The sequence below is a fragment of the Myotis yumanensis genome, unplaced genomic scaffold, assembly GCF_028538775.1.
Source record: "Myotis yumanensis isolate MYYU_CA2020_CCGP unplaced genomic scaffold, mMyoYum1.0.hap1 SCAF_6, whole genome shotgun sequence".
Classification (NCBI taxonomy): domain Eukaryota; kingdom Metazoa; phylum Chordata; class Mammalia; order Chiroptera; family Vespertilionidae; genus Myotis; species Myotis yumanensis.
Genome location: NW_027223757.1, coordinates 67,335,834 through 67,480,012, shown reverse-complemented (window position 1 = coordinate 67,480,012; position 144,179 = coordinate 67,335,834). Strand labels below are relative to the sequence as shown.

Sequence of the window (144,179 nt, the reverse complement as noted above, 5' to 3'; positions counted from 1 at the left end):
TTCATGTTTTTAGAAAGAGACATTTAATATAATATGTATTTAAAACATGTTTTCCATGTTGCTTATAGATATAATATCTAAAGAATGAACGTCTTTAGGATAAAAAAATGAAATGTGAAGGCAAGTAATTGGTTAAAACTGCAAGAGTATTTGGGGATGTTAATGACCACTACATTCTTCTTATATAACATAATATCTTCTTCCCTCAGATTAAGAGAATTATAGATGTAAACAAGTTACCTAAAAATGTACAATAAAAATTTATAAGGCAAAATAGTTTGAATTAGAGTTGAATTGCTTATAGTTCTCATATTAGCTGTATTAAATGACAAAATTTAATTTTTTAATCTGTATTTTCCATGAGGTTAAAACCTTAGGAAATTTGATATATTCATAAGTAAATTTATTCAAAGATAAAAATTTGTTCAATAACTAAAATTTCTACATGTACAATCATTTTGAATTCACTTCAAATAATAAGTAATTATGCTATTTTACTTATTTTTAGATTATCTATATAGGGACTCATAAATTTATCCATGAATAAATTAGACAAAGAATAGGTGGTTAAGGTTAGCAATAAATAATTTTATTATTTTAGTCATTTTAAAAACTGAATTAAATTGATTATGAGAATATCTAGTTAGATTTTATAACATTGGCTCTTACTGAAGTTTAACTAATGATATGAATATTAAAAATTGACTAAAATATTAAGCTGCAGTAATAGCCAGTAGCTAATGTTTTAGTAAAGTCATGAAGAAAGTGAAAAAAGAAAACATACAAGCAATTGTCTGGGAACTAGAGGCCCAGTGCACGAATTCATGCACCTGTGGGGTCCCTCAGCCTGACCTGCGGGATTGGGCCAAAACCGGCTCTCTGACATCACCCAAGGAGTCCCGGATTGTGAGAGGGCTCAGGCCTGGCCGAGGGACCCCACCAGTGCACAATCAGGGCCAAAGAGGGATGTGGGAGGTTAGCAAGCCAGGAAGGGACTGCAGGAGGACTCCAAGGCATGTCTGGCCCATATTACTCAGTCCAGATAGGCCGGACCCCAGCAGCAAGCTAACCTACCTGTCAGAACATCTGCCCCCTGGTGGTCAGTGCACGTCATAGCAACTGTTTGACCAGTCCACTGTCTGCCCACCCGCGGGCAGTGCACATCATAGCAAGAATTTAGGTGGACTTAGCATATCATTACATTAGCATATTATACTTTGATTGGTTGAACGGACAATCGGACGACTGGACACTTAGCATATTAGGCTTTTATCACATAAGATATAGTATCACAGGTAAAAGAAACTACATGTTTCAAGGTCCTGAGGAAGGAACTTTCCTTGCCCATTGCAGTATCCTATGGCTGGAGTGAGGGCAGCCAAATTATAGGTGGGAAGAGATGAGGCTAGAGATGTGACAAGGACCTTGGCTTCCACCCTATGTGATATGGGAGGCAACATGTTATACTTGGACCTGCATTTTTAAGGCCACTTTGTCCCTGAGATTTTGAAAATAGACTGTAGGAACATGAGACTGGATGAAGAAATAGTAGTTCAGAAGATATTGCAATCATCTAAGTTACTGGGACATCTAAGTTCCTGAGTGGCAATGGTGGAAGTGGTAAGATGTGGTCAGATCCTGGATAGAGTTAAAAAGTGGGGCCAAGAAAATTTACTGAAGGATTGGATGTATTGAGTTCATTATATTTATAAAAACAATGCTTTCAATACAGAAAGCCTACTGATTTTAGGTCCATCTTCCTTGACATGGATTTTCATGAAAACTATTTTCTAAAGCTTTTGTGCTAAAATGATATGATCGTTATGATTCAATAACTGCGAAAAACAGCTTCAGTTTCACATGACAGCTGCCTCCCAAATAAGAAATGTGAAGATTATCCACAGAAGGGTTATAACCATAAGAGGAATAAAATTAGACTAAATAAATTGAAAATTGTACATATGAAGTATAACTTTAAAACTAATTATTGTTATTAAGGCATCTAATTTTCTATACTTTCCCTTTCCCTAGCCATTCTAGTTAATTTTACTGTGCATTCTATTTTAACTTTACACCAGGGTCTCTCCATATTCCTTCTGGGAAAGATATAAAGATATTTATTTCTTGAATTTACTTACTTAATGAGTTTTCTCCTTTTTTATGGGTTATACCTGTTTTACCTATGAGACAAATCTATTTTAAAATCCTCATAATTTTTTCTCATAAAAGGGTCCACAAAACAGCATTTATTTATTCAACTAATTGAAAATATCATTGTAAATTGTTTGTTTTTGTTTGATATTTAAGAAATCTTTTTCACTGTGACATGTTAAACTTTATTCAATATTTCCTAATAATTCCAATTGGACTAGATATCTCTAAGGTCCCCTTTACACTAATTTAATAATTTCATGACTTCAACTGCCTAAATTTTAATTTTTTGTTGCCACTTGATTAAGATAAAAAACAGAGCAAAATTGAACAGACAATATCTGTAAAAGAAATACATCTGGTCAGATTACTGAATACTATGCTCTGCTGATGTCAGACCATTTGCCACAGAGAACATTTCTGAGGCTGCTAAAATCAAACGTTGATCCTCACAGAGAAACTCGACATTGTCTTTGTCCTGACTGCTTCTGTAGATACTCACAGGCTCTTCATTGTCCCCATGATACTGTACCCATGAAATCTCCCAGACATGTGCTTATCTGTTTGATTTGTGTAGGCCTCAAATACAGTTTCCAAATTCCATTTGTCTTGTGTGGATTTGTAGCATTTGTTCAATGAATGGTTGTTAAGTGGTCAAAGAGACATTACTGAACTAGGTTATGTGAGGCAGCAGGACACCCCACATTGCACACAAGAAGGACCCAATCTCACAGTGGCAATTTTCCCATCTTCCCTCTGTCCAGCTTTGAGCATTCCTAATTTTCAGCTGCATCTTGCGATTTTCCTCTTATTAATTAACTAGAGGCCTAGTGCACGAAATTTGTGCACTGGGTGTGTGTGTGTGGGGGGGGGGGGGGGGTCCCTCAGCCCGGCCTGTGCCCTCTCACAGTCCGGGATCCCTCAGTTCTTACCGTCCTCATACTTGCTGCTCCCTACCACTCGGCTCATTGCTTCTTACTGCTGCACCTGAGGCTCCCACCACTGCCTCTGCACTCACCAACCGTGAACCTGGCTCTTGGCTGAGTGGCGCTCCCCCTGTGGGGGTTCACTGACCACCAGGGGGCAGCTCCCACATTGAGCATCAGCCACCTGGTTGTCAGTTCATAGCAACCAGTCATTCCACTGTTCAGTCGATTTGCATATTAGGGTTTTGTTATATAGGATTCTTAATTCTAAACAATCAGAAAATCAGAAGTACTTTCTGGGTCACATGAGCTGACATAGCCCCCTGGAGAATCCAGGAAAGAAACTAATAAAAGTCCTCATGTGTATATAATGTGTAATATATATACAGTATATGTTATATATATATTATATACATATATATACACAGTGGGGCCTTGACTTATGAGTGTCCCGACTAACGAGTTTTTCGAAATACGAGCCGTCTCTAGGCCGATATTTGCTTTAAGTTGTGAGCTAAAATTCGGGTTATGAGCCAGCTTCAGATACCCCACCGCTAGTTGGCGCAGCGAACGTCACAGTGAATGCCATAACTTCAGCCCAGCATCACGAGTCTCACTGGTTCACTGTTGATTTGACATACGAGTAATTTGAGTTACGAACTCCATCACAGAATGAATTAAACTCGTAAGTCAAGGCCCCACTGTGTGTGTGTGTGTGTGTGTGTGTGTGTGTGTGTATCATAGAGGCCCGGTGCACAAAAATTTGTGTACTTGGGGGGGAGCCCTCAGCCCGGCCTGTGCCCTCTTGCAGTCTGGGACCCCTCGGGGGATGTTCCCCTGATGGCTTAGGCCCACTCCCCGGGGGATCAGGCCTAAGCTGGCAGGCAGAAATCCCTCTGGCAGCCAGGGAGCCCTCAGGGGATGTCCACTTGCCAGCGGGAAGTAGGCCTCAGCTGTAGTCGGACATCCTTAGCACTGCTGAGGAGGCGGGAGAGGCTCCCGCCACCACTGCTGTGCTGGCAGCCATCAGCCTGGCTTGTGGCTGAGCAGAACTCCCCCTGTGGGAGTGCACTGAGCACCAGGGGCAGCTCCTGCATTGAGCGTCTGCCCCCTGGTGGTCAGTGTGTGTCATAGTGACCAGTCATTCCCAGTTGTTCTGCTGTTAGGGTCAATTTGCATATTACCCTTTTATTATATAGTATAGAGGCCTTGTGCACGGGTGGGGGCCGGCTGGTTTTCCCTGAAGGGTGTCCCGGATGAGGGTGGGGGTCCCATTGGGGTGCCTGGCCAGCCTGGGTGAGGGGCTGATGGCTATTTTCAGTCTGGTCAAGCTCCTTAGCAGGGACCCTCACCCCATGGGGGTGTGGCCAGCCTTGGTGAGGGGCTGAGGGCCGTTTTCAGGCTGGCCATACCCCCTTCAGGGTGGAGGTCCCTACTGGGGTGCCTGTCCAGCCTCGGTGAGGGGCTGATGACTGTTTGCAGGCTGGCCACAGCCCCTTCAGTGTGGGGGTCCCCCCTGGGGTGCCTGGCCATAATGGGTGAGGGACTGAGGGCCATTTACAGGCTGGCCATGCCCACGGGCTAGAAGCAGGTTTCTGGGATTTATTTAACTTCTATAATTGAAACTTTGTAGCCTTAAGCGGAGCCTACAGCCGGCCATGGCAGGCGGTAAGCTTGGCTTCCTCCATCTCCAGGGCAACATAAGCCTCCTGCTCACTCCAGCTCCGTGGCCGCCGACATCTTTGTGATGGAGTGAGGGTTAATTTGCATATTACTCTTTTATTAGATAGAATGTGTGTGTGTGTGTGTGTGTGTAAACAAATGTTCCTTTTTATTACCAAAAACTTGTAACACATAATCTAAATCCATAAAGAGAATTGTCGACACTTTGAAAGGCATTTTTAACCATGCAAATCTTTAAAAAAGCATGCAATATTTTACACAAAGAAAGAAGTGAGGGAAGCAGACAATTTCTTTTGGGGCCAGAGAATCTCTTGAAAACAAGCATATGGTTAGTCTTTACAGGTGGATTTATTTCAGCTACATGATTTTATTTTTATTTATTTATTTATTTTTTAAATACATTTTATTGATTTTTTACAGAGAGGAAGGGAGAGAGATGCTCAATGCAGGAGCTGCCCCCTGATGGTCAGTGCACTCCCACAGGGGGAGCTCTGTTCAGCCACAAGCCAGGCTGATGGCTGCCAGTACAGTGGTGGTGGTGGGAGCCTCTCCTGCCTCCTCAGCAGCGCTAAGGATGTCTGACTGCAGCTTAGGCCTGCTCCCCGCTGGCAAGTGGATATCCCCCGAGGGCTCCAGGGCTGCCAGAGGGATGTCCAATTGCCATTTTAGGCCCAATCCCCCGGGGAGCAGGCCTAAGCCAGTAGGTGGTCATCCCCTGAGGGGTCCCAGACTGCGAGAGGGCACAGGCCAGGCTGAGGGACCCCCGCCCCCCCCGCTGCCCCGAGTGCACAAATGTTTGTGCACTTGGCCTCTAGTAATTTAATAAAAAAGAATCACATTTCAAATTATACTTTCAATTTTCATTAAACTTGATGGGGCAAAAAGCAACAGGATTTATTTATTTGTCTTTTAATGTTTGCACTTGTTTGTGTCTCTTTAAGTAGACACCCTCTCTACTTTTCTACTTTTTAGTCAATACAGCATCGTGTCACTAAATGATGTGCCGGGATATCTCTATGCATGAAAGAACCATACCCTGTTCATGGTAATGCAGCTTATTTAAGTTTCGCCACAAATAATATGTGTGGTAAAAAGGGAGCAAGATAAATTGAGAAAGAAAATATGTGGAAAACTGAGGAGAAAGGTAAGAAAATAAAATGTTGGTGGTAGGGGGGGAAATAATAATTTATTTAAAGCTAAAAAATGAATGACACTAAAGGTAATGTATATGTCTAATTCTGAGGTCCTAAGTGATTTTCCAATAAACGTGATGGACTGCACAGAGTAAGTAAATCACCAAGGAGAAATTTAGGGAGGTGACAAAGACAAAAAATAGTTCCTAATGTTTCTGAATCTGGAATTGGAATTCTAGGCTAATAGTCAACAATATGTCTAGATTGACATTGCTAATCACGACAACTGCGTGGTTCTAATGTGTGATTTTGAAATAACATAGAATCATTCATTTTAAAAGGGGTAGTATATTTTTAAATCCTCTAGATCAGAGGTTCTCAACCTTGGCTGCACATTAGAATCACCTGGGAATCTTTCTTAAATCCTGATTTCTGGGCCTCATCCTCCAGAAATTCAGTTTCTTTGTTACTAATGTTGTGGCCCCACCCCATAACAAAGAAACAGAATTTCCAGAGGATAAATCCCAGAAATCAGGATTTTGAAAAGATTCCCAGGTGATTCTAATGTGCAGCCAAGGTTGAGAACCACTGCTCTAGATCAATAAACGACATTTAGAGTTATATAATTTCTTGATTTTAATTCTATGTGTCTTCCACAGGTTCTGTAATTAGCATTTTGTTAATGATCAACAACCTTCCTTCAAAAGGAACAAATGTATATCTTTATTTATAAATCTATTCACTCTCCCCTTTCTGCTTACTATCTTATCTATATTATTAGCTAAGACCCCCCCTCAAAAAAACATGCATTAATCATATTTCTACTACTTTAATTTTACCAAACTTATTATGGGGAAACATCCTAACAGCGAATATAATGGTGTTATGCAGAATTACTGTGAAAAAAAAATAGTTTTCTGTCTTTTCTGGACTGTATCAAAGCATTTAAAAATATGCAGGGCTTCAATACCACTATAGAAAACTCAAATTTCTTTGATTCAAAATGTCATCATCAAGAAGAAAGTCAGAATTCATAATCCATGGGGCCGATGCACATACAGGCTAATCACATTCAGTACTTTTGAGGTCAGGATTCATCTCTGAGTCTGAATCAATATTAATATTCCTTCTCGGCACTTGGTAGATGAAAAATGTTTTCTGCAAAGGAAGAGCTTCTATTACTTTTATTAAATAGTAGTTAGTTGGCTGCACTTTCCTTGGATTTAAAAAAGATAGTGTAGAAATGGCTGTGCTTATAGTTTCATAGTTTGCAAGAAGTGCTTTTGAGAAATGATATTTTAACTTTATGGGATTCTATGACTTCACAATAATAGTATTTTAACTTAGTTCAATATGCTTCTTTCTTAAAAATCTAAAAGTGTTAAAGTATACTATCTCACTGGTCTTCATAACAGTCCCATTAGATCTGAATAGATTCCTATTTAATAAATCTTTGAAAAACCTACCTCAATGAAGCATCTTTACTGTTCTCCAAAGCACAGATGAATTCAATCCTGGGCCAATCTCCTTGATGAGAATGGGAGCACATGAATCACTTTTTCTAAATCTAAGATCAAAGATAGAGCTTCTTTCTTAACTGACAGGGATTATCCCTCCTAAGAAATGATCACCACAGGGTCCTGAGGCAGCCAGCGTAAATTGTACAGGGAACAGTCCCGCCAGTTTCACCATCTTCTTCCCCAATTCACCCATCACATTTTCTTACCCTCTTTAAAGAGTCTGCTGTTTTGCCAATAAAAGGAGAGAAAACAGAGAATTGGAGACATGTCAGGGAAGTATTTTTCTTTCACCCTCTGGAGCTAAAGATTATTGTGAGCTAAGATAATTTTAGAAGCATTAAAAACATTTCAGTGTATGAAGAAAAATATCCAAGAAACATATTAGAACAATCACCTCTGGTTGCTCATCAGGCAATATGGTATATTCATTTCCTTGAAAAACCTCTCCAGTCGTGTCTTGTTGAGAGCACACAGTTATGTCCAAATTATTTATGTTGCCTGAATGTTCACAGCTGTCACCCCCAGTATCCCCCTGGCATATAAAGTAGCTGATCCTTTTATACTTGACTCAGCCACTGCAGTCTCTAAAGCTATGTGAAGAAGATAAGACTGCTTCACAAATAAGGGGAACCCATAGAGTTGAGTGACAGATCTCACTAGCACAGTTCAGATGTCACATATAAATGACTTACTTTTTCAAAACATAAAGTCAAATATTATTTTTCACTCTTTCTAAAAAAATAAGCAAGTACAACAAAATAATAGTAGGTTATATAATTATTAGGAATTGCAGCACAAAATCTCATATTTTTCTTTTGGACGTTTTAAAGCTATAGTTTAAATTCCAAGGGCAACAAAACCAAAAAATAGAATGTTGTTTTTAATCTCTTGGTAAAATTTTGATTATTCATTAGCCAAATGGTCTTAAATGCCAAAGAATCTTGTGTCCTCATTCGTTTTGCCTCCTACTGCACCCCTCAGGAAAGGTTTATAGCAAGAAGAAAAAAAGTCACGAGGCCTTTGAGAGTTATTCTATGCTATTGCTTGTGGCTCAGTTTTTGCCATATTTAGTGTTTGTTCCCATGGCCTAAAGTTCTACCCCCTGCCCTAGTTTTCCAATTCTTATCCAGTCCCATAAGAATAGGTCCCTATTGTTCAAAGTAAGACAGTGTCTTTTTATTTTTTATCATTAAAGCAACCCTTTTATGTTTCACATCAGCAATCTGTATCCGGGCCTTAGGATGCATTCCCTACCACATAGAAACAATACTTATAATCCTGAAGTAAATCATTTGGAACAACATACCTGGGAATCATACCACATATACTTTTCAGCACATATATTTTCTTTGGGATTTATTTATGTAATACAAGAGCAGAAACAAAGTAAGTCTATTTAATAGAGACTCTCAACACTCTGTCTTGCTATCATTGAAGACAAGAGCTGTCAAGAAGCAAACACTGAAAAGATGCATGCTGTTCTCTGCTCAGTGATGTAAGTAGAACAATCTTGGACAGAGAGGCCAATATCAGACAATAGAGGAGCTAGCACAGGTTGGTGAAGCGATTAATTTCCTTGATGCTTACTAGATGTCACAAAGAAGAACAGAAGGGAAACAATAGAGCCACAACAATCTTGTAAATGTTATGTATATAATAGATTAATAAACAGTAAGAAAAGTGAAGAAAACAACAACATTGAAATCACCTCATGCTAACTCCGATGGGAAATAGCATAGCATTACAACATTGCTTTAATTTTTATTTTGTTTATTTTTGTAATGGGAGGGAAAGTTGGTATTTCTACTCTGCTATCTGGAGTCAATCCTTCATCTTCTTTCCCAGGCAACATACTGAAATAAAAGGTATATTGCAGGAATAAAGATTGTTTGATACATTTTCTTACAAGATAAATCAGGAGCTATTTAAATGTTTCTAATTCAATAATATAAGGGGGGAAAAGGTAAATTAAATTTTAAAAAAATAATGGGCCTGTAATGTGCCCCTGAGAGCAGTGACTTGGGAAGAGATAATCATTTTTCAAGGTCAACCACCTTTCTACTTCACAGCACAGACAAGCACCACATGGCTGGTTTGAAATTCATCACGTCTTTCCTGTTAAGGTCCTTTGGCCATCCACATTTGGGGAGGCTATCCAACTAATTTCATCATTTTTGTTTCATTATAAAACAGAAGTATTTTAAAAACTCTATTTTCATATTCCAAATTAGAAATGCAAATTGTCTTAAGAGCACAGCAGTTAAGTCTGAAAAGAAGAGGTAATCATGTCCTTTGGAATCGAACCACCACTGTTAAGGTTTAGGGTGTCTTGAGGCCATACTCTTCAATGGTACAATTGCATTGTCAAGTTGAGATTAGCTACAAAGTTCAAAGGGAGTATTTTTAAAGGAGGCAAATAAACACATATTAAGATTAGTTAACTGAAGTGAAAGGCTTGATAAGAGCTATTGTTGTCATATGAAAGTTCAATATGCTTAAGTAGAATTATTTTCATATCCTTTAGCTTACCCATATGTCATAAAGTGGAAGAAAATACAAAACCTACAATAGTACAGATGTATACTGTCTGTTTCAATTATATAAGAGGAGGGCAGAACACATCATGCTGATAGCTCATTTTAACAATATGAAGAAGAGCATAACATTATTACTTGATTTTATTTTAGTTCCCTTTTAATATCCACTTAGGCAACTAAAACAGTTTGGTCCTAGCTTCATGCACCATCGCACAGCAAAGGGTTTTACGAATAGGCCACGTAAATACCCATGGCATGATTTTCTTAAGAATCTATTTGCAATATACTTTATGTGTGCTTGTCTCTGACAAGTAGTCACTTTGGGAAGAGCAATTAATTAAATTGGTCATAAATAACCCAAATGCTGCTACAAGAAATATAATAGGTGAGAGCATTTTTCTTCAAATGATATATCTGCTCTTGATCTGTTTATTTCTTCTAGTACCACTAGGCTCATTGTTTTGACTATATGTCTCTGTAGTCAACTTCAACTTAGTGTACCTCCTAGACACTTATTCTTACCAACATTTGACAATTTCTTTTTTAATAATTTAATGTTATAGTTATAAATGTTAATATTTTTTCTTTGGTATTGGTAACTTTATAATGTAGAACAATCTTATTCTAATACAAATTACTACTATGTAAATTAAAATTACATCATAAATTAAATATTACCTAACAACACTAGGATATACTTTTATCCTAGTTTAAAATGATATGATTAGTTTTTGTCTATCATTAAACATATTGACATAACACCATTTAAAAAAATGAATTGTATTTTATCTATGGGATTTTGTACAATTTTTCCTCTACTTTCAACTGCATTTATATAAAGTAGTGAAATTTATGTCATAATTTCTAGAAAGGACTCAGTGGTATTAATGGAGAATAACTGTTTATGTGTTATATTGATTTTAGCTTGTGCAAACTATCAACTCAATAGTGGTTATTTTGGTAAGATGGTATATAATGGAATATGTCCTCCCTAAGAATTAATTAAACTCAAAAGTAAGTAAACTTATATCATTTCACTCTTTAATTGTAAAAATGTCTCTATTTTTAAGACTATCTTTCCCTATTGCCTATGTGCTGAATATATTGTAAAAACGGATTCATGTAAATCTATTAATTTAAAAACCCCATAGGCAAGGGACTGAAAGTGGGGCTAGTATGATTGCCAATTATATCAATTCTAATTATAATTAAAGGGGATGGAAAAAACAACATCCTATATATGATACTGATTCAGAATATATACAGCCTACTGGAGAACCTGACCCAAGCACTGCAAAGTATTGTCACTTCCCCAGCATTAGTGTCATCAAAAAGCCATTTCACTATTCCATAAAGTCAGCTGCTTCTGAATGGTGGGTAACATAGTAAAAGCAGTAAGTTCCATGAGCATAGGCTTATTGCTGCACTTATTTTGCCATGAAGTGAATTCCTTGATCAGGAGCAGTGGTGTGTGGAATACATAATAGTGGATAAGGCACTATATAAGTCTATTCCAATGCTATCATCAATGTAATGGGCCAGTGTGATATCTTGTGGAAGAGCAAGATGATCAAGATTTCTGAGAAGTAAATTATGACATAGGGCCAGAGAGTTGATATACTCATGAGGTATGACAGTGAAGTTGTAATGCTAGGCTTGCCAGCTGAAAGGGAACTACTTCTGGTGGACATTATTGACAGGGATGGAGGAAAGGCATCTGCCAGGTCAATAGCTGTAGGTATACCTGGTACTAGAGGATGTGTGAACTTGCTCAAGCAATGAAACCACACTTGGAATAGTAGCAGTTGGAGCTACTCTAATTCTCTAAAAAGCGTCTGTTTTCTACTTAGGCCAAATAGACAAGTTGAGTGGGGATGCTATTTTCTTATCACCCTTCCTGCATCCTTCAAGTCCTTTACGGTGGTCCTAAGCTCCACAATAGCTCTAGCAATGCAATACTATTTTTTGGTTTACAGTTTTCCTAGGTAAGAGGCAGTTCTAGTGGCTTCCACTAGGCCTTTCCCATAATAATAGCCCTTATTCCCATGTCAGGGAACCATTGAGGGGAAGCTGCCAGCTACTAAGTATATATATTATTTCAATTATACATTTGGAACTGGGGCTATAACCACAAATGAGTTTGGGGACCCACTAGGTCCACAATGATGTAGATTTAAATGAAAACTCACTGATCACCTGATCTCCATAAGACTCTACTCTCATTGGTGGGTCTCAGTGGTGTTTTGTGTCTGCTGGAATCAGTATTAGTTCAAAGTCAGTGTCCAGTAGATCCTGACAGATCTGATTATTTCCTTTTCTCCAATGCAGCTACCCTGCTAAAAGGTCAGAGGTCCCTTTGGAGAAGGCTAGAAGAAAAATTAACATTATGAATTTTTAGTGGTGTACTGAGACTTTTCCTCAAGGCGACTAAACCTTCCTCCATTTTAAAGGTTCTGGGTCTATGAACTGGTTCGAGTCTAAGAATTGATTGAGACACTCAGTCATTGTTTTTATAATTTAGGCATTCCTACCAAACTTGGCATTATTCACAGTTCTCCAGACAACAGAACCAATAAAATATGAGATCTATGATAAGAGATTGGCTCAAATATGATTATGAGATCTGCCATCTGCAAGTTGGAGACTCAGAAACTGGTAGAGTAGTTAGAAGACCTGAGAGAAAGCCAGTGATGTTGATTTCAGTCTAAGTCTGAGGCCTGATAACCAGGACCTCTCAGGGCAGAAGAAGATTGCTATTCCTGCTCAATTGGGTAGAGAGTTAATTCAACCTTCTCTTTTTATTTTATCTAGGCCTTCAAAAAACTCTCTGATGCCTACTCACACCTGGAAGGGCCACTAATTTACTTGTTTCACCACTTTAAATACTAATGTCTTCCAGAAACACCCTAAAAACACATCGGGAATTAATGTGTAACCACATATCTATTCCTTGACCTAGTCAAGTTGACACATAAAACTGACCATCAAATCATCTCCTCCAGATTTCAAAGCACTGCCAAGCATGATAACAAGTTATCCCCATCCTCTGGTAACTTTTCCAGAATGTAAAATTTCGTATTCTGAAAAAGTGTCCCCATATCAATGAATTCTGACATTCAAGCCCCCTTGATAAAGAAATCTCAAAATTCATTCTCAGTTGTACTCTCTTGTCTCTTGTTTGTACATGCTATCAAATTCTTGTAATTCTTTTAGCGTATAATCTCTTTCCCGCTCATAATACCCCCAGTCATGTTTTGCTGAGATTTAGCTTGACAGACAAGAGAGAAAGTGATAAGGGGAGACACCTGTTTCTTGCTGGTGCTTTTGTAGTGTCAACACAACAGATACATTAACTTTTACAAGGAAAGATGGATTCACCTCTGCACACTCAGAAGCATCCATTTATATGACTCCTTCCAAATTTTAGGGTTCCAGGATTTTCATACAAGGTCACTGACCTTAGCATTGGCTGAGCATTTGAACATCTATCTCTTCAGGTTCCAAATCTATTAAATTTTTACCTTGATGCATAGTATTGTCAACTCTTCTTCTGCAGGAGATAAGGTCTTGTATGCTACTCAACATTTTGCTATTAACTGCTTGTTAATAACCCTCAGTTGTCATTATCCCTCTTCAGGAAGTTAATACAAGTTAGTAATCAGCTGACTCCACTCTCTTTGTAAACATTGCTTACACTATTATCTTTCAAATGCCGATATAAGCACACCTGCAAAAGCATTCCTCCATGGGAGCATTTCTAAGACAACACTAGTCAAATTTTCAGCAATTGTAGGCAAGAGATTTTCCTGCCTCACCTACCAAATGGTTGATCTCTTTGCTTACTGAGTAATGAGTAAGCCAGTCCCAAATTCCCATCCTACAATCTGTTTTCTCAGTAACACATATGTTAGTCTGGGTCCTGCTCAAAGCAGATGCCAACACAGGATTAGATGTGCAGGGTCTATTGGGGGAAATTCGAGTGAGAAAAAAGGGGGAGGGATGTAGAGGACGGAGAGTCACTGCACTCTAATACAAGTCTGATCACTGTCAAGGGGAGAGGAAAGGAAAAAAGGTTGAGTGAAGACTTTAGACTGCAGTGCAGTTTTAAGAAATTTCAGCAAGGCTGAGTCTGCAAGCCAGTGTCACCAATCAGAGGAATTCCAAGTCTCACAGAAATTGAACTATTGTAGTATGCCTTCTATATTTCATCACTGGCTAGGAGCAACTGTTGAGAAGCATGAAAGTTGTGTGGTGATGATTTCTGAGTGGACCACCTGGGGTCTTCATTCAATTATGCAATCCTTCTGAGAGATTCAAGAGGTGTATTTTCATGTCTGCCACATATTTACACCACTTACATTGAAACATTGTTTTACAACAATACAGAAGTTTTGTTTTTTGTGTAGCAGAGAAAAGTTTTCTGAAATTATACTGGTCTACTGACACAGCTATGTTTAACTCTATTGGTTTAAACATAACTAAACTGTATTTATAATGGCCAGCACTGATGAAAGAATAATATGGGATACACAATGAGAGGAGAAAAATCCAATAATAAACATTTTATTCCTGAGCTTAAAAAGACAGAAGTGGGAGATCTGTATGTAAATGTATCATTGAATAATGTAAATAAATAATAAATTTTGGCAATAAGGTCACTGACCATTCAACTATATATTTTTCTCCTTCATTCATCAGGTCATAACATTCAAATAGATGATTAAAAGGACTAAAACAATTATAAATACTATCCTCATGGCTTAGTTAATCTCTATTATAAGTTAACTCTAACCATCTAAATAACCAAAGTAAGTCACCACTCTCTAAAATGTTTGTAATTTTCAAAATTATCCCTACTTAATCAGAGAAACGTTTTAGCATATCAATGTTATAATCAAAGAGTCTTGTGTCAACTAGTTACATAAAATGTATTTGGCCTTAGAATTATTTCACTTGTAAACAGAAAACAAAGTTTATCCTGCTCAAAATTCATTTTCAACTATATATCCTGTATGTCTCTGCCAAGACACTAACATCCTGCCCACGTTTTTTTGGGGGGTGTTGTTTTTTTTTTGTAATGAATGATGAAGAGCCAATAATCCCATCTGGCATCTAGGAAACAAAAATAAAAATAAATAGATGCCTCAGTAATCAATATAGAATGAACAAACACATATTTGGTTAGGAACTCAGACATCTCTGAAAACATGTCAAAATTGACTTTCACAAATTAATACCAAACTAATTTTAATTATCTGAAATTCAATGGAAATTGTTTATATGAAAATACTATATTCTAAAGGTGCTAGTAAAAGGATATGGTTTTATTCTACATTTAGGCACAATATATTCACCATTGTGTAAAGACAAGAATTTTGTTGCCTCATAAGGCATTTAAACAATGAATGAGGTATATATTGCTATGTGATTTGTTTGTGTATTTCAACAGTATACCACAGAACGCTTATGACCACAGAGAACTTGTGAATGAATTTAAATCCAAGTCATCCATATCACAGGGAAAATATGAGCTGGACACTGTATATGAAATGTCTCTATGATGTTTTGATGTCATATGTATAAACACTCAATAACCACTTGAGCTCACTATCTTATATTTCAGAGTCACCACAGGAAGGACACTTTCTCTGTTGCCATTAATATTTACCATTGTAGAAAGAAATGAAATGGGTTACATTACAGTAATGTGAAATTTAAAAGTATAAAATTGAAAGCAAATACTCTATTATTCTAATCCTCATATACATTGCTATGATAATAGCAGAAATGATTACAGTTCCTTAACAGAGGGTGAATTGTTTCTGTGCCTTAAATTATTCTACAACTATAAGAGAGAAAATATTCAGAGGTAGAATAAAAGTGCGTTTATAACATTAAAAATATCATTATAAATTTTTTGTATATTAAATTACAACTAAAGGTATAGTAATCAATATATAGATAAATATAAAATTGAATATATATAAATATCCATGAAATTTTTTTAAGTTACATTTTTATGGTAAAATTTGCCCTGGACTAAAACCTGCTGGTAGGCTTTTAGTCCAGAGGGAAATACATTTTTAAATTATATATAAAAAATAAAACATTCATTAGAAAAGAGTTGAAAATGAAAGATGTTTGTAATTTTAGGCTGCTTCTTTTAATTTCGTTTGAAGGTGATTCACCATCTTAACATCTTAGTTCTTAATTCAGAAAGTGGTTTCTCTCTGTGCAAATTTGAATGGAGTGAGGAACAATTATTCAGGTAATGAAGATAAATAAACTTGTTCTAAATGAAAGTGGTTTTATTGGTTCAAATTATCCAGAGTGGATACATAAATTAATTAAATTAGCTAGAAAATTGTTCAGCACTTTACTTTGCATGTGAGGATACAACCTTAATAATATAATAAAAATATTTAAAATGGTAAACCACACAAATATGTGTGCCTCCCTACAAAGAAACTTTTTATACCATAGTACTGCACAATACTTTCTTTTAAAAAAAAAAAAAAATATATATATATATATATATATATATTATTCATTTCAGAGAGGAAGGGAGAGGGAGAGAGAGATTGAAACATCAATGATGAGAGGGAATCATTGATCAGCTGCCTCCTACACGCTCCATGCTGGGGATCAGGCCCACAACTCAGGCATGTGTCCTGACCTGGAATCAAACCATGACCTCCTGGTTTATAGGTCATGCTCAACCACTGAGTAACATCGGCCAGGCGATACTTTGTGATTTTAATACATAATTAAAAATAAATTTTACCATGGGTTTTACTTTTCTTTAACCCCAAATAAAAGAACATGAATATATTCAAGTAATAAATAAATATGCCTTCAACATTACAGAGAATTGCAAGAATAACAAGCTCCATCCAGATGATACCATTGTAATTAACTAGTTATTAAAAATAGGAAAAGAGCAAAGGGAAGGCCAGACATTATAGGCATGTTCCCTTCAAAGCACAAAGCACTGGGAAAGGGGTCCAACAAAGGGAAGGTAGACACATGCCCAGGAAGGTTGGGATGACATAGGGACCCCCAACAGCATTGGCTTAATGAACTGCTGCGAGCTTAATACTGTATTGAATGAACCCACTTGCAACATGGAATGGAAGCTCTGGACATTGGCTCTAATTGTAGCTCTACTGAAATGCTAGCCACACTTCTATGACTGAGTGAAACGGGACTTGGGACTCTCAGGGATGTAATTGTATGGAAATAAAACTTCCTACTATATCGCATCTTCCCGTGCGAGTCACGGAAAATTCCTTGTCTTGAGATATTGCAAGGACCCCACTCCTGCTACCAATGGGGGAAGATGAGACACATGCTTCTGCAGTAACACCGGTAATAGAGTTTTGTTCTAAATATAAATTTTAATTTTTCTGTGTGATTTTGGAAACTATGCTCATACCAATATTTTGAAAGGCAGACTCAGCCAATTCTCCTGGTTCATTCTATTCTCCATCAGGCTGCAGACCTTGTCAACTCTTTTTATTTTGTATGTATGTATGTATGCATGCATGCATGTATGTATTTAAATGTTATTTCATGCAATAATTAAATGTCAGTAGTTTCTGAACTTGATATTGTATCTTTTGTCAATATATATATTTTTTAGTACACTCGAGATGAGACATTGTGTGCTCATTGACTTCAACTCTTTTTAAACCACTGAGATATCAAGTGCATGCTAAGTTTGAGTTCCTGTTCTGCTATGAAGGCAATTCAGGGTGGCAACCTAGGTCTGTGCCCAGTCAAACCTGTATTCTAGCGTGTATGCGTACAAGCCTATAACTAAGCCCCACCCCCCTTTCCACTTGTGGCCTAGCCTTGAAAAACCTGCCTTACAGGGGCCATAAAACTATAAAACCCCCACAAGGGTGGCCGGCTCCTGGTATCAGAGGGAGTCTTGGACAAAATCTCACTACCCCACTTACAACCATCGCAGGGGCTGCAAAAGCCCGTGAAAAGTCCAGAAGCCTAGTCCATATCTGGGGGACAAAGAATCGAGGGGGATAAAAAGGAAAGCCCAACCATATTCGGTGCTCAGATTTGGGAACCAATTCCCCTAAGCCATTCAGCACAGGTGCTCCTGCAATAACGTGCATTTCCTGATCTTCCGAGTGCCTGGGTGTTTTGTTTTGCTGCCGCCTGGAAATTTGCTTTAACACTGCTACTTACTGATATGTAAAATTAAGCAAGCCTTCATTAACGTTATTTTTGAATATTAAATGAGATTATGCATGAACAATAAGTGGTTTTTTAAAATATATTCTTATTAATTTCAGAGAGGGAGAGAGAGATAGAAACATCAATGATGAGAGATAATCATTGATTGGCTGCCTCCTGCATGCCCCACTGTGGGATTGAGCCCGCAAACCAGGCATGTGCCCTGACTAGTAATTGAACTGTGACCTCCAGGTTCATAGCTTGCTGCTCAACCACTGAGCCACACTGGCTGGGCTGGACAAGTAATTTTAAACAATACTGTTTTTTGAAACTAATATTATTAAGATAACAACAGTAATCATTTTAAAGAAAACAGAACAAATCTCAGTTGGAAACAGTAACTGTTTAAGAAATTTAAAAAATATTTTTTTTCAATTCTGTATGATTTAAATTTAAAATATTCTTGTTGAAGACAGTAGCAATTAAATATATAGACATTTAATTCTGAAATCATACAACTATTGATAAAATCTATAGTTATATAAGATTAATGATGAACAATTACCAGTTGTTTGGTTTTTATCTGTCCGTAAATAGAGAATACTGCCTCATTGTAAGGAAAACAACCTAACAAGAAGAGGAAATAAAATATTAGAAATATACTAGTAATTCCACAATAATGAGAAATAAAAATTTGATTCAACAAATTATTATTGAGTGTGTACTAAGACTGTCAACGATAGTCCATCTAAAGGGTGGGGCAAAAATAGGTTTACAGTTGTGAGTATGCAAAACACAGAGTTTATTCTTATAATTCATTAATTATTGTATTATTTTCCATACAGACAACTGTAAGCCTACTTTTTCCCTTCCCTGTAGTTATACAGAAACCTAAAGTTAAATTATGTACTTGAATAGAAATAAGGTTCACATTCAGGATTTCAGCCAAATGTGAAATCCTTTGCATATCTTACATTAAGTCCTTTTAGTCATTCTCATTATTATCGAGATGTCTCCTCAGTTAGTGTAGGTTCACTTTACATGAGTCTGGCTTTGGATATGAATAAAGCACATTCATGATACTTTAAGGTGTCATAGTGGCCATTGCATTGGGGCAAGATATATCATCTTGAATACATATATAAAAAAAGAAAAGGGGGGGGGGGGAGAAAAGGAGTGGTTCAGGAGTGATCCGGTATTGCCTGGTGACTAAAAGAGCCTTAATGTTGCCCCTAGCTTTATTAAACTTCAGTTTTCTTCCTAATTCTAGGCCCTTGACACCCCTTTCTTAGAAAATTTACTTTAGAAAACTTGCACTTATAATTTATTTATCTACCAATGAGAGATGCATATATTCTACAACCCAGGAACTTCTTTCTCAGGGATCTGGGAACCATCTCTTTGAAATGTAATCATCAGGAAGATGGTGCTCTGTCTCTGGGAGAATAGGAGCCTAACTTAGATGCCAATGAACAAACACAGATGACCAACCCTATCATTTTCCAGTACTTTTCCACTAACTCACAGAGCCCTTAAAAACTCTGCAGCCTTTGTTTCAGAAATTTAATCCATCTCCCCTACTGCATATCTTGAATCAAGTCTCTCTTGCCTGTTTAACTGGTCTGGTGCCAATTTTTTTTTTTAACCTTGGGTAAAGACTGCCTTAAAAACAACCACTTTCTTTTCCTCTGTCTCTTAGTCAATAAAATAAGTTTAAATTAGTTCATTAAAACCGAGGATGTAGAGAAAACACATGCAACATTCTTGGATCTCAACAAATGATTTTTTTTTTTTTTTTGCTTTGTAATTCAGTGTAACTCAGCAGCCTCTTGTAGGTAGAGGATTATTGAGAAACTAAGTATTGAGTCTAAAGTTTCTTTCTTTTTTCTTGTATATACATATATATTTAAATAACCCACACAAACAACACCCAATGGGGAGATTGGGGAAGACTGCAAGTGTGGAATAGTTCACAACAGGTTTAAGAGATAGTACTCAGTGCTTGATGGCTGACTTTTAAGTAGTCTTTAAACACTCACTTGGAGCTATGCATACAAATGTGCCCTGCATCTAATTATTTGGTAAATAGACTACCACTGAGAGAAATTTACCAATGTTAACAACGTCAATTCAAATCTCTGCAAAAAACACCCTCTTGTCTTTGCTGGAAATGTTACGGGTTAAAAGGAACATCAGCTTCTAAGAAGATAAGAATAGATAAGATGAGGAATGAAATACAAAGCTTTTTAAAAGAAGGGATAACATCAGAGAAAATAGCAAATGAGAAAGGATATATTTCTAAAAATGATCTAATTATGTTATTATCTTTTTATTATAAAATAGATTTTCCCAATACTCTTTGTAGAAGATTTGGAATATGCATAAAATTCTAAAGAAAAACACACACATCATTGACATTAATTCAACAGACAGGTATTAAAACTAGTTTTGATTTGAAAATTTCCATGTAAGACTTTTTTATTTTCTTTCTCAGTCTTTCTTTCTTTATCTTCCTCCCTCCCTTCCTTTCTTTTTCTTCCCCCTTCTCTTTTTTAAGGTGCCTACAAGACTGGAGGCTATTCCCAAAACAGAATAGGGACTTTATAAATTTAACTACAATTCCATAGCATGTATAATACACATTAACGTAGTGTTTGGACATGCTCAGGGGGAAGGTTAAATTTAAAAGCAATTTAATTTGCACACTTAAATTACAACTTAAAATTCCACAAGGACTTATTTATGAAAATGTACTTATTTATGAAAATCTTCCTTATTAAGGACATTCTCTCTTCTATTCATATGCATGTGGCAAAGAGCTCTTGACTTATTTCTTATATAATTATTATATCTCATTCTTCCAGGATCCTTGTAGACACCATAAATATTAGCTGAAGCAGAATAATTAGATGCAATTAAATTGACATACTTTCCCCAAGGCCAAACTAGTTAGATAAAGATTAATTCTCTGGACTGAATAATTATGAAAATGCTGTATTCTCTTTAGACTAAGCTAACATGGAGATATGGTCATGCTTAGGCCGATTTCTGGCTGGACTTATCTTTAGGTTACAATCATTTGTTCAAACATACAGCATAGCATCACAGCCTTTCCAGTTACTATTCTCAAAAAATTCTGCCTGGGAGCCACAAAAGGAGTTAATTGGATTATATCTGGACTAGAGGCCCAGTGCACAAATTCATGCATGGGTGGGGTCTGGCTGGGTCTGTCAGGAGGAGGAAATGGTGGGAGGTTTGCCGGTCAGCCCGCCCCATCTGTTCGATCAGGGTGGGCTGGCTGGGGGGAGGAGCCATGGGCGATTGGCTGGTGGGCTCCACCACCAATTGGGGTGAGGGGACAATTGGGGGCAGGGCTGGCCATGGGGAGGGGCTACAGGCCAATGGGGTGGTGTGGGCCCATTGGGGGTGGGGTGGGCCAGAGGGAGAGGCTGCAGGAGGTTGGCTGGCTGGCCCCACCCTTAGATTGGCTGGTTCACTAGCTGCAGTGGGCATCATAGCAACAGGTCATTCTGGTCGTATGGTGTTCCCGTCCCTGGTTTTTTATATATATAGATGATAAAATTGTTTGATGCATTCAACAAAGTTTCTATATATTTCCTACCTAATTGGACCTATTTATTTCTTTGAATGCCATTACACAGAAACTCATAAATATACATATTTGGTATAAATTTAATTTTTAAGATTTCCAAAAATATCAATTTCAACTTGAATTTATACAAATTGTCTTGAAAATCTTGAAGACTGATCCTTTACTCAAACAGTTTGAATATTTTACCCCACTATAGAAAAGCTAATGAATATTTATTTTTATTGTTGCTAATTTTGTTAAACTGATGTCTCATTTTTTATGTTTCTTCAAAAATTAAAAATCAGAAAAACCTTTTTGGAAAACATTGAGGTAATAAGTTGGCGAGGGAGAGGACAAGGAAAATGGGTATATTGGGTTAATATATACCTATACATTTTTTGATACATTTTTTGTGATTTGGTAAAATAAACTGGCATTTTAACATCAGGCTATAATCCATTCAATGAACAAACAAACCTGTCACTATTATATATAGCAAATGTGGGATAATATTTTATCCATAAATAAATCAAATTAATTTCACCGCACTAAGATTAATAAAAAGTCTTTTGGGTAGTGTCTTTATGACTTTCCACATGTTAGAAACATTTTCTAGAGAGACAACTTTATTCTACTATGTTGTTTTGGCAATTGGATTTTTACAAAATTGGACTCTGAGGTTTAGTGTGATGCACTTATTATTTTATCATTTTAGTGAAAATATGTATCTCCATGATGATAGTTCATGTATAAGTCACCCAGATAAGACTGTAGATACAAAGGAAATAAGTGCTAATGAAAATGCAATCTTGAAATGTTAACCAACAGGAAAAATGTAAACATTTGAATTATGACCTTCTGTCCATGAAAAGTAATGCAGTCTAGACTCTGGAATTCTTAACTGGAATCTTGTAACCATTGTATGACCTTTCTTCTGCTTTACAATTAGTAATAGACAGACTTATAGAGTTGGAGAGACTGAAGTTTGGCTTGGTTAACCATGTGAAAAATGGATATCCGCCAGTTGCCACTCTGAATTATCCTGACATTTGAAATGTTTGTTCCAACCAAAATTCTTTTTTAAGCAGGTGCAGACACCCTTATTTACCAGGTGAATGAAATCTTCTTTTTTCCTTGTCTTTTATTATCCATTAGCATGTCTTTTAGATGTTACCTATCCTGCCAACCAGAGGCTTGACAAAAGAAGAAATTCAGGAGATGTGTTTAGTATTGGCATTGCTAAAGGCTAATGTCTCTGTTACAGAAGGATTGCTTCTATATTTCTAGCAGAGAGCGTGAAAGCCTGGCATGAGAAAAACTTTTAGTGAAAGGTCTTATATCATGAAGAAATTGGCTTTAGCTTTGTTCGGAATTTTTACATAGAATCTCCCTAATATTCTAAGCTCTGTGAGGACAGCGATATTGCCTTTTTCGGAATATTGTTGTTTACTCACGTATCCTCGGTGCCTTTACACAGTTAAATATAGTGGATTCTCAATAAACATATGTAACTGAATGAATATATGCCTTCTTTATATTTGTTTACAAAAGCTGAGTGCTGCTGCAGAATTAGATTCAGATTTCAGTCTTCTTTATCCAGACTCTTCTATGCATCATGTAATTTTTGGTGCAGTCACATACACAGACTCTTTAGGTCTCCCTGAAATACTTCCAAGAAGGATACTTTTTAGTTTTAGATTAAAAATTGAGGTACAACTGTACTGTGATGACCTCAAGTAATCATCATCAGGATACAAACCCTGGTCTTCTAAATCAGTGATCCATACTTAAACCATAAGGGATCCTAATAGGAGTTTGAGTGTCTAGAACAGGCATAGACCCATTATTTTATTTAATCCTATTAAGGAAGTAATGAGGTAGTAATATTATGTTCACAGAAGAACTAGACCTTAATGGGGTTAAGCTTTGAAATGAATGCAGAGAAGGAAATTTAGTTCTAAATTCATGTGTTAGATTCCATGCTATGTAAGAAATCTTACCACCTAATTCTCCTTGGTAACTTTCAGATTTCAAGTTATGATTTGGTTATTGCCTAAGGATTTAAATAAGACACTAGAGAATCTGACTGGCACAAATAATCTTCTATTTTAGTCCCAGCTACCTAACTTCCAGACAAAATAAAATGAGTACTATGAGTATTTCCAACTCCAACAGGGCCTTAGCTTGGCTGCCGTGTGGTTGCTTAGCTGGAGTGCTATAGTCTAATGTAGGAGAAGGTCACAGCACTCCATGAACAAATCAGGCTCAGGTGCATGATAGGCATACTCATATTGGAAGCAAATAAATTAAAGGACTCAGTAGTACCATAAAAAGAGTAAGGTGGTAACACATATCCAGGATATCTACTTTTATTGTGGTCATCTAGAACATTATGTATAATCTCACAAATGCCTCTCCATCCATTTCAGGATCTGGATACACTTCAGACAAAATAAATAAATAAGTATACCCATAGGAATTGGCTGACAAACACTTTGCTGTTTTTATATATTTAGCTTTTCCCACAAACAGAAGAACTACACGCTGCAAATGGGCTGCCAAGCTCCATTTTAAAACTCTTGTCCTGTTATCAATCAACTTTTGAATTTGTTACTTATGTTTTCTGTTTTACAAAGTACTTTTTTTTAATAGCAATGGTTGAGTTTTGTAAAATTCCACTTCATACTTCCAACTTCTGCCATGATCTTATCTAGTTATCTATGATCCTTATATACTGAACAAAGTTCTCAATTTGAGAACTGGTCAAAACAGAAAGATATATGGAAATTATTATTTCCCCTTTTCTAACCCTTTCTAGACAACATACCTAACATCTCTCTGTCAAAAATGGCATGAAAAAGTCCTACTCACAAAATGGTTTGTGTTCAGATGTGAGCAACTTAGTACAGCTAAATGCTTCCATTATCCGGGCTGGTGGGGAACGGATTTTATGCTGTGGTCACTGCAGGGACTAAGCTGTACCAACCAGGGAGGGCATGGCCCTTGCCTTGGCCTTGAAATGCATGAAGCCACCAGGCCCACAGTTAAGGGGTCAGGACAATCCATGAAGAATTATAGGTTAGGTGTGTGCAGAATATATGTGGAAAATGGGGCTTCAGTCGTCCTGTTTTAGAAGCTCTAATATCCTGAATGCTGCTGCCTCAGGGCTTTTATCTTTTACTGAATGGTATAAGACTATTTATTTTTACTGATTGTAATACTTTTTTAAAATGTTACCATAAATCTTTTAGGTAGTAATATACTGAAAAATATGAACATGGAAGTTTAGTGAAAAATAACTCTGAATTTCTTAAATATTAGTAATAACTGATTTTCTATTTAACTATATGATAATATGGATATACTAGAGGCTCAGTGCACAAAATCATGCATGGGTAGGATCTTCCGTCCGCTTGCCAGTCACCAGCCCCACCCCGCCACCATCCACCCCAGTTCCCCGTGGTTCCACGTTCGCCATCCAGCGATTGGTGCCTGCAGACCAGGGAGAGGGACCAAGAGGTCTGCCTTCTGCCCACTCGCCAGTCCCCGGTCCTGCTCCACCGCCACCCACCCGGTTCCCTGTGGTTCCCATTCACCATCCTGCGATCAGAGCCTGCGGGCCAGGGCGGGAGAGAAGGGAAGGGACCAAGAGGTGGTCAATGCATCTCATAGTGACTGGTTGATCAGTCGTTCTGGTCATTATGCCATTATGGTCGCTGGCCTTTTATTATATAGGATATGACATTGTTTAACTATTTGCCAAAATTTCCTTATGCTCATGATGCTAATAGTTTAATAGCCATCACTTGTCATCTTGCATATTCATGAATGAACTTTACTCAAAATAGGCTGAAATTAGAGGAAAAGTTATTTGATCTCAATGAAAAGTCATGCTTTACAGATATACAACTTCTATAGCTGCATGTGTTAAATCCCGTCTTTGAGCACAATCATCTTAAAATAATGTTTGACATGAATTAAATGCTAATGTCTTAATTTAATATTTTCGTTTTTTATCATCTTCATGCAATCAGGAATATCACCTTGGTGCTCATAATGAATAATAAATGTCAGCATACATTTGGAGAAAGTTACTCATTTATCTTTAACATTTTTTATTGCCCAAAGATTTAAATAAGACACTAGAGAATCTGACTGGCACAAATAATACTATTGCAAAACAGTTGAATTCAGCATTAAAGACATATGACTCTATAATGATTACATAAATATACATTTTTGTAAAGCATGTTGTCATGGTAAAAATAATCATTTTACTAAGTTAAGAAACTTCCAGAGCAGAAAATAGGGACTTCTAAGTATAAATAAATATATAAATGAATAATTAGTAAGATAGTATAGCATATGTTGCTTCACAACCATCTCTCAGATTATAGAACAGTATGAGCATTTGAGAGACTATTTTGTAATTTCACCTAAATATCATACAGAGGTATTGATCCCCTTTTGGACCTATCTAGGTCCCTGTGGAACTTCAATATTTTGATCAACTGGGTACCTTATGTTCAGATATTAGATTTAACCATTGATAATTTTAGTCCTGGATTCCTTTAGTTTTGAATACTGAGATATCAAGGTGTTTGATTACAGGGATGCTAATATATTCTCATCTAATTGCACTCCCATAGACTTCCAGCCAAGACTCTTGGGCCTGTATAGGCTCCAATTATATCATAAATAGAAATTATTTAAGAGATTGCTATAAAATCACAGAAAGGATATTTATGTATCTCTTCTTTTCTCAGAAGAGTCTTCCATATTTTCATATTTTAATTACTCTCCTCTTCCCTTAGTAAAATAGTTTTTAAGCATAGATTAATTCTCTTTACACACTCACTCCAGTCCTCTCATCAAAGGAAACTTTGCTCATAATCATGTAAGCAAATATCCATGTCTTGGCTGGTGAACGAGATTTCCTCAACTAATTCCTCAATGACTGAGTGATTTTATAATATGACCCCCTCCATGACCAGAACACACCGACATATGCACACTGCCCTGAAGACCCTCGAGGACCCTCAATTATAAATACCTGAGGGTGATCCAACCAAAGTATCTGTCACCCACTTATCTATATGCTCCTTGTGTGTTCACAGGAGCTACTCTCCCCAGTCAGTGAAGGCTGGGCTATAATTAATAACATGTGAATCACAGTGTTTTTCTTCTGGAAACCCTAACTGAGATGGAACACACACCCGGACTCAACAGAAGCCCTGGTTATCCACACCTGCAGTTCTCACGCTGAGCTGCACAAGGATATTCCCCTTATGCAGAGTGTTCTCTTGCTGTCTCTGAGACAGTGAATGATGATATTAAAGAATAAATGCAACAGAAGTTTACTCTTTTATTCATTCACTTACTCATCCTGTCAAACAAATGTTTACAAAGCACCTGAAGATGTCATTCAGTATGCTAGAGCTAAGGATGCCATAGTATATTGAATAAGACATACTTAGTTTGTACCTTCTTTACTTAGTAAATAGAGTAAATGAACAATTAACGTCCTATAAGAGAAAAGCTCAATGAGTTATAATAGAGATTATGAGCATGTAGGTGTACATTTGTATGTGGGGTGGTGGTCTACCTGACAGAAGGACTCTCTGACAAGGTGATACTCAAACTGAGAATGTGGTGGAACCAGGCATGCCATAGCAGAAAGTGTGTTCTACCAAAATAATTGCTCTGGACAAAGGCCCCGAGACTGAAATGAGTTTGGAATTTTTTTTTTTTTTGAGTTTGGAATTTTTAAAGAAATAAAAAAAATTTCAGTGAGACTGAGATGTGCTGAGAAGGTGAGTTTGTGACATAAGGCTAGATTATTAGGCAAAAGCCGTATGAATTAGGATCCTATAAGTAAACGTGAGGATACTGTGATGTGTAAGCAGGGGCGTTTATGAACTGTTTGCATTTTTAAAACATTCCTTTTTACTGTGTGAGTTAATTAGGGGAGAGCACAGATAAGGGAGCATGATAGAGACTTAATAACATATGCCCATCAGAGTGGCAAATTCCATTAATCTAAGAATGGAAAAGGAATCTAATCTCTCTATTTAAAACAAAGCTTAGAATCGTTCTTTGGTATATTTATTTGCATTCTTACTCTATTTGGAGTTATGAGTGATCAGCTATATAGTTATACATCAGGTAATATGTAGAAATTGAAAGTAATTCACCTTTCACATTTTTACTTATTTGTAAAAAGAAATCTATGTCCCAATATTGAACACTGGAAATGCAAGCTGTAATGTTTTCTATTACAAAAGCTTTGTAATTCAAACACATCTGATTTATATTGATTTTGAATTTAGCGCTGAGAGAAAACACTTACATGTTCTATAATATTGTTAAGCATCACAAATAAAATTAGAAGATGAATTGTTATTGTTTTTTTAGTTGTAAATTAGATGACTCACCATGTAGGAAAATGACTCCATGATGATGGGGTAGTTTATAATTTGAATTGTAAGTTAGGCATTATGATGTGTTTCCTGTCTCAAAATTTGCGGTCTAGCATTAGATTATGTATTCTTATATTGAGCTCAATTAAGCAACAAAGTGCTGAGTTCATTTAGTGAATAAACTTTAAGAAACAGCAGCTGGCTTTCTCCCAAATTGTGTTGGTTTTGTACTGTGCTGTATTTTTATCCTTTACAAAACCTTCCTTTTCATAACCTGCTCATTACAAACCATGTAGCTCCAAAGTTATCCCATTTTTACATTCATACACTCCTTTGAATTGTATTTTTAAAGTTATATTTTATTATAAAACAGGATGTTGATAATAGACAAAAGCAGTCATGAAAACTTTCTTTGCTGAAGAAAATGAGGTTCAGAGAAAACAGTCAGAGAGCTTTAATTAAATGTAGTTCTATCTATTGAGTCCTAAATCTTTGAGTCAGGGTGACATGAAAATATCTAGGGCTTATTTATATACTGTTGATTTTTGAAGAAGGTATTGTTTTCTCAGAAAATTGTATGTGTATATATCTGCCCCATTGTTTTATAGGCAAAAATGTCTTCTTTCTTGGACGGTCACCAATATTTGTCTCACACTCACTGGATGCTAAAGGCAGTAGCTAGAGAGCTCTTGGGACATCTCCAAAACAATGGACCTGGCCCATGACCTCAAATATTTTTACTTTGGGGAGGAATGGCAGCTCTTTGGACTGTGATCACTTATTTACTGTTTTTCCTCACTAGATTATAAACTCCATGAAAGCAGTGGCCAGGACTCCTTCTACAGACCACTGGAAATCCAGATCCAAGATTACGCTCAACACATAATGGACATCCCAAAATTGGTTTGGATGCTTAAGCAAAGGAATATGGAGAATTTGAAGTGAGAGAATATATTCAAAGATCATATTTTATTGTGTATATTTTTAAATAAAAATAATGTATTAACAGAACATTAAAAATCTCAATCATAGTAGGATAAGATTATATAGATTTTCAGTGAAGAGAAAGGAAAAATTACTACTAACACTCCAATGTAAGGCATAAGTGTTGAGGTCAGAAATGTGTGTAGTATACAGTCTAACACTAAATTAAGAAATTAATCTTTTTTTTGAATGCAAGTGTCTCTACTTAAGGACTCTCACCAATTATTGTTCAGATAGATATTTAGAAGGTTGCCACTAACATTCTCGGACATACAGTATTAGGACATACTCTCAGCATCATTAGCAACATCCCAGACTTCAATGAATAGTGGCCTTCAACCACAGAGACTCGTGATAGTGCTGTTGATGGCCTGCCTGGCTGTTGGAAACCTGGGCTATGAGATACACAGAAGTGTACTGTGTGTCCATGGAGTTCTGTGTGCCTTACAGCTGGCAAAGAGCAGGGAGACAATGAGAGAAGTAACTTCACTGTATCAACAAGAGAAGAAGTAATAATTATTCTGGATTAGATTAGCTTTGAATTGATACTGTACAGTCAGATACATTCTTCATCAGTTTGATTATTTGGGAAAACAACATAAGAAGAATAAACTGGATAATGACCCTCCATGTCCTAATGTCTCCTAAAATCTGTGAATTTGTGATTTAACATTGCAAAAGAACTTTGCAGATGTGATTAAGTTAAGGATTTTTCACTTGGGAGGTTATTCAGGATTATCTGGTGGGCCCAATGTAATCACGAAGGTACTTATAAGAGGGGGTTAGGTCATAATTAGAATCGGAAAAGGTATGCAATGACAAAAACAGAGATCAGAGAGTGATTTTAAGTTGTTATACTGTGGGCTGTGAGCATGGAAGAAGGGAACAAAAGTTAAGGATTATGGGTGGTTACTATAAACTGGAAAAATCAGTAAGAACAGATTCTCCTTCTGAGCTTCCTAAAGGAGTGAAGCTATGCAGACCCATTTTGTACTTCAGAACAGGTTAAGCCAGTTGTCCAAAGTCACAAAGTGGCATTCTTCTGACTCAAAATAGAAGAATATTTCTTATATGCCAGAACTCTAAAACAATTTTAAATTTTTATAATGCAAACATATTCTGCCAATATGTAGCATTAAAGGGATATTAAATAAATGATCGTAATGAGCATTAGCTGGAAACAGTATCTGGTGGGAGATGAGTTTTGAATTACTAGCAAGTATAATACAAAGAGAATGCACTTGGTTCTACTTTGAGTGATACCATTATGTTTACTTAGAAGTATTCAGGCTAGGATATTTTTTATCTGTTTAAATTTTCTAAGCTTTAATTGTGTCAAAATTGTCTCAGTCTAGGAGTGTTCCTTACACTGTAGCTCTGCTATTCCCCAGTCCATTTCTGTTTATCCCTTGGTATTTCACTGAAGGTCTGAATCAGTCTAGATGCCACCCAACCCCTCTGCTCAGAGTTTAACATGCCACAGCCCTCTGAATTGGCACCAGGACCCGAGGGTCTGTGTGGATTGTCAACTTATGGTCAGGAGAAAGGGACCAAATCATATTATTTTCAGGGATGCAAGAAGAGTTAACATGTAATAAGTTTATGTCAACATTTGGAACTAAAAAAACACACACAACTACATTTGTTCATTTAATCTATGAATATGTATTGGCCTATATGGAATGCCTGTACAATATGATAAACAAAACAGACATGATACCTGACCTCCTGTAGTTTTAAGTCTCGGCTGGGAGATAGTCAATCACCAGGTGAGTGAATACATAAATACGTAGTGAAAACTTAGGAAAACAACTGAGAAGATTACTAGAAGAGAACAGATGGCGGTTAGGGAACTACTTCATCTTGGATAGTCAGAAAGAACTGCTTTAAGAGAAAAGACATTGGACTTGATTCCTAAGATGGAAAGAAGAAACATGTAGAATGTCAGGGGCTTTCACACAAAGGGGCTAGCGTGGGCAAGGACTGGAGAGTAAAGAGCTTGGCCTGGTAAAGAGGCTGTGTGCCTGGAGCACATGAGAAGAGTGAAACGATGTGAGAACGGTCAGAGAGTCGGTAAGGTATGCACATCCCTAAGGTAATACTGGAGCTAATGAAAATCGACTGAGTTTTTTCAAAATTCAACATTGGCCTGAGGAATGCAAATCAATGTCATCATGACTATCAAGAAGGAACTGAAAGTAGTTCTAGATGGAGAGGGGGGAAATGAGCAACAAAGGAAAGATCTGGGAGGTGGAATGTTAGAAGTAGGTCTTATAAGCCATGTTCATATTTTTCTTTTAACCCACAATAAGGACAAGAACTAGTAAAGGACGTAAAAAGTGAAGTGACACATTAATATATGTATTTTTAAAACTTAACTTTGTTTCTGGGGAATGTGGCATTGAGATTCTAGGTTAAGGAGTGAGATACTGGTGCTTTGAACTGGGGTGGTGGCCATGGGAACAGATGCAAGTTAGAGGAGCAAAGGAAGCAGGACAGTCAGGGTTTCTTGCTTGAGCAATTGAGAGAATACTGTTGCAGGAAAACAAGTTAAATGACATTTAAATATATTTGGGTTAAGGCGTCTGCGAGCTATCCATGAGGATGTATCAAGTTAAATACACATGTCTAGAACTCAGGACTATGTTGGAGTGAAAATATAGTTTAGTCATGACTCAATAGTGAGAGAAAGAGAAAAAAAATAAGTTGAAGTCACACTTTGGATTAGATCTGGCACAAAGGAAATAGAGAATTAAAGAATATCAGGTCTTAGATGTGGGCCTTGAGATACAACAGTATTTAACATTTTCTTAGATAAAATATTAGAATAGGTAGAATCACAAAAGGATACTGGAAAGAGCTGCCATTGCAGTATAAGAAAATGCCAGAGTATAAGTTTTTGAAAATCCATATGAAAAAGAAATGTAAGCAGAGATCTGTGTTCAACCAAGTTCACTGCTGCTGAGAAAAAGATAAAAATTTTAACTGAATGGCAGAAGTTAGGGGAAATGAGGGAAAAATACTACTAGAATTTCAGATGAACAAAATAGCATGTACAAAAGCATAATGATGCTTAATGACTGCAGTTTCCATAAGGTTATAACATAAGGGGTGGTAAAGTAGGACCAGAGGGAAGAAAAACTGGAAAATTAGCTGGAGATACAGTTAGGAGCCTGTGGGCTGTCCAAGTGGCTTTTCTAAATTTCAAATGTGATAAAACTGTTAAAGTTGGGATGTGTCACAATTACATTTGTATTTTAGAAAGCTCACTCTGATTATTCTGACAGTATTTTGGAAAGTTGCCTGCAGTGAGAAATGGAGTTCTAAACCGATTTCAGTATATCAGGTGAGTAGTTAAAAGGGCACAAAATAAAACAAACACATCAGAATGGGAGAGGAGGGGTCTGATTAGAGAGTTGACCCTTCTGGACTTGGTAAAGGGCTGGATGAGAAGAATAAGGCATAGGAAACAGGGCTGACATGGATACGTCTTGAATTTTTAACTTGGTGTAAGTGAGGATAGACCATCACCACTCACCAAGACAGGAAAGCAGAGGAGAATGCTGTTCACTGGTTTATTCAACTGCCACTATGTTTATGGAGCTGCCAGAATATTCCAGGCAGTGGGGATACAACAGTGAATGAAGCAGTTAAAATTACTAACCTCATGTTTACATACAATAAGCAAGAAGAGAAGTACCATGTTACTTGCCTCAAATTGGTAAAATAACATCTATGCTTTGGTAAAATCTCAAAAAAAATGGCTCTTTGGGAAAAATTTTACAGATAGAAGATTACCTTTTCACAGTTCAAAATTTTAGTGTTGTTTTATGTGGAATAATTGTAAGGAAATCAACTTTAAACAAGTTGTTAATAAGCAAAAAAATGGCAGTTATTATATAAAACTAGAGGCCTAGTGCATGGAATTCATGCACTTCAGGGGGGCCCTCAGCCTGGCCTGCACCCCCTCGCAGTCCGGGAGCCATCAGTCGGACATCCTTAGCTCTGCCGCAGACCCGCCACCGCTTCTGAGCTTGCCAGCCCTGAGCCTGGCTTCTGGCTGAGTAGTGCTCCCTCTGTGGGAGTGCACTGACCACTACGGGGCAGCTCCTGCATTGAGTGTCTGCCCCCTTGTGGTCAGTGCACGCCATAGTGAGGGGTTGAGTGGCCTTAGCATATCATTAGCGTATTACACTTTGATTGGTTGAATGGATGACCGGACACTTAGCATATTAAGCTTTTATTATATAGGATAATCCAAATATTCTAAAGCTACAACTGAAATAATATATGCCTTAAATGTACATTGGATTCAGTCAGCCTTACCTTACCCCTACACAAAAAGGCAACTGGCCAATAATGATGAACCAGAGATATGCCAACTCCTTCATATGATTTATGAAGGAACTCATTGCTTCAATTACAGCCTTGTTCTCATTGCAGTCTACTCTCTTCCTGATTCTTGATATTTAACTCAATCTCTCATTTTATTTTTGATTCTGTCCATAGGGCACTTGCTTCTATGGATTTTCTTCTCAATTCATTGCCTCCTACATAGTTTGAATCAGTTTCACCATTTCCAGCCCTTACTATAGTTACAGTACCCTAATGTTTCTATATTATGGCCAAAGCTCAAGAATTTCAAGTTCTACTATCCTTAATCCTTAGCTAAGAAGACATCAGGCACGTAGTGTCTGTATAAATCACTAAAGGCATTTTCTTCTTAACTCTAGTGCTGGTCAAATATTTATTAGCTTAGTGGGTTTCATTTGACATCGCTAACTGAGTCATGATAAAGAGAATTTGGAAAGAAACCAAAGAGGAGTAATAAAGATGATTAACAAATAAGACCTAGGGGAAAAGGTAAAGAAACAGGGTTAGTAAGGCACAGAGACATGAATGTTAAAGGCAGAGACTTAAGCACTATAAATAGTGAAGAGGTTCTTGATGGTGAAGAACAAGTGTTCTTTCCAGGAAAGAACAATGAGATATAGTTTATAGCAAGTGTTTGGTCTGAGAAAGAAAATCTTTTTTTTCTTAAATATGTTTTTATTGATTTCAGAGAGGAAGGGAGAAGGAGAGAAATATCAATGATGACAGAATCATTGATCAGCTGCCTCCTGCATGCCCCCTACTGGGGGTCAAGCCACAACCTGGACATGTGCCCTGACCAGGAATTGAACCACTGAGCAACACAGGCCAGACAGAACATCTTAGTTTAATAGATTTTAGAGGAAGAAAAAAAGGCGGAGGCTTAGACAGACGTGTTGGTGCTTTGTCCTGGAGCAGATAAGGGTGAGCAGCTGAAACGGGTAGCATACAGCCCGAACAAGCAGAGGAGATTCAGCTGAGAGACAGTCTGCAGCCAGGAAAGACAGAGAACTCCTAGAAAATGGGGATGGTTAGAGATTGAGGCTGAAACCTCCCCCTGGGCGCCAGCTCAGCAGCGAGACCACGCCATCTTGAGTAGCTGTTATCCGAATCCAGAAATCGGCTACTAACCCGGAGGCAACGGCTCTCAAGCAGCATGACTACTTGAACTCAGAGGAGACCTGCTTCCCTCCACGGAAAGGTTAGACTTACCCCAAAGGTGCGGTTTGCAATTCAGGTTGGAGCGAGGAACGCGCGCGCGGGTGCGGGGGGAAATCTGCGCCCCCCAAAATCCACGCCCATAGAGGCCAGCGTGACCCGCAAGTGAGGAGGGCTCCCACAGGGCTGCTGGCAGAAGGTAACACTATAAATAAGCCCATAGTTGAACTGGATGCAAAGGGGCAACCTCAGATTCTCCTAGGTGGCCGGCTACTTGGTGCCAGGGGCCAGAGCATGCGCAGAGACTCCACGCAGTTCTGGAAGAGGGAGCCCTGCAAGTTCGAACAGCTTCCCAGGCACTTGTTTACACACTTCCTCTTAAATCTGTGAGTTTGATTGTTGATCCCAGTGCATGTGATTGCCCAGTTGGGGTCGCTAGCGGAGCTTGTAGGGGAAGATTGTTTTTGGGGAGCCTGAGAAACAGAGCTGGGAGTGGTGCCTGGGGAGCCAGCTCTGGGCGGAGCTGGTTCAGGTACAATAGAGAACTCCTGGTCAGAGAGGACGTATAGCCTCGGAGGTCAATCCAGACACACTGCCACCCAGAGGCAGAGCCACGAACTGAATCTTCTGTAAATACAGATAAGGCAGTAAGGGGAACCAATAGGGACTGCCATAAAATCGGGACTGTGGCTTACAAAACGAAGGAACACTGTATCAGAGGAAAATTCAACATTCTCCTGAATTCCAGGCATGCCAAAAAGAAGAGTATAAGATCTGAAGCACCTGCATTACTGCACATTTTTATTTTTATTTTTTTAATTACTTTTTCACCTTTTAACTAAGAAAACATTTTTTTCTTTTTTTTTCTTTTTTTTTTCCCCATCACCTGATTTTACCCTTTCAACTACTACATTTTTATTTTTAACTAGTATTATTACCACTACCATTTTACCATTTTTTAAAGTGTCATTCTATTTTGTCTTTATTTTATTTTGGGACTAATGTTCTCCATTCTATTTTCATCGTTCCTTTAGCAACATTTTTCTCTACCTCAATTTGCCTCTGTGCTAAACCCTCTTCCCCACTTTTTCCCTTTTGTTATCCTGTGTCTCTTACCCTACTCCAGCTTTAGATTTTCCCTATTCTCTTTACCCCCTGTCAAAATTTCACCCTATGTCCAATCCCCTGCTCTAAATCCTTATACACCTTTCCCTATCTTCCTTCACTATCCAATTTTTTTTTCTTCTTCTTCTTTTCTCTCTCTATTGTTTTATTGTTGTTTGCTTGATTGACGAGTATATTGGGGGATTTCTTAGGATTGTTTGTGAGGTTAGTCTGCTTATTCTTTTTATTTTCCTGCCCCTCCCCCCCCCCCAGTTATTTCTGTGCTTCTGTTTTCCCTCACGTCGCTTGATATTATTGGTTGTTTGTAGTTTGTATTCATCTCCAGGAATCTGTTGCTGTAATTTGTTGGTATTAGTGGCGGATCTATAGGAGTTTTCTCCTCATATAAATAGTCTCTTCCCCTTTTATACTTCATTCTCTTTTCTCTCTTACTTTTTTCTTTTTTTTTTCTTTTTTTTTCTTTCCTCTTCTTTTTTCCCCCTCCCTTTTTCCAATTTCATTTTGGCACTCCTTTTTTTTTCTTTTTTCTTTTTTTCTTTCTTTCTTTTTTCTCTTCTACCTTTTTCTCTTCTTTCCTCCTTATCTCCTAACTCTCTTAGCTCGGGTGGCCACCTTTATTTGGGGTTAGTAATATCGTAAATACATTCGTGTTCAGTGCCTGGTATGTTGCACCTTGTCTTGTTGTATTTTGTGCCTTTAAATCAATGCAGCAGATTCAAGCAACAGTGGCCTCCTGATCACCACATGCTCTATTTGGGGAACAGTTACTGTGTGTGAAGCCTCCCTCCACCAGCCAGAAGAGCCACCACAGCTGTGAACAGCACCCACCAGAGGCCCTGCTATCAAAGGAGGAGTTGCTGCTACCACAAGCGCCCAAGGAGCAACCACAGCCCGAGGAGGCACTGCCACCCAGGGAGCAGCCACTGAATGACTCAACAACTAGATATGTCAGTGAGATCAAACATGGGTAGACAAAGAAACCCCCAAAGGAAAGAAAAGGAGGACTCGCCAGAAAAGCAGCTAAGTGAGACAGAGGCATGCAACATGATGGAAAAAGAATTCAGAATAAGGGTCCTAGAGTACATGCACCAGATGTGTAAGAAGCAAGAAGAAACAGATGAAAAAATCAACTACTTATGCAAGAAGCTAGAAGAAACAGATGAAAAAATCAACAACTTAAGTAAGTCCCAAGAAGAAATGAAGAGAGACATAGCTGCAATAAAAAACACCATTGAAAGTATCAACAGTAGACTGGGAGAAGCGGAGGACCGAATTAGTGAATTAGAAGACAAGGAAGCAAAACACACTCAAACTGTACTGAAATTGGAGAAAAAAATTAAAAGACAGGAGGAGAGCCTAAGGGAGCTTTGGGACAACATGAAACGAAACAACATACGAATAATAGGAGTGCCAGAACAACAGAAAGATAAACATGGATTAGAAAACCTATTCGAAGAAATAATATCAGAAAACTTCCCTGAGGTGGGGAAGAAAAAAGTCACACAAGCCCAAAGAGTCCCAAACAAGGTGAATCCGAAAAGACCCACACCAAGACACATCATAATTACCATGGCAAATGTTCAGGACAAAGAGAGAATCTTACAGGCTGCAAGAGAGAGATGGAAAGTTACATACAAGGGATCTCCCAGTAGATTATCAAATGATTTCTCAACAGAAACACATCAGGCCAGAAAAGAATGGACAGAAATCTACAAAGTGATGCAAAGCAAAGGACTGAATCCAAGAATACTCTATCCAGCAAGGCTATCATTCAAAATTGAAGGGGAAATAAGAAGCTTCACAGACAAAAAAAGGCTAAGGGAGTTTATCACCACCAAGCAAGCCATGCAAGAAATGCTAAAGGGACTGGTGTAAAAAGAAGAAATAACAAGCTCAGAAAGAAAACAGCCACACACAAAAAAAGAAATGGCTACAAACAAGTACCTTTCAATAATAACTTTAAATATAAACGGACTAAATGCTCCAACCAAAAGACATTGAGTGGCTGAATGGATAAAAAAACATGACCCATACATCTGCTGTTTACAAGAGACACACCTCATTAGAAGGGACTCACACAGACTGAAAGTGAAGGGATGGAAAAATATCTTTCACGCAAATGGAACGGAAAAGAAAGCTGGGGTAGCAATACTTATATCGGACAAAATACATCTCAAAGTGAAGGCCATAACAAAAGATAAAGAAGGCCACTTCATAATACTAAAGGGATCAATACAACAAGAAGATATAACCCTGGTAAACATATATGCACCCAATGCAGGAGCACCCAAATTCATAAAAAAACTCCTGGAAGATATCAAAGGAGAGATCGACAACAATATAATCATAGTAGGGGACTTTAATACACCACTGACATCACTGGATAAGTCCGCTAGACAAACAATCAGCAAAGAAACAGCAATCCTAAATGACTCACTAGATCAGATGGACTTAATTGACATCTTCAGAACACTTCACCCCAAAGCCACGGAATATACATTCCTCTCAGGTGCTCATTGGACATATTCAAAAATAGACCACATATTGGGTCACAAGCAAAGTCTCCACAAATTCAAGAAGATTGAAATCATAAAAAGCTTCTTCTCAGACCACGATGGCATAATGTTAGAAACAAACTACAATAAAAACAACCCAAAATACTCAAACACTTGGAAGCTGAATAGCATGTTATTAAATATTGATTTGGTTACCAATGACATCAAAGAAGAAATTAAAAACATCCTGGACACTAATGACAATGAAAACACAACAATCCAAAACCTATGGGACACAATTAAAGCAGTCCTGACAGGGAAGTTTATAGCTCTGCAGGCCTATCTCAAAAAACAAGAAAAAATGGTAGTAAATCATCTAACTCTTCAATTCAAAGAATTAGAAAGAGAGCAACAAGAAAAGCCCAGAGTGAGCAGAAGAAAGGAGATAATAAAGATTAGAGCAGAAATCAATGACATAGAGACCAAAAACACAATACAGAAAATCAATGAAACCAAGAGCTGGTTCTTTGAAAGGATAAACAAGATTGACAAACCTCCAGCCAGGCTCACCAAGAAGCAAAGAGAGAGGTCCCAAATAAACCAAATCAGAAATGATAGAGGTGAAATAACAACAGACCCCACAGAAATACAAATGATTGTTAAACAATACTATGGACAACTCTACTCCAAAAATTAGACAACCTGGAGGAAATGGACAAATTCCTAGAAAAATACAACATTCCAAAACTCAATCAGGAAGAATCTAAAAATCTCAATAGGCCAATAACTATGGAAGAAATTGAAGCAGTCATCAAAAAGCTCCCAGCAAACAAAAGCCCAGGACCAGATGGCTTCTCAGGGGAGTTTTACCTAACTTTCAAGGAAGAACTAAAACCTATCCACCTCCGACTACTACAAAAAATTCAAGAGGAAGGAACACTTCCAAGCTCATTCTATGAAGCCAGCATCACCCTAATACCAAAACCAGGTAAAGACATCACAATGAAAGAGAATTACAGGCCAATATCCCTCATGAACATAGATGCCAAAATCCTCAACAAAATCTTAGCAAATCGGATCCAGCAGTACATCAGAAGGATCATACACCATGACCAAGTAGGATTTATCCAGGAATGCAAGGATGGTACAACATCCGTAAATCAATAAACGTAATACATCACATAAACAAATTGAAAGAGAAAAACCACATGGTCATATCAATTGATGCAGAAAAAGCATTCGACAAAATCCAACACCCATTTTTGATAAAAACTCTCAGCAAGGTGGGAATAGAAGGATCATACCTCAACATAATAAAAGCCATATATGACAGGCCCACAGCCAACATCATACTCAATGGACAAAAACTAACACCATTTCCCCTAAGAACAGGAACAAGACAGGGATGCCCACTCTCACCACTCCTGTTCAACATAGTCCTGGAAGTATTAGCCATTGCAATTAGACAAGAAGAAGAAATAAAAGGCATCCAAATTAGAAAAGAGGAAGTAAAACTGTCCTTATTTGCAGACGGCATGATATTATACATACAAAACCCTAGAGACTCCATCAAAAAACTACTAGACTTAATACATGAATTTGGCAATGTAGCAGGATACAAAATTAACCCCAAGAAATCTGAGGCATTTCTATACACCAATAGTGAACTTGCAGAAAGAGAGATTAGAAAAACAATCCCATTTACCATCGCACCAAAAAAATTAATATACCTAGGAATAAACTTAACTAAAGAGGTAAAAGACCTCTACTCAGAAAACTACAGGATGTTGAAAAAAGAGATAGAGGAAGACATAAACAGATGGAAGAACATACCATGTTCTTGAATTGGTAGAATCAACATCATTAAAATGTCCATACTACCCAAAGCAATCTATAAATTCAACGCACTTCCCATTAAAATACCAATGGCCTACTTCAAAGATCTAGAACGAACTCTCCAAAAATTCATCTGGAATAAAAAAAGACCCTGAATAGCTGCAGCGATCCTGAGAAAAAACAAAGTAGGCGGGATCTCAATGCCAGATATCAAGCTGTATTACAAAGCCACTGTTCTCAAAACTGCCTGGTACTGGCACAAGAACAGACATATAGATCAGTGGAATAGAATAGAGAGTCCAGAAATTAGCCCGACCCAATATGCTCAATTAATATTTGACAAAGGAGGCAAGAACATACAGTGGAGCCAAGATAGTCTCTTCAATAAATGGTGTTGGGAAAATTGGACAGATATATGCAAGAAAATGAAACTAGACCACCAACTTACACCATACACAAAAATAAACTCAAAATGGATAAAGGACTTAAATGTACGACAGGAAACCATAAAAATTCTAGAAGAATACAAAGGCAACAAAATCTCAGACACATGCCAAAGCAATTTCTTCACTCTTACAGCTCCTAAGGCAGTTGAAACTAGAGAGAAAATGAACAAATGGGACTACATCAAAATAAAAAGCTTCTGCACAGCAAAAGAAACCATCAACAAAACAACAAGAAAACCCACTTCATGGGAAAACATATTTGCCAACATCATATCTGATAAGGGCTTAATCTCCAAAATTTATAGGGAACTCATACAACTTAACAAAAAGAAGATAAACAATCCAATCAAAAAATGGGCAAAGGATCTAAATAGACACCTTTCAAAAGAGGACATTCAGAAAGCCAAGAGACATATGAAAACATGCTCAAAGTCACTAATCATCCGAGAGATGCAAATCAAAACAACAATGAGGTACCATCTCTCACCTGTCAGGCTGGCTATCATCAAAAATCCACAAACGACAAGTGCTGGAGAGGATGTGGAGAAAAAGGAACACTTGTGCACTGCTGGTGGGAATGCAGACTGGTGCAGCCACTATGGAAGACAGTATGGAGTTTCCTCAAAAAGCTGGAAATGGAACTCCCATTTGACCCTGTGATCCCACTTCTAGGAATATATCCCAAGAAACCAGAAACACCAATCAGAAAGGATATGTGCACCTATATGTTCATAGCAGCATAACTCACCATAGCTAAGATCTGGAAACAGCCTAAGTGCCCATCAGTAGATGAATGGATTAGAAAACTGTGGTACATCTACACAATGGAATACTATGCTGCTGTAAAAAAGAAGGAACTCTTACCATTTGCAACAGCATGGATGGAACTGGAGAGCATTATGCTAAGTGAAATAAGACAGTCAATGAAGGAAAAATACCACATGATCTCACTCATTCATGGATAATAAAGACCATTACAAACTTTTGAACAATAATAGATAGAGAGGCAGAGCTGCCTCAAACTGATTGCCAAACTGCAGTGGGAAGGCTAGAGAGGGTTGGGGGGCAGAACGGAGGGGAGTAAGAGATCAACCGAAGGACTTGTATGCATGCATATAAGCATAACTAATGGACATAAGACACTGGGGGTAAGGGAGGGCAGGGGATTGTCAAGGGCGGGGGTGGGGGGGAAGGACACATATGTAATACCCTTTGTAATACTTATTATAATATTTTTTTAAAAAAAGAATAAAAAAATTTAATAGATTGTAAGTGTTAGATCTCTTCTCTGTAGTTTCTTAAAGAGGCTATAATCTTTTCTCTTCAAGGCCATACATATGTATTTACTAACAATTTTTCTACATGTGGAAGGAAGTAAAGGCAAAGAGGAATATCTAGAATATGTAGCATCTCTGAGAACACATTAGAAAACACATTCACAGCCCAGATATCTATAAATATCCACAATATTTCACTGAATATAGTTTGACAACTGGTATGGGGAGGAAAATATTCTCTCAATAAGTAAATAATGTTTTTAGATGATAACAGGGAATATAGTTAATAATATTGTGATAAATATGTATGGGGCCAGGTAGGTACTTGGAGCAGCGGGGCCGGGGGGGGGGGGCGGGGATCAAGTAAATGATTTTCTAACCACTTTGCTGTACATCTGAAACTAATAACAAGTAATACTGGATGTAAACTGTATTGGAAAATAAAAATAATTTAAATAAAAAAAGAAAAATATTTCTATAAAACAGAATCTTATGTCAGTTTATTTCTTTTCATAGTATGCCACTAAAATATTTTTCTTTCCTGTTTTTGCATATTAGAGTATGGTTATTAATGATTGCAGTATGTTTCATATAATTACCCTATTTGTAGCCTTTTTTCCTGATTAAAAAACACTTTGAGTAACAAAAACATGATGTTTGGCCATTTTTATTTAAATATGTTGGGTTTTAAATCATTTTGAAGCTATTATTATGTGACTAAAGCCATAAACTTCATGACTTTTAAAATGTTTCTCATGCATTCTTAACTTTAGTGGGAAATGTAGTTGGTATTAAATGGTAGAATGCTCGAAAGAAGGCAACAAAAGATACCCTAAACCTTAAAAGTATATTTTCCCCTTTATGATATTATGAAACAATATTCGGCTTTTTTTTTTTTTGTCTTGACCCCTGGTTTTAAATGTGGGAGTTTTACAGTATTCTACAATTCTATAGTCCTCAAATGACTGGATGGATTGACATGAGATTTCTTAAGGAAGTGGGAGCCAAACTTATTCTTGAAGGGTGGGGAGTAATAGGACTAAATGAGGCAAAATCATGGTATTTCTGTGTGGCTTGAAGGAAAAGAAAAAAAAGATTCAACTTCAACAGCCAGAATAAGGCAGGGAAGAGGTGCATGTAATCAGCATGTATTTGTTGGAGCAGAAGTGGATATAGTTAGCTAGTTATGTGCAGTCACAGTTAGGAAATCTTTGAAAGCAAGGATGAGGAGTCCTAAGATCAAACAAAAAATATGAATAACATGTTTGACATTCATGTAGTGATCAATAGATTTTATGGATTTCAAAAGCAGCCTGTAGTAAAATGGAGAATATTTGGGACAATTATTCCTGGTGAGAGCATACTAAATCAAGTAGAAGGAAGAAGAGGAATGAATATAAGACACTTAGATTTCATGTACAGAAATCAGTAGTAACTCAAACTTATTCCTCAGAACTCCCTTCTCTGCATTCTAATGTAGTTGTGTGTTTATGCCTTGCTTGATTTGCACAACCATATATATAGTTTAAAACTTAACTGACCTTCCTCCCAGCTTCTATTTCTGATATTTTTTGTCTAACTCAGATGCAATATCTAACCTGCATTTATTGTTTATTCTCCTCACCACAACTGCTTCAGATCACTGTTCATTTATTTTTAATTCTCACCTGAGGATATGTTTTTATGGGCTAAGAGAGAGAGCGAGGAAGGAGAAGAGAGAGAAAAAAAAACACATCGATGTGAGAGAGAAACATCCATTAGGCACCGTGTCCTGGAAACAAATCTGCTGCCATTTGGTGTAGGGGGCAAAGCTCCAACCCACTGAGCAACCCGGCCAGGGCAATGTTTGAGTGGTCATTTTCACTGCTGATACAGGCTTTTCTTCAGCCTTCATCACATATCTTCAGATGATTTGTAAACCTATCTCGTCCCAGTCGCTAATGAAAATTCTAACCTTTGGTGTGTTTGCAATTGCCTGCTATTAATCATGCTTTGTTCTATATCTCCATTGAAAGAGATCCCTGAATGAACAGTTGTGATTGTAACTCTGTTTAATCATGTACCATCCTAATAGCTGTGTCATTTCAAGCTGATGAATGCTGATGACATTGTATAAGGCAACTAAACATTTCCAACCCCAAGATCCATGGATATCAAGGCTTAACCTGACATACATGGCTTAACTTTATGTGCATATAATCACCTCACATCTAAATACAATTGAGAACATTTTCCTATTTTAAATTTGATAATTTTAAAGTTATATTTCACATGTATTTAAGTAAAATAATGCTATTTAGTATTTTACATACATTCAAAAAGTTATTAGCTACTAATATTTGGCATGGCATCTTGCTTTGCATAGGTGAATTCCATTGAAACTGATCTTTTTATTTTCCTAGAGTTTAAGTAGGCTTTTAGGATTCTCAGATAATGACAATAGCATGTCACTCTCAATAAACTTCTCTTAAAGGAGATGAACTATCTCTTTTCTCTTGAGATACTCATAGCATAATACAGAGGATGTCAGAAATAATTGAGATGAATGGCTTTCCATCCAATCAAATGAAGTTTTTCTTTTGGAAGTTTGACATTTTTTCTATGCTGTGTATGATTCTAATAAGAGCAAATCAAGTGTGCATCTGCTCAACAGGAGTGGAAAGGATCTTATATATGGCAGTTTAGAGTAATTAGTTGGTAGAATAATGCAGGAGTTTCAAATCATTAACCATCCCTGCACTCCAACTGTTACACAAACAAGGTTAGAGCTTATAGCCCTACATATTGGCAATTTGATAATCTTACTAAATGGAAAAACATTTCTGTCACTTGAGCACAAAACTAAATTCCTCTGAAAAATAATGTTACTGAGTAACAAGAAAAAGTTTTGTAATTTAAATTATGTGCTCCAACTGTCTACTTTCTGAGTAAATCATACGCATTTCTAGCACCTTCAGTAAAAATGGTCTAGATACTTCCAGAAAATAAGTTATTCTGTTGACTGGATATACTTCTATTATCAATATTTTATTTATTAAATAGTTTTCTGAAAGTGGTTCCCTGTAACTACAGTTTCTTAATTTACATTTAGCCAAATAACTTAGTTATTCATTCAATTGTTCAAAAAAAAATCAGTTGATTTAAATGCTGCCATTTTTTTCAAAATGTATGTGCTGGTATGTGGTTAATAGAGGAAAACCAACATGAAAATTACTAAATTGATTATATACCCATTTTCAAAATGCATCAATAGTGCCCTCCTGTACTTAGAAGTTGATAATAAAAGCAAATAAGCTTGTATGTCCGTGAAAGTATTCTAAACCTGAGTTATCATTGTAATTTGATGTTATCCAGCCCTCTCCAAACCTAACACTATGTCCCCAGGGTGAAAATCTAAGTCCTGAGCTGCTTTTCAGCCAAGAAGTTAAGACAGCCAATTATGCTCTGATTTTCTGAATTTCATTTAAAATGATCTCAGGTGTCATGTATATAAATTACTTTTTCAATTTCAAGAGAAAGATGTTAAGTTTTCATCAGCATGGAAAATCGCACCCTGAGTGTCCACCACATATAGCCCATATTTGACATAGAGCCCTGACTCTTTCGCCCCAACTGGTGACACTTCTCTAATTAGACACATGCACCCGTCCAACCCCTCAGCCTATGTAATGTATGAGCGGAGCCTCGTCAGAGGAGACATCTAGTAAAGGCCCTGACAGGATGGAAAACACACTTTCCAGCTGCTTTCTGGGATCACAGCAGATCTTCTTTTCTATAAATGTTACAGTAGCATGGGTTTGAGCCACTATTACTGCCCAGAGAATTTAAGTAATGTCATCAGCATGTCTGGTAGTGATGAGTAATTGAATTTTACCTTCTGATTTCAGTGTGAAAATATATAAAATGTCATATAGTTGCATTAAAACTGCTCATAAAAATGTGGTTCTTTATTTTAGCAAGTACTATTATTTTAACCATCAACAATAGGTTCACTGCAGAGTTTTGTGTCAAACTTGAGTTCAATGCCAGTTGCTAACTCGATATGTGACCTTGGGAAACAATAATTCTCTTTTGTCATTTCCTTAGCTACATAGCAACTATGTCAGAGTGATGTGAGGGTTACATGGCCTTGTGCTTGCAAAGTGCCCCAGCACAATGCCCATCCTTTCTAAAGCACTCAACAAACATTAGTTATATCATCATTACATATATTAGGTCTTTTTCCTCAAAATATGCTTTCAAAGCCTCCTTGCTCCTGACCTCTAATTCTCTATTTCTGGTATCTACTACTTCAAATTGCTGTTACTTGTAGGGCAGGATTTTGTTACTGTTATATTTGCCAAAACATTGTCACAATGATGGTAATCAAATACATCTCTTACACTATATGGGGATGTACAACATATCAACAAAGTTGATCAGTCTAGAATAGTGTTCAACATTCTTTTTTTAAAGTTCTTATAGTAAATATATTTAGTTTGGGGGGTCATACAGTCTCTATTGCAACTATAAAACCCTGATATTACAATTTAACTGTAGCCATAGACACTGAATACAACTGACAAACATGGTTTGCAGACTACTGGGTGAAAAAAAATTACTTGAGGAGTGGAAGAAAAAATATTAAAATTAGTAATGAATTCAAATATTTTATAAATATGATTATTTCCACAATACTCACAATAGCACAGAAAGATAAAATAGTCTACATCTTCAATTTTTCAAATGAGCTTACTACTAACTAGAAAAATAGTTTTTAGAAAAATAAAATATATTCTAGGTATTTCCAACAAGAAGGAATCTAATATAGTAAATTATAGAATTTGAAAGGGCTTAGGAAGTGAAAGTTAGGGTTAAGGGCTACTGAGTTTCTAGCAACCTAGGAACCAGAGAAACATAAAAGATCTCAGATGCCTAATGCATCTATGTAGCCAATTTACAGGAGGGTATCTAAAAGCTAGTGCCTCAACCTCTTGTCTGCCCTCAGTCAAAATGTACATAGCTGGCAATGCTATAGCTGTAGCTTCATTCTCTTCTGCTGCTACCTTTCCCATCTTAAGAAAGGGCCCTTCATTAAAAGATTCTAAACCAGATATCTATTGAAAAGAGTCTTGGAAATGCAGTTTCTATGATTCTTATTCCTGAGGTACATATATCTTGGAAAAACAACAATATTGTGGAGTAGAAATAAGTAATAGCTAGCTCAATATTTTCCATGGGTAAAATGAAGACAATGCATTTTTAAGGTAATATTTGCTTTGGAATTGATAAGAGAATGGCTTGAGAATTTAAAACTGAATGTGTCAATGTTAAAAGCTATTTTAAGTTAGAGAATAGCAAGATGAAATTTTAGCCGAGGAAAATACACTTACTTTTACTGAGAGCAAGGAATATACTGGCCATTAGATAGTGGAACCAAAGTTATTATTATTTTACATTTGAAATGTTCATGTTTAGGACAAAGATGGAAAAAATATTTCGAGAAAGTACTTCATTTATAATAAATAAAAGACTCTTCCAAAAGAAAAAAAAAAATACAAGGTAGATTAAGAGATCAATATATTGAGAGTGATCTTAATCATTCTTTTGGGGAAGGAAGAATGTAGCATTCATGAAGTAGTTTATCTGTAGATGATCCCAGGAAGTGAAAATGAGAAAACTGGAAAAGTGAGTCAGGGGAAGTTGAATATGCAATGTAACAGTGCATTTTCAATTTCACTGCTGTGGGCGACAGGGCGGATCTCTGCTAGAACAGCCTGACATGTACAGTGTGTTTTGTAGTATTGTCTGCTTGCAAGACTTAATTAATCCATCAGACCCAATCTCCCACTGACGGAGGGCACCCCCAAGAGCATTATTCCAGAGTCCCCAGGCTAAAGTGCATTTGGGCCAAGGAGGCTCCCTGGCATTGGGGAAAGGCCAGAGGCAGAGAGATACTGTGACTCAGCTATCACTCTGTAAGTTAGAGATAAGCCTGACTTGCACAGAGCTGTCCATAGCAGTTACTGTTAAAATCAGAGGCGAACTAAAGAGATCTGGCTCAGGGAAATACAGGAGATTGCTACCATCTATTTCCTACACTGCCCAAATCCACTCACAGGAGAATACTTCCTATATGTTCTTGAGGTAGCATTGCAGAGTCCTCTTTCAAGGGTGTCCCCTTCAATCATCTATTTCTGGATCTGAAAATTGACAATTTTACACTGGGGTACCTGACATCAGTTAGTTTTAGGCAATAAGATGAGAAGTTATATCTCAGTGTCGTTGAAATTCTGTTTCTCTTACTAGGAGTAGACTCAAGAATGTTTTCCTCTGGTCAAAGCTAATTTTATACTAGTGTCTGTTTCTTCAAATTATTTGTTCATGGTTTCTGTCCCCCCTTTTTTTCTATCAGGCTTTGGGAGTATTTTTGTCATCAAATTGTAAAATTCCTTTTTAATTGGAAGAATTACTTTGTGATCTACATGGCAAATATATTCTCTAGTATGTCATCTTTGTTTTACTTTGTTGTCACAATACAAATACCTTAAAAAGATGACTAAATTTGTCAACTATTTTATTGCATTTAAATTTTGAGACATATTTTAAGGGTTTTTACAATATATTTAACAGTATTTGTGCACTTGATCTTTCTTGAACTAAGCATAGTAAAGTCTGTTTTCAATATATTCTTTCAGTTCCTCCTTGTGTTTCCAGTAGCACCTGTTTAAGAGGAGCATTATTTTGATTTGGTCCATAGAGCTTCAATATCACTCTATATCCAATGTAAAGTATGGCCTTTCACTATGTAAAGCATTTTCCTTGCTTTTTTAAAATTTATTTTGGCCTCCATTCTATCTTGACTGATAATAAAGTCTATGCTTTTTATTATCTTCACTTACCTGGATACCTTTGCCTATAGACTAACATTTCTGGCCTGCATTCCTGTAATAGCATCCTAAATGGTCTTTTCCTGAACCATTTCCCCCTAAAGTTTGTTCTCAGCACAGCAGCTGGAGCAGTCCTTATAATATTAACTCATAATGTGCCATCCTTTTGTTCCAAAGTTTTCAGTGGCTCTGCATGGCAATAGGAGTAAAACTTAAATTCCTTAAAATGGCCTGCAATGTCCTAAGTGCTCTCAACACAAGGTCTCTCTGGCTCCATCTTTTACCCCTTACTCTTCCTTCTCCATACACAACAGCCAAATACTCTTCTTTGGAATTTCCAGCCATGCTCTCACATCAAAGTCTTTGCACCAGCTCTTCCTTCCAGCTGGGTTAACTCTCAGGTATCTAAATGGCCAACTTCCTTGATACTCACAGGTCTTTGCTCAAATAGGAAAGTAGAATCCTTCTCTGGTCACTCTATTTAAAACTGCAACATAACCCCAATCTCTCTTACATTAATTAACCTTTAGTCATTTATTCTGTTTGTTGTTACGACTTCCCCACTAGGAGGACAGCACCAGGACAGGGATCTTGTGTAATTTGTTCCCTGGAGTAACCTTGATTTAAGAATCATGCCAGCACATAATAGGGCCTTAATATTAATGCATTAAATGAAGATTTTTGACACTATCTGATGTTGTAACATAAGAGTATATTCTCTTCAATGTATGACGTGAATGTCGGAGTAATCTTTCAAATTATAATTGAACCACACTATATTCTTTAATAAAATCTTTTAGTGACTTTCTGTCACCTTTAAAGTGAAAGTTACACTGCCCTCTCCTGAGGAACAGGCCTTTCATGCTTTTCTCCCAGACTCTCTCATCTTTCACAATTCCCATCACACACATCCTGAGTTTTAGGCATGATAAATTGCTTGTATTTCCCCAAATATGCTATGTTTACTCATGTCTCTGTGTCCATTCCCTTAGGTGGGGTGGCCACATAATTTATTGTCCAAACTAGGACACTGCTGAGAGGTAAAATGGTGTTTATTAATAATTGTAAAAAGGGGACTCTCGCAGACAGGAATGGATGGTCAGTCACTTTATCCTTCGGCTTTCTGCCTGAAATGTCCTTCTTAATTTCTTTACCTAATTCTGTCAAAATATCTTTCCTGTTTAAGTCCCTACATCATATGGTCAGGTAGGATTTATCACATCCTTGGTCTAGATTTGACTTCCCTTCTTCATACCTAGTAGTATTTTTATCCTAACCACCATACTTCTTTGGGTGCCCATAAGACTGGGAGGGTGCTTCTTGTAGGCAAGAACCATACTATTTCTACCTCTGTCCCTGGCACTAGATACACTATAGGCCAAATAATAGATAACAATTGATGTCATATAGCAAAATCTTAAGCTGAGGAGTTGAACATTTGGGTTGTGGAGCTTGACTAGTGAGTTTAATTGTTACTTTATCAAATACTAGATGTGCAATCTTAGACAATTAAAATCTACTCATAGAGTGGTTGTTAAGATCAAATAAGTTAGTACTGAAATGATTAGCCAGAATAAGAATTTGTCAAGCTTGAATTATTTTAGTAGCAAGTCAATAAATAAATTTACTGAATGAGCAATTAGTTTACCAAAAGAAACACTAAACATACTAACATTATAATTAATATTTTCACTGGAGCCTAAGGTATAAAAACACTCTTGCACACATATTATTTCACGTGACCCCTCTCTCCAAGAAACTCAGCAGAAAGAAATAGCTCATATATTTTTACTATTCTTAATTTATAATAAGAAAACTTATTCAAAAGGTTGAACGGCTTGCACAAAGATTGGGAGCTACTATGTGAATTAGCTGGAACACATCTTGTATCTCCATACTTGACCCATATACTGTCTTTCTTCTTAAAATATTTCTCCCCTCTACCCCTACTGATCTCCATAATGCTTCAGAAAAAGATTATAATTCATTCAGGAACTCTTTCCTGTCTGCTCCTCAATCCTTGCCAACCAGGTTAGGTGACTCCCCAGCACAACATGGAACCTGGTTTATCAGCCTTATTCACGATCATACTCTACTGGTCTACCTGTTTACCTATCGTCTCCTGTAAGCACAGTGATGCTCTCCATGCCAGGACATGTCTTGAGGAACTAAAACAGGAGTTCACTTCTACAAAGCAGTTGCTCAAAAATATTTGCTAATGCTAAACACAACTCAAAATCAATAAACCATTCCAATATTCTAAGTGGATGTTGAAAAACACATCTAAAAATGTTTGCCACAAAATTGAAAAAGCATTAATCTGAAAGATAATATATATTTATTAATGTTTGCTGGGCATCAAGTACTGTACTAAGTACATCACTTGTGTTTTTCCATTTTTTACTTACAATAACTGTGGACTAAGTACTGTTATAATTCTTTTATATAAGAAGAAAATATATTTAGGACATTCTTCATATATTGTATGATGTTTACCTATAAAACTTTAGATCTAGATAGCAGAAAATATTTAAAAATAAAATTGTAATCCATATATACATTTATGTTTTACAAGAAAATCACCAGATGAAACATACAGGGGAATACTAAATTGAAATACATAACTGTGTCATTCTTATTTTATTATTTACATGAGGGGAGTTTATTTTCTACAGAGCACATTACTAAATAAATCTCTCCTCAAATTATAATGTATAGATGGTTCATTCATATTGTTGTGCTCTCCAAAATTGTCTATTATTACATACTTCCATAATAGCTGGTATTGAATACATTTGATTTTTCTTTTCAAAGGCATTGCTTTGATCCTTACATGATTCTTAGTCTACTCTTAAAAACAGTTCCTATTCTACTAAAATTTTTAAACACCATATTAAGTTTTCCTCTACTTTTATAATGTAAAACATCTAAATTACTAAAATAAAGGTATTATTTATTATAGTTATTAATACAAATAAATAATGGATTTTTTAAAAATTCTCACTGGAGGATATGTTTATTGATTTGAGAGAGCAGGGAGAGAGAGAGGTGAAAAATAAATATTGATTGGCTGCCTCCCATAGTGCCCCGACCCACAAAGGACTGGACCAGAAACCTAGATATGTACCCTGACAAGAAATCGAACCCACAACCTTTTTGGTATAAAGAACTATGCTCCAACAAATTGAAGCACTGGCTGGACCTGGGTATTTATATTCACAAACATTTCAGAGTGATCCACCTAATAATACTCTTGCTATGCATGATTCTACATCTATTTGTAGAATTTTATGAAATATGTACATGTCTCAAAATACCATTAAAATTTTCGCCCCCAGCTCATATGGAATACTTGAGTCTGCTTAAACAATCACTTATGGGCTGTTGCCAGCAGATAGAGAAGGCTGTGGTAATAACCTTTGCTGAGTGCCATGACTATTATTACAAGAAAGAATTAAGTTTTCTTGCACTGCTGTGAGGTAAAAATGCTACTAAAATTTAGTTCAGATTTGACATCTGACTGCCCTTTCTTATATGGATCCAAATTACTTAGAGAGTCTCCTTAGGCCAGAAAGTCAACTCCATCATCTCGTCCTTTGTGGTTTGCTGGGCTCTCTAGCCCTTTTATTTTACCCCATCAATGTTGTGAATAAGTTTGGGCCTTCCAGAAAAGGAGAAAATTAAGCTCTAGTATCACTATGTCCTCTGTTTCAGTAGTTTTGGTCTTATAGTTCTTATATCCCAACAATTGGATCTTTCAAAGATATTTAGAAAACATAATTCAGTTTGTAAAATCCAAAACATTGTCATGGCTTCAGAAATCCTTCAGAAGTTCAGGACTAATGCAGTTGCTGCTGCAGAAATGGCTGACAATTAGAAAATAATGAAAAAAGAGGAAACAGACCCCTTGCTCTACAATGAGAGTAATGAAGATAGGAAATTATGTTTTAGGTGGTTCTTGATACCTATGTACTGTGGTTTAGGTATAAATTTATTAACAACTTATTGAAGTTATTAAAAATGACATATCCTAAAACCTATGAGTTTCAATTAACTAATAAGTTATAAGGAATTTCACAAAAGTATAAGTAAAAATTATGCAAAATAGTTCTGGCTGGTGTGACTCAGCAGTTAGAGTGTTGGCCAGCTGAAGGGTCTCCGGTTTGATTCCTGGCTAAGGGCATCTACCTGGGTTGAAGGTTCCATCGAGTCCTGGTCAGGGCATGTGAGGGAGGCAACCAATAGATGTGTCTCTCTCACATCTATGTTTCTCTCTCTCTCTCTCTCCTCCTCCCTCCCTCCCTTCCACTTTCTCTAAAATCAATGGAAAAATATCCTCTGGAGAGGATTAACAAAACAAGAAAGAAATTCTATGATATAAATTTAGTTTTAAAAAATGTTTTTAGCATCCAAGCACAGGTGCATGCCTTTACTTTAGGAAGTACTGAAACCTATGAAGCTGTGTGTGTGTGTGTGTGTGTGTGTGTCTGTGTGTCTGTGTGTCTGTGTGTGTGTGATTATTCTAATTTGCTTCTCTAAAAGTTAGTCTCTGGTCATTTTTTAGAAACTAGGTAGTTAGGGTTGATTACTATTTCTTTCTTGGGACATGACCTATTTAATCTTCCACTTACCTTGCTACATTTCAGAAAAGAATATGTATACAACTGTATTTAAATGCATACAAAATACCAAATCCATATAACGTGAGTCATTGTATTTTTATTTGACAGTAATAATGCTTAAGTTATACTAAAACTGACTTTCTGCCTGTTTCTGCACTTACTACCAGTTTAACTGTTTTATTTTCCCTCATCTATCAAAGCAAATGATTGTTCAATTCTACTAACTGGCTTTTAAGGTGTCTATAAAAATTGACCAGTGGGATTACTGAAATGTTCAATTGTTGAAAACACTTTGTAAAACAATTTCCATTTTTAGCCCTAACCGGTTTGGCTAAGTGGATAGAGCATCAGCCTGCAGACTGAAGGGTCCCAGGTTCGATTCCAGTCAAGGGCATGTACCTTGGTAGCGGGCACATCCCCAATAGGGGGTGTGCAGGAGGCAGCTGATCGATGTTTCTAACTTTCTATCCCTCTCCCTTCCTCTCTGTAAAAAAACAATAAAATATATTTAAAAAAAACAATTTCCATTTTTGACTTAAAAAATGGTATTTTATATGGTATGACAGCAAACTGCATAATAAATTTAGATTAAACTGAGTATAATGCAAAATTTTATTGTTATATAATATAAATGAATGATGGATTTATCTAGCCAGAAAATGGCAAACATAGAGAAAAATATGACATTTTTTTCTTATGAGAGGTAGCATGCACTAAAGTAAAAGTTTAAATATTTTATTGATTTCACAAATATTCATTAATAGTTATATGCATATTATTGTGATAAAATATCTATCAATAATCCATTTAATAGTTTATTTATTACAAGAATTTTAAAGTAAAAGGACAATGTATAATCCAGATAAAAACTGGGATGTTATAGCTGAACACTTCTTAGAAGACCAAAATTACAGGAGTCTTCCTCAATCCAGACAGAACTGCACAAAACTTCAAAAAAAATCAGAATTCTAAAATCACCACATGTGTCCATGTTATTGACCTTTAATGTAATCGCTGACATTTTAATATGTACTAGTAGACAGTTAAAATTCCAAAGTCCAAATATGAGAACAATATAGAGTCCCTCTGACTTGACATACAAACCACAATATATAAAATATGTGAAAATGGTGGTGAGTTTAAAAGTTATTTTGTAAATATGATTAACTTATCCATCCATCCAGAATTAATTATCTCTGCAATTAAAGCCAAAACATTTGTTTAAAATATATTTTATTGATTTTCCACAGAGAGGAAGGGAGAGAGAGAGTTAGAAACATCGATGAGAGAGAAACATCGATCAGCTGCCTCCTGTACATCTCCCAATGGGATGTGCCAGCAACCCAGGTACATGCCCTTGACCGGAATCGAACCTGGGACCCTTCAGTCCGCAGGCCGACGCTCTATCCACTGAGTCAAACCGGTTGCGGCAAGCCAAAACATTTTAAGGGAGAACCTGAATAAATTTAAAATATCAAGCCCACTCAAACTATACACAAACTTTTTTATAGCAAGTCCATGTTAGAGATTCACTTTTCTGTTGTTTATAAATAACAGCATGTAGATAGTTCACAGATAGAAAATATCACTTTCTAAAACAGAATATTGAATTCACCTGGAATTAATTTTAAAATATTACAAGTGAATAACTGGTTGGCATACATGAAAAAAAATCATGGTATGATGTTTCCTTAACCACACCTAGCTGGATTAGCTCCATAAATATCAGATGTTTATTTTTAAAGCCTCTGTTAATCTTGAGGAAAAATTGTGATACACATTCTGTAGACTTAGGAAATCCAAACATGACAAAAAAAGAAAGAGACCTGTGCGGCTAATTTTAATTTAAACTTAACATTCTTAAATATTTCTAATTGCATGTTTGCTGTCATATTTTGGCAAGGTATGAGCTTGTTTGTATGTTATTGGAGAAACTAATCTATATTCTTGGTAGTTGCCAATACTTCTAAGAAGGAAAAAAAAAGATTATGAAAAAAGAAGCAAGCCTTTCATTCTAGGAAAGAAGGGCAGCAGAGGAAGAAAAGGACATAGAAGAAAAGAAACCATGGAGGTAGAGAAGGCTCCCTTGCCTCACATCTCAGCTATATTCAAACTACTTGGATGCTCAGGATTAAAACATTCTTGAAGCATATAAGGAGTACTCAGACATGAACATTAATTTTATATAGAAAATGAAACATTTTCCATAACAAACATGAAAAATATAATTGCATTAGGGGAAAATGTCTAATTAATAACTCACATATAAAATGTACATGCAAAAATGCAGGAGTAGAGAACACTGCCTTTGTGGACTGAGACAAAAAAGAAAAAAACACTGAAAATCAAAAGTGAAATTGTTAATTTTCTTCAAAAAATGACAATGTACATTTATAGGTGCTGGTGATTATTTAAGTATTAATTTAATTATGCATTTTAATCTTAATGATAGTGTAAGCCACTAAGATTGGTAATAATCATTTTGTCAGATAATATTAGCATTGGTGACAAATGTAACAGTGGGGAATTTCATATACTACTAGAGAGAGGCTAACCTGGTACTACTTTATACAAAATTTTTGAGTTATTCTGTAAAGCTAAATATGGAAATATTCATGATATAACACTTCCACCAACAGGTATATATTAAAAAGATACTATTGCACTAGTGTGCTTACCAGAAGCCCATTAAATATATATATATATATTACAATAAATCCAAAGTTAAGCAAGAAATCATTAAACAATCTATTAACAGAAAAATGGAAAAACATTGTCATATATTTACACAAGGATATTTTATACTAGTGAATAACAACAATAGCCTTATGCCTCATTTTACAGGAACCTCAAAGTATAAATACAAAGTAAAAATCAAATTGATACCATGTAATCAGAGCATAGAAACATAGTTATAAAGTGTTTATTTATACACTTATATGTATTAATATTTTATTTAACAGTAAAAAGGTATGAACAAAGTACAGAATATTATTTATACTTAAGGGAAAAGGAAAGAATAATACTGTATTGGAGATTGGCCCACAACCATCATTAATACTATGTATCTGAAGCTAGATGTTAAGTACGTAGACGTTTACTTTATATCTTTATCTCAATACATTTTACATATTCTTTGGATCTGCACAATATTTCACAATAAAATCAAATGCTTTTTAAAGGTACAGGCATTGAGGAAGCCCAGACCAATATTCTGCAATGTTTGTGTGATTTGAGGAATGAAGTGGGGAGAGCCAGGCATAGTTAGCAATTAGCCACCAAGGTGCCTGTGAGAATTCCCAGTCCTGATGATCTGCAGTGTGGCCCAATGAGCTTTACAGAATCCTGATAATAGGCGTTGCTCCAGCCTACAACACTCTGATCTTTAGGTATAGTCCTCAAAGCATATATTTCTCATACCTCCCCAAATAATGCATTTGATTAGTCAGATTTGTAAATCACTTCTTTTTGCTACCAAGATACTGCCTTTACAACTTTAAGTTTTATCTGAATGGGTCTAAAATGCAATTCAATGTTCTATTCTGGTTGCTAGTGTACAAAATACTGCAAAAACTAAAAGGGTTGACTTTACAGTAGCTACATACAGAAAAACGAAGAACCCAAATATAAGTATGAAGATATATCCAGGAGTATTATGGTAAAAGAGGATATACATAAGGCCAAGAGACATATGAAAACATGCTCAAAGTCCCTAATCATCTGAGAGATGCAAATCAAAACAACAATGAGGTACCATCTCACACCTGTCAGAATGGCTATCATCAACAAATCAACAAAGGACAAGTGCTGGGGAGGAAAAGGTACCTTTGTGCACTGCTGGTGGGAATGCAGACTGGTGCAGCCACTGTGGAGAACAGTATGGAGTTTCCTCAAAAAATTAAAAATGGAACTTCCATTTGACCCAGTAATCCCACTTCTAGGAATATATCCAAAAAAAACAACAACAACAACAAAAACACCAATCAGAAAGGATAAATGCATCCCTATGTTCATAGCAGCACAATTTATAATAGCTAAGATATGTAAGCAGCCTAAGTGCGCATCAGCAGATGAGTGGATTAGAAATTTGTGGTACATCTACAATGGTGTACTATGCTGCTATAAAAAAGGAAGAAATTCTTACCATTTGCCACAACATGAATGGACCTGGAGAGCATTATGCTAAGCAAAATAAGCCAGTCAGAGAAAGAAAAATATCACATGATCTCACTCATTTGTGGAATATAATGAACAACATAAACTGATGAACAAAAATAGATCCAGAGACAGAGAAGATGGGGGGCGTGGGGCAGGGCTGAGGGCATGTGCTGGGGAGTGGGAGTGGCCAGGGAATAGTCAATGGGATAAAGGAGACTTATGTAATACTTTAAACAATAAAGAATTTAAATTAAAAAAATTTTTAATAGGGTTGACTTTACAGTAGCTACATACAAAAACAAAGAACCTAAAGATAAGTATGAAGATATCTCCAGGAGTGTTATGGTAAATGAGAGAGAATAGGATTTTTCTTTAATTGGAAACAAATAACAAGTTGATTATTCAACTATTAAACCCTTGCACAGCTCATGGAGGTCACTCAACCTCCCTGAACCTATCTTTCTGTTATTTAAATGAAGATATTTTACTCTATTATTTTTATTATTCTATGATAAAAAACATATGGTTAAGCAACAGAAAGCACATCTAAAGTTCATAGGTTTCTGTTCATTTAAATTCTTTCTCCTTGTGGTATTTATTTAGCTAATTATGACTTTATTTCAGAATAGTTTGGTTTTTGAAACCTAGTATGTTTAGAGTTTTTCTTTTTATTTTCTTTAAAAAGGGCAAATCTTGGCCATGGGTTATATATATATATATACATATATATATGTATATATATATATATATATACATATATATATATATATATAATCATACTAGACTAAGCTATATCATATCACAATTTTCAAAAAACACCATATAATTTTTAAGCCAAGGGCTTTTCCAAGTTTTAAAATATTCATCTCATTTCTATGACAGTATATTCAGAGAAGGCAAACCACAGCCCAAGGATCAAATTCAGTCTCCTGTTAATTATTGCAAATCAAGATTTATTGAAACACAGCCATGGCCATTCATTTGCATAATGCCTATGGCTGGCTCTGCAGTGGCAGAGTTGAGTAGTTAAGAATCTGATTGACATGCAAAGCTTAAAATATTTGCTATGTGGCCCTTTAAAAAAAATGCTGATCCTAGAACTATTTATTGTTCTCATAACTGATTGTCAAAAGTTAGAATTATCAATTAATTTTTATTATAATTAATGGAGCAGTTAATAAAAACCAGGTACTTGAAAAGAAGTCTTCAAAATGCAAATTTATGATACAATGTCTGAATGCTTATCATGTGGACTTCATGTGGGCTTATTTAAAAAATAAAATGTAATTTCATTTGTCGACATACCTAAATGATAAAATATATGCTTATTTTATTTTGTTTTTTAAATGTTTTAGTTTTCTTAAATTGGGATATTGATTAACAGATGTTGATCAGTCAGTTCAATTACAGACAAATCAAGGTACACAATTTTCATTATATGAAATAACTAGAGGCCCAATGCAAGAATTAGTGCACCTGTGGGGTCCCTCAGCCTGGCCTGAGGAATCGGGCTGAAACCGGCTCTCCAACATCTCCCAAGGGGTCCCGGATTGCAAGAGGGCAGGGGAGGGATGAGGGAGGTTAGCCAGCCAGGGAAGGACCACGGGAGGACTCCAGGGCTTGTCTGGTCCATCTTGCTCAGTCTCGGCAGGACCCCAGCAGCAAACTAACCTACCTGTCAGAGCATCTGCCCCCTGGTGGTCAGTGCACATCATAGCAAGAGTTTAGGTGGCCTTAGCATATCATTACATTAGCATATTATGCTTTGATTGGTTGAACAGACGACCAGACACTTAGCATATTAGGCTTTTATTATATAGGATAAGTAATTTTTAAAAATTTAATATTAGATACAGGAAAATATCATACTTTCTACTTTACAGCAGTTAGTTTTGTTTGCACATTTTATTTAAGTATTGCACGCACTAGAACAGATTGTGGAACTTCAGAGGGAAGGCAGGGGAGGTGGGTGGGTGGGAAGAGATCAACCAAAGAACTTGTATGCATATATGCATAACACATGGACACAGATAATCGGGTGGTGAAGACCTGGAGCGGGGATGTGGAGGGGGGCAGGCAAAAAGGCGTCAATGGGGGGGAAAAGGACATATGTAATACTTTCAACAATAAATATTTAATTTTAAAAAGTATTGCATGCAAATAGAAAAGTGCATAAATCAATAAGGGTACTATTGAATGAATTCTCACAAACTGAACTCACCCATGTAACCAACGTCCAGAATAAAACACAGAACACAAGTATTACCTTTATCCAGAATCTCTTCTCGTATTTCTTTCCAGTCACAACCCCACTTATACAATGAATCACTCTTGTGACTTCCAAGATTTGGAAAAAGATAATACAGATTTTATTTGATTTTTTATTACATTTTATAAATTTTGCTAAGCATTCTAAAAAATCCGGTGCTTAGAGGTAAATTGATGATTTCAAAATTGGTCTATGCCATCATGCAGAAATTAGAAAAAACTCAAGATTTTAGAAAACTGGATAATCATAAATAGTTTTAATAACATATGTGATTAGGCCACATATTTTCAGGCTTTTGAAAGTGTTGGTGGTGGGAGCTAAATTATAATAACAAAAAAATCTTTGGCTCAGTAGAACAAAAATGCTACTATTTTTATAATGCTATTTAATTATAATCACAAGTTTCTTATTACATTGACTTTGTGTTCATACCCCCTCCACCCCATAATGTTCTTAGTGCCTGCAGAATGGTGAATATACATCTAAATATTTGTGTTAAGGATCTCATCCAGCTTTAAAATTGCCCCTTTTTCTCCCCTACCTCAGTTCCATATTGCAACCCATACATATTTTGTCATATATCTGATTCAATATATAATCATTGTAGCTGCATAGATTGCATGTTTTCATGTTGTATGTAAATGTTCACCCCATTCATCAGTCTAACATATAATCAATGTTTTCATTGTGCATATGCAAGTCTTTTTTTCTACATAGGAAAAGAATAAACACTAAGTTCATTTTGCTTTTAAATACACTACACTTTTTTTAACTTTTACTCTTAAAGGATAACCTATCTTTTTAAATTATTCACAGTTGTGACTAAATCAAGTGATGTGGTTGCAATTGTATAAATTCTGAAATACTTGATGCTGACTATAATAAAAATAGAAATATCATGTAGAATGCTCCAAAATTATAGGCAATCAATAATCCAGTTTTTTAGTGGGCCCAGGGATAATTTCATAACTAAAAGTAGAGACTCAAATTTGACAACTTTTAGAACTAGCTCAAATTAAATCAAAAATCTTTGGCTGGATTAACTTAGAACCATTAAAAAAATAAAGCAAATAAATAGGCAAGCAAACTCTTAGTGAGGGTTAAGTAGAATAATCTCTGAGGTTTGTGTATGAAAAGAAAAGCAAAAATAAGAAAATCTATCCAAATTATTCAGGAAAAAAGAAAATGTAGATATGAAAAATTATTCCAAGATTTCATAGACTATATTCTAAGGAATATCTGTTTTAATGTAAGAATATTTCAATGCCTGCTTACATCTTGCTGTACTATGAACATAAGCTTGCATATAAGCCTCAGATATCACACCACAGTCTAGACTTCCCTTGGCAATGACAGATTATTATATATTGAACTTCCAGGTATACTACAAGCAGTGGCAGAATAAACTGATCGTATTGATCTTTAGGAAAATGCTCAATAAACTTCTGATAACCCCAAATCCACCTAGTCCAATAATTCTCATTTAGAGAACTAGGTCTCCTCATGTTGGAAACAATATCATCAAGTTCAGGTCTGAATCTGTATAATTGAAAGTAAACCACCATTACTTATACAACAGATAAAATAAACTTCTACAAAATTGTCTTGTCTGATTTACATGATACATACATGAAATAGCAAGACTCAAATGAGAAGAATTTTAAAGGTGAATATTTCAGCATTTCTGGATTGATGGTTGGGAACTGAATTAGATTTTTACAGCTATTAAAAGAAAGTATACATTTTTAAATGTTGAATGATACTTAAAACCCTTTGCCAAGTAATTTCTGAAAAATTTGTAACTATATCAATGTATTTAATCAATAGCACTCTAATTGCTCACAGATTAAACATTTTAAAAAACAATATCCTCCAGTATAATTTTTCATTGAGCATAATTGAATAATTATATATGGATGATGATAAGAGATTAGAATAAAAACTAGATATGACTATAGGTTTATATGGAATGTAAGAATTAAAGCATATTTAAACTTAAATATTTAAAATATTTAAAATTTTTTTTTCTTTTTTTTTATTTTTTATTTTTCGCTTAAAGTATTACAAAGGGTATTACATAAGTGTCCTTTTTTCCCCCCGCCCTTGACAAACCCCTACCCTCCCTTACCCCCCAGTGTCTTATGTCCATTAGTTATGCTTATATGCATGCATACAAGTCCTTCGGTTGATCTCTTACTCCCCTCCCTCCTGCCCCTCAACTCTCTCTGGCCTTCCCACTGCAGTTTGACAATCAGTTTGAGGCAGCTCTGCCTCTGTATCTATTATTGTTCAAAAGTTTGTAATGGTCTTTATTATCCATGAATGAGTGAGATCATGTGGTATTTTTCCTTCATTGACTGGCTTGTTTCACTTAGCATAATGCTCTCCAGTTCCATCCATGATGTTGCAAATGGTAGGAGTTCCTTCTTTTTTACAGCAGCATAGTATTCCATCGTGTAGATGTACCACAGTTTTCTAATCCATTCATCTACTGATGGGCACTTAGGCTGTTTCCAGATCTTAGCTATGGTGAATTGTGCTGCTATGAACATCTGGGTGCATATATCCTTTCTGATTGGTGTTTCTGGTTTCTTGGGATATATTCCTAGAAGTGGGATCACAGGGTCAAATGGGAGTTCCATTTCCAATTTTTTGAGGAACCTCCATACTGCCTTCCATAGTGGCTGCACCAGTCTGCATTCCCACCAGCAGTGCACAAGTGTTCCTTTTTCTCCACATCCTCTCCAGCACTTGTCGTTTGTGGATTTGTTGATGATGGCCATTCTGACAGGTGTGAGATGGTACCTCATTGTTGTTTTGATTTGCATCTCTCAGATGATTAGTGACTTTGAGCATGTTTTCATATGTCTCTTGGCTTTCTGAATGTCCTCTTTTGAAAGGTGTCTATTTAGATCCTTTGCCCATTTTTTGATTGGATTGTTTATCTTCTTTTTGTTAAGTTGTATGAGTTCCCTATAAATTTTGGAGATTAAGCCCTTATCAGATATGACGTTGGCAAATATGTTTTCCCACGAGGTGGGTTTTCTTGTTGTTTTGTTGATGGTTTCTTTTGCTGTGCAGAAGCTTTTTATTTTGATGTAGTCCCATTTGTTCATTTTCTCTTTAGTTTCAACTGCCCTAGGAGCTGTATCAGTGAAGAAATTGTTTTGGCATATGTCTGAGATTTTGTTGCCTTTGTATTCTTCTAGAATTTTTATGGTTTCCTGTCGTTCATTTAAGTCCTTTATCCATTTTGAGTTTATTCTTGTGTATGGTGTAAGTTGGTGCTCTAGTTTCATTTTCTTGCATATGTCTGTCCAATTTTCCCAACACCATTTATTGAAGAGACTATCTTGGCTCCATTGTATGTTCATGCCTCCTTTGTCAAAAATTAATTGAGCATATTGGTTCGGGCTAATTTCTGGACTCTCTATTCTATTCCACTGATCTATATGTCTGTTCTTGTGCCAGTACCAGGCAGTTTTGAGAACAGTGGCTTTGTAATACAGCTTGATATCTGGCATTGAGATCCCACCTACTTTGTTCTTTCTCAGGATCGTTGCAGCTATTCGGGTCTTTTTTTATTCCAGATGAATTTTTGGAGAGTTCGTTCTAGATCTTTGAAGTAGGCCATTGGTATTTTAATGGGAAGTGCGTTGAATGTATAGATTGCTTTGGGTAGTATGGACATTTTAATGATGTTGATTCTACCAATCCAAGAACATGGTATGTTCTTCCATCTGTTTATGTCTTCCTCTATCTCTTTTTTCAACATCCTGTAGTTTTCTGAGTAGAGGTCTTTAACCTCTTTATTTAAGTTTATTCCTAGGTATCTTAATTTTTTTGGTGCGATGGTAAATGGGATTGTTTTTCTGATCTCCCTTTCTGAAAGTTCACTATTGGTGTATAGAAATGCCTCAGATTTCTTGGGGTTAATTTTGTATCCTGCTACATTGCCAAATTCATGTATTAAGTCTAGTAGCTTTTTGATGGAGTCTCTAGGGTTTTGTATGTATAATATCATGTCATCTGCTAATAAGGACAGTTTTACTTCCTCTTTTCCAATTTGGATGCCTTTTATTTCTTCTTCTTGCCTAATTGCAATGGCTAATACTTCCAGGACTATGTTGAACAGGAGTAGTGAGAGTGGGCATCCCTGTCTTGTTCCTGTTCTTAGGGGAAATGGTGTTAGTTTTTGTCCATTGAGTACGATGTTGGCTGTGGGCCTGTCATATATGGCTTTTATTATGTTGAGGTATGATCCTTCTATTCCCACCTTGCTGAGAGTTTTTATCAAAAATGGGTGTTGGATTTTGTCGAATGCTTTTTCTGCATCAATTGTTATGACCATGTGGTTTTTTTCTTTCAATTTGTTTATGTGATGTATCACATTTATTGATTTAGGGATGTTGTACCATCCTTGCATCTCTGGGATAAATCCTACTTGGTCATGGTGTATGATCCTTCTGATGTACTGCTGGATCCGATTTGCTAAGATTTTGTTGAGGATTTTGGCATCTATGTTCATGAGGGATATTGGCCTGTAATTCTCTTTCATTGTGATGTCTTTACCTGGTTTTGGTATTAGGGTGATGCTGGCTTCATAGAATGAGCTTGGAAGCGTTCCTTCCTCTTGAATTTTTTGTAGTAGTCTGAGGAGGGTAGGTTTTAGTTCTTCCTTGAATGTTTGGTAGAACTCCCCTGTGAAGCCGTCTGCCCCTGGGCTTTTGATTGCTGGAAGCTTTCTGATGACTGCTTCAATTTCTTCCATAGTTATTGGCCTATTGAGGTTTTTAGATTCTTCCTGATTGAGTTTTGGAATGTTGTATTTTTCTAGGAATTTGTCCATTTCCTCCAGGTTGTCTAGTTTGTTGGAGTAGAGTTGCCCGTAGTATTGTTTAACAATCATTTGTATTTCTGTGGGGTCTGTTGTTATTTCGCCTCCATCATTTCTGATTTGGTTTATTTGGGACCTCTCTCTTTGCTTCTTGGTGAGCCTGGCTAGGGGTTTGTCAATCTTGTTTATCCTTTCAAAGAACCAGCTCTTGGTTTCATTGATTTTCTGTATTGTTTTTTTGGTCTCTATTTCATTGATTTCTGCTCTAATCTTTATTATCTCCTTCCTTCTGCTCACTCTGGGGTTTTCTTGTTGCTCTCTTTCTAATTCTTTGAGTTGTAGAGTTAGATGATTGACTACCATTTTTTCTTGTTTTTTGAGATAGGCCTGTAGAGCTATAAACTTTCCTCTCAGGACTGCTTTCATTGTGTCCCAGAGGTTTTGGATTGTTGTGTTTTCATTGTCATTAGTGTCCAGGATGTTTTTAATTTCTTCTTTGATGTCATCGGTAACCCAATCAATATTTAATAACATGCTATTCAGCTTCCAAGTGTTTGAGTATTTTGGGTTGTTTTTATTGTAGTTTATTTCTAACATTATGCCATCGTGGTCTGCGAAGAAGCTTTTTATTATTTCAATCTTCTTGAATTTGTGGAGACTTTGCTTGTGACCCAATATGTGGTCTATTTTTGAATATGTCCCATGAGCACCTGAGAGGAATGTATATTCCGCAGCTGTGGGGTGAAGTGTTCTGAAGATGTCAATTAAGTCCATCTGATCTAGTGAGTCATTTAGGATTGCTGTTTCTTTGCTGATTGTTTGTCTAGCGGATTTATCCAGTGATGTCAGTGGTGTATTAAAGTCCCCTACTATGATTGTATTGTTGTCGATCTCTCCCCTGATATCTTCCAGAAGTTTTCTTATGTATGTGGGTGCTCCTGCATTGGGTGCATATATGTTTACCAGGGTTATATCTTCTTGTTGTATTGATCCCTTTAGTATGAAGTGGCCTTCCTTATCTCTGGTTATGGCCTTCACTTTGAGATGTATTTTGTCAGATATAAGTATTGCTACCCCAGCATTCTTTTCCTTTCCATTTGCATGAAAGATATTTTTCCATCCCTTCACTTTCAGTCTGTGTGAGTCCCTTCTAATGAGGTGGGTCTCTTGTAGACAGCAGATGTATGGGTCATGTTTTTTTATCCATTCAGCCACTCGATGTCTTTTGGTTGGAGCATTTAGTCCGTTTACATTTAAAGTTATTATTGAAAGGTACTTGTTTGTAGCCATTTCTTTTTGTGTGTGTGTGTGTGGCTGTTTTCTTTCTGAGCTGGATATTTCTTCTTTTTACACCAGTCCCTTTAGCATTTCTTGCATGGCTGGCTTGGTGGTGATAAACTCCCTTAGCCCTTTTTTGTCTGTGAAGCTTCTTATTTCCCCTTCAATTTTGAATGATAGCCTTGCTGGATAGAGTATTCTTGGATTCAGTCCTTTGCTTTGCATCACTTTGTAGATTTCCGTCCATTCTTTTCTGGCCTGATGTGTTTCTGTTGAGAAATCATTTGATAATCTAATGGGAGATCCCTTGTATGTTACTTTCCGTCTCTCTCTTGCAGCCTGTAAGATTCTCTCTTTATCCTGAACATTTGCCATGGTAATTATGATGTGTCTTGGTGTGGGTCTTTTCGGGTTCACCTTGTTTGGGACTCTCTGGGCTTGTGTGACTTTTTTCTTCCCCACCTCAGGGAAGTTTTCTGATATTATTTCTTCGAATAGGTTTTCTAATCCATGTTCATCTTTCTGTTGTTCTGGCACCCCTATTATTCGTATGTTGTTTCGTTTCATGTTGTCCCAAAGCTCCCTTAGGCTCTCCTCCTATCTTTTAATTTTTTTCTCCATTTGCCGTACAGTTTGAGTGTGTTTTGCTTCCTTGTCTTCTAATTCACTAATTCGGTCCTCCGCTTCTCCCAGTCTACTGTTGATACTTTCAATGGAGTTTTTTATTGAAGCTATGTCACTCTTCATTTCTTCTTGGGACTTACTTAAGTTGTTGATTTTTTCATCTGTTTCTTCTAGCTTCTTGCATAAGTAGTTGAGTTTTTCATCTGTTTCTTCTTGCTTCTTGAACATCTGGTGCATGTACTCTAGGAACCTTATTCTGAATTCTTTTTCCGTCATGTTGCATATCTCTGTCTCACTTAGCTGCTTTTCTGGCAAGTCCTCCTTTTCTTTCCTTTGGGGGTTCTTTGCCTACCCATGTTTGATCTCGCTGACATATGTAGATGTTGAGATGTTCAGTGGCTGCTCCCTGGGTGGCAGGGGCTCCTTGGGTTGTGGTTGCTGCTCAGACGGTTGCGGTAGCAGCTGCTTTCCAGTTGGCAGCAGCTCCTCTGGTGGGTGTTGTTCACAGCTGTGTTGGCTCTTCTGGCTGGTGGGGGGAGGCTTCACGTACAGCTGCTGTTCCACAGACAGAGGGTGTGGTGATCAGGAGGCTGTGGTGATCAGGAGGCTGCGGTGATCAGGGGGCTGCTGTTGCTTGGATCTGCGGTCTGGGAAACGCTCCTCTCTTACCAGCACTGCATGGTCTGGGAAACGCTCCTCTCTTATGGGCACTGCATGGTCCAGTCAGTTCCTCAGGATGCCCCCTTTAGTCTCAGTTCTCTGCAATCACAAAATCCAAATCTCAAATCTCCTGGCGCCAGCAAACCCGCGGAACTCCTTACCCTGGTCAGGGTCTGTGTCTGTCCCAAGAGACGCGGCTGTCTGCCATGCGGTCTCCCTCCGACCCTCTGGGCTCAGGTCTGGCAAACTTTCCTGCCCAGATCCCTGGTTTTTAACCTTTCCAGGGGAGGTCTGCCCTTCCCGGCTGCAAACCGTCTCACCAGCTGAGTAAATTTGCCAATTCGGGGTGGGTGTTATTAGTTTCAGCTGCTTACTCCGTTTGCTCTGGGACAAGACCTGGGACGCGTCTGCCTATATCGCCGCCATCTTCAAGCGTCATTCATAAAATATTTAAAATTTGGAGTTATATTGACCCCCTAAAGTCAGGGAAAGCACAACAAAGGGGTCAAGTGAGACAGAGGAATAGAATATTCTGTTGTCAACAATTCACAACAGCTGATGTTTGCCCTCAGTCTATGTCACTTTTTCAACCTTCCATTCTACTCAAAGTTCCATGACATTTTGCTCAATGAAAGACCTAAAATGGTCCAGGGTCACTTTGAATAAAACAAATAAAATCAGACCCAGGGCCTATTCCCAACCTAATTAGCAGGCTGCTGTTATTCCTGGTGAGGATATTTTGAAACAATCTAAATCTTATTTAGGTATTTGTGAGCTTTATGTTAATTTTAATGGGTTTCTTCAGGTGTGGGAAATTGAAAATACCAAAGCTTTTCAAATTGAGAGGTTCATGACCAAAACTATATTCAGAATTGGTTTAAACAAGATAAGACTTGAACTAAGCAATATATTTTGCAATCATTTTTTATTAACTCAAACTCCTCAAAAACTGAACTTAAAAAGTATAGAGCTAGAGAAACTGAAAAAGAGCCCAAATAAAGGTATTTTCTTATAAGAATTAAGGAAAAAGAAGGAAGCTTGCTGTTCACTAGTCATTCAAATTCTCAAAGGATATTGCTGTCATCTGAGACAAAAGAGATATGTACATCATATATACTTTTGGAGAATTTTCTGCACAATTCAGCATTGGAGGTTATTATCTGGGTTGCAGAGACAGGAAATAAATTGAAAGTTCAGAGTATAGGCTGACTGGCATAAACAGGTTATCATAAACACATGCTGAAAAGCAATGATGTCTCAGCCTAGAAACGCTATTAAGAAAAAAATAATAACTACAAAAACTGTCCTCAGATAACTCTTTTCCTATTTATTAGTTTAAATCACTATGCTGTTACCTTACGTGTGTGTGTGTGTGTGTGTGTGTGTGTGTCTATGCACAAATTTTAACTGATTACATTCATGTCATTGATGCAATTTGTATTGTTCCAAGTAATATCTGCCTAAGCAAGATCGTTCACACATTTCACCTTATATTTATCATCCTGATTTTTTTCTTAAACATCTCAGGCCAGCTTCCAACCCTCCACACATATATTTCTCAGTAAAGTACCTTAAAGTGATGAGTACAAATGAAACTTACCCCTGAAATCTCTGATATATTTAGCTCAAATCAACTTTGTCTTTTGAAATGTACTCCAGGACATGTCTCTTCACAGGAGTCTCGTCTACAGCCTGCTGAATGTGGCTTCACTTGCTGATGAGAAGTTCCAGATCTGCCGGGCCAGCTAACAAGAGGATGGCATGACATCCAGGGAAGTGTCCCTGACTTATCAAAACTCCTCTAGTCAGCAGTTCTCTCCTTTACCCCTCAATTAGCCACAAGTAATATATAACAATAAATAAATCTGTGCAATAAGCAGCACTTAAAATCATAGGAAGTTGCATCAAGTTCTTAGGGATACTAGCCATAATTTAAATGTTTAGTTTTGGAAAGAATTTAATCTACTGTGTGGATCTCATTGGGTAGATGAAAATTTTTAAAAAATCTCAATTTGTAGTTTTATGCATTGCTACTTACACACAACCAAGACTAACATCAAACTTTCTACATGTAAAAGTGCTGGAAAATATGTTTAAAAAAACTAATTTTATTTTGTTAGTATTGTTTCTTAAAAAGTATTTTATAGTCAATGGATTTTCAACATCTTGAGTTATAGAAATTTGATAATGAATAGAAAATTTTTCTTACAAGAAAGCATGTAAACACATCCAAATTTATAAATACAATTTGTAAAGTTAATATTTCCTTTGAAATACTAGTACATTCATGAATTCTAGGATTAGAAACAGACTAAGCCCTAACAAAGTGTGTTCTCAAAATTCAACAGTAAGCATTAAATGATTTTTCGGGTTTCTGTTGTGAAATAATTCATTTCAATGTCAACCTGAGCCAAGTTAAGCCTTTTCTAAGTAGTACCTCTCAAACCATTAAATACATTAATGTGCATTGTTTATATCCAAAAGGAGCATAAAGTACAAAGCACTTAAAACTAATTTGAAAATGGAATCATTTATCCCCCCCCTTCCTTTTAAAAAAATATTACTATTTATTTAAGAAAGGAAAGGAGAGAGTGAGAGAGAGAAACATTCTATATAATAAAGAGCTAATATGCTAATTAGACCTGAAGGCGGAATGACCATCTGGACAACCTTCCGGACGAAGGTGGGGCTATGAGGGCCACCAATGCAGCCGGGGCTGTGAGGGCAGAGCCCTTTGCACAAATTTCATGCATCGGGCCTCTAGTCAAATGATGAGAGAGAAACATTAATTGGCTGCCTCCTGCAAGCCCCACACTGAGGACCAAGCCCGCAATCTGGGCATATGCCCTGACTAGAATTGAACTGTGACCTCCTGGTTCAGAGGTCCATGTTCAAACACTGAATCATGCCAGCCAGGTTCCCCTCCCTTTCTTTGCTCATAGCATCTTGTAGGAATAGTGTTGCCAGAATATGCTTTTGAAAGCACTGAGCTATTAGAATGTCTGATCATGTCTCTGATGAAAGGATTGTGTAAAATTAGCAATTATCCTATTAATCTTTCTTCTTCTATAGTCTTTTATTATTGCTAGAACTACTTTAATCTTTAATGCATTATAGGACAATAATGACATTTGAATTGGATATCCATTTGGATATGCATGTGGCACCCTGGAGCAGGTGATCCTAGAGAATACTAGAGAAGATTTGAATCACAACACAATACCAGTGAGATAGCCTGAAGTTTGCCCATCACCTTAAAATATTGACCTAGTATAATTTCATTGCATCCTCATTTCTCTTCTTATTTATAGAATTTTCTACTGATCACCCAAATGACACATATTCCACCAATACTATGAGTACACACATACCAAGAGAAAAGCCCTAGACTGAAAATCTGCCTCTGTAAGTGCAGGGCAGAGAAAAAGACCAAAGAAAGGGGCAGGCCACTCCAGTCTGACAACTAACAGCATTTATTAAGGGGAACTTACACAGAAGGCATGTCTTCAGCTGCTACAAAACAAAAAATGAACCCCGGCACCACTTGGCAAATGCCAAAGAATCATATAGAGTCAGAGAAAGGGAAATATAGTAGTCATTACAGTAGTCATCGGGGACTAGTACATGAATGCTACCACGTACAAAAAATTACTTTATGTGCTTGACCAGAGAGAACAGCAGCTTGTTCCCAAACAAGCACATAGCAGGAGGCGGGTGGGGGGGTGCTGACTTATATAAGAATAAGTATCTATTGTGATTTCTTTCTCCAAGTACGATTTACAGTAAGCAATCTATGTTCTGGCCTGGATCCAGCTCCGGGGACAGGCAGCAGTCATGTCATGGACCAGCCTCGCTTCTGCATTCTCCAACCCCAGAACTGCATCTCTTCCAACAATCCTTGACTAATTGAAGGATCATTAATTTCCCCACCATCCTCTGTGAACTTCTGTTATATCACTCAAGTTGTCACTGAATGTATCTTTTTTCTCTTCTTGTGCACAATATCAATTTAGAAACAAAATGAAGTTTTCATGCATTCAGTTGCCCCTTTGACCTTATGTCATTCAACATCAGTGTTTCTTCACTGAGATTTTTTACTCCTAGATAAAAAGTGCCATATCAGCTTAGCCTGACTTTTAGAGCAGCCAACATTTTAACCAATTTATTTAAATAATTCATTGTTAAAATTATTTTAAATAATAATGATGTGCATCATAACTCCAATATTGCATGAAGTATTGATTTTATTTAGTTGCCTTCCAATCATGGTGCCTGAAATTTATGTTAAGACTAGAGGTTCTGTGCATGAAATTCGTGCACTGGGTGGGGGGTTCCCCCAGCCTGGCCTGTGCCTTCTCACAGTGTGGGAGCCCCATGATCAATGGCCCCAAAGAGGTAGGCCCCGTCCACCCATCTGGGGCTCCTCGATGGATCGCCCCAAAGAGGTAGCCAGAGCCGCAGGTCCTGCCTCCATGCTGCATGGAGCCATGGGACCCACCTCTGCACCACGCATGCAGCGTCAAGCCCTAGCCCACCCGCATGTGCACACAGCCTCCTGGTGTTCGCTCATTATGGTGTGAGGGCATCACAGCGTGAGGGCGTCACAACCACATAGGCTTTTATTAATAAGGTGGTTTTTAAGTTCAGGAGGCAGAAATTGAGCGGTCACTTATTTTGAGACCCTCTCTTTGGTTTAGTTTTAGTCAATGAGTAATTTGTAAAGCTAAGAGATGAGTCCAGCCTTCACTTGAGGAGAAAAATTTGTGGAAACAGTTTCACAATGTTAGTAGAGGTAAAGGCCCATTTCCCCCTCCTGTCTTGTATTCTATCATTAGGAATCCATCAATTTAGCTGAGCATGTTTCTCAAAAATATATATAATGCCTGATAGAGGGATTTGTTTCTTGTGTGTTTAATGTCTGTCCCTGTTGGTTTACTGGCTAATTCCATTCAATAACTTTACATTCCTTGATGTTTCTTTTGAATATGAGGAAAGCAAAGCATGCACTACATAAAAATGAAAGGAAGGTTATTTTAGAATATAAGTGTTGAGAGGTAAGTAGCAGAAGGGTAATTTGGACTTGAATGAGATGAAACAATGCACAATCTGAGGGCACTAAAAGCTCCCCCTTAGAAAGAACCAAGCTCTTGCTCTGTCACAATGGTTTGGACAAGTAGCTGCTCTATTAATGTGTTTTAGGACATTTTGGATCAAATGGAAATCTCAAGTCACTTATATTATATGAATAGAGATAATTATGTTTAAAATAAAATATAAATGAAATTAGGGTCCAAAGGACACAATAGAAAATTGAGGAGAGAAGAATTTCAAACAATGTGAATTTGTTGTGTTCTAAGTGCTTTGGAAGATTTCAGACAGCTTGCCATGGCAGCATGCATTCTCATTGGTTCCCTATTTCTTCACTTTGTCATCTATCAAAATTTTAGAGTGGGATGTATCACAGTAGGATGTATAATAAAAAAACCCTCATTTGAATATTGAATATAAGTAATTAGAAAAAAATATATAATTAGGCAGACCTTGAAAGATATGTTTTGAAATAGCTGTTGAAATTGCTCGATACACAAAATAATGTCCATATGATAAATGCTTTCAACAATGTCTTCAGTATAAACTAAACTTCTGCTGATTCCATTAAGGTATCCTGTCAATCTTCTCAAATTTTATCATATTACAAAAACATGTGAAAAATTAAATACAATAGATGCAAAGTAGATGCAAAATCAGTGTATTAACACAGCTATAAAGGAGCAAAGCATTGTCCCGTCCATGAAGTTCGTCACTCTGAAATGATCTCTTTGTTGAAATTACTCAAAACACTAAACCACAGTTATCAAGTATATTCTGTAGAGTACTATATAAAAGGCATTCTTATTGTAGGAATAATACTCCCACAACATACCAGTCTATAAATTCCAACCAAATTAGCAAACTATTTCACAAGTTGGGAAACATGAATTCATACTGCAGAGAATGAGGTGTCTCCTTTCTTTACACAGAAGAAGCAAGTGAAATATTTGATCATAAGTAAACAAGTTCAGGATGACTTAATTGAACGAGATATTCCAGATTTCATGAGAAACAGAAATAGAAAAAAAAAAAAGAATAATAAGTAAATTCCTCTTAGAGTTTTGTTAGGTTTTATAATTTATGGAAAGTTATTTCAATATATTAGATGTTTGCAGAACCTAGAGCTTTCATTTTGGTAATGATTTTTAAATCATATAAAATAGGTTTATTTTACTTAAGTTAAAATGTACCAGAATATTTCATATAAGCCTCTTTCTCCTTGTAATATAAATGCTGTTGTTGTTTTTTCCAGTTTGACTCCATGCAAAACTGAGTTAGATGATAAAGATTAATAAAATAGACTTCAAAATTAGCTGAGAGGTGATGGAAAATGTATCCTTGTCTCAGAATTTATTTCACAAGTAGTCACTGGAATTTAGCATTTTTAAATTACACCATTTGAATAAATGTTTTATAAAGTGTTTTTGTTTCTTTGTGTTTTTTGTTTGTTTGTTTGTTTTCACTAAGTTGCATATTAGTTTTATTTCCTGATTTGGAAAATATGTTATTTATTAATATAGCTAGATCATTTTGACATGTACTTTTATAAATTATTAATATAAAGGTAAGTGTGTCTTGCAAAGCCTTAAAGAATGAGTTTCCAAAAATAATATTCAATCGCAATAACTAATAAAAACGACATACATACAATGCTGATTTTGAGGTATTAAAGACTACATTGAAAGCTTTGAGTGGATATTTTTGGGCAAATGTGGTAAATTCAAACAATATTATAATCTAATAAACTTTATTTTTAAGTAAAAATAATATAAATTTACGTTTAAACCCTTTAATATCTATTTTAAGCTAAAATGTAAAATCAAAGGAGTCGTTTTTTCTCCTCTTCTTATTTGTATCTTCTGGCACACTGTTTTCTAATGTCCTAGCTTACCAAAAATGGAGTCAGTCTGGGTTCCACATTCCACATCCATAATATCAGGAATACAGAGCAAATGAAACAAATGTGGTTGAAGATCAAGAGAAGAATCATGCTCACTGGATTTATAGTATAATTGGAAAGATAAGTGATGGTATACAAAGGAAAAGTTTGCCTTTATCAATGTCATAAGCCTGAGACAATATCTACTAATGTTAAGGATGCTGTAATGTCTCCAGACAGCTAAAGAAACTTATCTTTGGAAAGTCCTCTAGAGCACATTAAAAAAAACACAAGACAGAGAATATAGTTTTTTCATAATAACTAAGTATTTTGACATTACCTCAATAATAAATACTTTTGAAAAAATGTTTGTTTCTTTGCAAAAATCAAAGTTAGCCCCAAAGAATAAAGACTTTCTGTCTAATGGCAATGCATACATATCTTAAATAAAAATAAAATCTATGGTTTAACTGGTTACTTTGAGGGTCTAATTCCTTTTCTGATAGATAGATTCTAATTTGTTTAAATAAGCCACCAGAAAGATCAATCTTAGAGATTATAGTTTGAAATGTGAAATAAAATCAAAGGGATATAAGCCCTGGTCAGTGTGGCTCAGTTGGTGGGAGCATCAGTCTGTACACCACAAGGTGGGCTGGACTCCAGTCAGGGCACATACCAGGGTTTTGGTTTGATCCCCGATCAGGAGCACGTGGGAGGCAATCCATCAATGTTTCCCTCTCATACATCAATGACTCTCTCTCTCTATCTCTCTCTCTCTCTCCCTCCCTTTCTCCCTCTTTCTAAAATTCAATTTTTTAAAAATTAAAGGGAAATGCAACCTAGATTAGGGAAATAAAAACAGAAGTCTAATAAATATGTGTCCAAATAACTTAGACCATTCTTTTGGAAAGCACCTGAAGATCTGGGAGGCAGCAGAGTCAGTGTCTGGGAGAGCACAGAGTTTAAGGTCAGCCTCCCTGTGTTCAAATGTGATGACTTGTGCTAAGTCTATGACTTTGAACACGTTATTCAACTTTTATGAACCTCAGTTTTTTTATCTGTACAATGGATGTAATGATAGAACCTATTTTGTTGTTAACAATATCAAATAAGTTAATAATTAAAACATTTTTAGATATTTATATAAGAGCAATTCCTAACATAAGAGCAATTGGTAGCACATAGTAAGTCCCTAATAAATAAAAAATAAACAAAATAAAGAGACTTGAACTCATGCCCAGGAGCCGCTGCTCAGAGCCAGATATACAATTTCTTCAGCAATCGCATGCCTATTAAATAAGGGGAATGAATTTGTTGAGTCTTATTCTTATTAACCATTTTAAAAGATTCTTAAAATGCATATTCAAATAAGATTAGAAAGCAAGGACTCAGGAAACAGAAAATTAGGACTGGCTTTTATATGCTAGAACCTAAGACTGCGAATAAAGCCTATTATTCCAGAAAAAGACATCCCATTTTGCTCCTGAATAAATATAAGTGAGCAACTCCCCCAAGAATAAAATTATAAATTTATTTTAAAATTCTGAAATGAGACCTAAAATTAGGTTAGAAGAGGAAACCTACATGAATTAGCATGAGTAAATGTATACTGTATCGATGCTGTTAAACTGCAGATGATGAATTTCTAGGCATAAATATATCTAGGAAAATTGAACCATAATATAAATACCTTAGTTACAACACTTTGCATTTTTTCATATTAACGGTGATACTACATTGAATTTTGTTACCATTAGGAATTGAGGTAATATATCACTTATATTTATTATTATTCTTTTATTTATTATTGGTGTTAACCACTAGAAATCTGATTTATTATCTCTTATATTAATCCAGGTTCTTGGCTGCAAAATACAGAAATCAACTCTAGTTAACATAAAGAGGGCAAGAATTCAAAGAGTGTATTTTTTAGTAACCCACCAAACTGATAGGAAAATGGGTAGAGAAACAGCTTAGAGAAATTTACACTAAAAAATCAAAGACAAAGAGAGGTGGAGCAAGCAGGCAGGAGCCTAGATCCTGGCTGCCACTGCTGCTCTGGTGGCTGCCATGACCTGTGGACACTGGATGGCAGTGTTGTAACCACAGAAGGAAATTCTGAACTCCCCTTGTTATTTTGTGACACTGAAGATTTGAAGCTTCAGGCTGGTATAGTTGGTGGACCAAATCTAGGTCATGGATCTTGATCCATCTGTTAAGGGTTACAGAGAGCAAGTATCTGAACTTTACAGCATCCGCTGTAAAAGGCAGACACCAAATTGCATTCCAGAAATGTGAATTTAAATGCAGAGTGACCCAAACCAGTAAATACCCACTACACCCATCATAATGAAGTCAATGAAAGAGCAAAGAGCATGTGTTCTGAAGATTGATAGACTGGATTTTCATTCCAAATCAGGAATTATTACCTATTTGGTAATTCATAATGCACTAAAATCTTATGACTTTTACATTTTGCACACACTGTGAAAGTTTATTGTGAGAATTAAATGAGATAATTTATCTAAAGTGTGAGACTTAAAGAAGTTTCCTAATGCATATTATTTAACACCTCCAATGTAGTTTCTTTTGCTTTTCAAAAAAATGTACTTGATATTAAGAATTTACTTTCTGTTTTACATCTTTAGTTGACATTAATAAAGCACTTCAAGCTGGTGTGGGTGGATATTCCTTCCTGTTGAAAAGCGAACTAAACTTTCAACAGGGAGCAGCTGGAGACAACTATTGGCGAGAGAAAAAGCAGGAAGCGTTGCTTGGCTTAATCATATAAATCACAGAGTAAGTCAACATAATAGCAGAGAATTTAAAAATATGTGTCTAGAGTGGCAAACTCCCAGGGTCTTTTCATGGGGATCAACAGAAGAAATAAACCAAATGAACATAATTTCATATATCCTGAGAAAAAGATAAAGAAAAGGATTTATAAGCAAATGTTTTATTTCACACTATAAATTTACTAAAATTTTCTTTACATGCAAAGCCCTTATGCAACAGAATGCAAACATTAACTGCATGATACAATAAGAATAATGAAAGCTATTAACTATTAAACTTGCTTGAGATTTCACATATTCAAATTACTGTGATTTAAAAAGGCTCCCCCACCTTACTATATTGAAAAAACTAAAACAGAGAATAAATCTAAAGCTTCAAGGAAGTCTATACTTTCCTCAACATATAAAATTTTGAGTAAGAAATCAGTAGGATCATATTGTACAACTGGAAAGAGAATTAAAGACAATCTTTGAAAGTTTTTCAAATGACTGATTCTGATGTGCAAAAAGATGTAGTATCAAATCTTGTCTGATGCTACCACAAGCTAATATTACTTAAAAGTTTTCAAGCTAAATATTCAAATGATCACAGACTTTGTTAACATGAAATCAATTTCATATAGTGATAAGTATCTAGTAGGTTGCTAATATAAAAGTCTCATTTGAGAATTTCTTTCCCTAATCAATCAATGCAGTAGGGAATGGAAATGGCTCTGGAGGGAATCATTGCTGTACACAAGGGAGGGAGTTATCTTTGCTTTAAAGTGAATCAGCCCATCCATATTTTAAAATTTTTATTTATGAATATGTGAATTTATATTTATTATTTATTTATTTCCCCTTCATCCTAAATAGGATATATGAGCTATGTCTTGTAAGTAAATGTTTTTAAAAATGTTATGGCCCAACCAGTGTTGCTTAGTGGTTGAGCGTCAACCCATGAACCAGAAGGTCACAGTTCAATTCCTGGTCAGGGCACACGCTGGGTTTCCAGCTAGAACCCTGGTGGGGGGTGTCAGAAGGAAGCCTATCAATGATTCTCTCTCATCACTGATGTTTCTTTCTCTCTCTCCCTTTCCCTTCCTCTCTCTTGTGTGCTTGTGTACATATCCTCAAATTCAGCATATTACATAAAAGAGGAATCCTTTCCACTAGTGTCAAGAAAAAATATTGATCCTATATCTAGCAATATATTGGGCATATCTACAAATATAATCACACTAAGCAAAGAGAAGCATGAAAATCAGCAAATAACTAAAATTACATATAGCTAAGAAAAATGTAAGGCAGCTTTTAAAAATAATAAAATAGTAGGATATAAAATTAGCTCAAATATTAATAGACTTCATATGGACAAATAATAACCATCTGGGTAATATGATGGATGAAAAGCTATCATTTAGAATAGCAACACAATTTAAAATACCTGCACACGAATCTTAAACATAGGTAAAGCTATTCCTGAAAAACAAAATAAATTTGAACAAATAGAAAAATATATTTATGGATAAAAAGTAATTTAACATCCAAAAGCTGTCATGTTTTCTAAGTTAATGAGAAATAAGATACCAATGCAGTAAAAACAAAGTTTCTATTTTATTCTGTAGGTAGAAAAATTATAACTTCCTATAAAAAGGAAAAAAAGGTAAAAATATCTAACTAAACACTGACATAAAGAAAAAGGAAAATGTGTGTGTATGTGTGTGTGAGAGAGAGAGAAGGGAGTATGTGAGTGTCTGTGTGTTTGTGTGAATAAGGAGCTGAGAGTGGGGGAGCTAGTCTGTCAGATATTTAAGCATGTTTTAAAATCTCCACAATCAATGAGTGTGGTATTGCTGTATGAATAGATATGCAGAACACTAAACTGAATAGAAATTACAGAAATAGATCCAAGTATATAATAAAATTCAGTAAATGATAAAAATGGCATCTGAAATCTGCAGAGAACAGAGACTTGCTGATAATGTAAAAACAGACATTTGATAAAAAAAAAGATAAAATTAAATGTGTACTTATGTAAAATATCCCAATATAAAAATATCAGTAATCTAAACAGTAATACCAGCACTGAAAACATTAATAGAACATAGAGGCAATTTTGCTTAAAATCTGACTAGGGAAAATATTCCCTTAATGGATTTTAGCATTTTAGGGTTGCCATAACCAAGTACCATAAACTGAGTGCTCAAAAAACAAACATTTATTATCTTACATCTGGAGGCTGGAAGTTCAAAATCAAGGTGTTAGCAAGATTGGTTTTATCCCAGGGCTGTGAGGGAACAGTCTGTTCAGATCCTCTTCTTGGCTTGTAGAGGGCCATCATCTCCCTAAATCCTTCGCATCTTCCCTCTATGTTTGTCTGTCTCCATGTCCAAAGTTCCTTCTTTTGTAAGGATGCCAGTCATATTGGATAAGGGTCCATCCTAATGACCTAATTTTAACCAAATACCTCTGTAAAGAATCTGTCCCTAAAGAGAGTAACATTCTGAGATACTGGGGGTTAGATCTCCAACATATCTTTTATGGGAGGGTGACTCCATTCAATCCATAATAATTCCTAAAAGTAGTTCAAAAATCCAAAACCATAAAAAAGACATGATTAATTAGAATTGTAAAAAAATAATACGATGTTTAAACTTTTATAAAGCAGAGAAAAAAATGCCATAGCAAATGACAAATGACAATCAATAAGAAAATAGCGCTAATTTTCAAAGTGGTTCTTAAAAACTAAAAAACAACAACAACAACAACAACAACAAAACAGATATTATTCAATGGAAAGAAAGCCAAGAATATGATGAGACAAATCACAGAAAAAAAATGACTTGGAAATATGCTAAGTTAATCATATTTGTATAGCTGCCATATCATTCCTCCCTTATTAGATTGGTCAAAAGTCTGATTCAGCAATCTCACGTCTCAAAATCTAGCCCCAAAACACATGGCAAAATAGAAAAATATTTATTCACAAGATTATTAATTGTGGTATTATTTATGAACAAAAGAATAGAAATAGCCTTATCCTATCGATCAAAGAAATGTAAGAACAAATTTAATTAGAAAGAAATTGTGAACTCTATTGGATAGCATCATTGTTGATAATATTCACAAGAACACTCATCACAGTTGCCAGCATCCCTCCTCAAGTATAACTTTGCATCTTAAATCTTTTTCGAAGCAGAAAGATTATAAAAACTGCACATAGACATTGTCTGGAAATATCTGTGTGAGTGTGGAATGGGGGTGGGAGAGGAGTAGGGGGCACAGGGAAAATAAAAATCACCACAATAAAATCTTTAACAAAAAAGTATCAGGAACCCATGAATAAATACTTCCATGACCCTGTATTTTAATAGATCATTCTAAGTGCAATCTGTGATTTTCAGAGGTCCTACAAACAGAGGCCTGCAAAATCCAGCTCCTTACCCGCAGCAACAGCACTGGTAATGTCCTAATAAATTTTGGCTTTTATCCTTGCCGGGATCCGGTCCATCCTTGCTGTTTCAAGGGACCTGGCATATATGGCATATTGTTCTTAATATGTTTGCTCACCTTCTTGGCGCTATGTGTTTTAACCAAGGTCACCTCTCCGAGAAAGGTGGTTTTCCCAGGTAGGGATTTTCCCCTGAAGTTAGGGAGGGGATAAAGCTCCTTAACTAAGTGCCAGGTGGGTAGTTAATCACTTTAACTACAAACAATCATGCTTGAGCTACATAATCTTTACTCCCTGGAATGGAGATAAGAAACACCCTAACCTTTGTAATAGAAATTGACAGGATTAAAATCGGCTGGTATAAATACGGATGTAACAAGACAATAAACATCAGCTCCTCATCAGCTCCTCATCAGCTCCTCATCAGCTCCTCATCAGATCCTAACCAGAACCTAGCCAGAGAACATGGCAAAAGATCCTGGACAGAACCTGGCTACAGAACTTCACTGGAGAACCTAGACAGAACATGGTGACCGAACCTGGCTAGAACCTGGCTGGAGAACCTGAAGAACCTGGCTGGAGAACCTAGCGAGAGAACATGGCACCAGAACTTGGCTGGAGATCCTGGAGGGAGAATCTCGCTATGCTGATGAACTGAACCCAGTCTCCATGTCATTCCTTCTTCGCCGACTCCGTCCACACCTTTGGGGATCCCTGGACCCGTTGGGGTTGGACCCCAGCATATCCTTGCCTATCTGACTTTCCCTTTCCCTTCACTATAATTCCCGTAGATTATCTCCTAAATACCTAAATGCAAGTCATTGTCTCAGATTCTGAGTTAGGGATAACTAAAATCAGGGTAACACTTTACAATACAGGGATCACACTATAACCACCTGAATGCACTTATCATTTTTATCATCACTAAATTTGAGATAATCAAATACCAAATGCATGTGTGGTCCAATCTACACTAATTTAAAAAAGCATGCAAATTGGTGTCACTCTGCTATGCCCACCAGCCAATCAGGATGAGTATGCAAATTAACCCAACAAAGATGGCGGTTAATTTGCATATGCAGGCACAGAGCGAAGACTGAAAGCTCCATCCGAGCAAAGACTGAAGACGATTGAAGACTGAAGAGGCTTGGCTTCTTTGCTGTGGTCGGAGCAGAGAAGCCTCCAGGCTTGGCTTCACCGCTGCAGCAGGAGTGAAGGCCTGGGTCCAGGGTGCCGGAGGAAAACCGGTGCTGGCAGCCAGGGGAAGGAAGGCCTATTGCATGAATCTCTTGTGCAATAGGCCTCTATTATTCATTATATAACAATATCAATAAAGGACATCTTCCCAATCTATCCCTCCAAAACAAATTATAGTAAAAACTTTAAAGCTAATATCAGTATTAAAACAATTATTAAAAAAGGCCACAATGTAAAAAGCCAACAATTCCCTAAGACAACCACTCTGACTTCTTTAATGCCATGAATAAAAGGATGATAGGATGCATGCCTTAGACTGAAAAATAAAAATTAGAAAAATGATAACCAAATTCAAGGAGTTAACTTTATTTGAATTCTGACTCAAGCAAGAGACATTATTTGAAACGAAAATTCTTGCACTGGGAGGGGGGTGTTCCTCAACCCAGCCTGAGCCCTCTTGTAGTCCGGGAGCCCTCAGAAGATGTCTGACTGAAGGCTTAGACATCCTTAGCACTGCCAAGGAGGCAGGACAGGCTCCTGCCACCACCGCTGCACTCACGGATGTCAGCCTGGCTTGTGGCTGAGAGGAGCTTCCCCTGTGGGAGCCCACTGACCACCAGGGGGCAGCTCCTGCGTTGAACGTCTGCTCCCTGTTGGCTAGTACACATCATAGCGACTGGTTGTTCCTGGCCATTAGGGTCAATTTGCATATCACCCAATTATTATATAGGATAAGAGGGTATCTTTGTTTGAGCTGCTATAACAAAATACCACAGACTGGGTAGCTTATAAACTATAGAAATTTTTTTCTCACTGTTCTTGAAGCTGGATTATGGAACCAGCATGGTCAGATGAGATATCTATTCTGCATATTTCCAAATGTATCCTCACATAGCAGAGGAAGCTAGAGAGCTCTGTGGGATCTCTTTTCCAAGAGCACTAATCCCATTGATGAGGGCTTCACCCTCATGACCTAATGACTTCCCAAAGGCTCCACCTACTAATACCTTTAGGGGTCAGAATTTTAACATAAGAATTTGAGGGGACACAAACATTCAGACCACACAGAGAGGAAATTTGAATAAGATCTAGATACTGTTGAGTAGATTAATGACATTGTAGTTATATAAGTAAATATCCATATGTTTTAAGATATGGAAAATTTCTATGTCTTAAAAATATATACTGAAATGCATTAGGGTATAGTGATATGTCTTGGGTTTGATTTAAAATAATTCAACAAGGCTATAAACAAACAAACCAATAATGAAAGGGTAAACTAGATATATTGAGTATGGCAAAAAAATGATGTATCTTGGGACATGGCTGACAAGGGTGAGAAGTCATATTATATTGTTCTCTTTAATTTTATATGCATTTTAAATTTTTTTATAATAAAATAACTCGATGATGTACTTCTGAAAAAGAGTAACCAAGCAGTGACGGACAGACAATGTTAATGGAAAGAAGTTTAAGTAACAAGAGAGAAGACCTGCATATTCACAGTAGGAGGGAGATAAAGGAAGAGAATGAAGTAAAACCAGGAGGACTGGTCCAGCAGGAGGGCACTGATCCCCTCCCTGTGAGTCATTTTAATGGAGTGTCAGAGGTAAAAGCTTCACTACAATGAATAAGAGATGACAATGTAGAGGAAATGTGTTTTTTAAAACAAATTTTGTATTCAAATGAGATGCAATAGGTGGTTGATAGCCAGAGTAGTAGGAAGGAGCAAAAAGGGTATTTTTTAAAAATGATAATAATATCCATTTCATAGTATTGAGAATATTCAGGACTATATTTTCCTTTCAGACTGATGACTCTCAGAGGTAAGGCAGGTGTGGGGGGTAGGGAGGTTAACCAAAGAACTTACATGTGCATACATAACCCATGGACACAGACAATAGTGTGGTGAAAGCAGGAGTGAAGGGGGCCCGGGTGGAGGGGGCCAATGGGGCAAAAAAAGGGGGGACATATGTATTGGTTTCAACAATAAATATATTGTTAAGTGCCATAAAATATACTATAAAATATCTTACTCTGAAATGAATTAGTTTATCCTGCTTGTCAATCATGATTTTCATAAAACAAAGATACACGTATGCCTTAATACAATGCACCAGTCTGTGAACTATGAAAATTGGGGAGTTAAATCAACCAAGAAAACTTAGGCAAATTAACTTCCTTAGTAGTGATTTTTTTTCCCATTTGTAAAATGTGAAGATGGGTTGTCAATTGTACAGAACTTTCCCTGAAATACAGACCATGTATAAACTAAATATGGAAGCTAAACTTCATCACTACAACTATGGAGCAGGTAATAGTAAAAAGAATAATAATAAAATGAGTGGTAACATGTACAATATTTTGAGACACTATATACAGGTGTTTTAGATATTCTATCTAATAACGATATTTTGTAACAGCTTGCTAAGATGGTAACACACTACACAACACATTAGTACTCTATCATGCTCAGCAAATAGCTACTTTTGGAAAAAAACGTACTGAATCACCATGGGCATTTCATGCAGACAAGATTTGGCCATCGCCTTATTGGTGAATGTAAAGAAAATAAGCTATGCTTACTGAAAGGTGAGTTAGAGATAATCAGGGTCTTGCTAAGGAAAGTGTATAAATAGGAAGAATCATATATCTCAAATAAATTAGGTCAGACTAATGAATAATTCTTGATTTTGAATCTACTACCACCTACTTAGAGATGTGGAATTCAAATAAGCACTTTGATGTTGTTTTCACTTATTTATTTTACAAAAACAGAAATAAAATGTTAATCTCTGAAAGTTTGTCACACTGAAGCAATTGACTTAAAAATGCTGTTTCTATGAATTTATTATAGGTAAATAATCATTAATATATACTTAGGTGATGGATTGTGAGTGGCTATATTCTTTGTATTGGGTAGTTTTTCAAACATGTAAATACCTATTACTGGTAAGGGATAAGGAACACAGGTATGAAGATTAGAGTACTTGGGTTCCAATATTATATCTAACAAGTGCTGGCTATATGACCTTTGAAAATATTTATGATCTTTCTGTGCCTAAATCTTCAATTATGAAATGGAGAATAAGTGTAGTTGTTGTTGTTTTTTATAACATAAGATATTTGAAAAGTGTCTGGATCATAGTAGGTGTTCAATAAAAGCAGTCTCTCATTTTTATTCCTTACCATATAGGCCCTTGAGATGGAAAACAATGAAGGTATTAAAAATAAGCCTGCACATAACAAATAAGTGCAAGGTGAAATCCCAGATTGGGCTTTGGAACAGAAAAAGAACATTATTGAGAAAAACTAGTGAAATCAAAATAAAGCCTGTGGTTAAGTTAATGGTATCGGTCAATATTAATCCATTAGTAGTAATGAGTTTCTTGTGGCTATCCATGATGTTAATACCAGGGGAAGCTGGTTGAAGTTATATGGACATTTTCTCTACTATTTTTGCATCTTTTCAGATATTAAAAATAAAAATGTTCTTAAAATCTTGTAGCAAACATATAATGATATGGAAATATGCTCATCATATATATTTTAAGCAGGTTATAGAGTATGTAGAGGATGATACTATATATGTTTAAAATAAATTTATGCACTAAAAGGCAGAAAAAATACATCATTAGACTCACCATGATTCTTTTGATATTATGGAAATGTGAATAATTTGTTTAAATGTCTGTTTTTTTAAGTTTTCTGTAATATTTTATAAGAAAATAATTGAGACTGAAAATTAATTGTTTTAATGTGAGATAGTCTTTCCCTGAATTTAGTGCAATTATTTGATTTCACTTCTGTTTCAATCAGATTAAATTAGTTTATATGCATAGCATACTGAGAGCTAAAACTAAAAATTGATGAACATGATTTTATCATTTCATTTCAACTCATGTTTTCCCATTTGAAGAAATTAAGGCATCACTTAAAATGGTGAAACATTAAAAAACATATGGATGTCTAAAACATGTATAAGATTCAATGTTCATTAAGATCTAAGAAACAGAAATATTCAAAATTCAAGTAATCATTGTTGGAAAATATTGAACATAAAGTTATTTGATTTTGCTCAACATTTGGAAGTCTAAACAAACCCCTTAATAAGAACAATATGTTTTGAGGCAAACACTGATAACCAATAACATTTTTCTACGGGATATTCTCCTAGTAGAGATAGTTCAAAATGAATAAAATTGATTCCTACTTACAAAAAACACTTAGAACAGATCTGCATGTAAACAAAGAATTACAAAAGAGGCAAGAGATAGTAGAAAGTAATTCATTTCTCATGAATATCAGAAGAGATAAATTAGAATTGCATTCCAGGCAGAGATCATAACACCCACAAATTCACAAACAAATGGTGTATGAGCCATTTAGGACTTCTTTTAGCTATAAGTAACAGAAAACCTGGCTAAGAGGAGTTTAAATCATGAGGTTATTTATTTGCATGAAGAAAGAAAAGCAATTGTACAGTTGGTTCAGTAACTTCACAAATTTAGGGTGTTGGATTAGTATGTCTACTATTGTTTTATTATCCTCTTAGGGTTGTATGATTATCACCATAGCTCAAGACATCCTATCCAGTTCTTCCCATGAGCCTTACCTTTTATCAGGAAGTAGACATCTTTCACAGAAGCCTCAGTCAATTACCAATTAAGTGTATTAGATATATTGGATGATATTGTTATTTTTAATTTCAAAGGAGTCTGAGAATGAAAATAATTTTCAAACCTCTTTAATAAGTGATAGTCAAAGGTAAAGAGGGATAAAATTGTTCGGATCACTTCAACTAGTCTGCCAACAGTGCATTAAGGAAAATAAATATATCTGTAAAGCTGGGCAGTAAACTGCAAAAAGAGAGTATCAGAGAATGATGCCGGAGCAGTCAATAAATTTCAGGGTTTGAGAGAAGCCTGTTTTTAGCTGGTGTGATCATAGATAGCCAAGAAAGAACTTAAAATAGTATTATCATATACACAATTTCAGAGGCATAGTGAGGTGTGAGCACGGAGAATGAAAAGTCAGAGAAATCAAAGATGTTGTAAATAAATGGATAGATATTCTCCCTAGTATGTTTATGAATAGGAAGACTTAACCATATTATTAAAATGTCAGTTCTTTCTAGTTGGATCTATAGGTTCCATGCAATCCCAGTCAAAATACCAGCAAGTTATTTTGTGGATATCAAATTAACTCTAAAGTCAACAGAAAGGCAAAAGATATAAAAAATAGCCAACAAAATGTTAAAGAAGAACAAAGAGAAATGACACTGCCTGACTTCAAAACTTACTATACAGCTACAGTAATCCAGATGGTGTGCTATTGATGAAAGAACAGGCAACTGGATTAATGAAACAAAATAGAGAGCACTGAAATAGACCCACCCAAATACTGTCAGATGATGTTTTATAAGCAAAGGCAACAAAATTGAAAACCATAGTCTTTTCAACAAATGTTGTTAGAATAATTGGGCATCTCATGCAAAAAAAAAAACACACAAAAGCAAACAAAACAAACAAAAAGACTATACACACTGAACTTACAGCTTTCATAATAATTAACTCCAAATGGATCATAAATTTAGCTATAAAATGAAAACCTGAAAACATTCTAGGTTTGTCAATGTTGGGTTTGGAAAATCCTTTTTAAAGACAATACCAAATAGCAAAATCCAGAAAAGTAACAATTGATAAATGGAACTTCACAAAAATTTAAAACTTATTATCTATTAAAGATACTGTTAAGAGTAAAAAAAAAAGACCAGTCATAAATGTGAAGACCAGTCATAAATGTGAATAAATATCTATAAAGCACATATCTTATAAAGGGTTTGTATCTAAGACCTACGAGGAACTTTTAAAATTCAACAAGAAAAAAAACAATTTAAAAATGGGAAAGAGGTCTTAACAAACACCTCACTAAAGGAGATTTACAGATAATCAAGGAACTTATGAAATAACTAGAGGCCTGGTGCACGAATGTGTGCACGGGTGGGGTCCTGCCGGCCCATCCCGATGGGGGCCTATCAGGCCAGACTGGCAGCGGGGAGGGGCCGTGTGTGGTTGGCTGGATGGCCCCGCCCCCAATCAGGGTGTTGGGGGCCAATTAGGGACCAGGCGGTGGGGGTTGGGGGCATCAGGGCCCGAATCAGGCTGGTTGGCTCCTGCAGTGCACGTCATAGCCACCAGTCATTCTGGTTGTTTCACTGTTCCAGTCACTGAGCTTTTATATATATACTAGAGGCCCGGTGCACAAAAATTTGTGCACGGGGGGGGCGGGGGGGGTCCCTCAGCCCAGCTTGCCCCCTATCACATACTGGGAGCCCTAGGGGATGTCCTACTACCTGCTCCCTGCTCCCCTTGGGGAGCGGGCCTAAGCCATAGTCTGGCCTCCCTTTGTGGGAGTCGACTGGGCTGATCAGGGGAAGGCACCAGCCCCATCACCGCACTGTTGCAGCCACTGCCAGTCACCACAGCCACCAAGGTGTTTTCATCAACACGGACTCCAGTCCCTTTACCATGAAAAAATGACAACTTTCTTTAGGCATTTTCAAGAAGTGTCTGTCATAAGATATGACCTTTCTTTCTTCCTTCCTTCCTTCCTTCCTTCCTTCCTTCCTTCCTTCCTTCCTTCCTTTCTTTCTTTCTTTCTTTCTTTCTTTCTTTCTTTCTTTCTTTCTTTCTTTCTTTCTTTCTTTCTTTCTTTCTTCTTCTCCTCACCTGAGGATATGTTTCCATTGATTTTTAGAGAATGTGGAAGAAAAAGGGAAAGACAGAGAGAAACATCAAAGTGAGAGGAACACTTTGATTGGTTGCCTCCTGCATGAGCCCTGACCTGGGCCCGAGCCAGGGAGGAACCTGCAACCTAGGTACATGCCCTTGGTCAGAATTGAACCCAGAATCTGTGTTGGGCAGGCCGAGGCATTATCCACTGAGCCAAACCGGCTAGGACAGGATATGACATTTCTTAACCCTCCAGCAGCAGACCTTCCTTTTTTTCTCCAGGAGTGTGGTAAAAAAAACCTAGATCACTTTTTGGACTCTTATTACCCAAGTTACTAAGAATATTACCAGTGGTATACAGGGAGCTTAACCAATCAGCAATCAGAAAAGGTGTTTCCTCTGTAGTTCACACCAATTGCCAGTTTGGCCCCTGCCCAGGCCTAATGCCTCTGGCGAGTCATTAGCCCTGGGCCAGGGCACGCCCAGCTCCCAGCCGCCGTGGCCATCAAGGATTGCTGGCTGGCTGCACCCCGGTTCCCAGCCGCCACCACCATCAAGGATCGCTGGCTGGCTCCTCCCTGACCCAGGCCTAAAGCCTCAGGCCGAGGTTTTAGGCCTGGCTGGGGCACCCCCAGCTCCCTGCCGCCGCCATCAATGATCGCTGGCTAGATGCTCCACGGCCCAAGCCTAAAGCCTCTGGCCGAGGTGTTAGGCCTTGGCTGGGGCACCCCAAGCTCCCCGCCGCCGCCACCATCAACGATCCCTGGCTGGCTCCACCCCGGCCCAGGCCTAAAACCTCGGCCTAAGGCTTTAGGCCTGGGCTGGGGCACCCCCAGCTCCCTGCCACCACCGACATCAAGGATTGCTGGCTGGCTCGCTGGCTGGCTCCTCCCTGACCAAGGCCTAAAGCCTCAGTCCGTGGCTTGGAGCCGACATATGCAAATTAGCCGCCATCATGGCTGGCGATTAATTTGCCTATCTCGCTGATTAGCCAATGGGAAGGGTAGCGAAGTTACGGTTAATTACCATGTTTCTCTATTATTAGATGGGACTAGAGGCCTGTTGCAAGAAAAGATTCATGCAATAGGTCTTCCCTTCCCCTGGCTGCCGGCACCAGTTTTCCTCTGACACCCAAGACCCAGGCCTTTGCTCTGGCCGGAGCCGCCTTCAAGCCTTCGTTGCTTTGGCCAGAGCTGCCTTCAGTCTTCACTCCACCGCTTCGCGCCTATGTATGCAAATTAACCATCATCTTTGTTGGCAGTTAATTTGCATATCTCACTGATTAGCCAATGGGAGGCGTAGCGAAGGTATGGTCAATTACCATGTTTGTCTGTTATTAGATAGGATAGATTCTTAACATATCTCACTAGGGAAAAGCTAACTAAAACAATAAGAAAATACTTCTACTTATCAATTACAATGGCTATTATCCAAATCACTTACAAAATCACATACTGATGAGGATGTAGAATAACAAAAACTCACATACATCACTGGTGGGAATGCAAAATGGGAGGACAAAATTAATGGAAATGGAGAAAGGGGAATGGCAGGATATATTTAAATGTGGCACCAATGTCACTTAGGGTTAGATTGGATCCTGAGGATAGAAGACAATGATTAAAGAAAAGGAATCTAGATGAATTTTCACAGTTTTGACCTGAGTGCCTGGATAGGGAAGAGCAGGTTATAGTGGAAAACAGATAATTGAAACTAAAACACGGTGGTCGGTCTGAGTTCTTTGTCTCACAAAACCAAAGAATAGATTCAGGGACAAAAACAATTGGTGGAAACAAAGTTTATTGGGGATAGACAGACTTCCAGCTGTAAGAGAGCAGCAAGAAAGGGGCCCAAAGTGGGGTACAGCTTAAGCTCTTTGACTAGGGATATTCATATACCCTGCTAGCTTCTGATTGGTCCCTTCAAAGAATTCTGGCAATATCCAATTATTTCAAAGCTCAAGTTCCAGCCTATGGGAGGTCCTTACTGATGACTGCCACTTCAGGTCTAAGGTGACATCACTGTCCCCTCCTAGCCAGGTCTAGTTTTCCCCACTCAGCAGGGTTCCCACCTTTCTAGTTCTAGGTCCTTTGTGCCTTTGTCTCCCTATCTGCAAACTTCTACTTCCCTCCCCCCACCTCCTAGTGGCCCCTGTCCCCAAATGACTGCCTGGCCCACTTTTTCTATCTTCTCATAATGATTTCATCTTTGAACTTATTGAGTTTTACTTGATAGTGGCAATGAAAGAGATAATCAATAAAAAATAGTATGGCTGGAAATTTAAAATTAAAGATGCTCTCATGTCCAAGATTTGGATTGCAGTATTCTTAAAAATATACATTGATTCTTTATTAATCTTCTATACTCTATAAGCTTGCTTTAGAACAGGCTGAGGAAAGACTTTAAAATCTGCTTAGACTGTGCTAATGAGAGTATAATTAAAGGGGGCTGAATGAAAAGAGTCAGATATTGTGAAGAGCAAGTGCTAAGCATTATTCCCAAATTATTAGGCAATCTAATTTCCATGACACCTACAGTGGAAAGAAACTGACTTAAATATGAAAGAACTACACATCCTTTAGCATGAGACACTTCAATTGTGTTGCTGAAAATATTTTGATTTCTTGGTGTAAGTGCTACTGCATATCATAGCCTCTAACTAAACACTTACAATGCTCTTTGAAAATTGAACTGGTAATTATGATAGCATAACACAACAAGTGTAGCAAAGCAGGAGAATATTAAAGAAATATGCAAATTGACTCATGAATATGAATAGCATCTAAAGTTACAGATACTGTCATAGCATCATAAAATTAAAAAATAGAATTTTATGAAGACTCAAGATCTGAAGAATAAATTAAAAGTAGCTATCTCTCCATAAGATTCTAGAATCATGAAAGACAACAGCATTTTCCTATTCAATCTTGTTATTGTGAAAATGAAGAGTATGCTAAATACTGATAGTTATAAAGCTATAATATAAAATACTTATTTACTTTAATAGTCATAATTACTAATCTATAATATAAAAGCCTAAGTGACCATTATGATGAAATAACCAGAACAACTGGAATGACCAGTTGCTCTGATGCGCACTGACCACCATGGGGCAGATGCTCAATGCAGAAGCTGCCCCCAGCCCACAGGCCCCAATCAACAATGGGGCCTGCTGGCCAACCTTCTGGTCCCTCTCCTGGGCCAGCAGGCCCCAATTGCCTGATTGGGGCCAGGCCGCTAGGCTGGGATGGGGACCTGGGGTGGGTGGTGGCAGATGTACCCCCTTTTCCAGGGGGCCAAGGGCCGGCTCCTTCCTTGGGCCAGCGGTCAACCTCCTGAGTTCCTCCCCTGTCCCTCCCCTTGGCTGGCAGGCCTGATCAGCCTGCAGTCTGCCCACCGTGGTGGCGGTTGTCCCCTCCCCCTGGCCGGCAGGTCCTGATCGCCCGATAGGGGCTCAGCCCTGTCCTGGGACGAGGAACTGAGGGTGGGTGGTGAGGGAAGGGGGAAGAGGGGAGTTGGGGAGGCGGGGAATCTGATTGGCCCTGATCACCGGCCAGGCCTAGGGACCTCACCCGTGCATGAATTTCGTGCACCGGGTCTCTAGTATTCTGATAATTATCTATGGTTTTTTTCAACGAGTACCTTTTTTCCTATATATTTTTTCTTTTTCTTTTTTTATAAATTCAAGTATAACCAGCAGGCTGTATCCTATTAGTTTTGGGTATGCACCATAGTGATTTAAAATTTATATACATTTTGTGAAATGATCACCAAAATTAGTCTAGTTACTATTTGTTACCATACAAAATTATACAGTATTATTTACTATATCCTTTCTGCTATACATTATAGCCCATGAATTATTTATGTTATAACTTGAAGTTTGTACCTCTTAATCCCCTTAGCCTATTTCATCCATGTTTCAACCCCTCCCCACTCTGGTAAATACCTTTTTGTTTCCTGTAACTGTGAATCTGTTTTCAGTGGTTCTTTTGGTTTGTTTTGTGTTTTAGATTGCACATATAAATAAAGCATTATAGTACTTGATTTCTTTATCTGACTTATGTTATTAGCTTAATTCCTTCTAGATCCATCCATGTTGTCACAAATGATAAGATTTCACTTTTTATGGCTAAATAACATTCCGTTGTACATCACCACACCTTCTTTGTCCATTCATTTATTGATGGACACTTAGTTTGCTTCCAATTCTTGGAGACTGTAGACACTGATACAATGAAAATAGGGATGCATATATCAAATGAGTGTCTTTGTTTCCTTCAAATAACTACTCAGATGTGAAATTGATAAATTATACTGAGGTTCTACATTTAAGTTTTTGAGGAACATCCATACTGTTTTCTATGGTGGCTGTAGCAATTTACAATTCCACCAACAGTGCACAAAGGTTTCCATTCTCCACATCCTTGCCAACACTTGTTATTTTCATGATGGCCCTTCTAACAGATGTGAGGTGATATCTCATTTGGTTTTGATTTCCATTTCCCTGATCATTAATGATGTTGATCATCTCTTCATGTGTCTGTTGGCCATCTGTATGTCCTCTTTGGAAAAAATGTCAATGCAAGTCCTCTGCCATTTTTTAATGGGGTTGTTTGCTTTTTTAATATTAAGTGGTATAAGTTCTTTATAAATTTCAGATATTAAACCCGAATCAGATGTAGGATTTACAAATATCTTCTTCTATTTAATAGGTTGCCTTTTCATTTTCTTAATGGTTTCCTCTGCTGTGCAAAATGTTTATAATTTGATGTAACCACATTTGTTTATTTTTGCTTTTATTGACCTTGCCTAAGGAGAGTGGACCAAAAATTATTGCTAAGTACTTTAATATAAATGTGTTAAAGGCTATTTGTATCATGCAAGGTAAATAGGGAAGGCAGTAAAATATTTATTTACTGGTATATGTGAGTAAGCTCTGTCTCAGAGAATTTAACAAAGTTGTTCCTATCAAAAACTACATTGAATATCAAATCTGGAGACTAAAACATAAGACATTTTACCTCAGATAGTTTCTTAGAGTGTGCCAGATATTCAATGTAGGGTTGTCATTTTTTTCTTACTCTATGAAATCTCTGTAATCATCAGGAAGAGGGAAAACCACTTCTGAGTCCCTGAGATAGCTTCTTTCTGAAGAGGGAATGTAGACATCTCTCAGGCATTGAGGAGAGCTTCCCTCAGGAGAAGCAGTATGTACTCCATGATCTGAAAAATGAGTTGCCACACCTTTTGTGTGAAGAATATGTAAAAGAACAAGCAGGCATAGTTCCGAGTACATGGTGTTCGTGAACTCAGTGCCAGCCTTAGCTGAGCACTCTGGAGCTGGTTTACATAAAGCTAGATTACACAGTAAGTAAAATTTGTGTTATTATGAAAATGGTTTACTGGAAAAAATCTAGGACATTTCTAGACCTTTACAAAACAGAACTTATAACCAGTAAGGGAGCAGTGGGTCATAGCATTGACTAAATCATTAAGTTATTTTAAATCATTCTTAATCGTATTATAAATTTATTTTCTTTCATTATTATAAAACTAGAGGCCCGGTGCATGACATTTGTGCATTTGGGGGGGAGGGGTCCCTCAACCCGGCCAGCACCCTCTTGCAGTCCAGGACCCCTCAGGGGATGTCCTAAGCTGGTAGGCAGACATCCCCTATGGAGTCCTTAGTGCTGCTGCAGAGGCGGGAGAGGCTCCTGCCACCGCCACTTCACTCGTCAGCCATAAGCCCAGCTTCTGGCTGAGCGGCGCTCCCCCTGTGGTAGCACACTGACCATCAGGAGGCAGCTCCTGAATTGAGCATCTGCCCCCTGATGGTCAGTACGCATCATAGCGACCGGTTGTTCCACTATTCAGTTGATTTGCATATTAGGGTTTTATTATATAGGATAATTCATCTATAATCACATATAATTTCGATTGAAATATATGTGACTAGTTATGTAAATGTCATCCAACTAATCTCAGCATTACCTCCATGAGTTTTAATTAGATAAACTCCTATGGTCTGTCATTTTTGCTTCTTCCATCTCATTTTGTGTTTTCTATGGGTAGCTTTATCCATTCCCTTTATTAGAATTATGGACCTTTTTTTCCCCAAAAAATTCAAACACAAACACTACTGTCCACTGGGCACATTGACTATATCACACCAGCCACAAATCTGGGATTATACAGGTTTATTTTGTGTCATTCTATTCCCACTTCCAACTGGACAAGATTTTCAGTGCATTCCTCACAATACTACTAGGGTAATATATTTCTTATTTGAGTTAGTGTTTTTATTTTCTTCGGATAAATACCCAGAAGTAGAATTGCTGGATCATATAGAAGTTCTTTTTTTAAAAAAAAAAATTGAGGAAACGCCGTACTGTTTTCATGGTGGCTGCACCAATTTACAGTCTCACCAATAGCACACAAGGTTTCTCTTTTATCCACATCTTTACCAACACCTGTTTGTTTGTTTTTATAATAAGCATTCTGAGACTTGTGAAGTGACATCTCAATGTGGTTTTGATATGCATTTCCCTGATGATTAATGATAATGAGCATCTATCTTTTCATGTATCTGTTGGCGGTCTATATGCCTTCTTTGGAAAAATGTGTATTCAGGTATTTTGCCCCTTTTTAAATTGAGTTTATTAGTTGAGTTGTGTGTTTTTTAATCACCAAAAAACATTCTGTTTAACTTTTCAGATTCAGTGCAGTTGTTACCTTCTATGGAAAGCCTTTTATGTGTCTCTTCATTGTGCTGTAACTGTTTCCATATATTTATAACTCTGCTATAGCACCTTCCAAATAGTATTGTATTTACTTGTTTACAAGCCTAAACCTGCCTGATGTCATCTAGCTGGTCTCCTGAAAACAGTAACTAAAACAGGGCTGCTTTCCTTGTGTTCCTGAAAGTGAAGTGGCGGTGGCAGGAGCCTCTCCCTGATGCAGCTGTTTCAATGAGAAACCATTTTAAATATTTTAAGTAAGTATGAATAGCAAACTATTTAATAGTCTGATGTTTTGTCAAAATATATACAAAATGAAAGTTTAATGTCACTTCTACATCTTATCTCATTCCAGGGCCTAGATGGGAGATGATCAGAGGCATGAAGATAGCTAAGATTCACATCACAACAAATCACATAAAAATGTCTTACACGAAAAGCAAAACTTCGTGTCAAAGAAATTGAGAATATTTTTAGGTAAGAAAGGTCAGATATATTAGTCCCTATATAACTATATTTAAATAACTATAAAAATAGAACAAGTAATATACATACACATATAGTGGATATAGATTTTGGTGGATTTTTATTTTTGTTTTTTACTTTTTCAGGATATACCTGATATGCTTTGTGATTAACTTAAATATTTTCTACACAATAGGTGCAAACTAGAACTCCCGAATTTACAGAATGGGTTAAGACGAACCAAAACATCCAGGGTGCTCATGAAAACAGATCCCATAGACCAGGGTTCCTCAGGATTATTATTATCATTATCACTCTCATAAAGAGGCTTGTTAGACCTTTTATTTTATTTTAATCCTTCCCATGAAATTTTAATGCCACAAGTATCCTATCTAATAATAGCCAAACATGGTAATTGACCGTACCTTCGCTACACCTCCCATTGGCTAATCAGCACAATGTGAAAATTAATGCCAACAAAGATGGCAGTTAATTTGCATATACCGGCTGGGAGCGAAGCAAGCCAGGCGGCCAAAAACAAGCCAGGAGGCGGAGGCGGGAGCAAAACAAGCCAGGTGGCGGAGGGAGGCAGGGGCGAAACAAGCCAGGCCGAGCGGCAGAGGGAGGCGGGAACGAAATAAGCCGGGCCTTCTCTGCTTCACTCCAGCAGTAGGAAGCCCTATTCTTGCAGGAATCTTCCTGCAATGGGCCTCTAGTCCTATCTAATAATAGAGAAACATGGTAATTAGCCATACCTCCGCTACCCTTCCCATTGACTAATCAGGGCGATATGCAAATTAACTGCCAACCAAGATGGTGGCCTGCAGCCAGGCAGCTTGAAGTGAACAGGAGTCTTGCTTGCTTCAGTGACAAAGGAAGCCAACATTCCCCGCCTGCCGCTGCCGGCCTCTGAGCTTGCACTCTAAGAAACAATGTTACAAATATAGAAGCTAAACAAAACCCCAGAAACCTGCTTTCAGCCAGCTGGGCTTCAGCCAGCAGGACCGCAACATTGTTTCAATTATAGAACAAATGCAGATCCCTGCTTTCAGCCAGCAGGGATCTCAGAGCTGGAGTGAGCAGGACCACAACAGTGTTACAATTATAGAACCCAAACAAACCAGATACCTGCTTTCAGCAGCCGAGGCCTCAGAGCTGGAGCCAAGCCTCAGAGCTACAGCTGGCCCAGAATTAAAAAAGAAAAAGAAAAACAGGACAGGTTGGGAGCTTCAGTCACCCGCCAGCCTGAAAACGGCCCTCAGCCCCTCACCGAGACTGGCCAGGCACCCCAGTGGGGACCCCCACCCTGAAGGGTGTGTGACCAGCTGCAAACAGCCATCATCCCCTAATCCAGGCTGGCCAGGCACCCCAGTGGGGACCCCCACCCTGAAGGAGGTGTGACAGCTGCAAACAGCCATCATCCTCTCATCCAGGCTGGCCAGGCACCCCAGTGGGGACCCCCACCCTGATCCAGGACACCTTTCAGGGCAAACCAGCCGGCCCCCACCCGTGCACCAGGCCTCTATCCTATATAGTAAAAGGGTAATATGCCTCCTGCACCAGGATCAGCGTGACAGGGAGCAGCGACCAAACCCCCTGATTGCCCTGTGGCTCTGTGTGTGACAGGGGGCGGAGCCACAACCTCCCTATCCGCCCTGCTCTGTTCCTGACAAGGGAAGGCGCCCCAACCCCCTGATCAGCCCTGCTCTGTGCCTGATAGGGGGGAGCAGCCTAACCCCTTGATTGCCCTGCGGCTCTGTGTGTGACAGGGTGCGGCACCCCAACCCCCACCCCCATGGGCCCTGCTCTGTGTGTGACGGGGTAGAGCCATAACCTCCCCATCGGCCCTGCCCTGAGTGTGACAATGGCGGCGCCCCCAACCCCCTGGTCGGCCCTGCTCTGTGCATGACAGGGGGTGGCACTGCAACCTCCCTATTGACCCTGCCTTGAGTGTGACAGGGGGCGGTGCCCCAACCCCCCAATCAGCCCTGCTCTGAGCCCGACCAGGGGCTGCACCTAGGGATTGGGCGTGCCTTCTGCCACCCGGGATCAGGCCTAAGCCAGCAGGTCGTTATCTCCCGAGGGGTCCCAGACTGCGAGAGGGCACAGGCCGGGCTGAGGGACCCCCCTTCCCCCCCGAGTGCACAAATTTTTGTGCACCGGGCCTCCGGTATTGTATATCTGTTTATGGACACATGTAAACTTTTCTTCCTTGTTTTCTTTAGTCTAATGAGACAAACTAAAAGTTTCTGAAATGTGACTAAGATCGGTATACCGAAGCGGAACTCAGTCTCCAGGGACATCTCGTATTCCTTCTAAACTCAAGTTTTCCTTTGAGAATTTTCTGGACTGCTTTTTAATGCAAATGAAATATCTCTGGAGAATGAACCAAGGTAGTTAGCAAGGCTTTCTCCTAAACTTGAAAAAAAGGCCACCTTAACTATCTGCTTTCTCAATATGTATATTCTAGGCCACTTCAAAGTGATGCCTAGACATTTATCTGTCTTCAAGTAAAGAGGTATGGACAATATTAGAGAAAACCCATACCTAGAAGAGATAAAGGAAAGACATTCATACAAAAGTCTTAGATTATTTATGTAGACACTGTAGAACTGGCTCTTATCTTAAACAAAAACCTTTGACTTTTTTTCAGAGTTATAGGGGTCTCAATTCATTTTCCTAATGGCAGGCAAAATAAACACAAACTGCATTACTTACATTATGCAAAGAACCTGTGCCTCACTCAATAAAAATACTTACTGAATAACACTTTGGGAGTTGAAAGACTACCGCACCACTGGAGAAATGATCTTGTAAATACTTAAAATAATAAGACTAAAAATTTTAAAGTTCAGGACATGTCTAAAAAATGTTTCTCCATTCAGGTGATGCCAGCTCAATAGCAAGCAGAATCTTAATACCCCATTGTTAGGCTCCTAGGAGGCCTTTGTAGACTATAGTGAAATTATCATAGGCATATTTGAATGCTAATGATGATTTTTCTATTTAATCACACAATCATCACAGAACTCTCAAAGGCAAAATATATGACTGTAAGCAAGTCAGGAAAGTTGGAGAACTTTTTCTCATAAATGAATTGGAGATCATGTTGCCTGCTGCATAATAACACCTTGTAGTTCAAACAGTTTTGCAAATATTTCCTAGTTGTGGGTCACCTAGGCAAACTCAGCAATTTTTTGCCTATTGTAATGGGACATAACAATAAAAACGATCAATCCCCTGAAGTGTTAATTGTACTAAAACATATGTGAGAAGGACTGGAAGAGCAAAAACTAAAATAGAATACCTAAGGTATCTCAAGCCTGAGATGACCCAAAAAGGATTTGATTCTATGTATCTTTATGTGCAAAAACATAACTTGTTAACCAAAATTATTTCCCAAAATCTATATTGATAAGAAGGACACTTAAAACTAATTTTAAAATACTTTAAAGATGATAACTTTATGACTTGAGGGAGAAGACATACCATGGTTGGCCTGGAAAATGTGGGGGGAAAACCCTGTTCATAGTCAGTAACCCTTTCTGGTCAACTTGATGAGTACATTTCATCACAAGGATGGATCTTTGAAGAATAGTATTTCCTAAATTTCTGCTGGACACAGTCATCAACATTGAGGTTTTTTTCAGGATGCTACTGATATTGGACAAAGCAAGGATCTTCTTCCCCACCAAGTGCTACTGGGGGTGGACTTAGAATATCCTGAGAAAAATAATATTCTGAGACTCACACAGGAGAATGAGTCATGTTTATTTTTGTGGAATTAATCCCTGTGTTTCCAAAGTCCTATTTTCCTTAATATAGCCACAGAAGTATAGCTGGGTTCCAGTCGAACTAAAGCAAAGCTAGTGTACAGAGTTTTCTTTCCATGTTGGAGACAGTTCCAGTACAGCATCAGGTAGTTGCAGTCCATTAGTCCATTATGTGTGGGGGTCACATGGCCATTGGTCACATGGGAGAATGCCAAGAAGCCAAGCATGAGCCGTGAGCCAAGCATGCCAAGAGGAACCAAGAGCACAGAAGAGCACCAAGAGAGCAAACTCTTTTGTTAGGGGGTTAAGTATCCCAAACCTTCATGGGCTTGCACTGTCCTTGCCCATTCTGGACAATGACCCCTGTTCCCAGGTGTGACTGATACCAAGCACCTACCCTATGCCCCCTCAACTTTATTGGGAATGTGTCTATCTTTCCTTTGTTGAATCCCCTTCCCCCAATGTTTTTCAGGAAACATGCCTATGTGTCTGGCCCTCCCTTCGCTCCTTTCTATTTTTAATAACTAGTTAATTACAATGGTATCACTACTAGTGTGGGGTAGAAGCTAAAACATGTGACTGACAAGTTGCTAATGTAGCAATTGTTAGAGTAAACTTGAACAAAAAGCCTGAAAGCTACTTTATAAATTCTTAAATACTAAAGCCTGGGGAGAAAGAATGTGCTTATGTACTGAAGTTAGAGAGTTTGCCAGGGTAAGCATTGGTAGTAAGTCATTAGATTATGGGGAAAAATGTGCTCAAAGTTCATTTAGATCTGGCTCAGGCTGGGGCTATTTTAAATAAAACACTCCATTCAAAATTTAATCCAGAATATGATTTTCAACAACTTTATTTTGTTATGAAAACATTCAAGGGCATTTGGTGAGAATTTTGAAAGGAGGGAATCTAAATCTGGACAGAGGTAATGATTGCCATAGTTCTAGCAGTAAATGTAGATCAGTGATTCCCAAAGTGGGCACTACCGCCCCCTGGTGGGCGCTGCAGTGATCCAGGGGGGCGGTGATGGCCACAGGTGCATTTGTTTTAACTTTTTTTGTATTACCTTTCTATTCTGAGTTCAATAAATAGATTCATAATTTCAAACTTCAATGTTTCTAATTTACACCTTTCTTTACTATATTTTACTAAAAAGGTAGAAACATTAATACATATATCTTTCTGTTTAATTGCTATTAAAATTTTTAAAAAATTAATTTCCAGGGGGCACTGAGTAATATTTTTTCTGGAAAGGGGCAGTAGGCCAAATAAGTTTGGGAACCACTGATGTAGATGAATATAAATCAAAATTAATGAAAGCATTACCAATTTTTCAGGTCTCTATGAAGCACAGTAGTAAATCTTTTCCAAAATGATAATAAGAATCTTCTACTAAGGAGCTATTACCTTAATACTCCATAAAATGGGGTTCTAACTATATATGGTGTGATTTAGGCGGGAGCAAAACAAGCCGGGTGGCGGAGGGAGGTGGGGGCGAAACAAGCCGGGCCAGGTGGCGGAGGGAGGTATGTAAACTTAACCAAGGAGGTAAAATATCCTGTACTTTAAAAACTACAGGATATTGAAAAAAAAGATAGAGGAAGATATTAACAAGTGGAAGAATATACCATGTTCATGGATTGGTAGAATCAACATCATTAAAATGTCCATACTACCCAAAGTAATCTATAGATTCAATGTAATCTCTATTAAAATTCCAATGGCATATTTCACAGACCTAGAACAAACACTCCAAAAAATTATATGGAAACAAAAAGACCCAAATAGCTGTAGCAATCTTGAGAAAAAAGAACAAAGTTGGAGGAATCACAATACCAGATATCAAGTTATATTGCAAAACCACTGTACTGAAAACAGCCTGATACTGGCACATGAACAGGCATATAGATCAATGGAACAGAACAGCAACCCAGAAATCAACCCTTGCCACTATACTCAATCAATATTTGACAAAGGAGGCAAGAGCTTACATTGTAGTAGAGACAGTCTCTTCAATAAATGGTGTTGGGAAAAATTGGACAGGTACATGCAAAAAAATGAAACTAGACCACCAACTTACACCATATCCTATCCTATATAATAAAAGCCTAGTATGCTAAGTGTCTGGTCGTCCGTGGGCCATTCAACCAATCAAAACATAATATGCTAATGAAATGCTAAGGCTGTTCAACCACTTGCTATGACCACCAGATGCACTGACCACCAGGGAGCAGACAGTCGCCCAGTTGACCAGTCGCTATGATGTGCACTGACCAGCAGGGGGCAGACAGTCAACAGGTCAACCAGTTGCTATGACATGTGTTGACCACCAGGGGACAAATGCTCCGACTGATAGGTTAGCTTGCTGCTGGGGTCTGGCCCATCAGGACTAAGTGAGATGGGCCAGACACGCCCTGGAGCCCTCCCTTGGTCCTTTCCCAGCTGGCCAACCTCCCATATCCCTTTCTGTCCCTGATCATGCACCAGTGGGGTCTCTCAGCCAGGACTGCACCCTCTTACAATCTGGGCTGAGGGACCCTCCCCTCTGATTGCATGAATTTCATGCACCAGGCCTCTAGAATAAGAATGAACTCAAAATGGATAAAAGAAAATTTCAATTCTAAGTCTTAGAGAGCTGAGGAAACTAGAAAAACTGTAAGAAAAAGTAAAAAGATGATGCTTTAAGGCAGGGGTCCTCAAACTTTGGCCCGCGGGCCACATGAAAATAAAAATATTGTATTTGTTCCCATTTTGTATTTTTACCTCAAAATAAGATATGTGCAGTGTGCATAGGAATTTGTTCATAGTTTTTTTTAAAAAACTATAGTCCGGCCCTCCAATGGTCTGAGGGACAGTGAACTGGCCCCCTGTTTAAAAAGTTTGAGGATCCCTGCTTTAAGGTATTCTCATGATACACCAGAATAAGATCATGTAAGACTTCCCTTTTCATATTCACCTCCCAAATGAAATAGATGCAAACATGCATTATAAGAAACCATGATAATCAAATATTGCAGAAAAAGTATCAAAGCTACTTCCCATTACAGATCCTATATACGTCACATCTATGGGTGCCCATCCCATAATGCATTCATGTCTGGTTATGTGGTTATTAAATTTGGAATTTCCCTAGGGGTCGAGGGAGGCTAATGATAACAGAAATTCTTGAATTACAAGGATTGAATATTACAAATCTTGGGTTTTCAAATAAGCTGTTGAATTTAGAAGGAAATAATTCCAGGCTGTAATAAATTATTCAAAGAGAGACATCTGATACCTGGTTGTCCTAACTCTTCCCCTCTTCACTGGTTCCTTTGAAAAAATTAGTGGCGAATAGAGACACAACAGTCATTGTCTGCCATCCGTGCTGAGGGAAACATATCAGGCTCCACATTACACGCTAAGTTCTTTGATGTAAGGCTCTCTGATCTACATATGGAATGAGAGCCTACAAAGAATTGGCCAGGCCAGGAATAACTGGCTTTTTCTTTCAAGGAAAAACATCCAAACCCTTCTATTTCTTCTAAGGGTTTGTTTGTTTGTTTTGTTTTGTTTTATCTCTTTCTACTCTTTAATGCGTCGTTCTCATCCTTGAAAATCCATATCCATATGATTAGGGAGCATATCAGAAATGCCAAGTAAGACCATTTTCACTCTGTTTAACACAGGGGTGGGCAAACTTTTTTACTCGAGGGCCACAATGGGTTCTTAAACTGGACCGGAGGGCTGAAACAAAAGCATGGATGGAGTGTTTGTGTGAACTAATATAAATTCAAAGTAAACATCATTACATAAAAGGGTACGGTCTTTTTTTTTTTTTTTAGTTTTATTCATTTCAAACGGGCCGGATCCGGCCCGCGGGCCGTAGTTTGCCCACGGCTGGTTTAACACATAGATGTTTTACTCCACAGAGATGTAACACACCCTTTCACACACACACACACGCGCTCACACACACACACACCCTTTCACACACACACACACACACACCCTTACACACACACACACACTCAAATGAGTTTATTAATCTTGGAAAACCATTGCTCTAGTAAACTCTTGCGTCTTACTGAAGTAGGTTATTTTATTTTTCAGATTTATTGAGGCAAAGATTGGAGTTATTCTTAAAGCTATATAAAGCCATAAAGAACTCTTGAGGTTTGGTTTTATTTATATTCAACAGACCTGACCTATTAAATTATTAAATCCTGAGGCCACAGCAACTATCTTTATACCATCCCAAGTATATGTTTCTCTCATTCTTTTGCATAAATCTTGAAATCCAGAGTCATGTTTCCAACTACCCTACATACTTCCATGCATACATATGTCCCCTTGTACATATCAACCATACCTACAAACTGGTCCCTATTTTGTTTCTTCTTTCTAGAAACAAAATGATTGCTGTATAGTTGACACTAATTAATAAATATCTGTTTAACTCAACTGAATTGAAACTGTCAAAATATACCTTTCTAAACCTCTCTTGGTTTTAACAAACTACAAATTGTTAACTGAGGTCTACCTAATGTCTTAATTTATACAGGATTCCATTATGTGTGTATCTGTTGTCAATAATATTATTCAGGCAGAAATATGTTATATTTTATTAACTATGTCTATTCCAACACTCCTGACTGTTTTAATCCTCAGTTCCTTTCTGGCCTCTTTTCTTGCTATATTCCTGCCTTCTGACCATGGAACTCCCTGCCATCAATGCCTCTCTCCTCTGCCTTCGTTGACTATTTTTTTAAAATTATACTATCAAGCTTTTTGACTAGTGCCTCAGTAGGAGGATATACATGAAAGACATATGAGTGACCTAGAAAAACTACTCAGGTGAGTATTTAGCCTCTCAGTTATATTATTATAGTCTCAGAAATAGGGCAGGATCGTCAGCTTGCTGTGCTTGCTGCCAGGGACAGTATTCCTCCAGAAAAATCAACTTACTAGTAAATAAGTCAGTTATGAATTCTGTTATTATTAGATATGCACATAAATGGTATCTTTTTCATGTATTAGAGAAAAGTGTTCAATTTTATTGTGATGATAAAATTTTAAGGCTATTTCATTGTTTACAGAAAAAAGTTATTTTTGAGAAGTGTGGGATCCATAAATTGAAAGGATTATAGATACAAAGAGTAAACATTTTTTCTAGTTAAAAAATATTCTTCACATAACATTTTTTTTTAGCTATATTGAAGAAATCCAACATTTTTAAGACATGAAAACGACTTTTCTGTTTATGGGCAATTAAGGGCACTAAACAGACTTTAATGCTGTTTTTTATTTGCTGACTTTGTAGAGTAAAATGAGAAAGGAACACATGAGAAAGGAATTTCTAAAGAAAAGGAGGCATTAGAAAGAGACAGCAGAACTGGAAAGTTCAGAGTTGACAATAGTCCTGTATACTAAAGAAGTTTCAGATTCTTGGTTGCATATATTTGAATGTGGAGTCAATTGTTCAACAATTACTAAAATCATGCTCAAGGGCTTGTCATGCAGATATAAGGTGTTCAAGTACAGGAAAATTCAAAGTCACTTTTAAAAGGGTTCTTCTTGCCTTAGCCAGTTTGGCTCAGTGGATAGACATCAAGGAAACATGTCAGAGTTGTGGGCTTGATCCCCAGTAGGGGGCATGCAGGAGGCAGCCAATCAATAATTCTCTCTCATCATTGATGTTTCTATCTCTCTCTCCATCTTCCTTCCTCTCTGGAATCAATAATCTACACTAATAAAAGAGAAAGATGCAAATTGACCATACCTTCGTAACACCCAACAGCCAATCGGGGCTGAGTATGCAAATTAACCCAACAAATATGGTGGGTTAGTTTGCATAGACAGGTGCCATGGCGACAATGCAGGCATTTCACACAGCCCCAGCTGCTCCAGGGCTTCAGGCCTCTGGGCAGCATGGGAAGGTGGAAAGGCAGATCCCCCCTGGAGCGAAGGCAGAAAGGAGGCTCCAGTCAGAGCAAAGGCAGTGCTGGCGGCCAGGGAAGGTCCATTCTTGCACGAATCTTCATGCATCGAGCTACTAATATATATATATATATATATATATATATATATATATATATATTTCCCTTTATACTACTGTAGAGTATGGTATTCTGCACTAATTGATAAAAGGAGGAAAAATGAGGGGAGAAAGCATTTTATAATGTAAATTGGATACAACAAGACTACAAATAGGAATTGTATGAATTAACTATTTTGTGTTTGATGGGGAAATATCACAACAATTGATAAAAAAAATGATTCAAAGAAGCTGCTAATAGTCATTGATGTTTTCTCTTGTTAGAAATAGAGAGAAAAAAAGAAAATTGCTGCATTCATAAATTTTTCTTTTATGCCACACGGAAACTTAGATTTCGTTTTCAATTTTCAGCCACTGAAGTAGGTAGGATTTACTTCAAGTAGTTTTTGAAATTGTTTTCAATTATCACAATATGGTTGTTTCTTTAGGCAGCTGAAAATTTGACTTTCTGGAGGCTTCTATTTGGGATAAATTTACTCGCCAATGCTTCATCTTGAAAGATACATCAACTCAGAATTTATATTTTTCAGGTTAATGAGGAAAAAATGACTGCTTCAGCAGTGATAGAAAATCAACTTGACAATAGACAAACTCCTTCATTCAATGGTATTAATTCAATAAACATTTACTGAGTAAAAAGGGGCCAAGCCCAATGTTGGGTTGGTAACAGCAATACAATGTTTTATGACATAGTATCTGAACTCAAATGAAAATATTGACATGCTAGTGAACAAGTACAGAATTATTTTTTTCCAAGTCTGATGGGCAGGATCCATTTATTTATATGGTTGAGCTGAGATACAACTAAACATGAAGAGAATTAGAACATTCCCTGTGGCTAAGACAGTGGTTCTCAACCTTGGCTGCACTTTAGAATCACCTGGGAATCTTTTTAAAATCCTGATTTCTGGGCCTCATCCTCCAGAAATTTTGTTTCTTTGTTATGGGGTGAGGCCACAACATTAGTAACAAAGAAACAGAAATTCCGGAGGATGAGGCCCAGAAATCAGGATTTTAAAAAGATTCCCAGGTGATTCTAATGTACAGCTAAGGTTGAGAACAACTGGGCTAAGAAATACTGTAATTATAACAAAAGCAATAAAATCTATTACAATTTTCCTTAATTATGTCACTGAATCAGCTTTTGCAATTCATGTTATTAAAGGTAATGAATGCATAGACTTATTTTCTTATTTTTGTCAAATCTAATTACAGCATTTAATATAATTACCCCTTTACCTTACAAAGCACTTTGGCATTTACACACCACTGCCTCCATTTACATTTATTATTGTTCCCTCTCAGCCTAACTTAGAGGCTCCTCTTCCACCTAATACTACTCTTCAATTGGAGCACGTGACTGTGTGTTATGGAGTCCAGAATTTGACAGCCTAATGCTTGCTCTTCTGTAGATGCACCCCTTCCCACAAAGCAAATGGTGGGGTGGGGGAAAATGAGCAATGGACATGACCCCTTGGAGGCCATTGTCCTCTTATAAAACAAACCTTAGTTATCCAAGACCCCAGAAATTCTTACTCCATAAAGTATCCAGACTAAACCAAAGGACATAGGCCTCTCGGTATTCATTCTATCACGCATGAGCTGTGCTGTGGTAAGCACACGTATAGGTCTGAAAGGTGGTCTGTGACAGCCTCACATTTTGCATTCAAATTAAGAAAAAATTATTTGGTTATTATATAAATCCCTTACAGGATTTCTAAGGTTAGGTTCAGTATTTAGATGGCTATTTGACATAATTAAAGTAATTAGACTTTGCTTATATTCAAATCCATTTGCTAAATATGTCCCAGGAGACAGAATTAACTGTGACAACCTAAAATTTGCATTTTCTAACTTTAAGAAGGCTTAAATGATCAAGTTTAATATTGAAAAGTTTTTGCATTTATACGTTATAGAATGTCAAATACATATAAGTAATCAACAACAATGAGTGTGCTTTCCTAAACATGACCTCTAGGTCCTTAGCTCACTGATGCAGTTAAAATGTGTAGACTAAGTATTAAATCTAAAGCCTCTCTTAATCTGTTTTATGATCTCACTGGATTTTTATGCATAATTTACTTATATATCTTTAGAAACATACACTGTATTATAAAAAAGATTAATTTCAAACACCTTTACCCCAGAATTTTACTTATTCTCTACATGTTCTTATTACCACACGTTAATACAAACTATCATTTCATAGCTTATTAGTATAACTTCTACCAGTTAATAACCTTTGTGCCGTATAAACAGAAAACTTTCTGATAAAAGACATCAGCATGTTAATGCTACTTCAAACATGCATCCCAATTATCTTTCCTATTACTCATAGAATAAGGGAAAATTAAAAACTAATTTTTTCTTCACACAGTAGACAGATAAAAATAAGCTCAAATTCACTATTCAGTTGTCACAGGTCCCTCATTTGCAATGACCTAGTATAGCTGCTTTTGCGATTTCAGTGCAAACATGAGATGATAATGATTTGTCTTGGGTATAGTGAGCGTCAAACAAGAGCTTTGCATTACTACCATTCTTAATATGTGCATCATACACATGTGAAGAGTTGAAGGTTTAATTTGCATTGATTTAAATAAAATACCCCTTGACTAAAACATTTTCTAAATGTCCTATTCTCTCTCTCATGTCAGCATGACTGTATATCCCTTTTCTTGATATTTCTTATACATGTGACTGTCAGTATTAGCTATTCTATCTGGATATACTTATCCATATTTATCTCAATCCATTGATATTTTCATTCTAGTTAAATTCATAGCATCTCTACAATAAAGAACTAAGCAGAACTTACACCTACTGCCATTATACCCTAGCTAAAGATTGCAGAAGAGAACATCACCTATATAACAGACATCCTAGTCATATGTTTGCACATAAATGCATATTTTATCACAAAAAATTCCATTATCCTCCTCTGGAAACCCACAATAAATTAAAGATATAAAAATCACTGATACAGCCCTGACTGGTGTGGTTGGGTGTCGTCCCATGGACCTAAAGGCTGCTGATTCCATTCCTGGAATACATTTAAAATTATATATATATATATATATATATATATATATTTATAAAGAATACCTTTCTATGTCATATACCACATAGCAAGAATAATTGTGTCAATGGTGATTTATCCCAGCTCAGTGCCACATGATTTTCAGTCTCTTGTTGGGGGAGTGCAGACTGATTAGAGTGATACTAATGTGACTTAAATATATATATAAAGTCATTGATATAAATCAGTTTGGTACTGCAATCACAATCCAGTTTCTTTCTTTTTCTGATCTCATGACTCATTTAAATAAATGAGGCATGTGGCCTACTGGCTGCGAGTTTGACATGCTTGGCAGGTTCTCAAAAAGAAGTTCAGAAAATAAAATTTCATTTAATATAATTAAGGATATGTTCCACATTCATTGCTAGAACAGGCATGAATTTTGTATTTCTCTGATATAATTTCACCAGGGAGCATAATTTCAGCTTTTTCACTAGGCAGGGCTGTGAATGCAATTCCCTATTCATGTTCAAAAACTTTTTTCCCGAGAAAATAAACATGTTTCACTTGGCCCTAAATTCTACGCTTAATCCCAATACTCTTGTTTTTTGTTTTATAATTCTTAACACACACACACACACACACACACATACCAGATGCCCATAACAAGCACTGTTCATAAATCAAGTAATATAGAAACAAATCTTGAAATAAATGACTCCCTGCCCTCAGCATTCCATAATCAGTGCCTTTTCTCAAGGGTAACAATTTCAGCCATGTTCTCTTTTTGTTAATCCTAGAACTTTTAAATATTATGCAGTTTTTGGATTAATAAGTTTGGACACTATCAATTGAGTCCTCACTATACAGAAGATGATTAATTTGTTTATTAACATGACATCCCTCTTTCTCTTTCATTATCTTGCTCAGATTTTATAGTTGTATTACTTCTTTTCTTCTTTTGATTAGCTTTGGAACTTCAAGTACACATAAATCTCTATCATCATTTCTTCTTTTACACAGTACTTTCTAATTTTTTCTTATGTATCACAAAGCTCATATACCTCTAATTTTCCTTTGTCTCCAGGATCAAGTTTCTTTTTTTTCTTTTTAAGGATTGTTTTAAACTGAAATTTTTGTAATTGATAAAAATATTAAAAAGTAAATTTGTGATATAACAATACATGGGCTTTGTTACATAGAATAACATATTCTAAAAACTACTATAATTTCAAAGTGGTGATGAATTTAAATACTGTACTCTGATGACTATATCTATGATTATATTGGTGACAAAGTCACAGGTCCTGCTCAGCCTACTGTGCTTTATTGCCTTCATTCATAATTTAAGGAAATACTAAACTTCATTTAGAAATTAGTGTAAACAAGAATAGAATCTCTTCCCTTCCAAGTTCACAGGCATCTGGATTCAAGATATTGTAGATCACAGGTTAAGAGTCCTTGTGAGAGTTTTAGCATGAAAAACTCAGGGGCAGGGGAGATATTGGAACAATTTTTTTTCCTATGGACTAAAATAACTTAAAGACTATGACACAACTCTCAATTTATTAGAAGACAGTGGTGAACTAAATTTAACTAAAGAAACAAAAAACATTATATCCTCTACTATAGATAAAATTCACTCAGCAACACTTATGCAATATTAGAAGCCTGACAAAATAGATTTCCTGGTTATAAGTATAATTTAATATAGTTCTGATATTATTTTTACATATGATTTTTGATAACATATTTTAAATATAATAAATGTATAGAAACAAGATGATGTAACCCATGGTCAAGAGAAGAAACATCTAATAGAAGCAAAACTAGACATGGCTCAAATGTGGTGTTATCAAGCTTATTTATGTTAAAGTATCTGTTAGATAAGGTCAGAGATATATGTGTACATTTGAGTATTTCCAACAGAGAAATGAAAAATATATAAAAAGAGTTAAATAAAAATCTTATGCCTGAAAGTCATACTATTAGAGATAAAGTCTTATCGTTACCATAGCAGAGAATCAATAAATTTGAATAATGTATAAGTATGCCAACTCAATTAAAAAATATAGACACACACTGATTTTTAAGACAATATCTAATGGTCTAACAAAGGTATAAAGGGAATATCAGAATGAAAAATAAACAAGCATAATGTTCTGAAATGAAAGACATACCTCAACTGCCAGAAAACAGTAACACAGAGAACCCCTAAAGAGTTAATAGAAAAAAATATATACTCAGACACACCATGGACAATAAAATATTAGGTTCACCATATCTATAATAATAAAAGCATAATATGCTAATTAGACTGGATGTCCTTCCAGACAACCTTCAAAGCCAGTGCTTCGAGGGAAGCCAGTGCCGGCAGTCCAGGGAAGGAAGCCCAAATTTTATGCATCAGGCTTCTAGTGGACAAAAAAATATTAGGTGCACCATATTAGTGTATAACATTGACTTCTCCAAATATATCCCATTTGTTCTATCCTAAACGTACCCCAAACTACCTGCTACAGAATAAGAATACCTTTCTATGTCATACACCACATAGCAAGAATAATTGTGTCAATGGTGATTTATCCCAGCTCAGTGCCACATGATATTCAGTCTCTTGTTGGGGGAGTGCAGACTGATTAGAGTGATACTAATATATTTGTGATGTACTTGATCAATGGTATCTGAGAAAACATGGTATATGTTATATATGAGCAATAGCTTTAAGAAGCATATAATATTTTCACCAGTTCACTTGTGTGTATTTTTCCTTTGCCAAGAAAATGGCATATCCCAAATAGTTCTGCTCCTACAGCCTGGGTTCTGAAAAAATGAGACTCCAAGAACAGATCTGAGCAACGTTATGGGTGATTACATAAACCATGAACAGGACATAGGGATTTATTGTTTAAAAACCTAAGGTTTTACAGTGGTTGATCTTCACAGCAATGTAGTCTTCAATTTTATGGCAAGCCTCTTACTATCAAAGAAGATGAACATAAATTTATATATTACCTGAACAATAATAAACATGAGATTACATTATTCCCTAAATTAAACCATATTCACATTCTAAGATTAATTGGTAATTTGGCATGATAAAATATTCTTATAAGTCAACATTGCTGACTACAACTTGGTAGTATATTTAGACACTTTCTCATTCTATAAATATCATGTATATTACTTTCTTTTTATTTTATCATCATATATGTTTAAAATTATTACAGATATATTTTTCTGTGTTCCAAAGGAGTTTACACATTGATATTATGTATTAATTGAAATTTGAAAGTAGTGCCTTTGAAAATGACCATGGCCTTTATCAATTTTCTTGTTACTTCTAATACTTTTGACAATTCAGAAGCATGTTAAGTAATTTTTAAAAATACAAAAATATGCTTCCTGATTTTTAGTGTAGTAATCTCATAAATTATAAACTTTTACTCATCATATGGTAAAAAAAAAAACAAAAAAAACCCCAAAAAACTGTATTTCTCCTTGATTCCTTCTCAGCAGGTCCTTAGTATTTAGCTTTCTCTACTTTTTGCTTCTGCAGCTTCTCATGATAGAAAAATATTAACATCTCCTAATTGCAGTTATCCCGTCTCTAATTCTCTTTTCTGGGGGGTTGGGGGAATGGTTGAAGGTATATATCTCTTTTACTGTTTTCTTATAATTTTGGTGGGATTAAAATTTTTTGCCAGAAATAATTTTCTGTGTTCCAAAGGAGTGTACACATTGATATTACATATTCATTAAAATTTGAAAGTATTTGGTGGGATTAAAAAAGTAAACAGATTACTCAACTTGCCACACTTACTAGAATTTCTTTCAAAAGCTTTTATTCCTTCCTTTCAAGGCCCAGCTTAAATGAACATTTTCTGTTTAGATCCCTTCAAATCCCAAATTAGAACAATTACTCCTCCCTTGTGCTCTTCCAGCTCTTGGCTCATTCTGCTAATACAGCAATAGTATGTTATATTTTATCTATATTTGGATATATTTATCCTTTTTAAAAAGTGTGTTTTACTTTGTGGCATCTTATTCATTATAGAACACCATCTGGCATAGAGTAGGTGCTCTGTCATTTTTGCTGAATTTAATTGGAATTCAAGAAATATGTACTCATCATTCTCATTCTCCCTACATCATTGGGGATGAGTTGATTCCAGGTGAGCAGAGGGGCAGGAGAAGTTCTGTCAAATTTCTAGGAGTTTCTTTTTCTTTCAGTGAAGACTTAAATTCAAGGGCACTCTTTCCTCTTTGCTTTTATTTCTAATTATATAAATGTAAAATAGATGTCCTATACTAGAATACAGTGTATTTAAGAAGTACCAATCATCTTAAGAATGTTTATATTGTGAACTACTTATATACTTATTGAGAACATGGTTCAAATATGGATCTAGATTACAGTGATGGCAAACCTTTTGAGCTCAGCATGTCAGCATTTTGAAAAACCCTAACTTAACTCTGGTGCCGCGCCACATATAGAAATTTCTTGATATTTGCAACCATAGTAAAACAAAGATTTAAATTTTTGATATTTATTTTATATATTTAAATGCCATTTAGCAAAGAAAAATCAACCAAAAAAAATGAGTTTACGTGTCACTTCTGACACGCATGTGATAGGTTCACCATCACTGATCTAGGAGGTGCATTGGAGACTCCTGGTGCTCAAAGCTGGAGACAATATCAAGGCACTTCTGGAATAAAGGTGAGGTTCAGGTGGATAAGTTGTCCTTGGGAACAAGTGTCCAGGCTTCAAAAGAAAGAGTTATGTGAAGGACCTTATGCTATGTACTTTTGAAGTAGTCATGTAAATTATTCAGTTTGTTTTATTCTTTTTACCCTTTCTACACTGGTATCCCAATGGATAAAGCTTGGTTGAACTTAACCCTGCTTTGAGAAGTGAAAGATGTTTCTAAGTATAGAAAAGATCCATGGGGAATAGGGACAGTGGCAGCAATCGGAGAAGATGGTTGTGAGACATCATACATTTATTCAGTCCATCAAAAATATTTCTCAGGTACATAATATGAGCCAGCCATGGTGCAGGGGCAAAAGAGATAGAGCAGTGAATAAGACAGACATGATTCCTATTTGCAATCCATTATGATAGATAATAAACTTATAGGCTTAATATCTTCTTTTTTTTCAATTTGGAGTTTCTTTTACTGGTTGAACTCATGAGCCAATATGCCGTTGTTATTGGAATTGCCAGGACTTTAGTAATGAAAGACAAAGGCAACAGAAATTGTGCCATACAAGTCATAAAATTCAGAATTCAATTTCAAAATAAGGAACCTTGCCAAATCCCTATAACCAAAGATTTATGCACCACTTAAAATAAACACTTATCAATGAAACCAATCATTTTACTTCCTTTGGAGACCAGCATTTATATTGCAGTTATTCTCATGATTATTATGGCAAACACCTGCTGATTCTACCACCACCTTTACAAGCCCTGAAGCTGCCTCAGTGCCAGCCCTTCAGGGATGAGGAAGCTAGCCACTTACCAATCAGCAGTACTGAGGCACAGCAAATGTTAAGTCTAGCTTTTGAAATGATGAGAGAATGTGATTTAAAAGATAAATTTTTGCAAGGATGAGTGAGAAATTTCTCATTAACTGTATCAAAGAGGGAAAGACAGGCAGAGAAGGAAGGCGAGGAAAGAAAAAAAATGAGCAACAATAAATACAGCCACAAAAGTATAACTTGGAATCTAAGGAAACCACTCCAAGACAAGTGAAGGAAAAATAAAATTTGCCACTGTTTGTTTGTTTTGCATTTCTCATACGTAAAACTCCGAATATAAAAGTTAGCCGAACCGGTTTGGCTCAGTGGATAGAGTGTCGGCCTGCGGACTGAGGGGTCCCGGGTTCGATTCCGGTCAGGGGCATGTACCTTGGTTGCGGGCACATCCCCAGTAGGGGGTGTGCAGGAGGCAGCTGATCAATCGCTCTCATCGATGTTTCTAACTCTCTGTCCCTCTCCCTTCTTCTCTATAAAAAATCAATAAAATAAAAATAAAAATAAAATAAAAGTTAACATTACTAGTTTACCAAAAATGTGCAGCCATTATATTATGACTCCTCCTCTATCCCATGGACAAGTACACAGATAGTTGAACTGCATTACTCATATTTTAAATCTGAAATCCTGAAAATATATTTCTCCCTTGAGCTTCAGGTTTACCATTATCTGACTCATCCACCATGTTCAAACTTCACGTTCTTTCCAATGTAGTTAAAATAAAAACAGTGAGAAAATTTGTGTATCTCCATGAAATTACTGAATCAACACCTGGCATTTAGTCCTGTGTAACAGAGACTAAAAATGGAAATAATCCAGAGGGACAGAGTGACTCAGGAGAGAACCCTTCACTTTATGTCAACAGTTACAATCCAGGTGAAGGCTTCCATCTGAATGTTCCATGGAAGCATGGAAGAAAATGAGGAAAGAGAATTTCTCCTGGGTTGACAATTCTTGTTGCCTGAAAAGTTCCCATGACAGTCACTGAAAGGACAGCTGGTAATGCTGAAGATATTGATGAGTGAGTCATGAGGCTTCAAAATGACCTTCCCAGGGTCTATTTTTGCTGGATGCTGAGGACTCTATTTCTATGTTTTTAAATACCTGATATATAAATTGTCTATATTATTCGACATGATTGCAATTAGTTTGTACTTTTAAAAAGATAAAATAGTATAGAATCTCCTTCAGATGTAGCTCAAATTATGAGATTCTAGAAAAATTCCAACGGGTGGTAATTGTGTTTATATTGTCCATAGCTTATAAAACTTAAGTAACAATGAAGTAAAAATGTTTAGCTTCTTTTATTTCAAAGTCAGTTCATCTTAGATATCTTAGATATCTTTATAAAGAAGACATATGTCATTATCTAAGATTAAATGTACAATTCAGATCTTTTTCTCTTCTAAATACATATAATATATATGTAATGAATTGATTATATCAGAAATACTTCTACATGCAATCTATACAGATAATCTGGGGCTTTTCTTTCTAGTTTATCACAATTCAGACAAATAAAATTTAAATGCACAGCTTTCTTCTTAGACTTTATCTTGATCTAAACCTTATGAAAAGAGTCAAGTTCTCATCATGATCAATATTTCATGTGGTCTGTTGTCCAGGTTATTTCTCCTCTGACTATTGAGTATGCCTTGGAGCTCTCATTTTATAAGCTCCAGTCTAAGGATTCTCCTTTGTACTGCAAGATGAGTCCAAGTGTTCTCTTCTTCTCTTTGATCATGCACAACAGTGTTCTCTCAAAGTGCTTTTGACAAATTAAACTTACTTAAAAATGTTTTTGCCTCAGGATAAATATTAATTCTTCCCCTAAATTCCATTAAATACAACTGTGGCAGGTAACAACACTATTGGCTTTGGATGAAAAACACCAAGAGACATAGAATTATAAAACTGGAATGCCTTTTATAGATTATTTACCATTCATTTTTGCTAATGAGAAAGCAAAACCCAGAGCAGTCATTTGATTTCCCCAAAGACATACAATTAGCTGATACAAGAATTGGAATGTCTTTCCTCAGGCTTACAGTGTATTGTTGATTTTTCCTTTGTTTTTCTGCTATACCACATCTCACATCAAACTGTTCCAACTTATAAGGTCTCAATTTAATTATAAATTATTGCTCATATTGTCAGATACTTTGCAAATACAATGGATTAATGAGTTCTTAGTGCAATTGATCAATCTTTCCCCTAAAATGAAAGTTGGTTGTGAAAAATTTTAGTCTAAAAGTTATTATTGGGTTATATTTTGAAATGAAATTTTGAAGTCAGAATACATTAATGTCTTCAGACTTTTGGTATATATTACCAATATTTTTCTAATATAGCATAAATGTACTAATAATTTTATTAGAAAGAATTTCTTACCACAACCTGCTAAACACTGAATAATATTTTTTAACATTTGTTAATTTTAAGAGGAAACAATGAGATATTACTATAATAAACTAATATAATTTCCTAATACTATCAATAAATCCTCTAAGGGTATGCTGAACAATATGGTAGTCACATATGCCTATAAATTTAAATGAACTACAGTTAAGAATTCAGCCCTAGCTGGTTTGGCTCAATGGCTAGAGTGTCAGCCTGTGGGCTGAAGGGTCCTAGGTTCAATTCCAGTCAAGGGCATATGCTGGCACTAATCAGCAGACCCTGAGCAATGGATGAATGGATTACTCTGACACACGTTTCTGTGAAAGAGAGGGCTAAGGGGCTGCTTGGCTATAGGAACTCGGCAGCCCCGTCACCTGCCTCCTTAGGCTTTTATTGTAACAACAGTTTGAACTAAAATTAACTACTAGATACTATCAGCAGGGCAAACATCTTTGAGAAAATACATGTATCTGTAGTGTCCTTTAAGCAAGGGTGTGTCTAAGTAAACATCCGGGGGCTCAGACTTGTTTGGAAAAATCAAGGCAGAGGCAGGCACCTTCAGCTAACTCATGTCCCATGTCCCACAGGCATATACTTGGTTGCAGGCTCCATACCTGGCCCTGCCTAGGATGTGTGCGGAGGCAACCAATTGATGTGTCTCATATCCATGTTTCTCTCTGTGTGTCTCTCCCTCTCCCTTCCACTTTCTCTCTAAAAAAGAGAGAGAGAGAGAGAGAGAGAGAGAGAGAGGAAAAATTTCTTTGGGTGAGGATTATCCAAAAAAAATAATTTCCACTAGTTACACACATAAAATGCCCAATAACCACATGTGTATCAGACAGGGCTAATACAGACCATTTCCATCTTCACTGGACATTCCAAGTTATTATTGAACAATGCCACTCCAAGATATTATTAAACCCAACTTATAGAGGAAGAAACTGGGCCTTCATTACATGCCCATGCTCATACATGTAGTAAATGGAAAAGTCAGGTTTTGAAAAGTAGCACTAATCCCATAAAATGTTTTAAACACTATTTACCCTTGAATCATTTTTTAAATATCTTTATTGATTTCAGAGAGGGAGAAGGAGAGAGAGATAGAAAAATCAATAGTGAGAGAGATTAATTGATTGGCTGCCTCTTGCACAGCACCTAATGGGGATGGAGCCCCCAACCTGGGGATGTGCCCTTGAGCAGAATCGAACCCAGGACTCTTCAGTCCACAGGATGATGCTCTATCCACTGAGCCAAATCAGCTAGAGCAACCCTTGAATAAATTTTTATTACTAGCAAGGATAAACATAAACCTTTTTTAAAAGCCATTTGTGCTTTCTGTGTTTTAAATTGTTTATTTACATAACACAAATGTCTACAGAGTAAATACTCTTTTAAAATTTCTATCCTTAATTTAATAGTTTTTATATTTTGTTTTTAAGGTAATTCTACATATCAAAGAGCAAATATAGTGTCAGAATCAAATGTAGGATAATATAAAATTAGATAAAATTATTAGCATTGTTCCCACTATTTCTCGTCCATTATCCACTAAGAAGGAGTCTGTATTGACCCACTAATTTCTTCTCTTCAATAAGGTTTTTCCTTGCCAAACCAGTTTTTGAATTTCTGGGAGAAAAAAATGGAGTTGAAATGGGAGAAATGATAATGAAAAGAAGACACCAGAGGTATTTATTCAAAGTTCACAATAAGTTGTATACAGGAATAGCATAGTATTGAAGTGTTTAAAGGTATTTGAAGAGGAATAAAATTTAAAGGGTTTAGATTGATTGTTATAGCTTATGTTTATTTCACATTGTCCTTCAGGAAATGTATGGTGATAAATTGAGTTATATTGAACCTAGGTCTTGGGTGCTGAATGGTGCTTGACAACAATTTTGGAATAATTCCTATGGAAAACATTTTTTAAATTGATAACTGTGGTGATATACTTTACCAATAAAAAAATTAAATACAGTACTGTCACATATATGCCACACTTAACTAAAAGAGTAAAGTAATATTTTAAATAGTTTATTTCATTAATGTTAGTACTTCTGCTAACTGATACAATTCTTTTCTTTTTTATTCCCAAGAAATACATATATCTTAGGGGTTTGGAAACTTACAGCTTTCTTTTGAGAAAACTCCAAATATTGTTGGTGATTGGTAACACTTGTGAAATAAAAGATAAAATATGTATGGAGTTGGTCAAAAGAATGGCAGAATAGGGACTCTAAGAATTATTTGATTCCCTTCACCCCCACTGTCTAACCACTAAGCTGTACAACTAAAACCAATGCAAAATAAAATTGTGGGAAAAAATAATTGATTCTCTCTTTCTCTCTCCCTAATTTCTCTCCCTCCATATATTACTCCGTGTGTGTATGTGTGTATGTATGTGTGTGTGTGTGTGTGTGTGTAAAGATTCTCTCCTAACTTAAATGTGGCATGCCACATGATAATAGTGATAACAAACACAAACGTTTCTTAAGGAAGACTATTTTAATAAAAAGTTTTTTTAAAAAAATACAAATTCCCAGTGACTACTTTCACAAGATAGATTATATTGTTTTGGTTCTTTTCCCACATTTTAATTGGTTGTACTTGAAGCTATATAATAGCTTTGCCCAGAAAGTTATCCAGGGAGTAACTTCCAATTGTTACCATCTGTATTAAAAACACACTCATCACCTTGTTTTTAAACATTGAAGGGTTCTTGGGGTCTTGCTTCTTTTAATTATTACTCACTTCTTCACAAACGGAAATGCAGTTTGTCTTCTTGATTATCCTATAAAGTTCCAGTCTCTTCCTGGCATACCTATTTTCCAACACAGATTTAGTAGTTAAACACATTAAAACAGAATTTATAGGAATTTGAAAAGTCAGAAGCAGCTCAGGGCAAAGTTGCAGTAAATGTTGATAATGTAGTTCTCGAGCAAGGCCATGTTGCACATTGGTATTCCCATACCAAAAAAAAAATCTATACTTTTGTTGGAACAGAAGAGTAAACACACAAAAAATGTACTATCCTACTTTTCAATTGATATATTAAAAACCTCTTTTTTAAACTTGTACGATCAATGCATACTTAGGGCAGGTATGCTTCCATGTTGAAATCTTCCAGAGATTAACAACAACTGCCTCAAGGTGTTCTTGGTTCCATTTCACCACGTTGCCATCTGGGTAGACATATGAGGATCAGTTCACCAGATTTTGGAAGTGATTATTACGAAGGTTATTCTTTTTAGCAGATGATTTTTTGTTTTGCTGCTCCCACATAAATGTAAAACAGAAAATATGTTCTAAGCAGAGACAAATATGAAGCATGTTTAATTCAACTTCCTCTCCAGCAGATAAAAGTACCGCAAGCTAAGCTTGACAATGTCCAGTCACAGCATGAAGGGCAAGTTTTAAACTGAGTGTACATTAGTGTGATGTATAGTTTCCTTCACCCCCCAAAAGTAAATTACCTTCTTTCAAGATAAATGTAAATATAAGAACAAGTTGTAATGCTACTTGAAAATTTAATTCCCTTTCAAGATGTCCTTGAACTTCCTAAACAGTGCAGTGAAATGTTTTATCAAGAATTAATGCATAAAGTATCAAAGCACTAAATGATTCCAAAAGGTTTTCAAAATTAGACAAGTGTTTATTTAAAAACATTTTTAAGTTCATGTTCTTTATTAATATTTCCTTTGTGTATTGATGTTAGATGCACAAACTTTAAAAGTTTAGTACAAAGTGTGGAGTTTATTGTTACATCCTTCTTTGCAGACAATTAATAACTGATAATGGCACAGTCATTACAGACTTTCCATGAATTGAAGTAGAATTATCAAAGTAGAAGAATATAGTAATAACATTGACTTTATTTTGTTAATTCTTTATTGATTTTAGAGAGAGAGACTAAGAGAGGGAGGAGAGAGAAGGGGGGGAGGGAGAGAGGGAGGGAGGGAGGGAGAGAGAGAGAGAGAGGGAGGGAGAGAGAGAGAGATTGTTTTTTGTTGTACCACTCATTTATGCATTCATTAGCTGACTCTTGTATGTGGTGTATGGGGATGACACTCTAACCAACAGAGCTACCCAGCCAGAGCTGTCCTTATTTTTATATAGATTTTATTAAATAAATCATACTTCTCAAATTTTGTTCTAGCCATATAAGAAATAATATATTTTTAAAATGTAGCAATATATAAAATTGAAATTATATTGTATATTTACAAAAAATCTGTGTATGCTGATTCAGAGTATCTGCAAGTTTCTTTTATTGGCTCATCTCCTCTAAGCAGTGGTTCTTAAATGGGGGCATTTTGCCCCCCATGGAACATTTGGCAGTGTCTAAAGAAATATTTAGCTGTCATAATTAGGAGGTTGGCTACTACTGGTATCTATGGGTAGAGGCCAGGGATGCTGCTGAATATCTTATACTTCACAGAAAAGCTTCATCCACATGACAAAGATTTATGTAGTCTAAAATGTCTAAGTGCCAAGGTTGAGAACCCTACTCCAAAACATATGTGAAGGTCTGCATAATACCAAAATTTAACAAATAAATGCAAAAAAAATTATGTACAATTAAATATTAAGAAACTCAAAATCTTAGGATGCACAATGTGCCATTACTGGTTTACACACACACACACACACACACATACTTTACATGCACACATCATATCTATAATAATAAAAGCTTAATATGCTAATTAGACCGGACAGCCTAACGACCTTCCAGATGTCTTTCTGGACAACCTTCCGGATGAAGCCAGGGCTGTGAGGGCTGAGGCAAGCCACTGTGGCTGTGAGGACTGAGCCCCTTGCACGAATTTTGTGCATCGGGCCATATATATATATATATATATATATATATATATCCCTTAATATATAAGGAATCTAGACTTGATACTAATTTGTAATTGAGGAAAAGAGCAATTGTTCCAAAGCATTATTGATATATATATATATATATATATATATATATATATAGTCAAGCACAAGTATACCAACTGATGGTCAAATATGTTTGAATAATGCTTTGGAACAATTGCTTTTTTCCTCAATTACAAATTAGTATCCAGTCTAGATACTTTATGTATTAAGGGATTAAAGCCATAATTTTGAGTTGCATTGCCTTTCTCCTCCTGGTTAGCAGGCAACTATACAGACAGTATAGTTGGGGCACATATTTAGAAAACCATTTTGTGTGCACCTATCAGAGCTCTGGTTTGTTGATCTTCAAACTCTATGACATATTCATCTTCTAAATTAAATGTTTTTCATCTTCAAGATAAAATGTTATCTTCAATCATTGACTAAAATATAATTGCTGCTCTTGATAACTCAACATATGTACAATCTGATTAGCTAAACTGTGACTAAGAGATTGAGCTATCATATTTTGGAAAGTGAAGAAAATTATCATCTCTATCTTCCTCTACACCCAACTCCCACCCCTACAAGGAAAAGAAGCAAAACTCCATAGCTCAACTACTACATCTGGAAGGAAGCAAATATTATATTCTGGACACTAGTCTGTCATTCAAACAAAATTCTGTAACTTATTTTCAGTTTGTATCTTGAAGACCCTTAGAGAACTCTCACTGAGTTTTGGAGCAAAGGCGTGTCCCTCCGCCTGGAGCTTGGGGCTTGGTGTTTTGGCATGAGGAAGCTTTCCGGTTTCCCAACTCAGAAGCTCTCCCAACCTCCTCCTTTTGGGGGATTATGGAGGCTTCATTATATAGACATGCTTCATTAACTCATTGGCTATTGGTGATTAATTCAACCTCTAGCTCCCCTCCCACCGCAGAAATCAAGGAGCAGGACTGAAAGTCTCAACCCCCTATTCCCAGCTGGTTCTGCTGACAATCAGCCCCCATTCTTCTATTCTTTCCAAAAGTCGCCTTCATTAACATAAGCACAATTCTGAGGGAAGTGGATGTTATGGAAAAGCAAGACAACAGTTCAACTTTATGACTCTTAAGTGGAAAGTTGAAATAAGAAATCAATTTAAAGAAAAAAAAGTGCTTTTGTTGCTGTTATCACTCAGGAAATTCTAAAGGTTTGAGGAGTTGTGAGCCAGGAACTGTGAATAAAGACCAAATATATAGGAGAAATATATTTTGGTCATTCTTATAAATCAGAATATCACAGCACTATAAAACAGGTTTGAAGGGGATATTGAATTCTGGGAGACAAGTAAAAACGGCTATTGCGCACAGTACCCTCTGCAGTCCCGCATCTGTCTCTTTTCTCAACAGTGTTTGGACAGGAGAGACCCAGGGACACCCCTCCTTCCAGCCTCTGACCACCCTCCACCGTCTTTTCCAGTCACCACCTTCGGAGCCACCTCAGCCTCTGAAGACCAGCCAACACTTTTTTTCCACCTGAACTCGTTTATTACCGATCAATAAATTCCCAAATTTGTCAGAATTATTCCACTGAGGTGGAGGCTGCCACAAACGTGCAGCTGTGGCCTGTACACCTACCTCTCCATGATGATGTGGCACTGGAGGGCCTGGGCCTCGTCTTCCCGGAGTTGGCGGAGAAGAAGCCGAGGGCTGAGCAGTTCTTACTGATGCAAAACCAGTGTGGCCAATGCTTTCTCTTCCAGGGCGTGCAGAAACCTTCCCGAGATGAGTGGGCAAAACTCAGGACGCCATGGCAGCTGCCCAGGTCCTGGAGAGGAGCCTGAACCAGGCCTTTTTGGAGCTGCAGGCCCTGGGTTCCACCTGCTCAGCGCAGACCCTCAGCTCTGACTTCCGGGAGAACCACTTCCTGGGTGAGCAGGTGAAACTCATCAAGGAGATGGGCGACACCTGGCTCACCCCCCCAGGCTGGCGGGCCCCCAGGCTGGGCTGGATGAGTATCTCTTCGAAAGGCTCACCCTCAAGCACGAATGGGAGCCTCTGGAGCCCAGAGGCCTTTGGGGGTCCCACTGCATTCCCCTGGTGTCTGGCTTTTGCCTGAGCCTCTTCCAGAAACTACTAGCCATTCATTTAACCACCCTGAGGCCCTCTCCCATGCACTCCACCAAATGAAAACAATAAAGCTTTTTGCAGAAAAAAAAAATGCTATTGCCTCTGTTAACAATAAAAATTACATGAACTTGAACATAATGCTATTGGGCTATTTCTGAGAAATGATTTCAAACTGATATAGTTATACAATCAAGATACTTAAATACAAATTATATATATATATATATATATATATATATATATATATTTGTAAAAAACATCTACTGGCCCAGTTGGATGGAGCATTGTCTTGTACACCAAAAAAGGTGCTGGGCTTGATTCCTATCGGGACACATCCCTAGTTGTGGGTTTGTTCCCTGGTTGTAACATGTGCATGAGGCAACCAATAAATGTTTCTCACATCTATGTTTCTCTCTCTCTCTCATTCTCTCTTTCTCTCTCTCTCCTTTCCTGTCTCTATAAAATCGATAAACATATCCCCAGGTGAGGGTTTAAAAAAAATCTCCTGAAAATAAAGAATATTATTTTTTCTTTTATGGTCATGGAATCTTTATAAAAATTGAGGCTTTAGCTAGACATTAACAACAACAAAAAAAAACACAACAAATATAATATTTAGAAAAGTTAACATGCCCTAACCGGTTTGGCTCAGTGGATAGAGCATCAGCCTGCGGACTCAAGGGTCCCAGGTTTGATTCCAGTCAAGGGCACTACCTTGGTTGCGGGCACATCCCCAGTAGGGAGTGTGCAGGAGGCAGCTGATCGATGTTTCTCTCTCATCGATGTTTCTAACTCTCTATCCCTCTCCCTTCCTCTCTGTAAAAAATCAATAAAATATATTTTTTTTAAAAGAAAAGTTAACAGCTGTATGACTATAAAAAAGATATTTTTTCAACAATGAAAATAAGATTAAAATATATTTTGTAATAATTATAAAACATTACTAAATATCATATTTATCAAAGATAAAATCTAAATTAAAATTACTATCTATTTAGGTAGCAATAAAAAGAAGAACAATGTATTGAAAAACAAAATTCAACTGAGTAAATGTGAAGATCTAATTGGCTTCACTGAGCAGTTCATGAATTGAGCAGCACCCCATCTAGCAACTAGAAGGAACCTCAGAGGGTTGTACAAAATGGAAGGTTTTTATAAAAAGGATGGGGAGAGGGAGCCATTAACAAAAAAAAAAACAAAACAATTGTTTTTGGACATGGACTTCTTACTTTATTTATTCTTTTTTTGGAGGTTGGGGGGGAATGTAGAGAAAGGGAGGGATTTTATCATGCAGATTACCTCTTCCTTCTATAGAGGAGGGGGAATGGAGTAGGCCCACATGATAGATTACTTCATTGGTGTTGACCAAAAATTTTATGTTTCTAGAAGAGTTTGAAACTGCGGTTAGATTAAGTACTAAATCTAGGTTTGTTGTTATTGGTTTTTAACACAAGTGATGGTATTTGGGGCCTTGGTTTTCTCTTTAGCACTTCTAAACAAAAACCAGGTGAACAAAGGTAAATATATTTTTAAATATCTTGATTGCCTTTGATACTGCAAATTTAAAAATGGAAAGTAAAGGAGACATTATCCATTATAAAAACAATTAAATAAGAAACAGATCAATCAGGAAAATATGAATAAAAACAATAAAATTAAAAGCTGGAAGTTTAAACATTTTAATGTAGAAACAATATAAATGTAGTTTTTTTAATACCAGTAAAATAGATAAATTCCTTAGGATTAAATATTTTAAATAAAGATGAGCAACTATATAAGATTAGGACTTAAAAAAACCTCAATAAAATATATAAAAACGTACAATAATCATAGTAATAAATTAAACATAAAACTATAGCAACAAATCTTAAAAGGCCATTCAACATAAATATATAGCTAAATATAAAATAGAAAAATTGATTTAATAAAAAGAAAATGGAACACAGAGCACTATAAAGCTTGTATAGCAATAAACATTTAAGTATATTTTTTGGCAAGATACTTTGCAATTTAATGTAAATTAATCCAGATGAAAGAAAATGAATACTCCCAATTAAGTTTATAAATTTAACATAAATTGCTTCTGATAAAGATAATACTGACAAGAAAGGCATACAAGCATTTAATTTTTAAATATGAAAATAAGCAGTTTTAAACTTTTGAGAAAATTTTAAATATCAAAAATTATTAAACAGAGAATGTTCTAGAAAATTAATTATGGCCCTTCATTATAATTCAGTCCATCAACTAATTAAAGAAGTTAATGATATGGTTATGTCAATGTCAGCTTAAAGAAATATAAATGAAACAAAAATTAATACAAGGTGACTATTAACAAAGGACAAGACTAGATATCATTTTAAAATTGCAAAATAGTAAAGCCATTTCCATTAAAATATCAAGAGCAAGAATGTGTTGTCTTCCATTACCTTTTCATTTAATAGTTTTTGTGTGGGTGTATATATGTGAATATATATATATATATATTTTTAATTTATCTTTATTATTAAAAGTATTACAAATGTCTTCCTTTTTTCCCCATTGATCCCCTTCACCCCACCCTGCCCCCCAGGCCTTCACTACACTATTGTCTGTGTCCATGGCTATGCATATATGCATATAAATTATTTGTTTAATCTCTACCCACCTCACACACACCCACCCCTTGTAACACAGGTTTTTGTTTGTTTGTTTGTTTGTTTTTTAATTCAAGAAAGAAAAATGTTGGAAAATTGAAACAAATATATTATTATTTATATTGTTAACAAAGGGAAATTGATTAGAGGAAATTTGTTAAAATGGCTAAACAGAAGATAAATATAATTTAAAATATCCATCACTTCTTTTTAAAAAATACTTAACAATGGGACTGTGATATTATATTATACTAGAGGCCCAGTGCACGGATTCATGTACATTGAAAGGAAATTAATTAGAAGGTGTCTGGCAGGGTGGGACTGAGCAAGATGGGCCAGACACACCCTGGAGCCAACCTCTAGCGTCCCTCCCCAGCCAGCTGCACCTGGGTTGGCACCATGGTTCAAAGGGCATCTGTGGAGTGAGTAGGATCCCTCCTGCAGTTGGGGTCCCTCAGTCTGGCCTACAGGAATCGGGCCAAAACCGGCTCTCCAACATTCCTTGAGGGGTCCTGAGGACACTCTGCAAAGTTGCTGTCACTCCACAGCTCCTGCGATGAGTGTCTGCCCCCTGCTGGTCAGTGTGTGTCATAGCTACCAGCTGGCTGGCTGGTTGGCTGGTTGCTTAGGCTTTTATATATATAGACTAGTAGCCCTGTGCACAAATCTGTGTGTCAGTAGGTAGCTGCCGCCCTCCTGTAGCCTCCCCCTACCCCCTACTCCCTTCATAGCTTGCTGCCCTGCCCCCTCCTGTAGCTCTCCACAGCCCACTTGTACCTCGCTGGCCCACCCTCCTGCTGATCCATGATCTGGTCGTGACCTGCTTGGTTGTTACACCTCAGGGTGTAATGGCTAATTAGCATATTCCTCTCTTATTATTTAAGATACCATGTCATAGTACCTAAAAAATACTTAAGATAAATTTAATAAGAAAAGTAAAAAACTTGAATGATAACCATAACATACTATTGAATATTGAAATAGGAATTTTAGGGGAATATAGGCAGGTTTAGGGAATTTTTAGAATTGGAGGTCAATTGAAACAAAAAACACACACAGTGCTACAGACTGGGAGAAGTTACATTTCCATAACACAAGGGAGAGGCAACACTTATATTTACATAAGACAAGGGAACTGGGAGTAGCCAAAAGGTCTATATTTACAAAATAAAGAAGGAGGAAGAAAGCTTGGAAGGAATAGGAGGACAATGAAGGAGGAGGGCCTCGGGAGTTACTATAGTAACCAATTCAAAAGGGAATATTGACCAATCAGAAGGGATATCAGGACATGGGGACTTGCAGCCTTTATAAACCATGGAAACAGGGAATCAGTGGGACTCTTCTCCCTCCCCATGTGGGAGTCTGTGCTGGGAGATTCTTTCCCCTTTCCCACGTTGGAGTCTATACTTGTTCTTCAATAAATCCCCACCTTTGCTCTACCATCTTCAGTCCATGAATTCATTCTTTGATTCCAAGGGACAAAGAATCTGGGGAACACCGTGTGTTCCAGTCCAAAAATCATGTATTAATATTATAAAGTTGGACTTCAACAAATTAAAAGACATGGCATTTTCTTGGATTGCAACACTTTCCAAATTAATATATAAGTTTAATAAAATTTTAATGGGTGTTCCAGAGTGAGGAAGTAAAATAATACTAAAGTTCAAATGTATACATAAATGAATGACAAGATCCAATAAAATTTGGCATAACATAATTTGGCAAAATATAGCTTTGGACTTCTATCTTCATTGATATATTTTCTCATTTTAAAGCAGTGTTTCATTCATTTAATTAATGGTACTTTAAAATATGTTTTTTATCTGGTTGGGAAATCAACCCTCCCCCCCCCCCTTTTTTTTTTAATTCTGCCAACAAACTCATAGATACAGACAATAGAATGGTGGTTTCCTAAGCAGGGATTAGGTAGCGGAGGGTAAATTGGGTAAAGGGAGTGGAATATAGTAATGTTATTGACATAACTAGCTAGTTGTTAAAGGGAAGGCTACACATTATAAGCATGGTCATCTGGGCAACTTCACCAGAAAGCCACAGTTTCACTGATCCATTCCCTGAAAATCACTGGGGGAAAGGGTCCAACAAAGGGCAAGAGGAACATATGAGCAGTGATGTAGAGAAGGTGCTTGTCTGTCAATCTAACTTGGGAACAAAGATCATTGGCTAGAAGGGTGGACTGTAAGGCAAGCCCATGAAAATCTGACATAAAACTCAGACAAAAATATTCTCCCTCTCTTGTTCTTCTTGCTTCTCTCCTGCTTCCTTGCACTCACCCAAGCTCCCCGAATAACTATGTGGCTCTAGAAGGGACATGGCCCATGGCCCATGGACCCCACAAACAATTGACTGCAGCTGGGAACATAAGCTAACTCAGCCAGATGCTAGACTGGACTGGGCATTGATATGGAGCAGAAACCCTGGGCAGTGGCTTTAATCCTAGCTCTGCTGAAGGCAAATTGGGACTTTTCCATGGTGGAATGGAGGGAGAGGGGACCTTGGAAGGGAACTCCCTTAACGTTACATCACCAATAGAATTTTCTACGATACCTCATCCTCCTGTGGGGGCCTCAGGAAACTCTTATTCCTGTGGCACCCCAAGAATTTCCCTTCACCAGCAATAGCTGGGGACATGGACACCCCACCAATAACAGAAACAGAAAAAAATCAGACTTTGGTGGTAGCACACAGGTATAGAATTATGCTGTACACCTGAAATTTATAATGTTATTAACCAATGTTACCACACTATATGACAAAATTATAAAGTCTATAATAGAGAATTTCTAAAAAATAATAAGAGAAAAACATTTTAAATGAGAAAAAATATGAAAAGGTAAGTTAAAGAAGAAAGTGCTAATAATCAATGAAACTATGCTCAATCATCTTCAAAGTTAGAAAAAATACAATGAAAGTAATTATGAAATATCACTTCTCACTCATCACATTGTCAAAAATCAGATCAGGAATTCCTATTTTTATTAGAAATGTGGTAAATGAAGGCACCCATATATTATTGTAAACCTACTATTTTACATTTTGGGAAAGCCATAAAGTTATTATCTCTTAAAACTACTAGCAAAATGTATAAGGGTTCCATTCAACATTTCCAAGTTAAGAATATATATCATAGGACAAAGGCATTAATATTTAAGTATTGTACTTATTAGTTTAGAAACCATCTGAATATTTGAGATAGGCTGTGCTTGCGAATATATGAAGCAGCAATAAAAATAATGAGTTAGGCCCTGGCTGGCTTGGCTCAGTGGATGGAGCGTCGGCCTGCAGACTGAGGGGTCCTGGGTTCGATTCCGGCCAAGGGCACATGCCTGGGTTGCGGGCTCATTCCCCAGTGGGGGGTGTGCAGGAGGCAGCCAATCAATGATTTTCTCTCATCATTGATGTTTCTATCTCTCTCTCCTTCTCCCTTCCTCTCTGAAATCAATAAAGAAATATATTTTAAAAAAATAATGAGTTATCCCAGCCAGTGTGGCTCAGTGGTTGAGCACTGACCTATGAACCAAGAGGTCATGGTTCAATTCCCATTCAGGGTATATGCCCAGGTGGGCTTGATACCCAGTGTGGGGCATGCAGGAGGCAGCCAATCAATGATTCTCATCATTGATGTTTCTATCTCTCTCTCCCACTCCCTTCTTCTCTGAAATCAACAAAAATATATTTTAAAAAATAATAATAATGAGTTAAATCTGTGCCAATCAATTTTTATGGTAAAAATATTTATTCTAGAGATATTTTCATAATACAGTTTATGTAAAAACCACAATAAAAATCTACATATATGTTTCACATGTATTTATTTCTATGCATAATGAACAAAGACAAAGTTATTCCATACCTTTATTTGGGGAGCACAGGTAAGCAAAATGTAATGAATAAATAATAATAAAAAGAACAAGACCTTAAAACTAATTGGAAAAGTCATTAAGATTCAAAAGATTGAAACATAATATGGTTCCATTTTTTTTAACGTAATAAATGTGGTAATTTCTGTAATGCTAGATGAATGAAACTGTTTGCCAATAATACATTGACAGTATTTTTCTCTAACGGTGAAATTCATTTAATATATTTTTTCTCCCATAAAACTTCCTCTATTGTTTGAGTTTTTTCAAAATAGTTATGATATGTGTTAATATTTATATATTTCATATTAAAATATGTACATATTTTTTAAAATAAGTCTACCATGAAATTCATTTTGCCACATCTAACAGTTTCATGTTGAAAAAACCCCAACATAAATAATTACCTTGAGAGCCCACTGGGACATTTTCACATAAACTAGCATATTTTATTAGGATATATATATATATATATATATATACACATATCATATACATACATATGTGGATATATATATATATACATATCATATACATACATATGTATATATATATGTGTGCGTGTGTACATTTTTTTCACATACAAACACACATATACTAGTCTATGCATATACATGTGTATGTATATATACATATATATACTAGTATATATTTGTACACATATACACAAATTTTTAAATATCTACTAGCATAAAAAGAAAGAAAAAATTATAAATATTAGTAAGCCTAATTGGGGTTTTTAAAAAAAATGGATTGTGGAGGTAGGTAGAAGAAGTTTTAAAGAAGACAGCTAAATGAGATTTGAATGGACATGTGGAAGGACAATGTTTTCTCAAAGTGAGTTGTAAATATTGAAGGGAAAGATAAAAGAACAACAACACAGGTGCTTTTAGATAGAAAGGAAAATAGAAAAGCAATGACTCTTAAGATTTAGCGTGCATCAGAATTACTTGGAGAACTCGCATGGGAAAATACAGATCGCTGCGCTGCACCCCCAGAGCTTCAGATTCAGCAGGGTGGGGGCCTAGGCGTAGGTACCTCTACTTTCCAAGGGAAATAATTGAAAACAACACAGAAGCCTAGTTGCCCTGATGCATTTGCAGACAAAATGCAGAAGACTGGTTTGACTGCAAATTAACTTCCAAAGCGGAGATTGAGAACTTACTTCTGACACAAATGGTTTGTTTTGACATGCTTGCACAGTACAATTGTTCCTGTTCCTTCTTTGTTTTTCCTATATTGTTGTTCTGTTTTGTTTTTGTCAACTAATTCTGAAAGAGTAATCTCCCCCACTGAAGCAGGTTTCTTAAGACACTGAGATAAAGCTTTTCTATTTCAGTTCCTCTAACCAAATTTGAAATTGTCTACCCTTCCTGTTTAACTGACTGAAATAATGTTATTCCCAAATTTTATTTTCTCCAACTGAATCAGGAGTGCACATTTCTTACATATAATTCTTATTCTACTGAAATAAAAAACTCCTAAGTAATGTGTTTTCCCCTAAATTTGAATAAGCATCTTTTATAGCTTAGAATATTGCTTAATTTCCTGTAAATTGGGTTCCTGGATCCTGTGTGTATGTGTGTGTGTGTGTGTGTGTGTGTGTGTACGCTTCCCCACACCAACAAGCAATTAATTCTCAGATACCAGCAGAGTGTCTGAGAATTCAACTCAATTCTGACACTATCTACCTGGAGATAGCAGCAGATCACACAGGTTAAGGGCTTAGTCCTACAAGATTGCTGCTCCGTTCAGATGCCAGTCACAAGCCCAAGCTGTTACCTGTTACTTCAAATGAACTGGTGATAAATGAAATGTTCCCAAGACCCCTTCCATCCTTGGTTTGATTAATTAGCTAAAACTGTTCACAGAACTTAGAGAAACATTTCACTTACTAGGTCACTAGTCTACACTAATAAAAGAGAAACATGGTAATTGGCGTACGACCGCTACCCTTCCCATTGGCTAATCAACGTATCCTTATGCAAATTAACTGTCAGCCAAGATGGAGGCCGGCAGCCATGCACTGAAGCGAGCAGGGAGGCTTGCTTCCTCCAGGGACTGCAGACTCCAACGTTCCCCGCCTCACTTGCCTGACTCTCAACTGCAACTCTAAGCAACTATTACTATGTTGCAAATAAGAAGCTAAACAAAACCGGCTTTCAGTCAGCCCCAGACCACAACATTGTATCCATGTTTTCAGCAGCGAGGCCTCAGAGCTAAAGCTGGCCCAGAATAAAAAAAAAAAAAAAAAAAGAAAACAAGGAGCGGTTGGGAGCTTTTAGTCAACTGCCAGCAGGAAAACAGCCCTCAGCCCCTCAGCCAGCCTAGCCAGGCACCCCAGTGGGGACCCCCACCCTGATCCAGGACACCCTTCAGGGCAAACCAGCCAGCCCCTACCCATGCACCAGGCCTCTATTCTATATAGTAAAAGGGTAATATGCCTCCCGGCACTGGGATCAGCGAAGCAGTGAGGCTCCCGGCACCGGGATCAGCGTGACAGGGGGCAGCGCCCAAACCCCCTGATCAGCCCTGCTCTGTGCCTGATAGGGGGGGAGCTCCCCAACCCCCCGATTGCCCTGCGGCTCTGTGTTTGACAGGGTGCAGCGCACCAACCCCCTGATTGGCCCTGCTCTGTGTGTGACAGGGTGCGGTGCCCCAACCCCTTGATCGGCCCTGCTCTGTGGGTGATAGAGGGTGGCGCCCCAACCCCCCTCCACGGGCCTTGCTGTGTGTAAGGGTAGAGCCATAACCTCCCCATTGGCCCTGCCCTGAGTGTGGTAGGGTGCAGCAGCCCAACCCCTTGATCCGCCCTGCTCTGTGTGTGACAGTGGGCAGTGCCCCAACTCCCCTATCGGCCCTACTCTGTGAGTGACAGGGGGGAGCTCCTCAACCCCCTGATGGGCCCTGCTCTGTGAGTGACAGGGGGCAGTGCCCCAACCCCCCTGATGGACCCTGCTCTGTTAGTGACAGGGGGCAGTGCCCCAACCCCCTGATTGGCCCTGCTCTGTGAGTGACAGGGGTGGCGCCGCAACCTCCCCATCGACCCTGCCTTGAGTGTAACAGGGGGCGGTGCCCCAACCGCCTAATCAGTCTACCCTGAGCATGACTGAGGGTGGCATTGCAACCTCCCGATCCGCCCTGCTCTGTGCATGACAGGGCGGCGCCCCAACTCCCCAATGGGCCCTGCTCTGAGCCTGACCAGGGGCTGCACTTAGGGATTGGGCCTGCCCTCTGACACCCGGGAGCAGGCCTAAGCCAGCAGGTCGTTATCTCCCGAGGGGTCCCAGACTGTGAGAGGGCACAGGCTGGGCTGGGGGACCCCCCTCCCCCCGAGTGCACAAATTTTTGTGCACCGGGCCTCTAGTTTATTATAAAAGGATATAACTCAGGAATAGCAAGATGAGAGAGAAGCACAGGGCAAGGTATGGGGAAAGGGTACAGAGCTCCCATACCCTCTCCAGGTAATTCGAAATCCAGGCATTTTCACATGTTCCCCAAACGGAATTCTTTGAACTCTGTCCTCCTGGGTTTTTATGGAGGTTTCATTACATAGCTATGATCAATTAAATCATTGGCCATTGGTGATCAATTCAACCTCCAGGCCTTCTGCAGTCCCCCTGAGGTGAGGGTGGGTGGAAGGGACTGAAATTTTCAACCCTTTGTTCACTTGGTTGGCTCCACTGGCTATCAGCCCTCACCTTTTGGTGCTTTTCAAAAGTCACTCATTAGCATAAAAAAGACACTTTTTATCACTCTGAACACTTAGGATATTCTAAGTGTTTTGGAAGCTGTGAGCCAGGAACTATGGGCAAAGAACAAATATATATAAGAAATATATATATTTCTTATAAATCACAGTAGCACAACCATGTTTCTCTACAACTAGTATTCCTGCAGAAATACAACTAGCATCTCTAGAATTCTAGAATTTAATTAGTATTCTAATTTCATTTTAATAATATATTCAAATGTCTTAATATAATGGTGTAGAAACTTCATTTCTTTAATATGACCTTTTCTCATTGTTTTCCTTTTGATTCAAACTGGCCTCATCCAGCACCCTGACTCACCTGCCTCCTTCTCCTTTGCAAGTCCACTCCCTTAATCTTTAAGCCCTAAGAATATTTGAGCTCTGATCTGCATTAAATAATCTTAGGAACAAAGCCTCCGATCTGTCCATCTCAGAGATGGAATTTCAGTTAAACTAGAGATAACATCGAGGCTCAGTTGTGTTTCAGCTCCAGGCCCAGAAAAGCAGTGAAACCAGACAAATCGAGACCATGGCTGACATCAGGACCAGATGCGCTGACCCCCTACTCTAGCACTGACCCATCAGTAGAGACCATGACCCTGACCATGCCCCTAACTTCCTTAGTCACCATGATTAATGGTTTTCCCTTAGAAGCCATCTGAGAGCCAGGTCTTTGAGCATTAGCTCACCTGTCTCCCATCAGGGTGGGCTACTTACTGAAAAAAAAAACCCTTATTGTCTTTGCTACAAGCTCCTGTTTGGGTCTCATAGGACTTTGATGTGCACAGGCAAAAAAATAGACCCCTTCATTCTGACAACATTCAAACTTAAAAATTATAAAAATAAATAATAGTACAATGCTCTACTCCCATTACTATACTCTGACAACTAGTTTTCGCAGATATGCGTTTTATTTGTATCACTTCTAAGTTTTAAATATACACTTAATATTTAAATACAAATACAGTTGACCCTTGAGCATGGGTTTGAACTACATGTGTCAAATTATATGTGGATTTTTTCAATAAATAATGTAAATGTATTTTCTCTTCTCATTATTTCCTTTAAGACACTTTCTCTTTTTTTCTAGCTTGTTTTATTGTTAGAATACAGTATATAATAATATAACATACAAACTAGGTGCTAATCAACTATTTAAGTTATTGGTAAGGCTTCATCTAGTCAACAGTAGGCTATTAGTAGTTAAGTCAAAAGGTATATGTGGATTTTCAGCTGGGGAGATCAGCACTTTTAACCTCTAAGTTGTTCAAGATTTGATTGTATATATACACACACAAAAATGTATATGCCCATTGCATTTACATTTAGTATAAATTGGAAATCTTTCAAGTTAGCAGTAAAATTTTACTTGGAATTCAAGTGAATATCTACATAAATTTGGGGAAAATTGACATTTAACACTATTTAATCTCCCAATATATAAGCATAGCACCTCCTTCATTTCTTAAGGTCTACTTGTATTTATTTTAGCTATCTTTTGTAGTTTTCTACATATTTTGTTCAGTGTTTTTTTCTAACTAATGAATTTTTTATTATTGTGTTAAAAACATATCATAAAATTTACCCAATTATTATTATTTTAAATGTAAAGTACAGTGTTGGGTAACTATATGCATTCCTGTACAGCACGTCTCCGGATATAAACTCGCAATTATTAGGATTAAGATATTTATCTAGAACCTTCAAAAAACCCATAGAATTAACCACAATGATTTGGACTGAGAGCAATATAAGTTGATCTGTCAATATATACCAATTATTGACTCATTGCCTCTCAAAATTCACCTTTTAGTATCTGGCATATAACTGAACTCTTAAGCCTTTCTCCTTTACAATGAATACTAGCATTATCTGCATAGTGTTCCAAAAGAATATAATTGGAAAGAAGGGTGTTTCTCATTGTGGTGTGTCCTGTGTGTTCTGTTTTTTATTCCTTCAGCAAGTTATTTAGAGGTGCAGGTATGTGGAGACATCTAGTGGTGACCTGTCCCAACTGCATGCCCAAAGTCCCTCAACAACCATAGACTGTCCGAACTTGGATTCTGGGACCACCTTCCCAAAGTACTTCCAAAGCAGTCACACCTAACTCCAGTCCTTGCATGCACAGCAGAGCCTCAGTTCATGTGTCTGCCAGCCTTGGCTTGCTTGTACCTTACACGGTTATTTCCTGCTTGACTGGCTATGGTAGACCAGCTCTGCCACCCAACAAACATCTCTGCTCATCAGCCAAACAAACACACCTTCTCCAGTGAGGTCCAAAACCCAGCCTTGGGAATAGGAAGCTTTCATTTTAAAACTGTTCTCTCTCAGGTATGCTCCCTTAGCCCTAGTTTGACTTTTTGAATTATCTTTATATTTTAATAATCTCCTCTCATTTACTTAATTATTCTTTACACCCCTTTTAGATTACTGTGTAGGTTGTCTCCTATATAAATTCAGACTGATACATCATGTATCTCTTTTGTAAAAGAAGACACTTACAAATTTCAAAGACGATAAAAGGCATTTCTTTTCACTCAATGGACTCGGGCTCCAAAGAAGATTAGAATTAGAAATTAGGCCACACTCCTCCACTAAGACTTGGGGAGTTTTCCCACATCTAATCTTGTCTATGGTAAGCAACACACTGCTTCGAAAAGACTATGAATTCTAGATTGGTACTTGTTTTCAAATATGAAATCAATTCTAAATTTTTAAATCAAAATAACTTGCTATAATAGAATTTACTATAGCACATTATTCTACATAAGGCCAGTCTTTTTAATATTATTATATATTTTTTATTTTCGATTACATTATTGTGGCTTTAAAATAGGTATCTTCTGATGCCATATCTATTTAGGTTAGAAAGAATTTACATATGCTATATTGAAAGTGCCTTATAGCCCTAACCGGTTTGGCTCAGTGGATAGATCATCGGCCTGTAGACTAAAGGGTCCCAGGTTCGATTCCGGTCAAGGGCAAGTACCTTGGTTACGGGCACATCCCCAGTAGGGAGTGTGCAGGAGGCAGCTGATCGATGTTTCTCTCTCATTGATGTTTCTAACTCTCTATCCTTCTCCCTTCCTCTCTGTAAAAAAATCAATAAAATATATATTTTTTAAAAAGTGCCTTATAAATAAAACTTTCTCTAAAGCTAGAAATAAAAGAACTGTTTGTAATTTACATCATCTTTTTATATGCATCATCTTGTTTAAAAGTCTAATTCCATTGAAACAATTATGCAGTACAGTGCTTATGAGCCATTAACAGAGTCTGCAACAAAAATACATATTATGAAGTCTTAAAGTTTAATCCATTTAGAACTATGTCTATTTTCTTAGTCTTTGTCTTTTTTTTTACTTTTATGCTATTTTGGTTTGCTTATTTGGATTTTGTTAATTTAAAATGTATACTATGATTGAGGTTTTTGCTTAGAACTAGAAATTTTATGCTTTGTTTAGATCTAGAAATTTTATGATGGACACATTTTGACCACTTTAAAAAAAATAAATCGATTTCTTTCTTCTAAAGAGAGACATTTTAAGTTTGAACTCAACTTCCTGATAAATATCTTTATTAAACCATTTCTATTAGCTTTACCTTTCCTTATAAACAGGCATGAAGACTGGCATACAAATAAATTTATAGTTGAATTAAATTAATATTGAAATAACCCTCAGTTTTAGCAAATACAACCCTCATCTTCATTTCAATTTACTATTAAAGATAAATGTCTATATTGCTTACTGATTTGTATTTCTGTTGTTTTTTGTATATTTTTTATTTAGTTAAATCCATTGTCTCGTGATCATTATCATTATGTTCATTGCCTTACATGGATGATTTGTTTTATTTATCTTTATTAATGTATTGATATGTTGCTTAAATATCTGCAGAATTTGTGATTATTTGAATTACTTTAATGAATTACCTTAGATTATTTTCTTTTGCTTCCCAATATCTGGGAAATACATGTTGTAATTAGATACATATGATTATTTTTATATCATTATTTATTAACACACCATTACACACTACAATGAGGAGCCCTTTATTCTTATCAATCTGATTTTTCTTTACCTATAACTATGATGACCATACATCAAAATTTTGCTCTGATGGGCCCACTTTACTCCAGTTATCCTGACAATTACTAATACTTCCCTTCACTGTCAAATTTTGGAAATTAAACAATAAATTTTATGGCCACCCTACCAATAATCATTATGGTAATATTTTTCTTTCTAATATTACATATAGTAGAATAAATGACTAGACTGTTTTCCATCTATGACATCTGATTTTTAGAAGGAATTTAAGAAGATAGGCATTTGCAAATTTCAGTTATTTTAATTCAAACATAAATCTTGGCAAGAAGGTTATTGGTAAGAGGCTCATAGCCCTTCCCTACCTGTAGCCATTGGACCTAGTGTGATAAAGGGCCAAACTGGATACGGATGGTAACATCTATCTGTATGGTTGCTGTTTATTTCCATGGTCAACAGAACAATGATTTCCTTTGTTCAAGAGTCCTGCCTCTCACCTCTGAATAGGACTGGAAAGTCATTGCAATTTGCACAGGGCATCAAGTTAGTTGTCTATTAATCACTTACATATGTTCCCACATACTGGTATTCAAACACTGATAAGCAGTGATTTGAACAGTCCTGGAGTAGTAAGGAGAGAAACAGGCTAACTAACGAAATTTTATAATCTGCTCCTGCATAATCAGGTTCCTGTGTACAAATTTCATTTTGAACTGGTACTATTTCTCCTAATTTTCTTTTTAGTGAAATTTTGTCAAGCCCTTTCATTCTCTGACCTTTCAAAATCTATTTTATACTAAATACTTCCCCTCTCCTTGAGACGTAGTTTAAACGAGTTGCCTGACAGATCATTTAGCACCGTCCCACTGCTTTGCCAAACCTTTCAAGTACAGAGGTTACCTCACGCTGGTTTAATTATTTTATGATCAACTTAGTCTCCAAGTCCCATTCTGAAATTAGGAAGGGGCTACTCTAACATAATTCCCTCCCAATCGAAAGAATCTCACTGGGTTCACATTGAAAGGAATCAGACAAACCTCCATTTCTCCATTTTCATGAGAAACAAAGGAATACCAATACAGTTGTTTCTAAGCAACAATTAACTGTGAGTGCAAAAGTGTAGGCATCAATGTACTCTAATCCACTATAACTAATTCACTGTAGCAGAGGGCTACAGAGTATAACAGAACTACTCCATTTGGTACCCAGATCCACTCATAAGAGCCAGAACGGTATTGTTACCTGTCAGAGCAATAAAGATCGTGTATCATAAAAATGTACACTTGAAACCTATATGATCCTAATAACCAATGTCATCCTGATAAATTTAAGTTAAAACATTTTTTAAAAGCAAAAACAAAAGCGCATACCATTCATAATGAAACTGACTCTCTCCCACTCTGCAGATATATGGGGATGTCAGACTGAGGATCCAGGTACATCCACCTCTGAAGCTCTTCTCAAGCCTGCTTCACCTGAAAAGAACATCTCGTAGGCGCCATGTTATAGGGACATTTTTAACTGTTGAGATGTGCACATTCTGAAAAATCTTTGTATTGATTATAACACATGCCAGTCTCACAGCTTGGAAACTCCGTAAGTCATATGTAAAGGAGGTTTTATTCCCTTTCTGTGTACTTTGTTAGAACCAGTGGATATAAAACTTATACTGATAATTTCTTTAATATGAAGATTTCTGCTATAATACTAGTAGCCCTGCACACGAATCCAGTAGCTCGCTGCCGCCCTCCTGTAGCTCCCCTCCCTCCCCTCTCATAGCTTGCTGCCCTGCCCCCTCCTGTAGCTCTCTGCAGCCCGCTTGTAGCTCACTGCCCCACCCTCCTGCTGATTCGGTCGTGATGCGGTTGGTCGTTACGCTTCACCATTTGCATATTACATCTTTATTATATAGGATTTTATTAAAGTAGGGAGATTAAGCTTTATCATTTTTAACTTTATAAAGATTTTTATATACTTTCCCTACGGTAAAATAATTATTTAATATGTTGAAATTCACATAATATAAAATTAATGATTTTAAAGTGAACAAGTCAACAACACTTAGTGCATTCACAATGTTGTGCAACCACCACCCCTATCTGGTTCCAAGACATCTCCTTCACTCCAAAGTAAAACCTCCTACCAATTAGCAATTTCTACCCAATCCCTCCTCCTAGCCCCTGGCACCTCTTGGTGATCTGCAGTCTATCTGTATGCATTGATCTATTCTGGATATTTTATATTAATTGTATCATACCATATGTGACCTTTTATGTGTCTTTCACATAGGATAATGCTTTAGTGGTTCATCCATATTGCAACATGTATCAGGACTTCATTCCTTGTATAGTTGGATGATATTTTATTTTCTGCATATACAACAATTTGTTTACACATTATTTGATGGACATTTGAGTTATCTTCACATTTTGGCTATTGTGGATTGTGTTTCAATAAGCACACAAGGACATATACTTGCTTCCAATTATATATATGTAGGAGTAGATTTGTTGTGCTATATGGTAATTTTACATTTAAAATTTGGGGGACTGCCAACTTTTTCCTACAGCTGTAGAAACATTTTGCATTTTCACTAGCAATGTACAAGGGTTCAAATTTTCCACCTCCTCATCAGGACTTATTCTTTTCTATTTTTTTATATGCATCCTAGTAAGTGAAATTCGTACATCACTGGGGTTTTGCATTGCATTACTAGTTGTCTGAGTGTTTTTATCATGAAAGTATTTGGGACAACTATTGTGGAGTCTGTGTACATTTAAAATTGTTATATTTTTTATGATTTTGCCTTTTTTTAATGTCCTTTGTGTTATAACAATTTTTGACTTAAAATCTATCTTGTCTGACATTAGTATAGCCACCTCAGATTTCTTTTGATTACTATGTTTTTGAAATTTCTTTTTCCATGTTTTTATTTTCAACCTATATATGTTTTGTATATAAAAATAATTTTTAAATATATTTTTATTGATTTCAGAGAGGAAGGAAGAGGGAGAGAGAGATAGAAACATCAATGATGAGAGAGAATCATTGATCGGCTGCCTCCTGCACACCCCCCAATGGGGATCGAGCCGGCAACCCGGGCATGTGCCCTTGGCCAGAATCGAACCTGGGACCCTTCAGTCTGCAGGCCAATGCTCTATCCACTGAGCCAAACCAGGTAGGGCTATAAAAATAATTTTAGATATAGCATATAGTTGGGTTATTATTTTTATCCATTCTACCAATGGGTGTTTTGCTTGATGAGTTTAAACATATCTAAATTTAAAGTAATTACTTTATAAGAAGTACTTATTGCCATTTTGTTGTTTTCTATATGGCATATATGTTTGTCCTGATTTCCTTCATTACTACATTGTTTTGTGTTCAGTTGATTTTTGTAATTTTCTTTTATGTTTCCTTTTAATTTACTTTTGTGTATAATTTTTAGATATTTTCTTAGTGCGAATGTAATGATATTGTGCTTTTTAATTTCAAATTCCACTTGTTCATTCCTGGTACATAGGAAACCAATTGACTTTTATATATTAAGTTTTATATTGCAGCCTAGCTATAATTGCTTATTGGTTCCAGGCATTTTTTTTGTCATTGTTGCTGTTGAATTTTTTGGATTTTCTATATAGAAGTTCATGTCATCTGTGAGCAAAACAATTTTATGACTTTCTTTCCTGTCTGTGTACCTTTTATTTTCTTGATTGTAATACTGAATTAGATAGGACTTCCAGTTTGATGTTGAAAAGCAGTGGTGAGAAGGGAAACTCTTTTTGTTTCTGTTCTTAGGAGATAAGTTTTAAGTTTCTTACTATTAAATATTATGTTATCTGTAAGATTTTTATCTAGATTTTCTTAAGTTGAAAAAGTTCTCTATTTCTAATTTTTATCATGAATGGGAGTTGGATTTTGTCAAAAGCTTTTTCTGCACCTATTGGTAGGATCATATACATTTATCTTTCAACTTTTTAATGTGATGGATTACATTAATTGATTTTTGAATGTTGAACCAGTGTTGCAAACCTGGGTTAAATCCCATTTGGTCATAGTGTATAATTCTTTTTATCCATTGTTATATTTGATTTGTTAATATTTTGTTGAGAATTTTTGCATATATGTTCATGAGAGATATTGGTATGTAGGTTTTTTTATTATTATTCTTGTAATGTTTTTGTCTGGTTTTGATATTAGGCCTCCTACAATGAGTTAGGAAGTGTACTTTTGCTTCTCTTCTTTGAAATTGCAGAGAATTGGTATAATTTCTTCCTTAAATGTGTGGTAGAACTCACTGGTGAACCCATCTGGGCATAGTGCTTTATTTTTTGGAAAGTTATTGATTATTGATTCTATTTTGCAATAGATGTAAACCTATCCAGATTATTTCTTATTGTGTGTATTTTAGCAGAGATGTCTTTAAAGAATTGGTTCTTTATATGCTTTGTGATTTTATTTTGATAACAAAATATTTGAATATTATAATGTGATAAATCTGGCAATGAAAGCCTCTTTATTCCCCAGTGTTTGCTATTGTTGATTATTGTAGGCTGTAGCTTATGTTGTTTTTGTTATTTTTTTTTTTTTTTGGTGTTTCTTTTTTCAAACAATTTTTGCAAAAACTATCGTCCTTGGAGTATGTTTTGAATGAATTCTCTGTTCCTTTAGTTTGTGTTCAGCTAGTGTTTTGACAGAGAATCCCTCGAATGCCAGGAACAAAACAAAACAAAATATGCCTCCCCCAGCCTTTGACAATTGACTCTGTGAATGAGATTCTGCTTTAACACTTGGCCAGGTGGTTTATATTTCTGCTTTAGCTTTCATCTCGTGCTTTCCCCAAACCGAGAGTTCAGCCAGTTGTAAACATTTAGAGTTCTTCCAGGTCTTTTCTGATTGTGCATTCTGTCGTGGGCATACGCATGGCCTACCATTTCCTCGTATATACTTTTAATGCCATATTTTTCCAAAGAAACTCTCTCCTCAGCTACTTCTCTCAGGCTTTATACAGTCTATTGTATAGCTCAACTGCAATCTTTTGCCACAGATGACTGACTGCAAGTTTTTCATTTGACTTAACATTTTCAAGTAATTTCTGTTGTTTGTCTTCCCTGAATGAGTTCTAAGGTAGGTGAAAGAGAGACAAGCATCTTGCCTTGGTCCTTCAGGTAATCTCTAGAAGACACAAACATAATAATTTGTGAATAAGATCTGCCATGGACCCCCCAGACCTGGGGACCATTGAGACCTGCCTACTCCACCATTTTGTTCTCCCTATAATTGTAAAGGGTACTTTTTCATGAATCTAGAGTAGGTTTGTTTTAATCATTTGAATCGCCATAGTGCTTTGAATCTCTCCAAGGCTCTGGCCACAATTTAGTGTGTTTTATAGTTATGTATGCACCCAAAGAGTAAGACTGAAAGCTATTTAGGAACAGTGACTGTTTTTAATTTATCTTTTTCTTCCCTATCACTGAACACATGATAAGGCTAAAAATAGGATTTAATTGTGAATTAATTTTCATGTGCTTATGTATATTATAGAGTCATTAGTAAAACTTTCCAACATGAGTTAAATATGAGTTAAAGATAATCTGAAAAAAAGTATGAGATTTTAAAACATGTGTATCAATATTAAATTCCACTTGATATACTGTCTACTCTGATCTATCACCTCAGGAAAGTAGAATCAAATTAATTCTGTCTTCTATGATACTACAACTATATTTAATATTTTCTATCACACTGTGGTCAGCTGCTATGTGCTGTAAACAGTATGACATTTTTAATTTTAAGAACAGAGCTGTATACACACTTATTAAAATTACTCAGCATATACTTTATTGAATTCTCTATTTTCTTTATAATGAAATCTGTAAATTTATAATTTCAACTATAATTTCCCCATAATTTCAACTATTTCATCAATTGCAATTAATCATGTGTGTCATCAGCTCTGTTATATTTATCTAATTGTTACTGCTTGCAAATCACATGGCTTTTACTGACAATCTCTTGGCTCAAATTGTTAGTTTCTCATTATTCTTATGCCTACATCTTCCATAACCTTCAGCAATAATGTCATATTTCTCCTGTGTCATGGAGTGTCTGCAGACTGAATTAGCTACCCCTTCTTTTGAGCCTAAATAGCATTCTTAACTGAACTGAGTCCTAATTTTATCCTATTCTATTTTACCCTATTTGTTTATTTGCTTAATTATTTAAAGGTGCTAAGGTTCTTGGGCTGGAGATCTGACTTTGCCATTCACTTAAAGCCAAAAACAATAAAAACATAACACATTTGGCATAATAGCCAAAGTATGACAAGTTTCTTTAAGACTTTAATTTGATTGTAATACATTGCTTGTTAAACCTTCCTCTCAGGACTAGGGAACCTTTTTTCAGCCAAGGCCATTTGAATATTTGGAATATCATTTGTGGGCCATACAAAATTATCAACTTAAAAATTAGCCTGCTATATTTGGTCAAACATTTAATTCACACCTAATGCCTTGGCAGGGCCAGACCACATGATTTCGCAGGCCTTTTACCGCCTGCAGGCCGAATGTCCCCACCCCTTCGAGGGGTGTCATATCTGTTTTTATTTGATGCTCTGCATCT

At 36.8% G+C, this 144,179-nt stretch overlaps 1 pseudogene; it reads left to right on the top strand.

The window, feature by feature from the left end:
- The first annotated feature begins 31,312 nt into the window (after nt 1–31,312).
- Nucleotides 31,313–123,301, top strand: LOC139012880 (ferritin light chain pseudogene; annotated as a pseudogene).
- The last annotated feature ends 20,878 nt before the right edge of the window (nt 123,302–144,179 follow it).